The following is a 121896-nucleotide window of genomic DNA, read 5'->3' as shown; positions in this document are numbered from 1 at the left end:
GTCGTTATTGCGTGGGTGGAGGCAGCCATCAGATGACGTCATGGCACTGTGTGGTTTCATCGTGCGTGAAAAATGTTAATGTAATATGACATCATCCAATTTAGCGCCTGACCATACAAAATACACCTTATTTTGTATGGACACCTTGATATACAATATGATTTGCTGAAGGTCGTGAACTAATGGAATTTCTACTGCTTTGTCAAATTTCAGTACAGAGCAGGATTTCATTATTTCTGAAGTTAGTTAGTTGATGTCTTATAACCCCTAGGTGGGGCAGAGTCTACAGTGAGTCTCCATCGCGTTCCCAAGACCGAACGCGAATTTTGAAGAAATTCTAAAATGATTTCTAAAACAGTGGTTAGGGTTGAAGAAATTCTTGCTTTCTTTTTCTTTCTTTCTTGGATAAGCATCTTGCGATTCAGTTGTTGGCACAGTTCTTACATCAACGTCGGTTTTATCAAGCCATTTTCGCGCACTACGCAGAGAATCTCTCTCGATCTACCGATCAATCGTTTTTCTAAGCCTCTTCTCGGTATAGAAATCACGCGTTTGACGACAAAGTAAGTACACGTGATATCCTTCTATACCCCTCTTCCCTCTTGTGACATTTCATGAGTTTTTCCTAACCCCTCCTTCCCTTTCCAACCTCAGGTAATTAAATTGGACAGCCCCTAAAATACTCTTTCATTATATTTAAATGTGTTTTCGATCATAAAAAATAGTTTAGATTGGACTGAATTTTGGCAATTGACGGCAAACGGGCTTAAGTTTTACCGACATCGACACCTACGTTGTATAAAGTCGCAAGTGCGTTGTCAGTCTTTTACTAATTGGTACGGCCTTGATGGACGTCTAATTGGTTCGGAAATACTTCAGTGGGTTCCACATAGTGAGCGGCAAAAACTAAAGAGACAAGAGAACATATCTATAGACACGTTTATACCTAATTTTGCGCGGAGAACAGAACCCAATTTAGTCATAGACAAGGTTTGTCTGTTCATAGGACACTCAGGAAAGACTCAAGAAAACTAGTTTGACTTTGATAAAATAGAACAATGTGGAAGCATTGTGTACGTTTCATTCGATTTTATTACTTTCTAGTTGGAATTGATCTTTTTTTAAACTTTTCGATTTAATGAGAATTGAGAACCTTTAACCCGAGTTATTTTATTCGGAATTGATTGAAAATCGATTACTAAAGAGTTTATTGCCAGTTTTTCCCTTCCGTTCTACGCCCTTGATTTGAGAACTGGCAGTTAATGTAAAATTAGAAGCATTTATTGTATATTTCTTTTCTTTTTTTGACGTTCATAAGTGTACATTATGTTACCTATATGAATAAATGATTTTTAAATTTAAATTTGTATTAATTATCGCGATGACTAATTTAAAGGCAGTAGTGATTAGAAAGAATCATGAATATGCATCTCGAAGTGAGTTATTAGAGCTAAAATCCATACTAATATTTCTGAGAGGAAATATTTGTATGTAAGTATGTTTGTAAGGAATTGCCTCGAAAAGTATTGAAATGGAATTTAAAAATTCTTTCACTATTTGAAGACTAGATTAATATAGGATATTTTAATTGAAAGAAAAAAAGGTACCCTACACAAAGTACAATAATGTTACGCAAGATGTAGAAAAATGCCCATGAAGTATGTTTCAACACATGTGCGATCAAGATCAAATGGTTATGCATCTCTTCAATTCGATGTAAAATTATGCGTAGTTTTGTCAAAAGATGGCACCACATGCTGTTGGCATCCGTTTAATTAATTAATTTATTTTTATTCGACAACTTGTCCGATATTTTATTACTTATTCTGCTATTCGGTCCGTTGAGGAATCGACCAAAAAAGAGATAACTACATCGATCTTGATTTATAAGTGGTGTAACTACCAGAACTTTGTTTGATATATTTCGATATTCATAATTGTGTTTCTGTATAGATGTACATAGTTTAGCAGGTACTATAAAACCTGGTAAAGTAAATATCGCTTTACCTAAATGCAACTGAAAGAGAAAACATTTTCAGCTTCGCAATTTTCCGAATAAGCTTTGGAAAACGTTCCCATTCAGATACGATATTCATTCGATGGTATAATATAAGTGTTTCATATATTATGCTTTTATAAACGCTTGTATATAAATAAATGGCAGATGGAAAAAAGGGCGAATAAGTGAAAAGGGCCACCAGGAAAGAAAGTTTTGCACGATGGACTGACAAACTTAAGAAAGTTGGTGGACAAGATTGGGAGAAAATGCTAAAGATAGACTGAGATGGAGACAATTAGAAGAGAACTTTACTCTGTAAGACGTTCTTAAAAAAAATAATTTGTATTTATTATAAAGTGTATGTGTTTATTTTGTAAATGTTTCAAGGAATAAATGAGGCTTAATTATAATAAGAATAGGAAATAGTTATACGTTAATCTGATCTTCCGTATTAACGTATAACTATTTCCTATTTTGCAAAACTACAAAAAAGAAATGTTTTTTTAATTTACTTATAACATTTATTTTCTTTTTCAGGGTGTCGGAATTTGTGACGGTGTTCGCACCCATCGTAAAATTTTACTCTCATCACCTAACCTAACGCGTCAAAAGAAGTATAACTCCAACAAACTGGTTACATGGATCCATTGGCTAATGTCAAGCTATTCTATAGACTTTAGGCCGGTAACGAACCCGCGAGCGTTTTGTCATTGAATGTCCATGGGCGATATAGCTTAACAGAGCTTCATTGCCTATTTCAGTTGTGACAGTTGTGTCTGACACGCTCGTGCGGAGTTTAATCAATTGTATCTCCCAAAATATAGCCAAAGTATATATTTGGAAAATGGGAAAACGTTTATGGGAAAATCGGACAACTTGTGTGACAAATGTGCGCACTTTACGAGCGCTCCGTGTAATATCGACGTTTTGAAGCACCCTCTATAGTCAGTACACGCCCTATATCACTCGTTCAGATGGTATGTACGGGCTGTGCTTAAAATCTTTTGCGCCAATAAAATAATATTCCCCTCCTTTTCATCTTCTACTATAATTTTTTTTGGTTTTAAAAATTATGGACCCTGGTCTATTATGGCAGTGTATTTATATCTTGCATTCTGTGTAACCAACCACGAAAAGTTGCTCTAAGTTCTCAATTTCCTCTAAAACACTATTATAACTGTCGCATTTCGCTTGACATCAATAAATAGCTTATACGATGGATTACTAGAAAATGTAAAAATTTAGTTTTTCTAAACCTCAGGGAGCAATTTAGCAAATTGCAACCGATAAACGATTTAAGAATCGATACCCGTCCCCGGACGAGTGAAGTGCATTTTGTTCTATTATGCATTTTGTGGCATAGTAGGGCAATAATCAATACGATTCTTTGAACCTGGGTTTGGTGATAATTTTGATGATGTAATGTGTCGTTAATTTTTGTTGACATCTTATTTTCTCTAATCGTTAATAGTATGTGGGTTGTAAATCGTATGTCTTGGGTTCGATTCTAAACAATAAGTTTCAAGAAAATATTATTGAAATACACACACACGTGTAGGCTATTAAATGAAGTAGGTCATGTAAATAATAAACTAATAAGATGTGAAAAATCTATGTAATTATATAGCGTCTCCTATAAACGTCTTTACATAATATAATCTAGTTTAATTAATAAAGGCTTTTCTTATGACGTGACCCCCAAAATTTGACTAACAGTAACAGTTTCTTACCCGTAACTAAACTTTACTATTATAACGACATTATGTAAAATCTTCTATTATGTTACATAATAAAATTAATGATATTTGCATGCCGATTTATATATGGCGGATTGTGCGGATTTTTATAATAATTGTATCCTAATTGTACGACTCTTAGCAAATAAACGATTTTATTTCATTTCAAAACTATAAATCTAATAGTAGAAATGATAGAAGTGGTAAGAATTAAAATACGTATATAGGTTAAATTCCAAGTAACATAAAATTACCCTATCCAATTAGAGAGTTATTCCTCTAGCGATTTGAATGCGAAATGCAAGCCAAAGCACAATTTTCTAACGGGTGAGCCACCAGCAAAAAAATGTTAAACTGCAAAATCCTCTGCTAAAAGTCTATAGACTTGAATTGCGGTTTTAAAATATTTTAAGTTCAAATAAAACAAATTTTATTCGCGTGCTCTGCCAGTAAGCTGGCAGGATGATGGAGATTGAGATATTTTCGACACAAGTTTACAGCTCTTTGTTTTGACAATTCATTTTTAAATTACTAAATTACGAACTGAACTTAATAATTTATTTTTTTCTGCATTTACTCAACATGGCAGATACAGGGGAGATGCCTTGTACCTGGTTAAGTACCTCACCAAATATGAATCCCATATATATGGCCGCTCGTCAAGGTTATAGGATCTGATTAGTAGAAAAAAAGTGCGTACAAAGTACATGTGTCAGAAGTGAAACTTCTTAGTAAATTAATTAATACTTAGGCAACATCCATGTATTTGTATATCTAAATTCACACTGTGAACTGTGAAAATCTGCATTTACTGCACAAAACGTTGTGCGACAGAATTGCCATCTAAACTTTTTAATATGTAACAACTAAACAAATACATCAATAGCGTATATTCTTTTTCTCGATCTCCCTTTCTCACTCTCCAATCGATCTCAATCGCTCGCTCTCCTTTTTTCGGACATAAACGCTGCACACCTTAATGTCGTTCCGTAAAAATTGTACCCATCAGAGAGCGCGCTATAATTTTTTAAGTTTGACACGCAGAGTTTTTTGAGCGGTGACAAAGTTTACTTCGAATTATCTACTCACTCACTCACTGGGCTATGCAACCAAAAAAGTGTCACCATAGCCTCCGAAATGAAAATCTTCCAGCGCTCTCTATTCTGTTCCAGCTCCCACCAATGCTGGTTTACAACTGCATCAGGTCCAGGTGAATTAGTCTAAATGAATTTTAATTAAATTCATCAAACATAACATCACATTAGTCATACTATAGTAGATCCTCATTCCCGTTATAACTATATATTTCATTAGAAAACATAGCTTACTTAACAGAACACAAAATATAATATGGCAGAGATTATCTCTTTGTATCTGCGTGTGGTGTGTGCAAATCGGTTTGATTCAGTGACATTATATTTCTGACAATTTTCACAAAAATTCCAAGAAGAATTTAATGTCTATCTTTTATTTTAATATGCAGGAAACCGAACAAATTATAAATGTTTATTCATTTTGAACTTAATCCTCATAAGTTATACTTTAAGTCATACGAAAATAATTCTAAGTTTTTATAAATAGCCCAGACAGTGTCGGTGATATTCATGAGATGAGCACTTACATCAGTTGTTTGCTGTGCCATTAGACAAGCACAGCTGACGGCATTACGTTTCGAAATTAAGCGGAAATTCTACGCTTACATTTTACAATTACTTAGCAGAAATGTTGCTCTATGATTTTTGAAAGACTCTCGCCCGAGATGAAGTTTTGTAGGAGGTTTTATTTAAATTCGAAGATTTTAGGTGGGCTGAAAAGTTAGTAGGCTAAGAGTGTATCAATTCTTAAAAGGCCGGCAACGCACTCACGAGCCTTCTGGTATTGAGTATCCATAGGCGGCAGTATCACTTAACATTAGGTGATCCGGCCCGTATGCCCAATGTTCTATAAAACTAAATAAATCAGTGGCGCTACAACCTCTTTAGGTTTTGGCCTCAGGTTTCTGAATCTGTTTCATGATCATTTTTAAATCTAATAGGCAAGTAGGTGATCAGCCTCTAGTGCCTGACACACGTCGTCGACTTTTTGGGTCTAAGACAAGTCGGTTTCCTCACGATGTTTTCCTTCACCGTTCGAGCAAATTTTAAATGCGCACATATAAAGAAAGTCCATTGGTGCACAGCTTGGGATCGAACCTACGACCTCAGGTATGAGAGTCGCAGGCTGAAGCCACTAGGCCAACATTATTGAATTTGATTTGATTATTTCATATTCGAAAGCGATTTAAGGATTATAGCAGTCATACAATATGTCGATACCATTTTTATCGTAAGATTACTTTAGCTTAAAATAGGCTGAGTTTCGGCGATTACCTCTTCATCAGCGCTAAAAAAAATTTCCCACAACGTTTAATTTTCACCCCTCAACGTTCAACCCTTATTTTGTATTTGTTAATTATAAAATAGTGACTTGAACTCTGAGGTTTATATAGAGAAAAGTCACTGGAAAACCTAAAAAGTTTCATTCCGGAAAACGGAAAATAGTCTCTGGGGTAGCATAGCAAAATATTTCATGCTGGTATATACTAAAAACGTAGGTAGGTAAACATAAGTAAAATCACATTTAGGAGAAACGAAGTTCGCGGAGGCAGCTAGTATAATAATTAATAATATAATATATCGTTATAGCAACTAACTCTTTTCATTTACGTAAGTTAATTATAACCATGTTTTTAAAAAAATACACAAAATAATAGAAGCTTGTGTAACAATTTTTCAAATTCCGTCTTAAGTCTAAAAGATAATTTAAAATACTCTGGTATTCTTTATTAGATAATGGCTTTGTTATACCTCTTTTGTATATACAATAATTATCAATGAATTCTACAATTTATTATATTTTATATATGTAAGAGTTTAAGTTTAAGATCCTCTGTTTCCGGTGAAATAACTCGTGTTTCCGCTCGGTAATAGACTGATCGCTATATATATGTATATTATAGTAGTTTATTTTTTGTATAAGTAGGGAATAATTGTTTACTATGTTTTATATTTGAATGTGCATTCAATTTTTGGCTTTTGTGTATAATGTTATTGTGTAGATATTATATAATTAGTATCTTTTTATTTTTTTTATTTTTTATAGAAAAGGGGGCAAACGGGCAAGAGGCTCACCTGATGTTAAGTAATACCGCCGCCCATGGACACTCTCAATGCCAGAGGGCTCGCGAGTGCGTTGCCGGCCTTTTAATAATTGGTACGCTCTTTTCTTGAAGGACCCTAAGTCGAATTGGTTCGGAAATACGGGTTAAATATAAACTTCAAACGTGATCTACGGTATCTAGATACTCACTACGTAAAATTTAGTTCTTAGGCACTTTCTGACTCTAAAAATCAATAATGTTCTAGTGAATTTGATGGATCGCGATATTAATTTCATGTATTATATGTGTAGTGCAGGTTTTTAATATAATGAAATGTATTATAAGCAACGAGAAATTGTTTATTATCGTCGACGTTGAAACGCTAACAAGTCTCCGCTGCGAGCGTTATTTAGCTTCCTGTTTCCCGTCTTAATAGGCCACTTTATTCACGGCCAGACTTAATTAAGTCGTATATATTTAAAAAATCAAATTTGAGTTTAAACGTACTTTTTTAATACGACATAAGCCCAACTAACATTTACGGCTCTACAATTTTAAGAAACAAAGTGATACAACATTTCATATATGTTACGCAAAAAAACTCATTATTTTCACAAACTTTACGCACGTAGTTAACGCTACAAACACCGAGCGTACATAACGCTCGCATTAACCCAAACTAGAAACTAACTTATAATAAGTCGGCGAGATATCTTCGTCGCTAATAAGTTTTTTCCTCTCCCCACAGCGGTAATAAAACTTCATCAGTGCTACGTGAGGACGAACTCACAGTGGCTTACGAAGCCTTCAGTGAGAGGGAGCGAATTGGCGCGCGCTTCAGTCAGGCGCCGGCCTCAGGCAGCGTCGGTCGTGTCATGGATCGTGCAAGGTAAAGGGCATGCGGGCCGCGCTCGCCGCGCTGGCGGCTTGCTGCGTGGTAGCGAGCGCCGAGGTTCCCTCCGCGCGCCTCGCCCCGCGCAACACCACCGCCCATCACGTCCTTCAGTGCAGTGATGGGCTTGTGCTACCCGCCTGGCAACCTCTTGAAGATGTCCCAAACCTCGAACTCGCGATCCGCGGGTCCGTCTACTTCCTGTCACTACTCTATCTATTTATCGGCGTATCTATCGTCTCTGATCGCTTTATGGCAGCCATTGAAGTCATCACCTCCAGAGAGAAAGAAGTGCGCGTACGGCGTAATGGAAGTGATCAAATTATTGTCGTGCGCGTGTGGAATGAAACTGTAGCCAATTTAACTTTAATGGCACTTGGTTCGAGTGCGCCGGAAATATTATTGTCAGTCATCGAAATAGCTGGGAAAAACTTCGAAGCTGGTGACTTGGGGCCTGGCACAATTGTGGGATCAGCCGCGTATAATTTATTCGTTATCATCGCCATTTGCGTTTTTGTGATTCCGGACGGCGAAGTGAGAAAAATAAAACATCTGAGAGTGTTCTTGGTCACCGCGTCATGGTCCGTGTTTGCATATGTTTGGTTGTATTTAATTTTAGCGGTGATTTCACCAAGTGAAGTGGAAGTATGGGAAGGCTTTGTCACATTCCTTTTTTTCCCAGCCACAGTCTTAACAGCCTATATAGCTGACCGAAGGCTATTAGTCTACAAGTATTTGAAAAAGGGTTACCGTGTTAATGAACGAGGCGTGATCGTAGAAGTGGAAGGTGATGGCTCAGTTGAAATGGCCTTAAAACCCTGTGATTTTGGTGACGATGAAGAAGGCCGGGAACTTGAGAAATCTAGAAAAGAATACGTACAAGTGCTGCGTGATTTAAGAAAACAACACCCTGAAGAGGATTTAGAAACGGTTGAGCGAATGGCACTAGAAACATTAATGGCAAAAGGACCAAAATCTCGTGCATTTTACAGGGTGGCAGCTACGCGTAAAATGACCGGTGGTGGTGACTTTTCCAGAAAAATATCTGAAAGAGCACAGAGTGATTTGAGCGAAGTTAAAGCTGAGCTGCAACGTCGTGAGTCAAGTTCAGTGACTGCGGAGCCCAGAGGACCACATGTTCGCTTTGATCCCGATCATTATACGGTTCTGGAGAATTGTGGTTCGTTTGAAGTACGTGTGGTTCGCGGCGGCGATCTAAGCGGGGAAGTGACCGTTCAGTATACCACAGAGGATGGGACAGCGGAGGCTGGTTCAGATTATGTAGCTGCACAAGGATCACTCACATTCGGACATGGAGAAACTGAAAAGAAATTCTCTGTCCAAGTTATAGATGATGAAGTCTTTGAGGAGGATGAGCATTTTTTCGTTCGACTCAGCACTCCAAAGGGAGCTTGCTTGGCCTCGCCTTCGATGGCGACTGTGGTGATCCTAGACGATGATCATTCGGGTGTGTTTTCCTTTTCGCAAAGAGACTATGAATTGACAGAGTCGGTTGGGACGTATGAGTTAAAAGTGGTAAGGACTGCTGGCGCCAGAGGTCGTGTGCGGGTTCCGTATAACACAGAAGATGGTACTGCAAAGGCTGGTGCACAGTTCGAGGCATCTGAAGGACACATTATCTTTGAGAACAATGAAACTGAGTAAGTAGACATTAAGCATATGAAACATTTAATTAGTAATGTACGCGGAGTGCGTGATAACAACTCCGAGCAATGTAATGGGACAGTGCTTTTGACATAATTGTAAAATGTATTCAACTAATTTAATTGTGCGTGGTGCACAATTGTTAAATGTTGTAGCCTAATTGACATAAATTTTATCCTGACAAGCTTTTAGAAAATAATTATACATGCAGTAGTGAAAAGTATGTTTGGTTTCGACTTTAAAATGAGCGTACTAGTTTTAAAAAATAACAACGGTTATTAAGCCTTACTTTATTTTTTAATTATCATATTTTTTGAAATCCAATAATAATTCTCCGTTTCTTCAGTAAAAAAAAAGTATAAACCCTAAATTTAATAGCAAAATCGAGAATGGTTTCACGAATAATGTCGATAATTATGAATATTAATATCGGCAACTTAATTATTAATTAAAATGTGTTATTAAAATATTAATTCGACTAAGGGTCCTTCAAGAAAAGAGCGTACCAACTCTTAAAATGCCGACAACGCACTAGCGAGCCCTCTAGCATTGAGAGTGTCCAGGTGAGCCTCCTGCCGGTTTTCCCCCTGTTCTATAAAAAAAAAATAACTTACCGTATTTTTATATTGATTCCGTTGTCGTGATTCTTACTTACAAAACTTTATAATGATTAAATGTTACTATTACTAAATATACCTGTAAAATTCATTTTCAATTCCCAAACGATTCAAGCACGCCAGTCAGTTTCAACGCTACGTTTAATTTAAAATTACGATTTTCTGAGAAAGAATTAAAGCTATATTTCATATCTCGGTTCGCTAAAGCCGTGGTATTTGGGAAAATTCGTTGAGTCATACTTCCTTGGAACTTAATTAAAGTACTCCAATGTCTCATCTATCACTGCCCAAGTTACGGCGGCCTTCAATCGAGACTGATATATGATTTACACATATATTATAATCACATATATGATCAGGAAATCATATTGGTCTATGGGAATGGGAGTCTAATCTTTGTATATTGTATAAAAAACTTCTTAAAATGCTTCTAAATTTAAATTCACTGCCAGTTCTAAATCAAAGACGTGAACAGCGAACACGAAGAACTGGCAATAAAATGGCCGCCATTTTTCAATCGCCTGGATTTTGTTTTACATACATTTTTGTAAAATGTTTGACATTTTGAAGTAATTAATTATAATAACATGTTGACGTAACCCCTTAAATGGCAGACATATTCCTTGTGTGAGATTTTCAATGCACTTTCTATTACAAAGAAATTATTTATCACATTATTATACCATTTAATCACAAAATCTCTTAACACACGACCAAGGACATTATGATCCCTTTTAGAACATTACATTACGCATGGCTGGGTAAAACTACTTCGGTAAATCTATACATAAGGTTCATGAAAACTTACATAAGATAATTTAATTTATTACTTCTAAATTGTATTATTATCTGAACATGTTATTGACATCAAATTGGCTTGGTAAGTAACTAATGATTAATTGATCGACGTTCCGAAATATAAAAGTATAGTAAGTAAGTAAAAGTATAGTATAAGTATAAATATCAATCAATTTTCTTCGACTGCCTCACTATTTGTTACATTATGTTTCCCTACGTATAAAACGTCTAAGTTGAAACAAACAAATTAATATTTGTTAAAAGATATTATTGTTGTTGTTGAAAGTATTTGATTAAAATCTTAATATTAAAAATACAGTGGTGACGTTAGCTAATTATAAAAAAAAACATATATATCTATTGCGCCTCAGATTATATCCGTTTCTGTTATGATGTTTATTTAATAGACAGATAGGCCTTTCATCTTGTCGTAGATTTTTGTATATGTTACATTCGTCGCGATATTTTCGTTGACCGACCGAACGAGTGTTAACATAAAAAGTTCATTTGTATATGGCCGGGGATAGAACCTTCGACCTCAGGAATGAGTGTAGCTGATTATACAAAATTATTTGAGGCTGTTCTACTTATAATCTTTTAATAGGATTTGGTTAGATTATGTAAATTGATCACTTAGTCCAAAGTGTCGATAATTTGATCTTTGTAAAAATATGGATAATCCGCTGACATGCTACGTATGGCCTACATATGGCTTCCAAGAAACCATACCTATTTTTGGCATCTAATATAAGTGTAATTATAGTTCGGGCGACACATCAGCGCTATTGTACGAAGGCTAGAAAGGTGACATATTCTTAATTAAGCTTTTCGACGTAAATTCTTGGCAAGCCATTACTTTTATACAACCTGAGCACTTTAAAGGTATTCTACACTAACGTGGGTCACTGTAAATGTATTAAAATTTTTAATAACTTTCTATATGTATCAAATATCTATTTGCATTGGATTCGAAGGGTTAGCCCTGTCAACTACTTTTTTGCACTAGGTAGTGATACATACCTACATATACATTTGTGTAAAAGTTTTATAAAACCGTAGAAAGGCCAGCGACGCATTTGCAAGCTCCCCGGCTCTAACCATGGGCCGCATAATTCTGAGGATGATCCGTATGTCAACTACTTTTGCGCAAGTTCCTTGTCCCATAAAGATTTTGAACACAAAATAGAGTACAGCTAATAAATAAGTCGTCTCCTAACCAATCCAATGCAATAATGCCAAAGTTATCACAATTATTCTCACAGTTAGCGCAAATTGAATTTATCGGGTTCATTACAATACTGAGCGCTTATACAAACTAATGGAATACTTCAATTTAAAATTAAAGGTATTGAATGGATATTCATGAAGTCCTAGATACTCTACGGAAATAAAGGAAAAGTGCTGAGGTTTTCATTGCATTTTTCATTACCTGGATAATTCGTAATGATTCGGGTTTTATCGAACATAACACCAATTATAACAGGATGTTTTGATTGTTGTTTCAAATGTTAAATTTCAATTTTCTTTAGTTTTTTTAAATATATCTTTTTCTAGGTTATACTTACTTGTTTTCTGTTTCATAGATATTTTTTATATATGTAATGTATCTGTATGTAATCTATTCTAGCTTTCTGTATTTAAATACTTTAATACTTTGTGGAACCAGCTGCCCACTGAGGTATTTCCGAACTAATTCGACTTAGGGTCCTTCAAGGAAAGAGCGTACGAATTCTTAAAAGGCCGGCAATGCACTCGCGAGCCCTCTGGCATTGAAAGTGTCCATAGGCGGCGGTATCACTTAACATCAGGTGAGCCTCCTGCCCGTTTGCCCGCAGTTCTATTAAAAAAAACTTTTTACGCGAGTAAAAAGTATTTATGACTGTCTTGATATGCGAAGATTCTTCTGATTTGTATTTGATTTTAGTTAGTTTAGTTCTTCGTTCCTGTGCCTCCCTTCCTTAATCCTTAACCTACCCAATCAATGGTACATCTCTTATCGACGATAAATTTGGTTTAAATACAGGTTGTATTGGTTGTGGTTGTATGTTGTTGTGTCTTACACAATTATAATCTTATCTTATATCTTTAAACGAGCAATTCTTGTATATATATATATATATGTAATAATTGGAATCTCGGAATGGGCTCCAACAATTTTAATGAAATGTAGTATAGGGGGGTTTTCGGGGGCGATAAATCGATGTAGCTAGGAATCATTTCTAGTAAATTTTATTTGTGTTTTATCAACTTAAACATAGAATTGGTCGTTTAAAGACAGTCAAATAAAAACTTCAATATGAATATAATTATCTTTATTCGATAATTATATTAATATTTCATCATTTTATTAGTATGTAATTCGTACTTGAATAAAATTTCCAAAAAAAACACGATTTATAAAAAAAAATACCCAGCTAAGCTCGGTCATCCAAGTTCTGGGGGTTAATACAAGGTTGTGATTCATTCGCTGACTACTCTGTATTCACTTTAGGGTGCACTTAAATTTTAAAGTTCGTGCATTACGGGAGCTATTTTAAATACCCTCGCTAAATACCTCTTTTACATAGTTAGCGACATCCAAGCGGTTTTGTGGATAAACTTTCTCATATCTTGTCATACTTTAGTTTTTACTTGCATTTTATGTAAATTTATGAAACATTTTTGTTAGACGAAAATATTCTCGTGTTTTAGCTAATATTTAGTACTTCGTTAAATGTCATGAACCTTGCAGTCGTTTGCCTTTGGTTTTTATATTTCGGTATCCATTTTGGTCTTACTATATATTATATATACTTACTGTACTGAAATAAGTTGTCTCTGTCATTTAACCTCACTTTTACACCATCACACAACAGTCAATTTAAGTGTCTCTCAGTTAATTGTATTGAATATTTTTTCTTTTTGTAATTTTTTAATTGGTTAAACATTGTGTATTCTTAGCTATATTACGAAGTAAATAGAAAAATTATGAAATATTTATTACTATTACTTAGAAGCTACTGCTTCGTTGTATTTCAAGACAATGTAATGTAAAAGGAGGCAAACGGACAGAAGGCTTAATGTTTAGTGATACTGCCCATGGACACTCACAATCTGTCAATATTGCCGTCTATTACACTTGTATCTTCAGATTACAATCTAGTAGTTCTTATCTAAACACAGCTGTGAAAATATCATTAATCGAATTTCAAATTAAGAACCCTACCTTTGAACAGCCAACAACTTTTCGAGAAACGCGTAGCGAATAACTTATTTCTTCGTTTGGAAATGGTACTATTTCTTTTTAGACTATATAAAATGAAAGAGACGACTTTTGTTCGGAAAATGGGAGAAAACAGGAATGTCTTAGGGTAAGATTATGAGTCGAAACTTAGTGTTAAGTATACTAGAACACGTTTTCACAAAGGGAGCAAAACTTAGCACTTTCTTTAGTTTTCGACTTAAAGTCTTTTCAAAGTACAGATACTGATCATATACTTAAATCAATGTATGCCCAGTTGGAGATTATCAGGATTTGATACATTAAATGTGAAATATTGAATGAAAAATATTAAATTAACACGCGTTTATATATACGCGATCTATAATAAATCTAGATGTTTTTTAAATTGAGTTTAAATCTGTTTTATTAAGATCTCGGCTATACACCCGCTAGCACCCGGCGTTGCAGGTGTCCATGGGCGGCAGTTAGAACCTTATTCAAAGGGCGTGGTCGTTTGCCTCCAATGCAATAAAAAAGTCAATTGCTATATATATCATTATATTGTTAACGCAAGATATTTATATTAATACAGAGACATAATTAGTCGATAATTAGTCGCGATGAAGCGGTTCGACTATTCATTTATGTATGTGTAAGAACTAAAACAACGCGTATGTGTAAAACTATACAAGATAATATACATACACATCAATTAAATTAGAACATATGCAAGTTTGGAATGGAACCACAAAGTAAAATTAACAACAACTAAAACTACAATCAAATCTGTTACGACAACATCGAACTATTCATATTTGGTCGTAAAAACCGATAGTCGTAAAAGCCGATGACGTTGTTATTAAGTACGTAATACAATAGAATTCAGCCGGGACCTTTGATTTTGCTCAATATAACCGGTATGTTGTTCTAAACGCTGTATTCGAAAATGGTTTTGACTGTAAATATGAAATTACACCTCAAACCCTTGCTGTTATATATGTATGGGTTAAAAAAATCTATAAATTACGCGTGCAAATACTTTATAATACGCACAGCTGTATAATAAATTACCCACAAAAATTTGATTCATTCAAATGGAAGATAAATGAATATGTTAGACAATATTACTTTTAAATTATTTTCTTATAATCGTTTTTAATTCATATATTTCTTTGATTACTTATACTTTAAGTTTACTGCATGTACGGCTATCGTTTTATTGTAATTTTTTTAACTACTCTAATGTACGGGCCGCACCACTGTTTTCATGTCACTACTACTACAGCTACTCGCGCGGCCCACATACATATGAGTGGTTAAGAACAACTACAATATAATATTAATCCAAATAAAAAAAAAGTCACTTACATGTGACAAATACTTTTGTCACATGTAAAGTTAGGTCTAAAGACTTTATTTCTCTGTGAATAAAGAAATTTTAAACTTTTGAATATTCTATGAAAGAGGACTTTGCACTTGTGTATTAAATTGGACATGGGGTATGATATATCAATAAATCAAACCAATTGTATCCAGAATGCAGCAACCAAGACATAAGTTGTCGAAGACGTAAGCGTTTGGGCGAATTCTTAACGAGTTTGACCTACTTCCGCTAACGTATTAAGGACAAACCAATCCTTATATTATGTAACCAGATAGTTGGCAAAAAATTCTAGGTGAATTATTTGCTTTTTAGATTTGTGTTATGTATTGATAATAAGCCTTCGAGCTGTTATACTCTTATACCTAATGTAATGTATGTAATTACATTTAAAACAGTAGAAGAAAAATAGTCTATAATTTTATTTATTAATAAAAGCTTCCCCCTCATTGCATTTGCAGACTAATACATTGATTGACACAAGAATAATAAATAAAAATTTTAATGTCACAAGCAGTTATGGGCAAACAAAACTAACCCGAAAACAAAAAAAAAAAATAAACCAATAAATTAAATTATAAAATCTAAAGGACAATAGATTTCAAAGAATAACTATGAATATTAATATCTCAAACCAAGATATCGACATGTGCGGTTAGGCCTACTGAAGCTACCTTCTAAAACTACACCATGATAAACTTAAACTGTATAGCTTATTAAAAAAAATATTTTTGAAGATCTGTAATTGGCCCACAGTGTTATATATATCATCATCTATTTCTGTATTGTGCTGTGAATCTTCTGAATAAATAAATAAATAAATAAAAATTAATCTGCTAATTTTGCATATTAAGTAAAGATTCTTCGTTTTAGTTAATAATTAGCAAAGTTTGTGTAGTAGTATCTCGAAACTTCTAAGATAACATGAAGCTAAACTTTATATTTAATTCTAAGAAATTCTGAACGAACGAAAGGAACTGGCAAGAAGATTTCCACCGCTCGTTAAATTTGCCAACAATTAAAAAAATATTTGATATAATGAAATATTTATCTGGTATCAGCAAAGTAAATGAGAATATAACATCAGATTACTTTTGCTTAAGTAAACGACATGACGCGAACAAGCCAAGATCACATCTAGACGTTTCTCTGAATAACAAAATATATTTCATTTTCACCGAATTTCTCTTGATATCCGTCGAAGCTCGCAAAATTTGAGCAAATTCTACATTCATAACCTTTGAGCCGTTTCATTACGCATCCGAAACATGTCTTATTTCGGAAACTCGCTATATCAATCCAATCTCCAGCGACAATGGACCTTTTTGGTATAAAATACGAGGACACTTTATACAATGGTTTTGAAATAAAATGGAAGGTAATATTTTTATCAGTCTGAAAAGGGTTATAGGATTATTGAATTAGTAAATTGAAAAATATTGATAACATTTCACGTACTAACAATGGTAGGTTATTACGATAAAACGCAAGAATTTCTCAAATTTATTCTGTCAAAATGTGAATATTAAGAAACAGTATTTAATATTTATGTTAGATAAAACCGTCGAAGAAACAATAACTAAATAATAGAAAAGAAAAGCCGCTTAATGAATATAAGAAAACGTATATTCTAAGTTTGTGCTAGACAAATGATAGTCAAGTTTAAATTTTAGAATCACGCTGATAGAAGTAAATGCAAATTAATGCAACTTCTCTTAGTATTCAATCTGGTCGTCAAAGAATTAGTCGTTCAAGATATTTTTGAAAAAGCTTGACCAAAACTACAGGACGAAAACGTTTGTTGAAGCATTAATAATTCTTCGATAAAAATCCACGATTCAACACAAACGACGCAGCCGCCATCTTTTCCTAACAATGTTTTCCTGCCTTCCATAGAAGACAGAAGCTCAATTGAGCCGGCGCTCGAACCAGCGACTTTAGTGATTCAAATTCAAAATCACTTATTCATATTGGTAACACAATGTACTTATGAACGTCAAAAAATAAATATATATGTAATGCGTCTAATATTAAATTTATTGCCATTTCTCAAATCAAGGGCGTAGAACGGAAGAGAAGAACTGGCAATAAACTCTCCCATTTTTAATCGCCAAGTTTTTTGCTGCAACCATTACACGAGGTTCCACATGACATTTTAAGTAATTCATAAAATAAATCAAAAACAAAGATTTGTCCCTCCTCCTTTGCGACTCCAGAGAGGTCATGGTGAATTAGGAGCACTTACATTCTCGTGGGAACAACATTACGAGAGGCACCAGCTGAAGATACTAGGCCACCGATTTCACTACATGTGACCGGATGGAAAATATTGACAAGTAATAATGTCAATGCCAAAGCAGCCTCACAAATGAGGTTCTATTAAAACGACGAAGTTAATCCGTTTAGAAGATTGTCGGTGATCCAGTTACAGGGTCGTCTTGATCGTGTTAGTTATAACCTGATTATTGTAACATGCTATATAATGTGTGGTCTATAAAAAACACCCTGTGAACGCCCACGTTCATGCAGATGGTTCAAATAATATTTTTTTTGTTGTTTTGGAATGTTTTCAAGGAAAAATGTAAAGTCAATAAATTAGGGTATTTAATTTTGTATGTTTAGTAAAATCACATTTATTGAAGGGGAACTTCTTTAGGCGCATAAGAGTATTTTTTTACGAATGAAACGTCACTAAAATGCGCAGCGTTTTTGTCGAAGAAAAGGAGAGAGTGATTGAGAGAGGGAGAGAGAGAGAAAGGGAGGTCAAAAAAACCGCTATTAGTGAATGTATTCGTTTCGTTACATATCACAACTTTAGATGGAAATTCTGTCGCATTTAATGTCTAGTGTAGTAAACGCAGATACATAGAGTAAACAAATTAAAGCGATTGAAAGTATGAGTATAATCAAACCGCAAAAGATAACATACAGTTTAAACTTCCTTAAAGAGATCCCTTTCTAATCAAAATGTATCCGAGACTTACAAGTTATAATAAAGAGACTGGGTAAGGACAACTTCTAACTCAATTATGATAGAGGATAACTTTCAGTTCCTCAATTCGGTCATTTAAGGATAATTATACGGTTTTGATGAATATATATTTTGATGTATAAGAAGACTAGACATCCAGACATTTTTTATTTGTCAGAATAATATAATAATATTTATATCATTAGATAGCCGCAGGAACGCGACAAATGCATATAAAAGTAGTTTCTAAAGTTCCTTTTTATGTTGCTTAACGTTAGGCTGCCTAATAACTGACTGGGTAGTCCATTTATTAGCCGCGGCAGCAAATACATTACGGTTTCTCACCATATATGTTGTTTGTTCTCAATGTACAGAGGTGAACTTGCTGTACGTCATTCTATAACCATATGTAGGTAAAACTTTAATACGTGGGTAACACTGAAAATATTTAGAACTGGCCAGTTAGAAACATTGCTAATGAAAACTTTTTTGGATTTTCAATTTTAGAACTCTTTGGTAACCTAATGTAGGATATTACTTTCATTTGTCATTTGTTTTTGTGAATTGGCGGCAAATCTAAAATTCTTGTTACTTGAAAATTAACCTAACGCGAGAAAATTTTTAGTCTATGATTTATTATGACTTTCCTTGTGCGCTTACTTAATAACAAAGCTATGATAGGCTGCGATTAGCATTTTCTAATCAAGCTCCATCTAGTGTCACTATTTACAATTGGTTTAACGAGTTTAGGCGTAGCAAACTCAATGATGAACCGCGTGACGGACGTCCTATAACAGCGACTACTGAAGATCATCATCATCATTGCTATGATGTTATCTTGGGACTAGTGCTGGGCAGGCTACTTCAAATTAATTTGCTATATTTGTTTTAAATATTGTAGAATTGTTTGATGATTTGCTTTTTTTAAAAAGAGTACCGAGAGTTTTTTTACGCCGGCTTTTTCTCTCGGCTTGAATTTAATGACGTGGAATAAGTGATACCATCATGATCCTATGTTCCAAAATAAACGCATTTTATTTTTTATTTATTTATTTGCATGATAGAGGAAGAAGAGTAATCTATCAGCAGACACGGGCAAGCCTAGGCATACCTACTGACTCATAAGTCAAGTTCAAAAAATATTAGACCATCAAGTTCGATAGATATTAAAACTAAGAGACCATCTCTTCAGTAATAGTATCTTTTGTATATATGTTCTCCTGTAAGTGACTACTGTCTGTTATGAGAATAAATAAAATGTCTTTTAAATTAAAATAAATATTATTATTAGGTGGCTTTCAACTACATAATACAAAGCAGTGTTGGCCTAGTGGCTTCAGCGTGCGACTCTCATCCCTGAGTCATCATGAGTCTCATACAAAAAGTCAACGACGTGTGTCAGGCACTGGAAGCTGATCACCTATTTGCCTATTAGATTTAAAAATGATCATGAAACAGATTCAGAAATTCAAGGCCAAGACCTGAAGCGGTTGTAGCGCCACTGATTTTATTTTTCAACTACATATTAGCCAAAGGTGAAATTCAACAAATCCTGTTCATACCAAAAAAAGTCATGGGAAATAACAATAATAGTATCCTTGATGTCTGTCTAATAAACTAATGTATGCGATATTAATGTTGGCTAAATAACTATGATTGTATTAATAGTGTAGGTCGAATCAACACATCTACGAGTCACAATATTTGCTTTGGCAATATTACAGTTCACGCGAGAGACTATTCATAGAAATATATAGTTATATATACAACTTCTATCCCTTTCTAATCATTTGTTTTTATATTACGCAAAAAGAGACAAGTAGGTGACTAATAAATTATTTCAACAGTGCAATGTAGATACGAAGTTTCGTGTTCCATTAGCAAATGTCTTATGACAGCAGTGAAAGACGTTTATACTTCCATGACGTTTATAATTGAAAGTATGGTAAACTTATATTAGTAGCTTAAGTAAATGTTCACTAACTAGGACTATCTTTGAGAGCCGTTGGTAGCATTTATCACTAATAAACTGTTTGTCTAAAAATTTTATAACTGAAATTTAACAATTAAAAGAATTTATTCTGCAGGGTCACAGTTTTCATAAATATAGCTGTCTTCAAATAAGGGTGATATATATATCTAATGCTCCAATTTCACTAAGTGGCGAGGATATTTATGTATCATTCAGTATGATAATAAAGTATGGCTAAACTAACTAAAAATGTACGTTTTACGTTACGTACTCTTCTACCCCACAAAAGCTTAATACAAACAATATTCCTCCACAATAACCAAATTACGTAATATCCGTTCGTATCGGATATGGCGTGTGTATATACGCCAGTGTTCTTAAGATAAGTACTTTTGATTATAAAGAAAGCCTACTTCATAAGCTCAGAGGGAGGTCTAAAACAGATGTGGCAAAGGGCGGGGCATGTAGCACGATGCACAGATGAGATTTGGAATGATCATGTATAATAATGTAATAATTAATATACATTTTAAACTTATATTTAAAAGAGCTAAAGATTTGTACTTGTTCCTATTAATCATTTCCATTTGATACATTATTTATAAAGAAAACAACTTGGCATGTTCCGATGATTAATAGTCTTTCGTCAAATGTATTTTTTAGCTATCAAAGTTAAGAGATGTTTGGTAAGAATATTTTTTACGAATGGTTAATGACTAAAAAAATATTGGTGGTAAAAATGTGCAGTATTACATAGCCAGGAATCGAATGAACATAATCAAGGCTATGCCGGCAGCGCACTCTCGAACCCTTTGGGATTCAGAGTGTATATGCGCGGTGATATCAGTTAACATCAAGTGTGCCTCCTACCAGTTTGCCCCCTGCTCCTTTAGGATCGCATATTATACATATATTTTTATTTTTACCGATGTTAGACGCAGTATGCGTTCTATTCCATTCTAACGGGTATTTGCCGCACCTACGTCCTACGTACCTATTACGTCATCGTGTATTAGGTTTATTTTCGTTACGGAATTTCATGATTCGATCGCCGCGCTCAAAGCTGCGATGAAATCCTATGAAATAGCGTACCTGCGTGTATGAGATAATCTTTAACGTGATTTGAATCACCCCCGAATTGGTTTAGTAGTTTTTCTGTTACATATTAACGTAGTTAATTGCTTGATTTTTTTTAAATATGAATTTTGATTTTATTCAATTAATTCCTCTGTTTGTTTATTGTTTCGTCGGAAAATTTTATTTACTTATTCTGCGCTCTTGAAGTTTTAAGGTGAACTGTTACGGCAGGAGTGTTTCAAAAATATTATTTATTTTTAAATAATATTTTTGAAGAGGGTATCTATAATCTAGGTGTGTATGTGATTGACTTAAGACTATTTCAAATAATATAATTTTATTGAAATTATTGTATACTACTAACCGCCCCCGCGAACTTCGTTTCTTCTTAATGTGATTTTACTTAGCGTACCTGTTTAGTAAATACCAACATGGAACATTTTACTATTCCCCAACGACAGTTCAGTTTCCGTATTTAAAACTTTTTAATCAAAAATTAGACTTTACGTCATAAGTGTTTAATTCACAAATAAAAAATAGGGGTTAGTTGTTGAGAGGCGAAAAAAAAAACAAATAAAATTGCCTATACATTGAAAATAAAAGTTTAGTGGTGGACCAACCCTATCGCTTAGGGTTTTGAATGATTCTCGGACTGACTGAACATGCATAAAAAAATGATAAGAAATGGAACCATTGGAACGAACATTACGACAAGACAATTTTATACATTAGGTGTAAAAAAAATATTTGTTTCGGAATATAGTTTTAAACTAAATACGCTCTTATTAAAAGTTATGCATTCTTAGTGAGCCGCAATTTAAGTACAACTTCTCTACGATGGTATTTTACAACTAGTGCTACGAGGCTCTACGAAAGTGCTACAATTAAGTTCAATAAAGCTGTATGTTCGTAGCAAGTCTGTTTCTATTTACTTCTGTGGAACTACTCGAGTCGAAAGTTTTTGTGAAATGCTATGTATTTTTTATAGAAATCGTTATAAGTAAAGAAAATAGTAGTTGCCTGGCTCAATATCGCTTTGGTTGATCTATAAATAACATTGCATGCTTTTAAAGAAAATATCAGTGAATGCCCCACCCAGTTTTATGGTCTGTGAGTGATAAGCTAAATTGATCAAGTAAGATATAAAGGTTTTAAAGAAATCACAATTCAACGGTTTCAATTACGTTTATTTACTCTGCATCTGATTTATAATCCCACTTTAAAACAGATCCCTTTTCTTAAGGAAACGATCGTATTTCAGTAAAAAGTTTCTATTGAGAATCCGTACTATAAAAGAAGTAAAGGCAATGGAGGTTTTCGTTTGTTTCACAATGGCATTAGAGAATTTTCTAGAGCTTTTGTTAGTCTATTGTAAGTCGGTTCAATCAAATATCTAAGTCTATTAACCGAACAATATGACTGATTTTGTTAAATTTTAAGACACTATGTGTGCAGGACCAATCATTATTTTAGATTAATATTATTATTAAGGTTCAGTTCTAAAATAGTGTATATTTGTATGTTGGATATAAATAACTAATGTAAGTAGAATAAAATATAAATAAAACAAGTTGACAACGAGAGAGGTCGTATTTGGTGTAAGGTATGACGTGTCCGAAATATTAAAGTCTCTTCTTTATTATTTTACTTCGACGTATTATAGTTTTTATTTTTCTGTGTTGTATTTCAAACATTCGTGTATTTATGCTTGGTATTCCTTCGAATGGATCCTGATACAAATATCAGATGAACCTCATTCTCCTTGGACATATTAACCAATATTAAAAAAAGGAAATAGGACAGTGATTGGAAAAACAATTCGCCGAGTTTCTGTATTTTGTGAAATCACACTGTTCGAATTATATAATTTTTGTTTTATATCATTTTTTAAGCGGTATCACTTAACATCAGGTGAGCCTCCTGCCCGTTTGCCCCCTGTTCTATATAAAAAAAAACTTGGGTGATCCAAAATATTTTAACTTCGATCGTCACATTTTTGTTAGTCTTGGCTTAGTTTTACTCGGGCTATGTATGACACATTTATTTTTATTTATAGCTTTATTTAATCACATTTGTTAATAGTTATGTCGTCGATTTATAATATTATAGTGAGTGTTTTTTTGTTTTTTGTGAACTATTTTGAGACTAGTAGTATTAGTATCAGCCTAACGTCTCTTTGTTGCCAAACTAATACAATTTTTCCAAATCCCAACGACTGACAATTGTGTCTTTATTCTTGGTAAGGAGACATCTTAACGAGGTATGTACTCAGGCCTTATTACTTTAGCACAGCTTACGTGGTAACAATTTTATAAATTTAATATCGCCTTAACAACACTATATTATTGAAAAGGTTCACACGTTAGGGAACGCCATTGAAACCACAGTTTATTGATAATAATGAATAAAGCAAAATTTTATGATGAAAGCATCCGGCTATTTTGTAAGCCACAACACTAAAATAATTTACGGTAATTTGATTTTTATTAGCCTGGTTAAAACAGCGCTTTTCATTGTATCTTTATAGTTTTATGGATTATTAGGTCTCGGGTTTATGGAAATATGAGTTTATGATTACGAATTTGAAATAATAATTAAAATTGGTAGCTGACGTTTCATTGTATGATGCATTTTCTGCAGATCTCAATATTCTCAATCATCATAATCTTGGTATTTTTACTTAGCTGCACCTTGTTAGAGATTCTGTAAATAGACAGACTATAAGGTTTGATTAATAAATATGATATATATCTAAACTACTAGATTAAAATTGTTTAAATGAGTATTTACATAGTTAATTTCGTTAATAACATAGATATTGCACATAATTTCTCCCAAGACCATTATCTCGCGAACATTCCGTGCAAGATCGCAATTTGATAGCAACCCCAACGCTAATGTACATCGCAAAACCACTAATAAACAACACGCGATGTCAATTATTATGACAGCTGAAAATTTTCTTCAAGATAAAGAATATGTTAAGAACTTTTTACACTGAACTTTACTTACGTAATTGCTTTTTTTTATACGAAGTGGAAATTTATTTGCGCAGCCCTAGGTTAAGGTTGGTTGCAGGCATATATGTGACTCCCACACCAGCATTTCTGCTATTCATACCCACTAAATTACCTCGATTAGTACCTACAAAGCCGTGTAACAGAGGTTCCAGGGTCGCTTTCATATTCTACCGGGACCTCAACGACATGTTACGCCCAAAAACTCAGGTGCAGTACATACTTACTCCGCATCTTCTAACCCTAGTAGTCGCCCTATAGGGCTGCCTCCCGCGTTCCTTGTCCTTCTGTAGTATTAAACAAACAAACAAAAATATCTTTATTCATATAGGTAAACAAGAACACAATGAACGGCATACAAATTAAATCAATTGTAAATTCACAGCATGTAAACGTTTAATGTAATCTCATACGAGTAGTAATAAACTCACGGGTACGAAATTTAGGTCAGTCATAAAAAATTTAATATCTCCTACGTTGTTTTCAGATAAAAATCAACGACATAATTTAACTTTAGTGCCAGTAATATATAACTTTTAATAGTTTAAGTTTGAAATATGAAAAATGTATCTTTGTAATTGATTTTATTATTTTAAAAATCTAAAACAATAAGACATTATAATTTTTAATTGTTGGAACGAAGTTCCTTATCGCGCGTTGTGAAAAGAGGCTAGACGGAAAAAATTCTTACGAAAAGTTGTCACGACACTTTTTGCTATAGTTGTTGTAATTCACCGGTTCTCGACCGATCACCGAAGATAAGCAACGTCCGGCGAGATCAGTACTTGGATGGATGACCGCCTGGGAACACCTGGTGATGTTGTCTTTTTTTTCTTTTCCTAGGGATAAGAAAAGAAAAGAACAAAGTATTAAGTGTCTTTTCAAGACATAAATAAAATGGAGTCCCAAATATATGTTTCCTACTTCAATTACCACAAGCCAATTATTATTAAAGCCTACTTACTACTGATTAAGTTTTAATAACATTATATTTCTTAAAAATAAAAAACATAATATAACCTAAAAAAAATATTACAATTCCTTCACTAATTAATGGAAAGGAACTTCGTTCCATCCGGGTGTCCCTTGACACGTCTCAAGTATTTTTTTTAAGTTTGCAGGACAGAACAGTTGCAATCGTCATATAAAAGGCATTCTTGATGCAAAATTCCAAATGATGTAAATGAATAGTTTGTTATATTTAATAAGTTAAATCCTTAAATAACATTCTGTACGACGTCCTAGTGCTAAAGGGTAGGCCTCTATTATTATGTTAAACTCACCACGGAGGCCTAAATGGCTTATATTCTGCTGCTGGATATTCTATATCCCTATAATTGCTTTTAACATAAATAAATAAATGAAAAAAAAAAGATAGTTCAGATGCCTCACGCTTCCTTCCCTGTGCGTGAAAATGTCAATTGCCACTCATGTTAACCACTAAGCTAACAGTCAAATAACCGAAACAGCGAATACGCTAGCCATAAGTATAGTAAAAATGTGTTACTACAATACTCTGCCCGTTTCATTGCACGCGAGTGTATTATAATAGTAAGGATTGTGCAAACAGAACGAATGACTCGTATTTCGTTTGCGCAAACAATGAGGCAATCCGTTTTATGTATTTTATGCTTGCCAAATTAAATGTGTATTAAAATATACCTAGTGTGTGTACTTGTATCTAAATATATAAAACAAAGTCGTGTTAGTTGCACCACTCATAGCTCAAGATCGGCTGGACCGATGTTAGGTAACATTTTTTTTGGTGAATTCTTCTCCGCTCCGAATAGGATAATAAGTAATAAAATATTAGATAAGTTATCGAATAAGAATAAATAAATTCATTAATTATACGAATGTAAACAGCATTTGTGCCATCTGTGAACCAAACTACGCATAATTTTGCATCGAACTCGTGTCAGTTCAAGAAATTCCGATGTTGAGGTGAATGAGGAGATGCATAACCAGGCTTTGATCTTGATCGAAGACATGTGCTACCTCATCAAAAATTTTGTATATCAGACATTGCTTTAAGAGAGAAGAGGCCTGATGTGTAAAATTACCATTCTTCTTTTGCAATAGCAAGCAATAATATTATTTCTGTATTTGCAAAAAAAAATCTTAAATAAATCCTAAATTATGATTAACTAAAATTAATACGAAATTATTAGACTGTCAGGCAGAACAAAGTTAGCCGGGCCAGCTAATGTTGTATATTATAAAGTACCGTAGAAGTAAGTCATGACTCTGAAGCTTCTCTTTCCTTGAATCTATCTCACTTGCTCGTACGGTGAAATACATGCCGACTGCGATTGCGTCTTAGGCCTACCAACAAGTCAGTTTTTGTACCAACGGCTTTAAGATGATTATCTATACTATATAATTTGTTACGGATGGTTGGATACACTAGAAACTCGACTGGATTCGACTTGCCACGTTGTTGATGTTTTTCGGGGAAATATTAGTAATCCTTGTGTTCTGCAAGAACTCAGTGTATTTGTACCAAACGGCTATTTGAGACGGCGAAAGAAGGGTTTGCAGTCTCGAGGCAGAACGATTTGTGGCACCACACCCCCTTAACAAAAGCGTTGCGAGGGCTTAATACTGTCCGATACGATATGCATTTTAATATATTCTCAGAATGAATTTACGACTACGACAAAAACGATACTAAATATCAAGTGTTACGGTCGTTAAGTTAAATAACTATTCGCATTGGCTACTAGCTGTTAGTGTATGTAAAACTCATTAAAGGCACTCTATTACTAGGCAGAGAAATCTGGGGAGTTACAATAATAATAAATTTTATTTGCTCTTCACAATGTAGGATTCAGCGGGTTTACATGCTCAGCACATTTGAGGAGACTATCACAGGTCACTAGTCTTCCATCAAGATTGAATAGACAAATAAAACCTAGACAAAAAACTTTATACTAGAATCATTTGTATTACAATAATCAGAACAATCTCGCGTACATTCGCTTAGTGTGCACATTCTAATTTATTATGTTCGCTTGAAGATAAAATGTATTGTGTTGCTATTTTACTTAGTGTGTAGTGGAAATAATAGATCTTCAGACAATGAACAATAGTGCATATAATGCGATGTATTTTTACTACGATAAACTGGAAGTAATATTTTCATTATCAAGTCGAAACGCCTTCGTAAAATACTTAAATGTTCAACCTAGGAAAAATTACGTTCTCAGGTCGATTACAGTTATTGGTTCGATGTAGTGTCAATTTGTGAAATGAATTCTGGCAATTTGTTTATCATTTTTTTATATATTCTTGAATGTGATGTAAAAGGCCATAAGAATTGGTTGGCAATAAAGGCAAGATTATGTTCTTCCTTTTTTAAATTAAATAATGTTTCTAATGTAAAAATCTATTGAAGAGTATCACAGTATGAATCCTTCTGATCATAATTGCTTAAAAGCTGTCCTCCAATAACTCTTTTTAGCTCCCTATTAATTTGTGGAACACTGATCTTACTTGTCTCTTTAGATCATCCCAGACATGCTCAATGGGTTTAGGGTCATTACTGCGAGCTGGCCAATCTAAACGATGTGTCCCAACTTTCCAAACTTCTTGCATGTACCTACGCTGCTTTTATGAGCATTGTTGCCCATAAAACTAGAATCTTCTTCAAGAGCAGTCAATATTTTGTGCATGTGGAAGTAGGTCTACCGAAAAAAATATTTCATAAAGCAAACAGTTAAGCTAAGGTGGTTTTGATATGTGAGAGACATATTTTTCTGTCAGTTTAACTGATATTTTTAAGGCAGGTAGCAGATTGGACGTAGGTATCACCCCTAAAATGATTTATTCATGAAGGCGTTATATAATAGTCAAATAGGAGCCCCGGAGCGATAAATCATAATATTTCCAAGAGATTAATTATAATAATCTAGTTGCTCTGTATTGGTCTTCGCCAAAGATTGAATCGAATTTGATCATTTTTAATACTTATAAATTATCGTAGTATACATATTTATTATATTTTATAAATAATTTCGATAGACGTCACATCACAACCGTAGACAGTCAGAAAATGATCGTTCAAGAATGAGTAGAGAGGTGCTCAATTATGGTGGTGATGATGGAAGATCGTTTGATTAGAAATTAAATTAGATTAGAAACCTTCTGACTCACACATGTCGTAATTTTTTTTACTTTTAGATATTCTCATGATGATATTCTGCACCTACGATAGAGCGTTTCAGGCAGAAGTCAAACTATATTTTATCACCTAGTTGCAACGCACTCGCGAGCCCTCTAGCATCGAGTGTCCATGGGCGGCGGTTTCACTTAACATCAGGTGAGCCTCCTGCCCGTTTGCCCCCTGTTCTATAAAAAATATTGATTACGTAAAGTGATATTTATGAAAACCTACTGGAGCCAGTCGGCAATAACACTTGGAGTAATTCATTCAGAACTTGATGAAAATTGAAATTGATATTTAGGCACGGCTGAAACAGGCAAGGGCTCTTCAATATCTTCCGTTTTAATTGAGGTGGTATTATAAGTGATTGCTTTTTCCTTACGAATTCCATCCTCCATCTTGAATCCATGAAATTTCTCTTTAAAGATTAAATTCTCAAATATAATTGAGTATGGTATTATTTTAACTGCGCAAGCTTGTATTGTTAATACATAGTATGTATGGCATTAACATACAGTAAATAAGGACATATCAAAATAGGTAATAATGTATTTAGCAATAGTGTATCGCTGGCTCATTTGTGTACGGGACCTGATAAAAACAAAATGATAACATAATGGATTATATCAACTGCAATTTTCTTAAACATTTCACTTAGGTTTAGAATGTATATCCTTATTTTTCTTGCAATTAAAATAGCCTATATTATTCAGTGACACTGTAGCATTCAAATGTGGAAAGAAATTAAAAAATCGGTCCAGTACTTTTTGAAACAATTCGTCAAACATACTTACATACAATTGTTTCATATATAATATTAGTATGGATAGCATAGTGAAGTACATACATAGTTTGCTTCACTTAGAACTGTTATCAATGGTTTGCAATTGTGATTTTTACCGAGACAAGCCTGGAAACACAATGTCAATGGTCTTTATGTTTGTACTTGCTTTTTCATCTTTGGGTTGTCTACAAGGGTGGATCCAGGGGCGACGAGGTTATGATCTCGTTTTAATAATATAATTTTATTTTAACGAAATCATTAGTGGGATATTAAAAGTTTGTGTATACGGTCTCATTATAAAATTGTTTTTGAATGTGTGACACTTTCATTACAAATTCTATGTCTAGTTAGCTCTTCGTATGTAATTTATGAAACAGAAACATTGAAATATTTTTATTACATTTATTATCATCATATAATCAACTCTATTTTATAGATGATAGTTAAGGTTTCAGACAAAAACACGAAGCGTTTAGTAGCTGCAGTTAATTATCTAATAATAGGTGATCTCAATATGCGTATGCGCAAGACTGATCTGCAAATAGACAATTTCCTACTTACCGCAAATAGCCACCTACAAAGTATTTAACAGGCGACAAATTATTTTACGCTGACTAACAGTTTGTTTCTATTTGAACAATACCTAAATATTCAAAAGTTAAGTCTTGTATCACCAGGAAGTTTTTATTATCTATGCTATTTGAGATGTGTTTCAATATTTCTATTAGAGTCAAAATCTGTAATAATGTAGTCGAAGGAACTACTCACATTTGGTCGTAGAAACCGGTAGTCGTAAAAGCCGATGACGTAGTTATTAAGAATCTAATACGTTACAATTCAGCAGGGACTTTTGATTTGGGTCAATATAACCCGTATTTTGTTCTAAACGATGTCGTCGTAAACGGTTTTGACTGTAAATATTTTATCTTATTTTTGCTCCCAAAAATTCAAGTAATTTATGAAAATATAAATTATAGAAAAATAACCAACCAGACCCATGCAACTTCCTCACATAACTCACGAGGGAACTCTGTATTTTATTAAGACTTTTATAAGGTTCAATATCCGTTTATTAGATTTTGTTATAGAAGGGGGCAAACGGGCAGAAGGTACACGAGTTGTTAAGTGATTCTGCCACCCATGGACACTCTTAATACCAGAGGTTTTGGTACCCTCTTTTCTTGAAAGATCATAGGTCAAATTGGTTCAGAATGCAGTGGGCAGCTGGTCTATAAAACTAGGTATGGTATGTGATACTCTAAAGTGTACCTAAAGGTAGGATTTCTATTACAAATTTAATACCCAAATTGAATAGTTTCATAAACACCTGTTCAGATACAATATTACACTGTTCAAATTGATTTTAGCCTAAATATCTCGTTTCAAGTTGGTTAGAAAAGAGCATTTCAGCAAATTAAACAAAACAATAGTTTAAAACAAACAACCAATTTGATAACCAAACAGCCGATGTTAACTTTTCGGAACATTGTTTGGGTTTTTAATTACTTTGCGAAGTTTTTGCGCTTTGTTAAGTAGCTTTGAAGATAATATATGTTAAAAAGAATAAAATGCATTAGTATTATATTAGTGTTTGATTGCCTAACATAAGAAAAAAAGGTACACTAGCATTCCGTGTCGTGGGCAGCTAGTCTCCATTTGATGTATTAAATTCTATATTACACAATTTTATAAACTACAGTTGCATACGAAGAATACTGAGGAATGTTTGTAAAAATAACTTTATTTAACAACTTTACAATTCCAGACACTTTTTAATATAAATTCTTGTTCCTCATTCATATAAGATAATTCATAACGGTAATTATGACATTTGACCACTAACGCCCAAATATAGGATTGTGCGTTCAAATCCCAGTAGTGTTATTCTACTTACGTAATTAATGAACAGGTAGTCAAGACAACCAAGGAAAAGGTACCGTTAAGATCACATCGATCACATCGATAGATAGGATAAAATGATTGGGTATAAAGCAAACAAAATCAAATATAGTCTATCAAAAACAATGTAGCACACAGATGCCCAACTAATGTTATCTAATTAATAAAACAAGGGTCTTAGGGGAATCTTTTTGGTTAATTTTATTGGTTAAATATAACCTTCATATTAAATTTAATCATTGTATCCCATCAAAACATTTGTATGTAAATTTATGATTACGTTAGTCATGTACGGAAGTCTCGCGTGGAGGCTTCGTAGGGCGCCGGTACCACGTAACTTCTAATTACGACAATGAAACAGACGTATATGGAATACTGTAATTTTGAAAACCTTACATTGCGCTTGGAATCGCAATTGCTATAGCTATCATCAGCTATCAGGAAATATTAATTTCATCAGTTATCGACATTTTGCGAACTAGTCAAGGTGTAATCACTGGGAGATACGACAAGAGTATAGTCTTTTCTCAAAGGCCGGCAACGCACCCACTAAAATGTGTGACCATGGGTTGCGACAACTGCCGTTTTTGGGCATCCCGCTCGTTTTCACGTCTTTCATTTAAAAACAATAGAGTATTGGAAGTTTCTATATTATTTAATTATGTACGCCGAAAGTTGAAATCTTTTTGAACCTTTGAAGTTTTTTCTGTCATATTTTCTCTTGTATAAAGCACTATAAGTTAACGTACAAAAAGCACCAACTACTATCTCGCCTTATATCTCGGTAGTAATGTAGACATTTTCCTGGATCGTTTACTTTCCTTTAAAAAGATGAAAGCTTTCTTTGATATAAGCGTCGTGGCATAAGGATATTCTAGGTCGTGTTGCCGCAAGCCAGTACTTTTCAGCTCTGACGCAACACTTTTTAAACGACTTAAAAAAAGGGGACTGTATTGTAATTGGAATAACATAATATTAGTGTGATGGTAATGTATTTAGTCTTCCAGGGACGTGTACTTCGTATGTGCACGTATTTTGTATGTTAGTCTTTCAGTAAGAGAAAAGTAAATTTTTCGATAAAATACGTGTATAGTTTTTGATATATAGGCAACCACATATTTCTGAAGGCAACATACGTAAAGCACGTAGCTAGGTTAATATTTTTTTAAGATATTAGGTCTTTATTTTCTATAATATAATTTACAGCGTATGTCCAGTGTTCTGTCTGACTGCATCTGGTCATAAAACTCAATGAACATTTTATTCTCCTTTTTCTAAAATAAAGTTCACAAAGAGAATGTGACTTTATATGTATTAATAACTAACCTATACATAATTATGGCTTATAAGTAATATTATGTTGACTTAGGGTCTGTTTCACAATGCCCGGATAAGTTCCAAATAAGCTATTTATAACTTATTTGTAGGATAAACAGTATATTTGCGTTTCACGACTGTCAGATAGTGCTATTCCTCATGAAATGCGGAGTATCTTATTCGGAACTTTTATCTTTCGAATAATTTATGTGTTACATAGCTATTTGGCACTTTATCCATACATTGTGAAACAGGCCCTTAATATACTATAATACTAATAGCTTAAACTAAGGTAATGTTCATTAACAGTCTGTGTTCTATAAACTTTTCACACTAGGTTCGAGTGTCCGAGATACCGAACTAGCATCACACCACTACTTTTGTTTAATATTTTCAATATGAATGTAAGGAATAAAAAGCAAGCCATAGCCTATGCAATGCTTTTAACTGTTTTATTAGCACGTAAATTATAGCTAATTAACAGTAGCTAGAGATTAATTATGTTTGATTAGAACCTTACCCTAATTAACCACTAAGCATTATTTCTGCGTCATTCATGTATAGTTTTAAGGCAGTAGTTTTCAGTGCCCATAATACAATATGAAAAAGAACATATGATTTTCTAGTATTGTAGTGCTTTTTAATTACCGTGAAATTCAAAATTTACAGTGATTTAATTATGACGATGTTCTTCGAGTTGGTTAGTTCATTTAACGAGAAAATAATATAATATATAATATCCGGCGGCCGAATTGATATATTTTAGTTTTCTATCAAATTACCTTAATTTTGTTTTTCATGTCTCTTAAAGTTTAATTTTTTTTAGTTTTTTTTTAGTTTGGTAGTAACTCATTTGTTTTTCCCTTCCTAGCTTGCTTATATTATATTGTATGTGTGTAAAATTTTCTTCTATAAATTTTTGTTGTTGTTTTAGAATTTATAAACAAATTGACGATGATGAATTTGCGGAATATATGTCTAAATTTAGATCCCCTTACACTTGGCCATTTAGAATGATAATATTTATCCAACATACATTACTACATACAACAAAATTTTGTATTTACACATAGAATGTTTCGTCTTATGTAAAACCCAGCGAAACATTCTGCACTCCTTTGAAAATGACATGAAAGCATGCAATCGATCAACGTACATAACTGTGCATCCATTAGGATATGTTCTATAAAGTGAGTGTTTCGAATATTCCAAAATCTTATTTATTTCTGTATTTATTACAGAAAAGCTACAAAGTAAAACCCTGAGGTTTTGCGTTTGAATCACGGCTGTTCACAAATATATACTTCATTCTATACACACCATTACCAATTACTCGGTGAAGATATAACTTCTGAAGAAACACGCATGTCTTAAACATCGAAATCTTGTCTTATATAGACGCAATCTGAGACCGAGACGTTATGCCATCGTGGGTAGCGCTACCGGAGTATTATTATTATGCAAAACAGGAACAAGTACTGATTACGGAATGAGGTCTGAACCTATTCGTGATGAAGAATACGATATTCCACCCGTATCACATCGATGACCGTATTACAACTGAGCGTTTTTTACGGCAGTTTCTGCTGCGTAATCCTAATAGGGAACCATCTGCCCACTGAAGTATTTCCGAACCAATTCGACTTAGCGTCCTTCAAGAAAAGATCGTGCCAATTTTAAAAAGACCGGCAACGCAGTCGCGAGGAGAGTGTCTACGTATCTCTTAACATCCGGTGGGTCACCTGCGCGTTCACTCCCTTTTATATAAAATAAGAGTTTTCTCTTATTAGTTTATACATTAAATTAAATAGATGTAATTTATAGGTATTATTATGGATAAGCTTACAGGTTAGGTACATACCTATTAGATAGTATATATACAGCCAACAGAAACAAAAAAATACGAAACTTTTCTAGATTTATTTGCGTTTGATTGCAATTTTATTAAAACAGGGACGTGAAACGTGTTTTTTGCTAATGAATATAATCCTGAACAGTTATTACTATATACTCCACTCGCAATTTTTATGCCCCTCGATTTGTGTCTTTATTAAATACCGTGTTAGTAAATGAAACTCATTACTATTTGTATCAACCTTGTTCGTCTTTCTTTTTCATATTGTAAAGTGCTTTGTCATGCACCTTTCTGAGAATAGTTTTTTGGATAATCTCGATGAAGTTTCCTTTATTTTAATTCTTACTTAAATATGATTTAATAAGTCAAACAGTTTTTATGTCCGCTGATTATAATTAAAGGTAGTTATTTTATTTATGTCCGCTTTGTTGCACGTAATTTAATCTTAAAAGCAAACAAATGTTACTATGTGTAACCTGCCTTAATGTTATCCATGACGTAGAGTGAATAAATTTTAAGTACCAGAATAAATAAATGAATACTACTATGTTTATAATACTTTCAATATATTCATTCTTTTATATATTCATTCTCGAATTCTCAAATTCTCGTAGGACAATATTAGTCACCATACTCCTCCGAAACGGCTTGACCGATTTTCAACAAATTTTATATAAATATTCAGTAGGTCTGAGAATCGGTTACTATCTATTCTACATACTCGTAAGCGATATGGGGCGTCCACATCCAAAAATACATACAACCCTTAATTTTCACCCTTCTACAGTTAACTGTTATTTTTTATTTTATAGTTAAGGACTTTGAAGCATGTCACCACGATAGCGTAGCAAAATGTTCCATGTTGTTTACCAGCCGGACTAGGTATTAAGGAGAAACGAAGTTTTTGCGGGCAGCTAGTAAATTGTAGAGCGTACGAATTCTTAAAACACCGGCAACGCACTCGCGAGCCCTCTAGCATCGAGAGTGTCCATGGGCGGCGGTATGTCTTAACATCGGGTGAGCTTCTTGCCTGTTTGCCCCATGTAAAAAAAAAATACATACAATATTGTACAGACAGTTTAACGTAAAATTTCGCGGAATTACAGATTCTAACAGAATAACGATTATTTTGAATGAGTATTGTCTGTGTTAAAGCGAAACCGTGTTTTCGAAACCTTTTGACGCGAGAGACACAATTGTCTGACTTTCTCTATTAAGAGAGGTATTTAGTTATGCTGTCTTTGATAATTTTACAAATTTGTTTTAGTATTTCTTAACTTTAAGATAAACATTATGATGCCGAGCCGTTATAAGTAATTTCATCGATTAATGTTTATTTTAATGTTTTTCGATTAATTTTAATGTTTTGTCTTGATGAGTTGTTCATGAAATTATACAAATAAGAGCAATGGGCTCAATAAATCTGTGGCAACCATTTTTTAAATCGATCAACTAAATTTGATTTTTTTTTGAGACATCTTATATAAAGTTGTGCATAAATAAGGCATCAACATAACAGTACACAATAATAGGCAGGCAAGGCATATCTCAACTACCACTTCTATGTTGGGGTCCTCAAAATTGCCAGTTCAAAAAACTAATTACATTGTTGGGTTTTATACGGACGCTGGTTTCCACGCCAGGACATTTCGTTTGTGAGTGGTCAGACTTTTCCGAGGAACAAAATCGTATGTATGCATGCCCGTGTATCTCTGTGAACAATCGTGTCACTAGCTTCCAACTAAAACTACTAAATTGCCACAGCTCAAACCACAAGTAATAATGATGTCATAGAGCACAGAACGAGGTAGTAAAGTAGCTACAAGCTGTTATGTATCTAGCTCTATCTATCTATGTTATGTTGTTGGATTAGGATTAAAATAGTTAAAAAATAAAAAAAATTAAATACGTTTATTTTGGAACATAAGATTATCATGGTATCACTTATTCCACGTCATTAAATTAAGTCATCAAAAAAAGAATTACTAAATTTAGACAGTCTAGTACGGGGAAATTGCAGCTTGCGTTTGTTCCGAGTATTGACATTGTGCGTATATTCTATTCTAGTATACTTATCACTATTTCTGTATACATACATAATATTTTCATAAATAAGCGAGGGATAGGTTAATTTCCTTAAATTTATCTCTCTCATCTATCTACATTTTAAATTATAGATTGCACGAATAGCTCTCTTCTGCAGAATGAAAATAGATTCGACATCAGCCATAATAATAAGCCATACGTCATTAAGCTGTGAAAGTAACTAAAATAAACAAATCTAGCTGTATCGACATCAGTCAGTGAGCGAATTTTTTTAACCGCGTAAGCTGCAGAACTAAGTCTCTTCGCCAATCCGTTTTGAATCCATGGTATTTGAATATAGTTATTAGTATGTAATGATAATCATATAAATTTTATCAATAAAATAATCACAAAATACGGCAGTAATATAAATCTAAATTCTGTTCGATGATTGAGGCTATTCTTAAAATCTAAAATATATAAACTCCGTTTTTAGAACTAAATAAACGATTTTTTTCTGTTATTTTATTTTAAACGACAGTCTTAGGCGTGCTCGCGTTCACTTTTATAAATCTAAGTATTACAAAATCTTTGCTGGAGACATCTATTTTTAATAATAATATAATACTTAGACAATATACGCCATATAAACCAAAACAGTATAAAATAAATACCTTATATGGTATAAGGGATTTATTTTATACTGATAAACTGGTAATTGATATAATTCATTGAAATCTCAATTGAAGCTACTTAACGCTATCTATCTATATTATATATATCTATCTTATAAACAGATGTTTATTCAACCTAATATAACATTGTTATATTATATAATTATGTAAGGAAATAAGTAATGAAAAAGTGTCATTTTTCAGGCTTTTAACAAATCTTACGATCCGACCCTTCTACTCGATTTGCGTTTGCTGACGACACAGAATTCATTGAATCATGAAATGATAAACCATGGTTTGCGGTGCAAAGAAGTATTGATTTTTAACTTCAATGTTGTGCATTTTACAGAAAACTACGACCTTTTCCTCTGAATATTTTCATGTTTATATGATTCTCCGGCAAAAGCGTTTGTTACACATTTGTGCCTTAGTACCGATTTTGGCACATCGAAATATTAATAGCATATCTTAAGGTCGTAGCTTCAGGCTTTAGGGACCCCAAGACACAAATAATCTACTCTTATTAGGTGACTGCTATGCTTTTGGTATCAGATCTGAGTCGAGTCAATAGATTTAAATTTGTCTTCGGCCTTGGGTAGGTTGCTTCGTTAGATGTTTTTAATTCCTTCCTTGTAGAGTGAAAAACTGGATTTTTTTAATTCAAAACTCGACGACATGTGAAATACTAGTTTTAAAAATACACACATTTTTTGTTTCAAATGTTATATTTGAATTTTTTAATCGTTTCGTTATCGTCATATATATATTGTTTATTTATGTAATCTGTTTTGGCTTTCTGTATTGTCTAATTGTTTTGTTTTATAATATGTATGTTAGCTAAGATTACTAATTATTCGATAAATACATTTCGTATTTAATTACCAGCTGTCGGAGTTTTAACGATCTCCGGGTTGCCGTAGCGTTTGGGCGGGCAATGAAGGATAATGTCAGATGTATAAATAAAATTTACTATCTAAATATAATTAATTCATATATTATTCAAAACAAATAACATAAAAATATACCTAATAACCTTAAAATTTAATTATTAAAAAATATTATTAAACGGAGCTTCGGAACCTTGCCTATATTATAAAAAATATTAGGCAAGGTTCCGAAGATACTGGCAGCGTTCCCTCTTTAAATAGCTAGACTAATTCTTTGTGCGAGATAGTTGCCAGCTCTTCGTATAATAAAATATATAATATTAAAGGAATTTAAAATAATAAATGTGACCATATCAATGTTACTACTTTAACATAAAATAACCTTAAAATATAAAAACTAAAATATATAATTAAATGTTTTCCCTTTTTTATTGTTGTTTACAATGTACTTGACTGGTAATAATAGCAATAATTCAATTTAGATGTTAAGCGCTCACACTTGTCACCAAACAGATTTGAATTTCAAATTCACTGGTTGTATTCAAACGTTTATCAACTACTATAGCAATTGTATTTAAATTAGGTGTTTGAGGTTTTTTTGCTATAAAGCCTAGATTAATTTCTATAAACCTGGTGTTAGGCAATTACCATGATTGGCTAATCGTGACTTTTCTATTCTAATCTAATATTTTTTTGAGGCTTGCAAGTGCGTTGCCGGCCTCTTATAGTAGATTAACTTTGAACGCTTTTTTCACACATTAAGACACATACCACTTTAGTGGATTGAACTCATCACCACTGAACACTAAAATTCTGATCCTACCTGATGATACCGCACTAGCGATCTCTCCTAGATTTATTTTTATTTTTTAATCACTTTGAAATAAACATACGACCAAGAAATCACAACCAAACAAACAAGTTTCAGAACCTTTTTAGGTTTAGGCCTCCATTATATGTGTCTCTTTTATAATCATTTGTCAATCTAATAGACTACTTAAGTCACTAGACAAACACTGCCCTGAAGTAGAATGAAAATCATATTTGGTTAAAATTTGTATACTATTACTATATTTCTTTTCGTATCTCGCCTATAACACACTGCTGTTCAGAATACCTAATAATTCTTGTCAAATAAATTAAATTCCACCCTAAGACGTGTTTAATATTAATATTTGGTTAACAATAAACTAATGAACATGAACAATGGCAGATTAAAACCATCAATCATCATATAACAATGAGCATGAATAATAGGAAAATTTGGTAGCTTGTACATTATGTTTTTGATACCGGAAAAAGATTCAGAGTCAAATGTTAAAGTAGGTATGGTTTATGGAAGCCATGTTAGGGAGGTGGTATAATTGTATGAGGATCGGTTTTTTATTTGGCTATAGGTAAATATTATATTTTTACACTTTAGTAAGGTTATGTTTATTTTGAAGTTATACTTTTTTCGGCGCATACTTTTGATATCGTCTGTTATAATTGGTGTACGACAAAGCTCCATACTTTCATAATTTTATTTATTTCTGGTAAAATAGCTTAACAAGATAGAACTTTCAAGTGAAACGACGAGACACATAACTTGAGAATGCAAACAGTGCCATCTCTAGTATAGTTCACTCGTTGAATACATATAATCTTAATCTCAACGAAATGAATGTAAATGTTATTAAGTTTATAACAACAACAGTAATATGTAGTAATATTCAAATAAAACTGTAAGGTTTTATTAAGGAAAATCTCTCGAGCATCTCTGACAGCAAAGCTATTTTATTTATATATTTTAGTGTTTTTTATGTCCATTGGTGGTTCGAGATACGATGAGATGATACCTCTGAAGTCATAATACGATTCAGAGGTGCACACTCAAGACAAGCCAATGCACCACACAGATAGAAATACATTTAAATCTGAGTCGGTATCTTTTACCTGATTATCCTGATCAGCTGCATAGTGTGATCTGGTGCGAATAATGTTCTTCCACCGACATCGGTCCTATGCTTCCTATACAACTGTTTAAAAATTTGAGTCTTTGACTTGATCAGTTCATCTCGTTGGCAAACGTCCACGTAATCTTCTGCCCTCGGTGTTGCCAGTAACGATGAGCGTCTGTAGGCTCACGTCGCTTCTACGCACTGTGTGATCAAAGAACGGAATAATTGGTTTCAATCAATAGTAATAATTTTAACTTACTGTGTATCCGTTGCAAGGCGACAGTCGTTGCGAAAGATATATAGAAAAACTATTTTCCGGAAGGTTTGTATTAGAAATCTAAAGCAGAATGAAAGCTGGTCTGATATGTATTCGTATGCCATCTTCTATTTTTATTTTCACGCTATCGATGTCATTAGTATTGCAAACATTTCTCTCAGTTGACGTTGCTACATGAATACAAAACAATGCTTCATAGAAATTACATTCCAATTTTTTGTGTGATACGAATATTATAAACAGAATAAAGTTAATCATAGCAATGAAATGTACCGTATTTACAATTTTCTTAAAAGTCACAAGTCAAAATATATTTATTCATATAGGTAACATAATGTACACTTATGAACGTCAAAAAAATAAATATGAAATAAATCTAATTTTACATTTACTGCCAGTTCTCAAATCAAGGGCGTAGAACGGAAGAGAAGAACTGGCAATACACTCAATTAACCTACATAATAAAAAGTGTGTGTGTACTTATGTACACGCGTTAATTACACTTCTTTAGCGTATAGAAAACATAACTAAAATACAGTAGTAATTAACGATAAATATTAAAATTACTAAAAATATTTTATTTAAATAAATAAATGATTAGTAATTACTATCACCGTCGTATATGAAATTGATTAAAAAACACCAAAATAATATTTATTTATTCACACTGTTTAATTATACTGTTACAAAACACGTGTTCTAAATATAAAAATACTAGAATATACAACTTGAACATAGTTATCGATTTCCATGCCACCTAGACCTAACTTGACGATGTCGAATTTAGGTGTTGGTGTGCGCGCGCATCGTAAAAATTCACTCTCATTATTTTTCTCCATCGCCCCAAAAGAAGTATAACTTCAATAATTAAAACATAATTTAAAAAGTGATTCCTGCAGTGTATTTCCTTGCTGTATTGCAATACTTATTCGTTGAGAGTGAAAAGCTCACCGGTCCTATCTACCAGGTGCCAGCTTAAATCTATTATTAGCGCCTCTTGAACCCATGGCCTAAGAGACTACTCCAAAGAGAACAAAATCGAAGTTGGAGGAAAGACTCTTCTTAAATTTGAGACGTTTATTATTTTCCACCTGGTCTGCGGCCGCCCTAGCGTTAAAGTTAATTATATTTCTTAATATATATTAATGGTCATAACATTATTAACATAACTCAATTTGCAAGTTCCTATCAGTAATCATGGTCGCAAGTTGGTAATTTGATTATTTGTTTTGTCATTACTCAATAAGTTGTAGGTAATTTTTTTTAATGTATCAGTTTTTTTTCCACCTAGCTTTGTTTGGCATGAATGTCATTTTAATTTTAAATTATTCATAGTACTTAATCATCAACGATTTTCATGAAATTTAGTATACGGGGGGTTTCGGGGGCGATAAATCGATCTAGCTGAGAATCATTTCTATAAAATGTCATTTTACTCGTGTTTTATCAACTTAAACATAAACTTACTTTTTTTATTGGAAGAAAGATAACAAAAAGGTGGCGTTTGAGTAGTCGAGTTCATATTTTTTTATTTTTCTGTTGATAAAATAGAAAAATATTATTCATATTTCATCATTTTAATAGTATGTAATTCGTACTTAAATATAAATTTCCAAAAAACACAATTTAAAAAAAAACATACCGAGCAAAGCTCCTGGTACTTATACATAAAACTATGTACAGTAGTAGTGTGAGTGCCAACGTAGGAAAATCTATTTCCTTATGTTTCGTGTTTCTATTAAGTAATCTATTAAAGTAAATTGGTAGTTTGAACCAGGTCACGCAACTTGCGGTGTCAAGGTGATTTGTGTTGGAAGTGCGTAACCTTGATTTTCCCTGAGTTTACGCATATGTGTTCGTTTTGCATTTGTGGTTATTAAAACCACATTACACACATTAATACTTCCCTTTTTTAAATCTTTTTATTATAATGTATCATGTATTCCATCTGTGGCTATGTTCTCGGTGTATTTGTTTGTTATTATATGTATTTTGTGTTAGCTGTAGGAGTACAATATAAATAAATAAATAAATAAATACTTGCAGCTGAGTTTCATTATCGGACGTTGAGGCGGAATATGAAATTCTACCCCTTTGTCCTGGATGTCCGTCGTTATACAACTAAGTATTTTTTAAGGCACTTTGAGCATCAAGCTTGCGACCAGAAACTGATTTGGGTTGGAAGCAAACCTAAATGCCATGGAACACGACTATGGAAATCAAGAACTAAAAACAGTAAAAAGAACAAACATTCAACGCTAAATTCTTCTGCTTAAATAGCCATCGCAAGAGTGTTATAAATAAAATTATGAATAATATTGTGTCTCAATAAATTCTTAAATTCTAAGGTATATTAAATTTTTATTTTTAACTTTAGTGAAATGAGAATAAAATAGTATAGTGAAAGAGATCAATCAATCAAATAGGTATATATATTTATTGTATACATAATCTTAAATAGAAAAAAGTTGGTGTTGTGGAAACACCAACTGGACACAGCTTTGCTGTCCACCGGAACATAAAACATATTTAAATGATTAACTTTTATACATGCAAAGACACAGTGACATATACACAATAACATTAAACCATTAAAATTACATGAACAACGTAATAAACCAATTGAAACATTAACGCTCCATAGATGTTGAAGTTTATTTCATATTCGAGTAAAAATAAAAATGGAACTAGCAACTACGCCTTAGGTAGAAATATAATGTCGAAAGCGAGAGCTTAAGGGATCTAGCTCAATCGTACAGTCTTTGAGCCGTAAGTTCTCATGTTTCCTTGTACTTAATATTTAGAATTGTGAGAATGTGAAATTATAAACGGTTCTTGAAAATTCCTCGTACATTTCTGCCTTTTAATATTATTATTATTATAATCGAATTTTAAGCTATAATGTTTCTGTAGAGGTTTATTAATAGAATTCTTAAATGCCTAAAGCCTTATGCCTGTAATAAAGTACTTCATGAAATATATAGAACAACCAATGGCAACGCACGAACCTTCTGGCAATGTAAGTGTCCATGGGCGGCGATATCACTTAACATCAGGTGAGTTGATTTTTTATTGAAACTTCTTTGTAAATTACTAAGGTAAAAGCCCCAATTTGTTTATCTATATTCACACTGTTTACACACTGAATCTATAAATCTTAGTTAACTGCACAAGACGTTTTACTAAACAAATACATAATCCAATAGCTCTCTCTCTCTCTCAATCGGCCTCAGCTCTTCCTTATCTTCGACAAAAACGCTGCACATCTTCGTGACGTTCCGTAAAAAAATTACCCTCATGCGCTGGAAGAAGTTTCATTTCAAAAAAATAACAAAAAATATGGTGACGAACTTAAAATAGAAAGTTAAATATTAGAAATAATAGAATAAATAATTGTATTATCTATCACTGGTAACTTTTAATGTATGTTACGATGGAAAAATAAACAGTGCCGTGTATGACCCTAAGCATACGACTTCCAACTTTGAGGTCTTGTGATGAAACCACGGCTAATTAATACTAGCTTCTACAGTGAAGGAAAATATTGTGAGGGAACCACCATCGTTAGTCTTGAAACGTCGACGGCGTGTCAGTCTTAAAAGGCTGTCATCTACTTGCCTATCAAAAAATATCTTAAAACAGATACAGAATTGCAAAGAGGTCTAACTCTGTTTTTTTTTTAAATAAAAATGATTGTAATATATTATACATGTATATTATTTACTATAAATTCTTTCTCTTTGTAAAATGCCTCTCATTTAAATATCATTTGATTGCGGCGAGTTGAACAATAGAAATGATGATTAAAAGAAATAATTCAAAGAATATAAATTAAAACTCTTTGACCGAAACCTTCGTATTTTTATTAAAAGTCGGCCGTGTGTAATTTTTTTATTACTAGGGTAAAAAAGAAAAATGAATTTGAATTTCTTTTCAAATATTTTTTTTATTATCACTTTGCAATTTAAGGAAATTGTTAGTACTATATTTTTAAATATATTTTACTAACGTATTTGTTAAAAACACACAAGAAACTCATTTGTTTTTTAGCGATTTAGGACCGCGATTAATTGAACTAGTAACTTTCGCTTTTGTCGATGATGATTATTTTATCCCTAATGGGTATGTTGTGGTGGTCCGTTGCACAGGATATCCCTAAAGCAATGGAAGGCAAAGGACTTTAGTCCATACAGCCAGGTCTTGATCTGGGTCTGTATCTGGAGATTTTGGTAGTTTTAAAGGCCGAAGCCACGTCTTGATTGTTCTTGATCGTAAGGCCTAAGCCACTTCTTCAATATTTTGAATTGGTCAAAATCTAATCTTTAAGCTTTAATAGTAGAATCCAAAATAATCTATTTATATTTCCAGGTGTTTTAAATCCGATGCTTAATCCAAAAGTATATCCGTTCAATCCAATTAGTCAATCCAGGGAGTACAATCCTTTTTACTCCTTAAACAGGGAGTACAATCCGTTTATATTGTCTTGAACCGTATAAGAAATAAAATCAAAAATGAAATCATGCATTCATAAGAAATCCTTTAAAACAGCACCGAATATTTTCAGGTCTTCTATGATAGTTTAACATTTCGCTCTTGTCGGACACCCATGACATCAAATTGTTGTTACCGATGTTACAGACACATATATTTCCAAATGAATAAGATTTCGGAGGCTGCTAGTGACAAGTGAATGCCGCAATACAGTTCCAGGGCGGCGCGGCGTGTAAAACTTTATTCTCTCCGCGCCACAGAATACACCTTCGATATATGTCACTATCACCATCTTCACCTCGTTTTTTAGTCAAAATATTTATAATGCTAAGGAAGATCAATCTATTTATAAGCCATAACTGAATTTCTTGTAAATATTTTAAAAGATTATATTAAGAAGATTACGTTTGAGGGATTAATTTGAGCAGCACTTGACTTGCAAATTAATCTAAGTTTAATCTTGAGGTCTCAAGTACTGGTTTGAGATGGGATTGATATTAAGCAGTAAGTGACTCTTGAGAGAGAATAATTCAATGTTATATTGTTTCAGAGTTTAAAGGTCTAGGGAAAAATAGATAAATCTTTTCTTCAAATCACACACCTCTTAAAAACGAAACTTATATTTTTTCATAGGTTAAAATAGACATGTTTTGGAACTTATAAATGATTAATTTTTATGTATTTTTATTGCTGTTTTTACTGTTTATAGTATACTTCGCTTATCCATTTGTTTTGTCTAAATAACTGTCTTATGTTTTTTCAAATTATTGTGCTCCCCTGATCTCTCACAGTGGTTGCCTGGAAGAGATCGCTCAAAAGCGATTAGGCTGTTTTCCTTTTTCGATTCCGATTGATTGTTCTCCTTATTATATTAATTATCAATAAAAATATGTACATTTGCAACGAGGCAAGCACAACTTTGAATGTATATCATGTGTTTTTCGTGCTATGTATTTTGCTGTTTTCTATCAATAAGTATTAATTACAGCTGTATTTCTGAATGTCTTGTGAACCGAAATTCTGAAATTAAAAGCATAAAAATTCCAAAAATACCTTTGTAGATCGTAAAACCTATTCCAAGTGATTAATAGTATTGTAATAAGAAGACATGTCTAGTAGATTTACAACCTTAGGCTAAATTCCATTTGTCAATTCCTTTTGGGTCACTCGTTAACTTATAACAAATGGTCACACGTCAACAATGGTTATGGGCGCCCGATCCGTGTCGTGATGAAAAGAAGGATCGTCTTCCCATTGATCAATGATTGATTGGTCTTTCTCAATACTTTAGATTTGTCAGTGTTCAAATGTGTTTCGCGTATGGCCTACTAAAGAACTACGAATTTTTATGAACCTGTTATCATTATGTGGGAATTTCAAAATTTGGAATTAGTTTGTACGAAATGAGATATAGCGCCATCTTATATCATTATTTAAAACAAGCCTTGAAATTATTATACTTCCTGTTTTGAAAAACTATTAAATACTTGTATCTTTTAAAGGCCTTGTACAACAATTTGTTCTTATAATTACCCTGACGAAGTTCTTTCTTTGGTTTCTAAAAATACTAAGCATTTAAATAAAACTAAGATATAGTATATTATAACAATAAATATACAAGATGCCATCCGGTTAATATGTGTACTGTCGTATCAGAAATAAAAAATATTACAACAAAAGGTTAAAATAATAAAAGCCTAAAAAATTACAATAAATAAAGACTTTTTGAAGATAAACTTCTTTATTGGCGTTGGATAAATTACGGTCACATTTTGATGTTACGCCGCACGCGTCACGTTTTTCGGTTACGCCGCACGCGTCACATTTTTCGGTTACGCCGCACGCGTCACGAAAAACAGATCTTGGAACTAATCAATAAAGTATAAACTGGATCCGAAATTGCAGGACACAGAATCAGTTGTCAAACTTTCACTTCTTACGTGTGTACACTACATTTTTTTTCTTTTTTCATCAATTCGCATTTATACACGTTAAAAAGTTTTGTTTTAAGTCGCTATCGCATAACATAAATAATATATCAGTAATGCAATAACAGGATTGCTAAAGTTCATGGAAGTTTCGCTTCCACTCGTGTATAACGACGTAGCAAAGTTTAAGCTCACAAAACAGGCTTTCGGCTGTCTAATACAGTTTTAGTGGAATTTACGAAAATCTTAATAATATATAAAGGTAATGATTGCTGGGTATGGTTAGGTCCGGTAGGTTTTACTTTGTTTTCCTTCGGCGGATAAAAAATATTGATTTTAGTTTTTGGTAGTATTTTCATAGCGATATGTTATGGACTTTTTGTTCTTACTCTAAGTAGGTATTTCTATTTTATACTTTCCGTACTAGTGTAGCCTAGATGAAATCGCTTGCTAGCGATAAGGCCGCACGTTGCAGATTACCTAATGTAACCTGGTTTTAAGTTATCGAAGTGTAAATAACTAACTGATTACATTTTTTATTTTCCCTTTTGTTGTATTCAGAACGCTCGTTTCACGACTGTTAAAAGATTAATTACAATAAATACGATTTAATAAACAGTTTTATTTGTGCATTCGCTCAAAGTTATTTACTTCATTATTGCAGTTTCAATATTTGCGAATCGTTCAGGATTTCGGATTCGATTAACAAAGAGTTAATGCTATATAAAAATTGGTGAAGGTTTTATATTTAGTATTTTTTATTATATCGTAGCCTTGTGTGTCTTACACACCGTCGTTTGGGATCTAAAGCATGCCGGTTTCCTAACGATGTTTTTCTTCAACGTTAAATGTCTGTATTATATGATATGACATTTGCATACAATTAATATGACATTTGCAGCCTATTTATATATGGCGGACTACATTCACCACTATCTTAGCACGATACGATTTCATTTCGTTTCATATACGATTTTATTTCACTTCAACCAGCACCATCGTACCCAAAACTGTCCATTGGTGCCTTCGTGACTCGAATTTATGATCTCAGACCTCAGACGCTCAAGCCAGTTCTTACTCTTAGATGGTTATAAATATAAACATAATATGGTGCTACATTCTTTATGTTAATAATAATAAAAGCCCTTTAGTATTGTCTTTTATTTACATAACTTTTACACATTTAAAGAAAAACACTTTTTTAACGGATTATAGATATGTATTATTATATTTAAACTTATAATTATTTGTACATAATTTTAAATTTAAACCGACGTTTCGCGTGCTTTACAGCGTGCGTGGTCACGGTGACTGAAGACAAACGTGTTAAATGTCAAAAAGTATTACAGCTGCAGAAAATGTTGTGTTATCTGTATTTATTTCCCCGGAGTTGGTATCGAATTATAAGTTTAAATATAATAATACATATCTATAATCCGTTAAAAAAGTGTTTTTCTTTAAAAGCCCTTTATTCGCTGACCCTTTAAACTTACATGCTATTCTTATTAAACAGTAGTATTCTTTAATCTAATTCACATAATTTATTATCAACCACTTTGGTCAGGTTGTCTGTCGACATAGGCTTCCCCTAATTGTTTCTACGTCTCTCTATCCTTGGCAGACCTCCATACTTTATGCTAAATTCTAATAAATTTGCTAACATCGGATTATTAATAACATGTTTAATTTTAATTCAGTTTTGGAATATAAGAACTGGCCGGCCATGGTGTTTCATAATAAATTATGGTTATTGATTGGTACTAACAATAGAAATGTATTGGACGGACACAATGACGTCATTTTCTTTTAATACTGGCGTAAACGTAACGTATTTATAGTGATTTGGTAGTTTTTTTCTGAATAAGAACCTCTTTAGAACTGACCTTTATTAAGATCAATTTAGGTTCTGCGATATATTCCGTATTTCATTATTAATATTTGAGGCTGTGAGAGTCTATGGCCGAATTCATACTTTAAAATACCTTTTTATGCTTTAAAATATCTTTAATAGTAGAACTAATTATATATCAAATAAGCCGACTAGTCTAAGTAGAATTTATTTATGTAATACCCAATAGTACCTTCTAGAAGGAGCTAGGCAGGCTTAATTAACCAAAAATAAATGGGCGTCTATGTACGGAAATTGATTTCACACTATACATACCTTATAGATCGTGTAAATACTACAAAAATCCAAACATGGTATTTCACATTAAAAATGGTGACTGTTTCATAAGTTAAAAGCAAAATGTTTTATAAGAATATTCTGATTTGTAAATAGTTGCTCATCCCTGAGGCTGTAGGTTCAATTCCAGGACATATAAACCAATGGATATTGTATCTTTGTGCGCAGTTAACACTCGCTTGTATGGTAAAGGAAAACATAATGTGGCAGGCATCTATTACCTTCTTCTTCTGTCTATTAAGAAAAGTAAATTATCACGAAACCGATAACAATAGCTTTTGTTGGTGTTTTACAATACCATACCAATAAATAAATAAATTAAAAGTTAATTATATTAATACAATTTATTATTGTATTAATATACTATGTATTTATAATTACCATTAATTCTGTAATACGTAATAAAATTTACCATTGTAATACAAAATAAGCCATTAATTCCAACGAAGCCCCTTGATAAATGGCGGTTATTAACTGAGCTGTCATTTTCACTTGTTCTTAACGATATTCTTCATGGCGGGAATAAAATATAATGATGTTATTAAGGAAGTTTTGTTAATAAGAATGGAGGGTAGGTTTTATCATTAACTAGTGAATCATTACGGTCAAGTGTGTTTTCTTTTGCAATTTACATGGGTCAAAAATGTAAGTACTTACAAAAAAGATGCAGAAATATCTGCTCTATCAGGGAGGGACTCGCAATCGCGCATCTATCAACTATTGCGAGTTGTTTCTAAGAGAATTTAAATGCGTGCTACTATTTTTTTCCTTTTTTATATTATTATTAACTTACTTAAGATGTCCTGTGGAACATGGTGTAATGGTTGCAGCTCCTTACAAATAATGTGTAAAAAAAAACCTGGTGCTGAAAAAGAGTGGCAGAGAGATTCTTGCCAGTTTTTCTCGTCCGTCTTGCCCTAGATTTGAGAACTAGCAGTAAATGTAAAATTGTAAGTATTTAATATATATTTCTTTTTGGCGTTCATAATTTTACACTGTGCTATATGAATAAATTATTTTGAAATCGATTTTGATGTTAGTCATAGTTAATTTTAGTTTTGAAAAGTATTGTATAGTTTTGTTTCATGTAGGATTAGAAAGGCAGACCAAGTATGCTACAAAGAATCATAGTAAATCGATTTTAGATTTGTCAAAGAAACTAAACTGGATAAGTAGAAAATGGTATCGTATTTAAGGGATCATAATAATGATAATGATTGATCTATATATAGTTAGATCAGATTGGAGGGGGCAAAAATAGTTAATAAATATTCTTCGAAAAACAAAAGTCGTATGAATTCCTCTTCTCAGCGAGTACTTTTGTCTTAACTTATCATCATGCATGTGACAATCAGAAATTATAAATATAAAATCATATAAATTATTTTGAAATTATGGTTTTGCCCTTTTCCGTGTTTTTACAGCTAACAATTTTTACCATCATAACAATAAAAATATTCCATAACCTACAAGGATTATGCGATCCCTTAGTAATAATGAAACTCACACCAAAGTAATGTTCTCCCGATAAATCCTTTAAGCTGCCAATATTACCCGATATTACCAAAACGTCACACGCAAGGTTATTAGCAAGCTTATGACTTCGTGGCTATTTAATTACGTGAACCAAGTAATCGAAATATGGGGGTTCGTCTTTTCATATAATGATGCGCCGATCAACGTCTATTTCGTATATTATATGAGGCTAATAATCAGAAAATGTGGTCTGGAATCAGGACAATAACTCCCAAACAGAAGTATGTGTTAAAATGTTCCGTGTTATTATATTATCGAAATTCTGTAATGAAAGAAACCCAAACTTAATGAATAAAAACATATCAATGTGAATGTTTTCCTCTGATAAGTTGACGATTGGTTTAACGCATCATAACACAAAAGGGCTCATTTTTTCTTTCATCAATTCATTTTCTTTCGTCAATCTTACTATAGATGCCTGCTACTATTTTTTTTAGTTCAACATACAGGCCAATACTTGAAACTAACTCGCTCCCATTTTTTTTATACAATAGTAGGGGAGCCCAAGAGGGGATTTCGGGATTTACTCAAGCGCGGCAGATTAATATACAGGGGGATACCTTGTACCCGGTTAAGTACCTCCACCAAATATGAGGCCCATATATAAGGCCGCCCGTGAAGGATACAGGATCAGATTAGTAAAAAAAAATTGATCATCAGACATTCTCGAGCGCGTCAGATTAAGGTAGTGTGAGTTAATCACATCCTAAAAAGTGTATATTCCACTAATCTGACAATTTGAGAGTAACGTAAAGAGAGGGGAGGGCAGCAAAGTTGTAAAAAAAAACGTCATCTTGACATTCTCGAGCGTAGCTAATTTTTTTTTTATTTTGAATGAAATAATTCAAGTATATTGAAAAATATATAATCTGACGATTTCCGCAAGCCGAAATAACAAAATTTCGTTGATAAAGTTCGTGCGATAAACGCGTGCAGCTGCGTGATGCCTACATTTCCTTCTCCGCGTTTCCCTCAAAATTAGATTTCATGTGAATTTGAACCGATTCGGACCGATAGATTTTGAGAAATTTTGAAAAATCTAAAAAAATAACAATTTGTTTTTTTGAAAGTGTTTTTTTGCAATAACTTTTAAACGGATTTATCCATCAACTTCAAAAAACTAATCCACCTTTAAGCTTAAAAAACGACGTCGATCGCCACCAAACTGGTCAAAATCGGTTGATTCGTTCGAGAGATATCGTGAACGAAAGAAAACCGAAAAAAGTGTTTCTATCACATAACTTCGACATTTCATATCGGATTATCGTTTTTGATGAAATTAAATAATTAGAGCTTAAAAAATGCGTTGATCGCCGTCAACCGAGGGAAAATTGCTTGATCCATTCAAAAGTTATTGGGGTTTGAAAATTTCAAAAATAGTGTTCTATGAAACTTCTATCAGACTTTCGAGCTGGGAGAACTCAAACGCATAGAAATATTATTTCTTTGAACTCAGCGAGCTCACAATTTTAAGCGCCCAGGAATGGAATTGCAGGGATGGCCTTTAGCGTGAACCGTTTTTCTAATATTTTTTTTGTCAGATCAGGCAAATCCCTCTAGATAATCGTCAGATTATGACACAGTACGTTTAGAATATAAATCTGAACCATATATATCTTAATCTGACGCGCTCGAGTATTTCAAATTGGCGAATTTTTTTTGCACATTATAATAATGGCTGCGAGTTTGCGTCAGATCGAAATCGTCAGATTATTGAATGAGAGCTTTTGTTTTGGTGCACTTAACACCCCCTTTGAAAACCTGACGCGCTCGATTAATTTTTTTTTTTCATTTTTAACCCTTACGTACAACCACCCCCATCATGCAAATGGTCAGATTAACATACGTACATTATTAAAAATACGTAGAACATTGATGCTATCAATATCTGACGCGCTCGAGTATGTCCATGCAACAGTTTTTTTTTACATATTTAAACATCTATAGCCGCTTTCCCCACCGATGAAAAGGTATATATCATATAACATTTTTTTCTTCTTATCATCTAAGCTTTGCAACCCAATAGGTCTCCACGACGCTCGAGTAAATCCCCATTTAGCATCGTGGGCTCCCCTACCACAAGGGGGCAAACGGGTGGAGGTTATATCACCTGATGTTAAGTGATGCGCCGCACATGGACACTCTCAATGCCAGAGGGCTTACTAGTGCGTTGCCGGTCTTTTAAGAATTAGTACCCTCTTTTCTTGAAAGACCCTATATCAATAAAAAAAAAGTTTAGTCGACATCACAGGAGACCGAATACCTTTATATTCTATGAACGCTTTTTATGTCAGTTATAAATGAATGAAACTTTAGTGAAAATACGTATGTATACATAAATATATCTTAATTTAGTGGACTAAGTAATATTTAACTCATAATAGACAGATTCGTATCGCTGATTTTAGAAATAAACCATTCTAGACTGACGAACGTATTAACCTAATTACCTGAAAAACAAGGTTAACATTACAATTCAGGAATTTAGAAAATATTCGCTGTATGTTAGCTACGATTTATGTAGCATTATGCTAGGCCGTAGGCTATTACAGAACTAATTACATTAATAACGATACAAGGTTATACTTACGTTCCAATTAAGAAAAAATAGATTTGATAGATAGAGAATTATATATACGTTCCATTACTGCAATTATCGAGTGGCGTTAGTGGTTTATCTTGAGGTCGCGCATTCGATTTCTGGCTAACCAATAACTTTTTTTATTTAATAAATACATCATCAGGAAATTGAATTGTTTTAGAGTGTAAAAAAATATACAATACAGGTAACTGATATCGTTAGGATAAAACAAAATGTTTGTTATGGAATCAAAGATACAGGTATCACTTATTCCACGTCATTTAATTTGTTTTGTCAGACATCCCATAATCAGCAAAGAAAACAGGACCCAGAGAAAAACCCAGCGTAAAAATTCTCGGTACTCTTTTAAAATATCAAATCATCATACGAAATAACTATGACAAACATAGAAACGAGGGAGATGCGGGCCGCGCTTCGACATATATATATAACAACTTTCACTTATATAAGTATAAGTTATCATATAAGTTGGGTTTAGAAGTTTAGTTACTGTTTATATACAGATTCATATTTTACGTTTTAGTTAGTCTTATTAATTTGTTTTTTATATTGCTTAAAATTAAGGTTCTATATACTTTTCTTTATTAGAACATTTGATTAAGCACTTCTTGCACTTTACTCATCATATTTCTTTTTTAAATTTTTCTTTAATACAGTTGCCTGGAAGAGATCGCTTCTTAGCGATAAGGCCGCCTATTGTATCCCTTATAATTTTTATATTGTATTGTGTTATTTGTGTATTTTTTAATGCAACGAAGTGTGAATTAATAAATAAAATAAACTGTTCTATAAATAATGGATTAATCTAAATTGTAGAGCGACATAATTTTCTTTATATGCAGGAACTTGGATAATTTTTAATTCCGCCCAACATTATAATCGAATTAAGTGTAATGAAGGAAAACAGGTCTAACATTACGTAATTTGAGGGAGGTTTTATTAAATTAATGTTAACGTTTCTTTCTATAATTTGCTTTTTATGCTTAATTGACCTATATTATGCCGGATCAGGACATGATTATGTATCTATATATTGCTGCCATGTGTAAATTATCTCGGTGTGACTCAGCTCAAGAATAACTTATAGAATGTTTTCAAAAAAACGCTTTGTCCTTACAAGATAAAAATCTTTTAAACAATTTTATTCTACGTTTGTAGAAAAAGCAACACTAACTATAAACTAAACTTATGACAATAGCTAACTTCAGGGTGTCAGTTTTTTGTGACGGTGTGCGCACATCGTAAAAATTTACTCTCGTCGTTTTTCCGAGCGCGCCAAAAGACGTATAACTCCAAAAACTTTCTAGAAATAATTATTTCGACAGAGACTGTGCTTGTCTCATTTTTTTATATTTTGGTCACAGCTTCATTCATGGTTCTCGTCTCTTGTGGCAAGATAATTATTTTTATATACTTTTGTAATTTGAGCTATCCATGAATACGTGGGATAAGTTTTTTTGTTTTTTTATGTTATTTTAGAGTAAGGCATTTATTTTTATAAGATTGTGTGTGCACTTTATCCATTATATATTTTTTTCTTACTAGGGTTACTTGACGAATCGCTTGTTCGCGATGAGGCCACCCGATCTTTTATAATTTTATATATTATTTTTTTTTCTATAAATGTAACGAAGTGTAATAAAAATAAAATATATTATAGTATTCATAAGGACTAGACTCTTTCTACAATATACGAAAATTAGGCGGTTAGGGTAGATAATAGAATAGATAAGCTTAAAAAAATAGAAAAGCTCCAATCATTAATATACATATATAATAACTCTGGAATACAACGAAAGCAATTGATGTATGATCGATATGATGAGTCATGTTCACAATCCTTGTTTCATGAATTAAGTTTTTAATATCACCTAGTTACAACTAATATTAGAAATTTTACTAAATCACTATCTGTGATCGGTATCGTGTTGACAAAAAAAAACAAGATTAATTACCAAATTTGTTTCCATACCTACATAGTTTCATAAGACTAAGTAGGCTTTCAATGATGTTTATATATAGATTAGCTGCCCAAGCGAACTTCGTTTCTCCTTCGTTTCACAAAATAAATTTAATTTATACTTTAGCCTCAATAACACGTTGTAATCATCATATTGAATCGTAGCTTATATGACACGTTTGTCGGTTTGCCATAGCAGTGCCATCTATTGATTACTTACTCAAACCAGTCGAAAAGTATCGACGTCTATTAGAATCTGGAGTTGTGACTATCAATTAATTATTATAGACATATAATTTGCTATAAAATAAAATTGCGACGATAATTAAAGATCTAAGCTACCCTATCTCCTAAGTTGGACCAGACTGCTCACGGTGTGCCAATTTAATTTAAAATCGGTTAAGTAGTTTAGGAGTCCATCGCGGACAAACATCGTGACAGGAGATTTATATATATATGAATGTAAATAAAATATGAATTTAATTAATACATAATTATTGTTACAGAAAAGTAATCCCGCTGCACATAGTTGAAGAGGACAGCTATGAGAAAGACGTACTTTTCTACGTCAACATCGGTGACCCTGAGTTGCTTGATGGTATGTATGGAGATGATGGTTTCTTTATTAAATTTTTCATAATTATACCTATATATTATCTCAAAATAAAGCACTTTAGCACTTTATAAAGTCCTTTTTAAAACTTGTATTCAGTTGTATTAACTAAATAAAATATAAAACCCTGAGAATTTTTGCAATAAGCAAATTTGAAAAAGGACTTAATTATTGGAATCACTTTACAACTAAATAAATTACTCATTAATTGAATATCCACTAAAATAAACAAAATTAATATTTTGATTATTATTGAAGGTTGTAGATTGATCGAGCATGTTTAATAGATTTTTTAGGATGTTATATTCTTTCAATTTTTATATAATACTTAATACAAATAATAAAGTTAGTTTATCTCATGGTTATATTCTTAATTTCTCTTTAAAATAAGCCAACAATATGACAATATTTCGTGTTATTTTTGAGCTTCCTGTACAACACCTGAGCTACGGAAGTGGTTGTGTTGACATAACTAAGAAATAATATACCTTTCGACTCTTTATAAAGTAGGTAATATTATATTATAAGTTAATAAGCATTTATTTTCGGTTTAGATTTAAAGTATCGATCGATATAAGTTAAGTATATATTTATACCTTAACGTCTGGGTTATCTGGAAGAAACTGCCTTTATCAGTAAGGCCGTTCATGATGAATTTTGATAAAAAAAAATATTAAAAAAATAAATAACTAAAAATATTAGCGGATATACTGTGTTGCCAAAAATAGAGATTTTGCAATATCTTTACAAATCGTTTACTTTATTCGTACAAAATTCCAATAAAATTATTGAGGTGAACCTGGTAAGGAAGGGCTTTCAAATCATTTACAAGGATAATGCAATAAATGTGCCTTACTGGTTTCTTATATGTTTTTGGGCAGAAATTCTACTTTTTGTATGGAATAATAATAATAATAATAGCCTTTTTTATCGGACATTTCGGCGTATTCTTTATTTTTATTTTTCGTAGATTGATTCTTTCTTCCATTTCTGCTTATCCGCTTGCCAGGTGGCAAAGGCCTCCTCCAATCTACTCCATTCTGGCCTTTCTAAGGCCACTCTACCCCATGTTGTTCCCGCGACTTTTCTAATGTCGTCGTCCCATCTGTTTTGTGGTCTGCCTCTCTTTCTCTTTCCATCTCTTGGGTACCATTGTGTGACTATTTTACTCCATTTATCCTTTCCCCTGATCATGTGACCTGCCCATTTCCATTTTTGTCTTCTTATTTTCAGAGCCACGTCCTGTACCCCAGTCCTTCTTCTGATGTCGCTACTCCTTACTTTGTCTTTATTTTTGATCCCAGTCATGCTTCTTTCCATGGCATGTTGACATATCGATAGTTTATTTGTTACATTTTTTGTTAAAGCCCATGTTTCGCACTGGCAGGATGCATGTGTTAAATAATTTGCTTTTGGTTGAATTGTGTAGGGTCTTGTTTTTCATTATTTCTTACAGGCTCCAATATTTTTTCCAGCTATTCGCAGCTCTTCTTTCGACTTCTTTGTTTTCGTCGTGGTCTGGAGACATCAGTTGACCGAGGTATATGTATTCTTCAACGTAGGAGATTTGGTTCTGTTCCACTATTACAGGGTCTTTGTTGCCATTGGTCATGATTTTTGTTTTATCCGGGTTTAGCTTCAATCCGGCCTTTGCACTTTCCGATGCTAGATCATTTATCATCTTGCTTAGATCAGCTGGTGTTTTTGCAAATAATACGATATCATCAGCGAATCGTAGGTGCGTTAGCGTGCGCCCATTTATAGCTATGCCCATGTCTCTCCATTCCAGATTCCTGAAGGTCGTTTCTAATACGGCCAGAAAGAGTGTTGGTGAAAGTGGGTCACCCTGTCTCACGCCTTTTTGTATTTGAAATTTATTTCCTTCTTTTTTTAGGCGGATACAAGCCGAACTGTGTTTATAAATATTTCTTATAATTCTTATATATTTGTGTTCTATACCCAGTTCCTTTAAGGCTTCCCAGATTTTTGAGTGTATCAAAGAATCAAAAGCTTTACTATAATTTTTTTATGGAATAATGCTCTCAAATTATTATATTTATATGTTATTTAATTAACACGGAAAATAATTCTCTGATATTATTATTTAAAGTCCATTTTTTAAATTCAAAATAAATATAATTCCATTGATCTTTAGCCACCTTTAAGTTTCAAAAGGAAAAAAGAGTATTTCAAAAAAGTAAGTTATCATAGCTACTATAAAATTATTTCATATAGCAAATAAATTAGTGGTGCTACAACCTTATTAACCTGGGCCTGAGATTTCATTTTTAATATGTGTTACATATCATTATTCAAATTAATAGTCAAATATGTGATCAGCCTGTGCGTGACACACGCCGTCGACTTCATGGTGTTATTAAGGCAAGACGATTTTCTCATGGTTACGTTAAATGCGCATATATAAAAAAGTCTATTGGTGCACAGCCGGGGATCGAACCTACACCCTCAGGGATAAAAGTCGCACGCTGAAGACAAGGCCAACAATGCTCATATATATTATATTAGTTTGCTTGAAAAGGTGGTAAAATGTTCACACGCAGTTTCTACGGCCATCGTGTAGGTTTAAAGGCGATATACAACATTTATCGTTTTTTATATCGGTTTTTCTGAATTATTTATAATACAGCCCCGAAAACGTCTGTAGTGAGGGATTACGGTATGTTTGATTTATCGCGGGTGGGAGTTTTTCTTCTAACGTAAAAAACTGGAATTACGATTCCGGGTACTTACCTGTAAACGAGCAACATATTACAGTAAATATTTTGCAAATAAAACCTCTTTAACGGGTTTACTTACATCCAGTATTATTTAATAATGTATTTTAAGTTGGCACCTGGTAGATATTACCAGTGAGCTCACAGCCGGTTCCTTCCTCAACGAATAAGTATCGCAATACACGAAGCAAATGTTGCCAGCATTCATGGTCACTGCGACAGGGACAAAACTTTTTGAATTTGTATTATTTTCTATACAATATTTCTTAATTATTTTTATGGTTACTATATAGATTAAGACTATTGTAAATACTGTATGTATTTGTGCTTGGACTCTAGAAAATAATAATAATAGCCTTTGAATTCAGCTTCTTTTCCATTTAAAATAGTTTCTATTTTAATAATTTTTAAGGTGCCCTTGGCAAAGGCGCCCTCCAAATGCCGCCATTCTTTGTTCTGTGCTACTCTCTTTCATGTACCACCTCCAGTTTCTTGAACTCCAACTTCTAAGCTGTCTTTCCACCAGTTTAGTACTTTTTGCCCCACTTCTCTATTCTATAATAGGAGTTGAGAATGCCAGCACAAAATAAACTATTTAGCCACTCAGTCTGTTAACCAAGCTGAGATCTAAATGGATATAAATTAGCTTGATTTTTTAGCATACAAATATAACGGATTATTAAGGCTGAAGGTGCGAAACCGACAAACGTAGATATTTGTTATTCAATCCCTTGAATTATTTAGAAGGTCACTTTGTTTCGCAAAAGAAAAACATTACTCGCGGTAATATGATTGCGTTCGTATTCCATTTTGAATGTGTCACTATATTATGATTTATAAAGAACTTCGTATAAAATCCACCTAAAAAATAATAACATTTGTTTAGAACTTAAAGTGTAGTACACTTCTGGAGATACTACATAAATTAGTATAAGCTCCCAGAGCTACTTACAGAAATATTTTCGAAACAATTCAAGTCAAGCGTCCCCAAAAGACCACCATCTACAGAGAGTTAATGGCAATCGGTCTATCGGTCTTAAGCTGTAAATGACCTCTGCCTCATTCAGGGGTCATAGGACCTTAAGTTATGTAAATCAAAAGGTTTGCAATGCGCTTGCCAATGGCACTTGCAGGCAGCAGTATCCTACCCGTTTTTCTCATTGTTTTATAAAAAAATCCCCAAAAATACTTAGCTGATATAAAAGGCTTGATGGTAATTCTGCCAACAAGACAACAATTTTGACGGCAATTCAATCTAAAATTTTGAATGTAATAAGTCATTGCAATGCGGAATGTCTTATTATATGTTTCATATGCGTTCGTCTTGTACAAATATGTAACATATATCGAATTGGGGACTCATAAATATGTACCATACCCCGTGTTCCTAAAATCAGTCGTGAACTGGGCATTAGAATTTATAGGTTTATTCTATTTGTGTATGTAGATATGTGCTTTTTCCACAATTTGATTATGTATTACATAACTTGGCATTTAGTTGGTATGAGAATGAAAATACATGATCGATTTTTCTTTCCCTGAACACGATTACTGTTTCGCACCGAGTAATTCAGTCAATCGTATTTAACCAACCACGTAGGGGTTAGGGGGGTAGGGGTCCAAATTATGTTTGTCCCTTCCTTTGAACTTTCAACCCTTAAAATAGCTCAGGTGTTGGCTGTAGTCGTCACTTGGCGGTTTTCGCATCACGTGTTTAATAAGAGAAACTCTCTTAACTCCCCTATAAAAGTCTAAATTATAAATTAATAACTAATTAAAAAAAAACAATATTGTTATTGAAAGAAAACGGTTTTTTTTATGGAATTAACTACTTAGTTTGTTATAGCAGATCTGGGAAAAAGGTATTTGTACGTAAAACGGTTCTCAAATCTAAAAACTTATGAATTGTTATTCATTCTTACTCAATTTTTTATCAAATTAAAATAAAATAGATTCTAATGGACAAAAATAATTACAATTGTTACCCATAAATGGAACCTGTTACTGTTTAAATCACTTTCCATCAGTATAGTTATTATATAAATATTTTTCGTTAATTTATGTAAATTCGTATTGCAAATACACCACCGATATACAGGATGTCGTATTTGATTAACCTGGTTTATACAGCGGTACAATTTACGGCTGGGCCGGAAGTAAGGTTAATTTGATTGTGTTGATTTGCACGATGCCAACGTTTATAAGGTGAATTGGCACATTTTTGTAAGTAGCAATTCTTAAGATGACTTTGTACATAAAATATTACCCTCGGCTGAATAAATCATCACCTTTTTATATTGGAGGCGTTTTTTAGATTCCGTGCGAATTTTGTACACACAATTTTCGCTTGTCGATGTGGCATGTATTAAATGAAAAATCATATTCTACTTGGGTCAGATTGGCAGATGGGATTATATATGTATTTATCAGTACCATTTAATACAGTACATATTTAGCGATATCAAAGGCGATAAATTACTTAATTATAAAGAAAACATACTAGATTTAGTTAATGAGATATATAATTCAAAGTATATGTTATTTTTTAGTAACTAGGGTCACCTGGAAGGGATTGCATGTTAGCGATAAGGCAACCCGATGCCTTTATAATTAATGTTATCTTAATATCTATCACATACGTAATGCAATAGTCTTAAAAAGAAATTCGTTGTAAAATGGGAGGTGTCCATCGATACTTGCGTAAATACACTTTGTCTTTATACGCGTTGCCAAGCCCAAATATTAAATAATAATAGAACTATATTAAGGTTATACAAATAATCGAATACACATACATATGCACGACGGGGTTCTAATATATTCTTCGTATGCTTGTGGCGTTCCAAGGCCGACCCAATGTATTTCGTGTTCGCACTTTACGTCTATTATTCTATCTTATTACAATATCATATTTTTGATAAAGGATTAAGAGTTTAGCTAGTCAAGCGAGATGTATTTTAATACCTAATTTGGAAAATAAATGTTATATCATAGTTTAATATTTTATTATAAAAATAACAATACTCCTTTTTTATTTATACTTAAATTTATTGCTTATGATTGTAAGGTCATTTTTCATGAGAATAAATTGTTTATGTGTAATTGTTTTATAATTACTTTCACTCGCTTCTGTTCAATGTCAGAACAGATAACTGACCTGTGGTTATAAATCTATTTTCCTGTTTTTTGGTTATCAGTCAGCTGTGGTTAACAAGACCAAATATTATTCTAAGCAAGTTTTGGAAATGTAATTTAGATTTTTTGAAAAATGACCTTATTATTTTTATGCATGTTTATATCAGTATATTTATCTAATGTATCTTTCTCTTCGCACCTTCTGCACACTTCACTGGTGGATCGTCTCTGTGTTAAGTAAGATTTTGTTTATTTTTATTTCCCGAGATATGTATGAGTGTTAGTGTTTTATACATATCTCGCGGTAGTGTTATTAGTTTTCGTAGAAATAGTGTAGTATTGTACTGTAGTGTTAGTGAAAATGTGATTACATATCGGGTAAAAAAGAAATCTCAATATATAAAAGTATGACAAGAAATACAAAACTTTTGTATTGCCAGTAAATTAGTTAGAAGCATACAAGCATACAATTAAAGAATGCATTCAAAAGTATACAATAACTAATATAATATCTATATTACGATACATTTCTAACGTTCTACGTACCATTACATTTACATTTTCACTAAGTATTGATACCTTGCCACTTTTCTCCCCTCGTCCATTACCTTGATATATTTTTACGAGGAAATGTCTTGATAAGGTTTTATTTACAGTAGCTATCTATCTATTAGTGTACCGCTATTTATTTTGTATTAGTAACAGTTTGTAGTCTTAGCAATTCTTTTATGTGTTAGAAATATATAATGTTTACTATAATTCAGAACATATATAAACACTTCATAATCTGACAAATATTATTCATAAAATTATTTTGAATACTTAATAATTATTGATTTTTTTGTATACCTGATTAGTATTCGCCTAGCAATTTATCTGTTAATCGTTTGTTTGATTTATGATGTTAATCGGGTTTTTTTCTGTAGATTAGAACTTGGAACCGCTAATAACTTATCTATATTTTTTAATTTTATAAGTTTCTTTATAAATATCACCATTTATAATATAATACTTTGCGTGTCACTTCCTGATTAAAGAACTTAATAAAATCACACCATAAGAACAAAGAAAATTAGCGTTTCTATAACATCGCAGTTAGTAATATAAAGCAGAGATTTCCTAAGAAAATATAATTTAATTCAAAGTCGGAAAGTTGGTGATTAAACACGCCTGGTTATCGAGATTGCCCTTGCGACGGTTTTCTATAATCCAATTGTAGCTTGCAATACCGATTTCGACGATTTGTTTCTATTGGGAGATTTTTTTATATTTTTTTATATAGAACAGAGGGGCAAACGGGCAGGAGGCTCACCTGATACAAAGAATCATCTAAAAGAAGATAGAAAAAATCATCACCGGGATGATAGCTAATTTTTCGGTTTTGGTCGTATGAAGTTCTTTTTTGGATATGACAGAAGAGAAATAGAATTTGCGCATCTTTTTATAGTTATCACATTCGATACAATTACGCGGCCTTCTTGAAGCTGGAGAATTTTATTTAATGTATTTGTGAGTTTTTATGTAGTATTTGTTAGGACACGTTTATTTATGCTAAGAAGAATAAGTTTAATGCTTAGTACTATGTATTCTTTATTACATGATCAACAATGAGCATCCAGTTAGAGTTGTATACAGTTCTTTATAACAAGGTAAATAAGTTTATGTATAGTTAATTCAGTAGAATAGTTTCAATGCTACCGGACTACGGGCCTCTACGAGCTACGAATAAAAGTTTTAATTCACAAAGAAAACGTTGAATGCAACCGGTACCATGAAGTTTTCAATTTGCAAGGCCAGAGTCAAAGTGAGGAAATACATAAAGTGTTAGTAATAATAACTATATTTTAATATTTTTTAATTCTGAGTTCGTGTATCCGAATAAATACTTATTAACAACGTACAAACGATATCTACACTTACATTGATTGTTCTTTCAACATACATAGTAAAAGGTTTAAGATTAAAATGGTTATTTAATTTATAATTGACAATTAATACATGATACATAAGTGCGTTCTATTATCTAAATAAATTTACACACATATTTCATTAACTTTGAGATGTGTTACTTACATATTTATCAATATTTCATTAGTTACCTATTCATAAAAAAAATTAAGAAATATAATGCATTGCAATTTAATATTAAATCTTTGCTATCAAATAACTAAATATTGCAGCTTTCACAAAACTTCTCTGATTAAAAACAAATGAATAGTAAAAGTAAATAAGTACATTCTCCTTCTTTCCTTTGATCCTTTCCATCTTACTAACTTTACACAAACATTATTCTATAGAAATCAAAAATATATATTTAAATACTTTTAAACCAACAAATGTAATCAATCAAATGCGTCATCTTTTGTTTTTTACACCCCACTGCTCTCTGACTGTCAAATTAAGATTGATAAAACATAAGGGGTCTGTTACACAATGTCCAGATAAGTTGCAAATAAGCTATTTATAACTTATTGGTAGGATGAACACTATTGTTCCGTTTCACGACTGTCAGATAGCGCTAGTTGTCATGAAATGCGAAGTATCTTATATGGAACTTTTATCTTTCGAATAATTTGTGTTGAATAGCTATTTGGTACTATATCCATACATTGTGAAACAGGCCCTAAATGTATTGCAATTCATACTTATCACATACTCGTAAAGATAATACAAGACATTTTTTTTAAACATTCTATCAAAAAAATAAATATTGCACAATCTCCACAGCTTCTGTGAATAGGAAAAGAATACTAAATGTAAATTTATTACGTAAATGAAATAGGTTTATAAATTGCTGTATTAATTTTAGCGGGGCTGCCACTTACAAATATTTGTTGTTGTTGTTAGTAAAACTGTGTGAACAACGTGGTTTTTATAAACCATATATAACTTTCCTTCTTTATCTTCTTCACCAGAGTGTTTGAGTGTGAAATAATTCCTCAAAGCTTTAATCTTTATAAAACCGAATAATTATCGAAGATTCGAATTCTATTCAATTCCTAAACGGCAGTTATCACGAACAAAAGACGTCTGGGAATCATTAATTAATTTTTGCTCAATCGAAAGTGAAATCAAACTTTATGTCTATTGAATAGAGTTTATTATTCCGTTTGTTCTGAAACAATGTCGCGGTTTGAAAGCAATTAGACTGATGGTTACGCTTTTATGATTCTCATGTTTTCATCCGTGTGCGAATAGAGATGTAGATTAGTTTTATATTCTATGGGCGTTATTATTTATATACACAGTATATGATTGGCAATTTTGAAAATATGTGAGATAGAAAGCATTAGGTAATATGTCTAACTATAAATTGAAAAAATGGTCTGACGGCATAGATTTTTTTGCTATCCTAACTTCCTTCAGTTCCTTAGCTTTTTTCAAATAAAGCTCTCCGTGGTTTTTTTCTCCATTCGGTTCCTGCTAACGCTTCTATGTCACTTATCCATCTTTTTAAGGCCAGTCTCTTCTCCTTCTTTCCCTTGATCCTTTCCATCTTTGAACTTTATACAAACATCAGTCTATAGAAAATTAATTCATTTATTCATTTTATTACTTTTTTCATAGTAATCAAAATGCGTCATCCTACGAATATCACACCCCATTTTACTTTGACGGCCAAATCAAGACTGTTAAAACATTACGTATAAATGTATTGCAATGTATACTTTAACACAAACCAATAAAAATGATATTAAACTTTCTGTAAAACTTTTAATACTAAAGTATAGATAAAAAAATTCGAAGATGCGAAATTCGGTTACAAATGTACAGAACAACTGTCATCCAAATTCGACCTCGTTCAATTGAGATTCTTTGTTGTGTTGTTCATTTGATGTTTTTCAATTTTATTTTCAAAAAACAGACATAGATACATGAATTTCTACCCTTTATAATTACCCATACGACTAATATGTACGATGTAAAAAAATTACTTAATAATAATAGTAATAACCTCACAAATATTAGAAATAGAGAGTTCAGAATGTGAAAAAAATCCTAACAATATTATCCACAAATTCACAATAAATCAAAATTCATTGTATGATGTTGCACTCTGAACGTCAATTTTTAAAAAATATGACGCAAATAAAGATTTACTTTCCCGAATCAAAGGCGTAGCGGGGAAAAGAACTGGTAAGAAACTGAGTGTTTAACTTAACAATCGAGACTTAAATGTAAGGAAATACGCCACGCTTCACGCGACGTATATATTAATAGATAAATTTGTTATAAAAAAACCAAAGCACAATTTAAAAGTTGTCATATATTGTACACCACATGCTTTATATTATAAACATAACTATACACAGTACTCCAGTATAAAATATCCAAAAGCAGATGTACAAAGTAAGAGTACTAACAAAGTTATTCATTCAGAAAGACCTATCAAATTCTGTTTTAAAATAAGCGTCGTACGTCAAACTGTTTTACAGTAGGTATAAGCTTTTAATATAAACAATATTAGCCTCGTTTTGACGCGAAGTTTTTTTACACACATGGATTTAGTTTTCCAACATCCTTGTATATAAAATAACTTTTATAGTTCTTGGCTTCTCTACGCATATAGCAAGTTTACTAACTTTGAAAGAATTCACTCTAATTGGCACCCTAATAAATGTAATGACGTCATCCATCATACCCTATTTCGTTGTATGTCGTCGTAGCGCTGTTGTGACAAACTTGGATTAATGGTACGCAAACCTGACATTTAAATCGAATTGGGATGTTATTGTTTACGTGGTAAGCTTGCAGTTATTCAGCTGAATAAAAAAGATAACACTAACAACATCACATCACCTTATAGTTTTTGACGTGACAACGTCTTACAATTCGATGGAGCCGGCTGCACGCACGAAAAAATTTAACGCATGCCGCGTTACCTCGCTTTGAGGCGTTCCATTTAAGGCTTGAAGTGCAAGCGAGAGCGCGGAACGAGCGACAAAGAGGCTCAATGGGCTGCGTTTGGCAGCGTTCGTTCGTTAAAAATGAACGTAATTGTGTTTATGTAACTTTATCAATTCAATTGTGATTTCTTCTATTCCATCTCTATATATATCCATACAAAAAAAATCTATCAAATATCATTATTTTCTTATGACGTTGTCACGTTCAACTATCTCCAGTAAACCGATTTTGCAGACAACCGTTTTTTTTAACCCGAAATTGGCTTGGGTATATATATTTTAAAAATAATAACGTTATATTTTGTGTTTTAGACCGCAACAAACCTGTAACATCTAACCGTAAAGTGAACAAGTTGACAACGTTGGCGGAGGAAGAGTGCGTCGTCGCCATGATGGGGCTGCCTCGAGCTGGCGAGATAACCAGAGCTCAGCTTAGAATTAAAGAAAGCAAAGAGTTCAAGGTGTGTAGCTGATAAAACTACTGGTTAAATTTTTAGATAGAATACCATTTCAAATCAAATCAAAAATCATTTATCCATATAGGTAACATAATGTACACTTATGAACGTCAAAATATACTTTTTGATTCAAATCAAGGGCGTAGAACGGAAGAGAAGAACTGGCAACAAATTATAAATTCATGAAATCATTAAGTCATCGATAAGTACATATAATATAATTATTATTAATAAAGCCTGCAGTCGTCAACTTACGTGGAACGAAGGGTACTTGTACGCTTTATTAATTACGAATGGTATTACGTTATCATACTATAGATAGTGCAATTCACGAAGACGCGCCCCACCAATTTTCGGTTGAGGGAATCGCGGGTTGCGAGTCGTCGGAATCGTGGGTCTTGCGGGAAAAACGTATTTTTTTTTTTCAATATTGTAACAAACAAAGGTCACTTTACGCTATGCGGCAGTATCAAATTAGTTATATATGTTACGGTATTGATACGGGAATGGAACAGATTTCAGAAATTTCATATTTAATTTCTTTTTCAGTTCCTGACTATAGTATATAGTTACAATAGTTTTGGGTTGATTTTAAATTCGCAAGGTTCGTAATTTTAAATATCTAAGTCTGAACACCTTATAAAAAGTAATCATCTGTTATTTTCATCACAGAATACAGAGACGAAAGTCTAGTTTCTGTTAAAGAAGTCCTATGAAATCTTCACAAACATGCTTAGTAACGTTAAAAATAATCAATTGAAATATTTGAATACAATCATAAAAGAGTTTTGTTTCATATGGTTTCATAAAACAATAACCCTGTCATCCTCTAAGGTCCCATCTATCTCCTGGAGCGTAATAACCAAAACCATTTATAATATTACCTTCGGGATAATTCATTCAGTACTTTTCAAAATATCTCTTTTATTACCGTTCGTGTTCAATTTTATTAAGGTAAGTATAACGCTTAATATGCATAAACCAAAATTTATTTTACACATATAAGAGATAAAAGAGTCAATTATACATAACAACTTAGTGGTCCAACTTCTTTAGACCGCTACTAAGTTGTTCTCTCTTGGCAAGCTATTGTCACAGTTAACTTTTCAGTTTTTTTCATCAAAGATAATTGGCTTATTTTACAATTAGTTTGTTCAGTATTAGTGATTAAACGAGAAGCGAAATTATATGCCAGGAATTGAGTCTACCTCTGGTTTAGATACCATGTCAATGTATGAATTCCGAGCTACTGTATTAGTGTCTTATACATATTAAAAATATAAAATATAAACCTAATTTTTTGTAATTAAAAAAATATTTTTTTATATACTTTTAAATTCTGGTTACTGTGGTTAATGGATAATAAATATATTTTTCACAGAATACAGTGGACAAACTAGTCCAAAGGGCAAATGCCTCGATCATTATAGGGACTTCTTCCTGGAAAGAACAGTTCACAGAAGCTTTGACGGCCAGCTCAGGTAATGCTTAGGCAGAAATTAGATACTAAAATTATATATGTGGAATATGACATGAATCTCTCATCATAATGTTATCAAATGCTGATTTAACATTTCATTTGAACGTATTTTGAAAAAAAATATACGGTGTTCCTTATTAAAAAGGACCAATTTTTATTAAGATTTTATCGTTATATGTCATCGTTACTATTTAATATAATGCACTATGAGAAAATTTAACTTCGCCGAATATTTATTTTTTATCATTCATATCGGTTCCCAACGACTTTTTATCAATATTAATTATAATAATTACGCTATAATCTTTGAATTAGCTGCAATATCTGTCTGTTTCTCCATTATGTTCGTTATTAGGCAAGAAGATGATCAGCCATTCAGGCAGAGTGACTCATGCCATCGATTTTCTGTTTAATCTACGGCGATTTTCTCAAAGTACTTCCCGGCATGAGCAGGTGTTTAAAAAAGCCACTACAATTTTAATCTATATATGAATAACAATAATACATTTGTTTTAATATCTCAACGTCTTTCAGATAATCCAGATGAGCCACCGTCATGTTTAGACTATGTAATGCACATATTAACGATATTCTGGAAGATTATATTTGCATTCGTGCCTCCGACTGGTAATTATAATTCTGTTTTAGCTATTACAGCTGGGTTTTTTTATTTATAAATCACTTATATGTTTCCTAAAATAGGTATCTAGTTTTGCAGCATACATTAATATTTTACTAGAATAATACAGGGTTTCTATTTAATGCGTAGCAAAAAATATTAATTAATTAAAATAAAAAGAATTACGATTTATATTTCTAGAATTTCTGTTTCACAATGTATGGATTAAGTACCAAATACAAAGCAACACATAAATTATTCGGAAGAGAAAAGTACCGAAGAAATTTCGCCCTACCTAGTCATGAAACGCAACAAAAACCAGTTTATCCTACCAATATGTAATAAATAGCTTATTTGGAACTTATCCATACATTGTGAAAAAGGCCCCAATAAATCTCATGTTGAATAAAATCATGATAAAATATATTTTGAGCATTGTCAAATATTTCATAGCTAAGAATTATTTGACGGGTGCTAAGGGCCGTCATTTGGTGTCAAGATGTAGCCGGCGTACATAGCAGGATGGCAGGCAGGAACGTTTTCTTGCAAAATATCGCAATTTTGTATTCAATGCAACAATTTAAAGTAATTCAGGGAGTTTATTACTATCTAACCAAGCAAGCGTTCTGCCATATACATAATTATTTCCACAGAATACTTTTGTAGTAATAGATAGTATAGGTCATTGAAAAAAATTAACTGTGTGTATACTTTGTAAATTTTCTAAATGAATAAATGAGGCTTAATTCTTATTAATATCGCTATTGAACCAATGTGGTAAGGAGGATGAGAATTATGAATATTTGAACACAAAATCATAAATATATTCGGATGGCCCACTCTTATCGCTAAAGTATAAAATACGTCAAGTCGGAAAAGGTGTTTTGTTATCATCGGACGTCGAGGCAGAATACGATATTCACCCGTATCACCTTGACGTCCGCCGTTCCACGACTGCGCGTTTTTCAAGGCAGTTTTTGCCGCGCGCAACCACTTTGTGGAACCAGCTACCCACTGAACTATTTCCGAACCTATTCGACTTAGGGTCCTTCAAGAAAAGCGCGTACAAATTCTTAAAAGGCTGGCAACGCACTCGCGAGCCCTCTGGCATCGAGAGTGTCCATGGCGGTATCACTTAACATCAGGTGAGCCTCCTGCCTGCCCCCTGTTCTATATAAAAAAATACACACACACATACGACACACATTATATTATCATATAATAATAACGAATAAAAAGTTGGTGAATACAACAAGGTTAATCTGTAAAATGATACTCAATTCCAATGACGAAATTGAAATTTTATTTTATGTGATGCCGAATCAGAATTATGTGCTACAATTTTTATATTAATTGCTATTGCGTTAGTATTTAAGTTACAGGGTAAGCCTGCAGTACCTAATACTCTAATTGTTTACAGATATCGGTGGTGGCTACGTCTGTTTTGTCGTGTCAATAGTGTGTATTGGCCTGGTAACTGCTGTAATTGGCGATGTGGCTTCACACTTTGGTTGCACACTTGGCATCAAAGACTCCGTTACTGCGATAATATTTGTTGCTCTCGGTACTAGTATACCTGGTAAGTGAGTTTTTATTCCAATCAGTTTAGAAATATTTCGTAATGATACAGCGTAAAAAATATATATTATTATGCCTGGGTGGTTATGTTGACTAGTAGATGTGCTCGTTGTAGTGAACAAGTGAAAATCACCATTTTTAAGGCGTATTGTCAAAACTTATACACGAGTAGTCTATGACTATACTGTCGGGTCGCTAACTGCTATGCGTGTTCAATTCAATAATGTTTATAGGATGCTTTTGGGACTGCCTCGTCTCTGTAGTGCTTCGGAAATGTTCGCCCAATGATTTCTGGGCTCCTATTCGAATTAAAACATCATCTCTGTTGAGCTGGATACGGGGCGGTCGAAACAGCATCTTGAAGACTATGGCAGATGACCTGTCAGCGCCTATCATGAGGCTTTTTGTGCGTACACTTGTCGGTACAGATCGGCTGGTGTATACTTGAGTTTTATTGTTTTAGCTTTTAAAAAATAATATACTAAGAAATCTGTAAGTTTATACATACATAATGATTGTTAATTTTATCTGAACAAATAAATAAATAATAATAACAAACAATTACACTTCAAATATAGCCAAAGATGGAATACACAATATTTACAAAAAGGTTCAAACATTTAATAAATGGATAATACAATAAAAAATATTAACTACATTTGTACGAGGAGGTGTGTATGTGGGGTATGCTCATGATGCAGGTGACTGCGCTATGGATATTATTAATTACCATATTCCGCGATAGCTCAAACAAGTCAAGGCTTAAATAGTGATCGATGTATTTCCGGGTTATGCGATACAAAATTCAGTATTTTTGCATAGTTAGTGTTGATTTGAGGAACATGAAACAAAACACGATTACGAGTCTGACAGGCAGGAACTTAAAGGGCAATTTTTATAGAAGTGATCTGTAATTATTTTTTTTGAAATAATGTCATGTTAGTAGAAATAATAGTAATATTGTAAAGGTTAGGTAAATTTGTATTCTTCCACTAGTGTTCCTTAGATAAATGTAATAAAAATTTGCATATACATAACTAATTAACTAATTAATATTGTCAAAGTGACAACATCAAAAATAATATTTTTGAGAATTTAAAATATATTTTAATGAAATAAAAGTGAACAATTAACAAACGATTGAAATATAATGCCTGAAAATGAAATAAACAAAAATTTTAAACAAGTAAAATTTTGAGGTGGGGAAAAATGTGAGTGGAAAAAATTGAAAAATTTTAATAGCGATCTATCCTTTTTTCTCTGTGTTTTTGCTTTTGTTTGTGTTTGTGCTTCCACATTCTCTTCCGCATTATGCATATGTTTTTCCTCTGGCTCTTCGCTGTTGACATCGTGTTTGCTAAGGCTGCCTTTCTTGCAAGTTACCATAATAAGCAGTGATATTGACTTTAAGTTTTATATTTTTTGAGTGTTTATTTTAAGTTTCTTTAGTGTTTTAAATTTAGATTTAAGTTATTTATTTTTTGAATGCAGACCGTGACCCTTTCATATGATGGCACGTCGAACACAACCCATACATGTACACAGTGCAATAAGTCATTTAAATCATTAAAAGGCCTCAAAATTCACATTACCAAAACACACAAGAAATGCCTTAGTCAAACCTGTTCAATCTCTAAAACCTATCCCATTATTGCGAGTGCGCCCACTTATGTAGCCAACGATCCAAGTCCTTTTCATACATATCTTAGCCATTTAAAAAATAGTATACCAATAGTTAAAAGAATCCCTCGAGGAGCACGAATAACTGTTGCCACACATTTGACAAAATTAATCAAGAAATGTTACATCAACAATTGTACTCAAGACTGGCAAAACCTATTTTTATTTACATACAGCACACTACATACAATAAAAACTGATGAACAGAATTTATCATTGACACAAAAAATTAAAAATAACTGTGACGTAAGCTCCTTGCCTTCTCTTGCACCTTTAATCAAGCATGATGCCCCTCGTAATCGCAACAAACTTATAGAAAACAAAATTTGTGACGGAGATCTTAAAGGTGCCGCTCGCCTTTTGTTCTCCAACGACGTGCTATCACCAGACACCCCTGACACCCTTCAGGCTTTACGGACAAAACATCCCTCAGCTCCAATAAACCCATATTTTTTCGACCCACCAACAGCAGGTCAAGCATGCCTACACATTCAAAATAAAGATGTTAATTATGCCATTTTATCATTTAAACCTGGTTCGGCATCAGGATTGGATGGGATAACACCCCAACATTTAAAAGACTTAACATCGCATTCTGTGGGTGATGCAGGCGAGCAACTAGTAAATTCGTTAACAAAATTAATAAATTTTATGTATTCAGGTAAAATCAATGCAGAAATTGTTCCCATTCTTTTCGGCGCGAACCTCATTGCCCTCACAAAAAAGGATGGAGGCGTGAGACCAATTGCTGTTGGTTCAACACTAAGACGTCTGGCTTCAAAAATTGCTGTTCGACATATTTTACCAAAATTAAATTCAGAATTTGAACCCGTACAGTTAGGTTTCGGTGTAAAAGGAGGGTGTGAGGCAGCCGTCCATGCCCTACGCTCTTTCCTAACTTACGGCAAGCCAGACGTGTTGCTAAAAATTGATGTAAAAAATGCTTTTAATTCAGTTAATAGGGATACCCTGTTGACGGAAGTAAAACAACATATACCTGAAATATATAATTATCTTCTTCTCAGTTACGCTGATCCAACAAAATTGTTATATCGTACAAATGAACTGTCCTCAGAAGTAGGTTGTCAACAGGGTGATCCCCTTGGGCCTGCAATTTTTAGTTTGGCAATAAATAAAATAATCAAAAATTTAAATTCAAATTTCAACGTTTGGTATTTGGACGACGGCACACTAGGAGGTGATGTGGACACTGTTTTTTCGGACCTATTTTTAATAAAATCTAAATTTGAAGCCATTGGTTTGCAGCTAAATCTCAGCAAATGCGAACTGTTCATAAATAACTGCGACTTAAATTTAAATACAGTAACACAAAAATTTCAGATTTTGGCTCCAAATATTAAAATAGTTAATAGTAATTCCCTTTACCTTTTAGGTTCTCCAATTTTTGATGAATCTATTTTTGAATATATTAATAATTCTATTAATAAATTTAAAAATTCTGCTGATCGTCTCCTTGAAATTAGTCCGCATTATGCACTTTGCATCTTAAAAAACTGTCTTTTTGTCCCAAAATTTACGTATGTGCTCCGTTGCTGCTCCTTTTGGAATCACCCAGATCTTTTGACACAAGTAGACGACGTAATCAAAATTAGCTTAGAATCGCTTCTTAATATACAGCTGAACGAGCAATCGTGGACCCAAGCATCATTACCAATCCGTTATGGTGGTTTGGGGATTCGCAAAATTTCCAGTGTCGCTTTACCAGCCTTCCTATCTTCTGTCCATAGTTCAGCAAATCTCATAAGTCAAATTTTAAGGGCATCCCCTTCAAACTTTGAGATTGCTGGCTTGGAAGAAGCTAGAAACGCTTTCTTAATTGCATGCCCAGGTCAAAATTTTCCATTTTCTCTAAATTCACAGAGGAGCTGGGACGACATAGACAGTAAAATGACTTATGACAATCTTTTGAGCCGTAGTACAGGTTCAGCACGTGCTAGGCTTTTGGCCGTGGGTACGCATGAGGCCGGCTATTGGCTTCACGCTTACCCTTCGTCAAATACAGGAACATTTCTTGAACCTGACACGCTCCGAATCGCAACCTGTCTGCGGCTTGGGGTACCGGTCTGCGCTCCTCATACTTGTCCCTGTGGCAGTGATGTCGACAAACTAGGACATCACGGACTATCATGTCAAAAAAGTGCTGGCCGCTTCTCGAGACATGCCGCACTCAACGATATCATACATCGGTCCCTTGCCACCGTCAACGTGCCTAATCTACTTGAGCCGACTGGAATTGCTAGAGACGATGGCAAGAGACCGGACGGTATGAGTTTGATTCCATGGAAGATGGGTCGGGTTTTGGTATGGGATGCCACCTGTTCAGACACACTGGCCCCTTCCAATCTTCATGGAACTAACAAGAGAGCTGATGCGGCTTGTGATGCGGCTGAAAAAGCTAAAGTCTGCAAATACAGGGGTCTAGGCTCTGAATATGATTTTGTCCCATTCGGTGTCGAGACCCTTGGTCCGTGGGGTCCTAGCGCATTAAAGCTTTTTAGGGAATTATCAAAAAGGTTAGTCGACATCACAGGAGAACGAAGAGCTGGCAGCTACCTCGCACAAAGAATTAGTCTAGCTATTCAAAGAGGGAACGCTGCTAGTATCTTCGGAACCTTGCCTAAAGGGACTCCTTTTAATAATATTTTTTAATAATTAAATTTTAAGGTTAGTTATTAGATATATTTTTAGTTTGTAATTATATATTAATATAATTAAATGAGAAATGTAACTTGTGAAGCATATATGTATATATACATAGTATGAAATTAGAATTTTTAATATTACAGGATATCCTTCTATACTAATAAATAACGTCAATTTAAAAAAAGGTTCTAAATTAACATTTACCACTAATTCTCAAATCAAGGGTGTAAAGCTTGCGTGAGGACGTGTTATATTTATTTATCATTACATAATAAATTGATTTTATTCTCGAATGTATTGAAAGTTTAATATTAACATAATAAATATTATCATAATTTGTTATGTTAATATGGCAACTATATAGATAGTATATAACTATTTTTTAGCTTTAGTCAATTATTAATATTCTTTTTTTTCTCTAGATTAAGGTCCTATAGATTAACATAAATATATTTTTTTTATATAACTTCTGGTTATACACTTCTTGCACTCATTATTTTTATTTATTGTTTTCTTTTTTTACTAGGGTTGCCTGGAAGAGATAAGACCGCCCGTTGCATCCGTTGTAATTTTTATGTGATGTGTTATTTGTGTTTCTTAGCAAAGAAGTGTGAATAAATAAATATATGTATAGACATCGTAAAATTCGATGATATTATCTTCATAACTCCTTGAAAACTTGCAATCCTTTTCGAAAAAATTGCCTGGCGTTTACGGTTATGAAACCCCATTTATATTTCGACTAATGTGAGAAGGCTTTTAGGCTGGCTACGAAAAGGTTTCGATAGCCCTTTAGAGGCGGGCACGTGAGAACAAAACAGCAGTAAAGTATAATTTCATTTCATTCATGTTTTTATAATTTCAATTATTATGTTCTTGGTTTGGATAAGTTAGTTTAATACACTTTTAATACAATAACATTGATTGTATTAAAAGTATTTTATTATTAAAGGTATTTTTTACTTAAAAGGGTTTTCAAATCTTACACCTAGAAATGATAATGTACCTACTTAAAATGAATAAACACTTTTTTTTATATTAGAACTATAGATGACAATTCTGTCGCACAACATGTTGTGCAGTAAACGCAGATTTTTTATTTATTTATACTATAATTTTCCAGTATGCAGTGTGTAAATAGTGTGAATATAGATATACAAATATATGTAGTGATCATATGTACATAATCAACTATTGGGGCTCCTGCCTTAGTAATAATTAATGACTATTAATTAATTTGTACGCACGCACTTTTTATTTTTATAGACTTTTCCTTTCGTAAATGTTTGAACCTTTTTGTATTTATTATGTTCTTATTCTACATAAGCTGTACTACGTTTAGTATAATTATTTTTTGACTGTAAATAATTTATATTAGCTGTAGGAATACGAAATATATAAATTAAGACTGCCGTCTTCACATACCTATACAAGTAAAATCTGTAACTATTTCAAATTAAAAATTAATATATTTATTCTGTAAAGACCTATATTTACAGTTTAATATAAATTTTAGATACATTCGCGAGTAAAGTGGCCGCTATACAAGATAAGCACGCAGATGCGTCAGTGGGAAATGTGACTGGTTCGAATGCAGTGAACGTCTTCCTTGGCATCGGTGTAGCATGGACCTTGGCTGCCGTGGTGCATTGGACACGGAACGAGAAATTCCACGTGGATCCGGGAAAGTAAGAGATACATAAAATACACCAAGAATAATGACAACTTGCAACATTAGCCCATTAAAAATACGTACGCCAGTATTATGAACCAAGAGTTTATAGTAATTTATGAGCTATGAAAGATGTAATTTTTAATTAATTTGGTCTTAGTGGTAAAAATAGTTTCATCCAGAACGCTCAGGTGTAAATCTTAAATCTACATTTAATATAATTTAATTTGTAAATATATTTATTACTCTTCATAATGACGGTTGATAAGTGCTGATACAGCTTCGACGTAATTTTTTTTTGACGTTCATAAGTGTACTTGTTTACCTATATGAATAAAGATATTTTTGTTTTGTTTTTTTTTTAATTATAATAATTCTTATTATTAAGGGACTTGAAACAAATATATATATATATATATATCATCCGTCATTATTAAGAATTAATAAATGTATTTACAAATTAAGTTGTACTAAACGATCGTATAATATTTTTTAAATCATTATAATGGTCAAGTGTATATGATGTTTTTGACATAATTTCTTTTCCAGCCTTGCCTTCAGCGTGACGATGTTCTGTTCTGAAGCGGCACTGGTGGTGATAGTTCTCATGCTGCGCAGGCGAAAGTCAGTGGGTGGTGAGCTGGGCGGGCCGCGCGGTGTCAAAATAATCACATCTCTGTTCTTCTTTTCTTTATGGTTAACTTACCTCACATTATCTAGCTTAGAAGCCTATGGCGTTATAAAGGGATTCTAAAATACGACCATCTCAAATACGTCAAAATCACTGACGAGTAAATTGTCAGATTCTGGCCAATCAGATTGCGTTTTGCGTGCGACGGGCGAATTGGCCAATCATGAGACGCCAAATTTATGAGTATTAAAATGTATAGGATTGAACTTAATTATAAACTATTAGTTAAAACTATAATTAATTTGTTTGGCAAGATTTATGCTGAACCGATAAAATTTTTTTTTAGACAATAGGTTGTTTTGTTTAAGAACATTTATTATTAATGAAGCGATACACTGGTTACCATAGCAACGTTGTTGACAAGTTTGCGCGCGTAATCAGTAATTTGATTAAAACTTTGTATTATTTAGAATTTTATACAATTAATTTCAATCCAATAATAAAAGTTTAAAACGTTGGTTGTCCAGTGAGTAGGTAGTCATAAAAATAATTTATTTAGATTAAACACTAATATGCATATTTATTTCGTAGTTAGGAATATAAAATTTATAATTTTGTTACTAATATTTATTGTTTTTATAGAAAAATTTTATACAGTCACGTTCAATATTTTACGAATAATCAATTTATTTGACATCCAATCAAAATCTAGAAACATCCTAAAAATTTCTCGTTGCCTCCAATGTTGGCATCAAACGTTTCTGTTGATGGATCTTTGAGTAAGATGAAGTATTTTAACAAGATCAAATATTTGTGAAAAAATACTTATTGCTCGCGCCGGGAATGAGACAGTATCTGGGACATGGGATATGGGACAGCTCAATTGGGACAGTATTGTATCTGTTTCTAAATTGATCTGCCCCTTTTCGCGATGTATCATATATTCGACTCCAGTTTTACTATACATTTAAAATAATTTGTTATTCGTAAATGTATAAACAGAGCCGTAGTTAGTTCATTTTTCGTTAACTGGACGGGTGTGAATTTTAAACATAAGGCACTAGTTGAATATGTAGTTCTTTGCAAATTGAGGCATTGTGCTCAAAATATGTACAGGTAGCGAGTCTCTTCTTCCTTAGAATGTGCTTTTCTCTATAATGGCACATTAATTTATTGGAATGGCAACACACAGCTGATTGAACTTTAAGACATCGGCAAGCCTTCACATGTGTATCTACGTAAATAAGATAGGTGTAGATAAGTCATCAAAGATGTAGAAATTTGGATGGCAGCAGTTTATTATTAGCAAAGCATGCGATTGGGATTACGACATAAAAACCTAAGAATAACGTGACTTTAAATTTCATTGTTACTTAATTGAATTAATCATTTCTATAATGGTTTTGATTATGAATTAAAAATTCTTAGGCTCAATACGATACGAAATTTTACGTAAACATAGGCCTCATTTTTTCACCTGGTTTACTTTAGAGAACCACAAAATTCTTAAAAGAATATATAACATCCGTAAAGTATTTAAAGAAAACGCTTTATAAATGGATTAAAGCTGTGTATTATTGTAAACTTATAACAATACTTATAAATAATTAAATATAAGTTAAATTATTAATAACAATACATAATTTAACTTATAATTAATTATAAGTTTATTATAATACAACAATTAAAATCAACGGATTGAATCTACATTCAATAAAGTGTTTTCTATTAATATGTAATATTATTAAATAAAATACAGGCAGTATTCAAACGTACTTCGTACTCAGCCATGCCCTTAATATTAGATAAGCATCTTGCACCTTTGCTCATAAAAATATGCAATAAATTACTATGTGAATTCGTCATTCCAATCGGCGTGGCATGCTTATAAGCCTTGAGGGCTGTGGTTAAAGGTCTAACTAGATTATAAATAGAGAATATATCTGTATAGTGTGTCGTAGTAATTGTGGGATTATATAGAAGAATATATAAGTCACTCTCTTGAGAGGATTTCAGATCTAGTCGTAGTCATGACGTGTTTGATAGTTTTATTCAATATGTCTTTGATGTAAAAATGTGTTCAGTGTCATAGGGACCTGCGAATTTGTGGTTTCATGTACTTGTTACTTAATAGAAGTTTTTTTTCAAATTCTTCATAAGAGCGGTAATCCGATAAATAAATATAATATATTTTTAATTTTATGTAAGTATATATTAAAGACTTATTAATATCGTCTCGTCTCAAATTGATCTTAGTATTTACTAAGATCAAAATAAGATTTCCGATATAAATCCTTTTTGATAAGGTAGTAGTATACCCAGAGGGTTCTCATACGTAGACGTATACGTAACACATCATTTAAAAATGTGCTATCACGTCTCTAGGGGATATTATGGTAACGATAAACAATAGTTGATTTTGATTGGTCTGCTGCATCTCTTGTGTAACACGCATAACATAACATGATCCCATCGCTCTTGTATAATTGAAAGATAGTTTCGTTTATCGTCTTTACTTTACAAATCAGCAATTTTGAGCTAGTGACATGAGTGTCGGAGGTTGTAAGATCGAACCCCGGCTATGCACCAATGGATTTCATTAAATGTGTGCAATTAACTTTCGCTCGAACGGCGAAGGAAAACATCGTGATCTTGCTTAGACCCAAAAAGTTAGGTGGCACATTAGTCATCATTAGAAAATCTGAGGCCCAGACCTAAAAAGGTTGTAGTACAAACTCTACAATATACTTAAATAAAATCATACTCTTCAATCATTCATTTTAATTATAATTTAAATCACATACTTAGTTATTTAAATATTATGAGACCACAAAATCGCTAAGCTGCTTAGTTAACAAAGTCTAATTTTCGAGAGCACTATCATTTTATGAAGCATGAACGCCCAAACCCAATAACCTATCTCAATCCATTATTGACCATCTGAGATAGACATCTTAATCCAAAGATAAATGTACGCCGATAACCAATCGACGGAATGTAATAGCCATCTGTCGATACAAGCTATCCATCGTAAGTCGGAACGGTGTATGTGGATAGACTTTTGTATGATAATGACAGTACAACTGTGCCATATCCTATCGTAATATTTTAACTTACACCAGTTTTTAAATTAATTAAAAACCTATTTGATATGTTTTAAGCATAGACATGTATATTTGTATGTTATTTGTACGGTTTTATGTTTTATTTGGTTTATATTGCTTATCAAATATCGAAGCGAGGGAAGAGATTGCATTCTAAACTTCGACAAAAATGGATTGTCTTCGTAGGGTTTGGTTATTGGGATGCAGATAGGAGATCAATCAACTGTCACGGTCTGATCTTAGATTGTTTTCAATCTTTGTTTGTGGATTAATTAATTGGTTCAGGTGTTAGACACTTCTATAATGTAGATAACACCGCTAGATATTTTAATGCATTAGATATACACGAATAATAATTTTATTTGGACAAGATGAACAGCGAAATCGTTTATTTTTATCATGACATTACTTTTCGTTTAGTATTTATTAAAACATCACATAAAATTCTGCCTTTCCGATTGCTAATATCCGAGTTATTATAAAACACGGCCTAATGTAGAGTTTGTTATCATGGTTAACGATTCGTTAATAATTTTCGTTTTTTTTTTAATTTTTACTCTACTCCTACCCCTGCCATAGTGTCCAGGGACTTTATATCTCACAATATTTTTTTTTAATAGTATCCGTTACCGTGCTGACAAATACGATATTCTATCTACAGTCCATGTTTTATAATAAAGTACGTTTAAAACATTTCTAAATAATATAATATAGACCTGAATAGTAAGTATATTCCACTCTTTTTAAAAATATTATCATTGATGTACGTTTATAGTTACAAAATGTATTAATTTTCGATTTATTGAACTTTACATTACAATATTTATTTGTATTACATTTACAACGAACAATTTTAACAACTTTTCCGGAGGTATTAGCTTTTGTAACTTTGTCATTTACGAGTTTGGACCAAGTTCGTTTCGAATTTATTTAACTTAGAAACTTTTTACATTTTCGCAGTCTTAAGATTTAGTCTTTGAAATTGTAATTTTCATTTCATCTAAAAAAAATTGTTATATTTTGTTCAATTTTGTAATATACGCTATCGCCAAACGAGCTATAGATATTTAAAAAAATCAGTTTCGGGAAACACGTTATTAACTTAATATAAAACAAAGCCTGCTAAGCTTCAGTCTTTAATGGTAGGAATGAAAGTTGTCGTTTAAGCCATAATTTACTATTATTCGATAAAGGTTCCCACGCCATTGAAAGCTGTTCTACAACATACGATATAGGTTTTTACCTAACGGTGATTAATCGAGGTATTGCTCGGCTTAAAATATAGTGTGTGAGAACAAAGTTATATAAAATAAAAGTAAAAAGGATCGGAAATGTACCAGCCCGTAAGGCGGGGAAATTTAAAAATGGCTTCCTTTTTTCTCCACAAATATGTAATGTCAAAAGATATGAATAAATAGTCAAACTTTGTATTGAATATGTCTGGTATACGTTTGTGTGATTATAAAACACTACTAAAGTGACGGATTTGGATTGTTTTAAAGGTAATCATTAAGAATCTGATAACACAAATTATTTCTTAATAAAACCATTAAAATATTTATGATATAGTTGAATGAGCCCCTGTAGGGTCCTCCATGTAATAAATATTATTAATATATCAAGTTTGTGAATATGTCCTGTAAACACTTGTGTGATTATAAGATACGAAGTAAAGTCACTGATTTGGATTGATAATCATGAAAAATCTAACAACAAAAACTATTTGTGATATAGTTGATTCAGCCCCAGTAGGGTCCTCCACATAAAGAACGACTTCAATGTTTTAGAGTTGGTCAAGTATTTACGACAAGAGCCATCAAAGTGACAACTTCGAGGAAATACTAGCTAAACGAGTCTCACGTTTGCGAGCTGTGCATTTCCCCATTTTATTGGATAATTGGCTTACGGCATCGACTTTCAATTTGAACTGATCATCTACCTGCCGGTTATTTCTGGACCGAGGCAAACACAAAAGCTTGAATGGTATGATAAAAAGTCGAAAATCTTCTGTTTCACGTAATTGTTAACACGATACAATTTATGAAATAATATAATAACTAATAATTGTCGGAATAATTTCTTATACAACTTAGTTTAACGTAAATATGATGTTAAAGGTTGTAGCATATATTAGAGTTGGTCAAATAGTTTTGTGTTTGTTAACAGAATGTTTTTTTTTTAAAGAATGTCTAAATATAGTCTGTTAAATGCCAGAAATAAACGTCCATTAATTTTAAAATATTTTATTTCACGAGAATATATTTTTAGATAACATAAAATTACAACGAAATTCAAAGCACTATTAAAAGTATTATAAAGAATTAAATGCAACTTCAAACGTTGAAGTATTTTTAACTAGAGCATGAACTATAGATAAATTATTTATGCATCGTTTAGTTTTTGTTTAAAATTCAGATGTATTTAAAGATTATTTTAATATTTAAATATAAGATTTTCCACAGATTACCCAAGGAATCAATCGATGTCTGATATGGATATTAATTTGTAGTTATAAAATCTTTTCTTCACTTTTAATTAACAAGCAATTTAACCTTACTTTGTTAACGATTTTATGGATATTTAAAAATACCCTTGGGGAATCTGTATCTAAATTTAACAATTCTTCTAAATGCTTTATTTACAATCTAATGTATGAAAATTGCAATTTATCTAGATAACTAGTTATCCTAAATCTTATCCTAAAATATCCTATTGTAACTTTTCTCTCTCTAGAAAATTTACTAAATCTTAAATCCTACTTCGTTCACTATTAAATAGATTTATTAATCATATGTAACAGACTTTCTATTTTCTTGATTAAATAACACTTTTGTTTCTAACGCAATCCTTAAATACTATATAGTTTCATGAATCTCTATATATTTCATTTCAGGAATCAAAAAATGTATGCATTATTAAAATATACCAAAGTTTTTGACAAAAAATCAAAATAGAGTTGATAAAAAACAATAACGAAGCTATTTATTGGTACATAACAATATTTGAGAATAAATCATTAATAATTTTCGAAGGTATATATACATAATTTTTAAGTCTCTCTTGTTAGAGAAAAATATGTTTTCTTTTAGTTTGGTGTCACATTAAACCGTTTCTTTAGACAGTGTCAGTAACCATTAAATTTTACTGCGTCTGGCGTGGAGATTATCCATATAAAAACCAGTTTTCACAGATTGTTAATTATTAATTTATTTAATAAGTCCTGGATAATTATTTAGTTACTAACTATATTTAATGTGAATTGTCTAGTCAACAATAGGTTTATTTTACTGATTTACTTTTCGGGCTTAAGCAGGCACTATATGTCTAAATACACTATTTAATTAATGTACTATTCGTCACTTTCTGTCAAATTATGTCTGCGCTAGTGAAAAGCGACACAAGAGAACACTGATCAACAGTGCAATGAAACCGATTTATTTTTGATGAATAGGAGAAAATTTATTTCATTTAAATTTTCTCCGAGTTTTGCACCTAGGGTTATTGGAAACTGGAAAAATTAAAGAAAGTCTGTTACATATTCGTATTGTATGGCAAAATAGCTTGCTTGTACTTGATGTTGTATGTATGGTATATGATAGTGACGGCACGACAATGTTGTAGTTATTTTGATAACTATTATTGTTATATAATTAAAGTGTTTGTTAAGTACAAATTGTTGCGTTTTATTTATCCCTTGTCACATTGGAAAGAGTCGTTAATGATTAATTTTAACAGGTAATCTTACCATATGCTGATATTATTATTATTTAGCATTAAAATGAGAGCAGCGTTGGTCTAGGGGCTTCAGTGATCCCTCAGGTCGTAGGTTCGATACCCGTCTGTGCGCCAACCTTTAAGAGTACTTCAATTTTTGTGCCCATGTGTCAAAAAAAATCTATTTCACTAATGTTGTTCTTAATAGCCTCATAATTCCTTGTAAGTCCGAAACAATATTGGTTTGACCAAGTTGTTGTTGTCACTTATTAAAAATGTACTTTTAAACGAAATCTAGTGTCAAATAGTAAAATGCCACAAAGCTTTAATAAAAATTAAAATTGTTAAGTTTTCCCTCAGGCACAATTAAATATACATTTTGACACACGCAACTCGTCAGTTAAACTTTATCTACGAATTGATTTTTTAATATTTTTAAACAGATTTTTGATATAAAAATGCTTCTTTTTAACATTCTACTATTAAAGAGGTTTGTCTTTAGACACAAAAGGTCAACAGCGTATGTCAGGCACAGGAGGCCAAATACTTGTCTATTACATTGACAAATTATCATGAATCAGCGTGATTTATTTCATATAATATACTACTGTTTTAAGTTTTGAGTAAAATATAATTTATTTCCAACTGAAAATTTACAATATTCTTAAACTATAAAAAATAACACAAAAGCTGCAGCAGAGCAGGTGGAAATTGATAAACGGCTCAAATATACAAGTCTTATCTCCAACTTTGATATTCCCTTTCGAGTAGAATCGTTCAGGTGCAGCAAGGAGGTTATTAAATATTTAAATGGCGCCTGGTAGATAACATCAATGACTCCAGAGTTGGTGCTTTCCACGCTTAAATTTCTACTTTAATTTATCATTTTTTTTATAGAACAGTGGGCAAATGGGCAGGAGGCTCACCTGATGTTGAGTGATACCGCCGCCCATGGACACTCAATGCCAGAGGGCTCGCGAGTGCGTTGCCGGCCTTTTAAGAATTAATTATTGTTATTATTACTATGTAAGTGAAGAATGTTGTAAGTAAGCAAACCCTAAACAAACATACATACATACAATTCATACAGCTACATAGTTTTTCAAGGATTCAAAAGAATTCGTATGTATGATTAAGGAGTAGCAGAGTTTAATACGAAAAATATGTGTGAATTGAAATTTGATTATAAAACTTAAAATGAGCAAAATAATTTTCCAAATTCTTTATAATTAATTTAACGTCAGGATTTCTAATCAAATTATAAAGGCAATATATTTTCGTTACGCGGGTACGACCCTAATAAGAAGTTTTCAACGAAAACCATAATATGGGGAATGTGAACTTGTTTACGGAGATTTTTGAAATGCTTTGTAATATAAATTTATAATAGAATTAAGTTTATTAATATAATTAGTGGTAAAAGTTGTTTAAACTGAAATCAAACTCAAAATATCTTTATTCATATAGGTAAACAAGTATCAAACAAGCACTTATGAACATCAAAAAAAATTTAATTAATTGTAACTCACTTCGAGTCGGAGGTCGTGTGTTCAAGTTCTATAACAAAATTGTAACTGAATTAACATGGCCCGCACGATGAATTTCATATCATGTATGTAAGTGAATGTATATAAGTTTCTTTAATGAATTTATTGATACATATCCTTACACCAATTAATTTATATATGCATATAGCCTATGATGTAATATGATGTAAGTAGTTTAAGGTCCTATACCAGCACGAATTACTGTGCCAGTTTCTCGGCGTGGACTGCGGGGCACTGAAAAACTAGAGCCTGCCCGTAATCACAATAAGTTATATAAAACATTAAATTAATGTAATTTTATCAATTGTTTTCATGAAATGGTTAATACTTGGTGAGATTAATACTTGGCTTGCTAACATTATGAGAGTAGCAGTTACAAGGACAGTGACGGCAGGTGGGAAATCCTCAAAAAAATCTGCGAAGCCGTCATGCGTCATAAAGAAGTCGCCGTATCAGACCACAGCTTCGCCGTTGCACCGTGTGTAATTCTGGGCATGCAGTCGCTTCAGCGGGGAAACAGGGGCTCATGCGTCTAAAAGAAGGGATGCTGACGTATCCCTGCAAGCATTGTACCCGGCCTCCCCCAGCTTCATTAAACGGGGCGAATGTGAAATGTATTCGACATACGTAATGACAAAAGATTTTTTAACACTGCAAAATACTGCAGAAAAAGTAAATTCTCTTCTAGTCGAGCACTTTTTTCGAGATGACAAAACGAGTTGAGCCTGACGTACAGACGTTTGGCTCTGTACATCAAGAGCATACAACGTATATGGCGGAAGATCGTTCAGATATTTGTTAACGCGCCTAACAAATGGTACAACCCAGTCAGTTATTAGACATCATAACGTTAACCAACATAAGAAAGGAAGTTGAACCACTACTTTAGTATACATTTGTCACGTTCCTACAAAAGTAGTGTGGTTGCATTATATGTAATGTAACTTATTAAGATTTTACTATATTGTTTTGTTAAAAAATAATACATTTTAATATATATGTATGAGATAGTTGGTATAGCAAAAAAACGTAGATAATAGATATGTCACAGTAAAGTAGTTCAATCAGAGAGTAAATTAAATCTCTAGACAGTTATTATCGATATTTCATTAACTAGTTAACTAGATACACTTTTTCTTATACATCTTTTGCTATATGAGTAATCTACTAATGTAGCTTTACGGTATTGTTAAATAAATGAATCAAGTTAAAGAAATGTAATTTTCGCCGTTGTCAACAAGAAAGATTAAAGTTTAATATTAAGAAATTCGTAAATCTAGTTCTTTTCTTCAAATGTACAGAACGTATTACTGTAAAGCGGATTCTAAATTGTCTGAAATCGCGAGGGAAAACACATTCCATATAAACTTTTATTTCTTTGTATTCAGATTTTAAATTAGATTTGGTTTACAGATATGTTTCACGTTTATAAATGTTGAAATGAAATAAATATAACCAAACTTACAGAGTACTTTTAAGTTCTATTTTAAATAGTAAATTTAAAGATAAATCATTTATTTCACTTCGCCTTACTAAAAGTCGGAATAAAAAAGAAATTGCTTTAGTTTCAACTTCAAAATTGTAGTTTCATATGAAGAAGAAACTCCGAACTTTTAAAAAATAGTCTTTTAATATTTTATACGCATTGATTTGATGATATATATGAATACTATGTAAAATAAAATAGGCGTAAGTCATATATGTACAACAATTCAGCATCTAACTAAATTATTCTGTAGACGCAAGATGCTTACAGATTTACAAATATTGCAACTGTAAAATGTTTATAAAAAATTAACATACCTTGAAACAGTGTGTGAAATATGTCAAAATAAAGGTATATAAAATAACCTATATAACTATGAGTAGATAAGCAACCAGTTCATTTTGTCTAGTTTGATAGTCCTATGGAGCAGAATTTATTAGGATCAACACAAACATTCTAAAGATATGTGTGGTATTTAAGAGATGAGTTTGTAAGAATTGTTTAAATAATGGTTTTTAGTTATCTAAAATATATCAAAAATTATATCAGTTTTATTAATTTCGCACATTATAACCTGTATAGACTCTCCCAATCCGGACAGCGGTCCCCGAGGGAGAAAATGACCGGAACCCTCCAACCAAAAATAGAAAGAGCAAGAAGGAAAACAAAAACCATTATCACGAGACGAGTGGCAGGAGTGATGTGGAACAGAGTGGCAAGAAAGGTATGAATGGAAAAGGTTGGAGGAGGAAACCAGCAAGATACAAATATTCGTATAGTTTTTTCTTAACTTTCTAATACTTAGTTTCAATGTAATCTATGTTTATAAGTATACCTAAAAAGTGGATCTGAATAAAAGGCTATACTATTATTACATATACATATATACCTACTTTTTTACATAAACATTGTTTTAGTAAAGTATGCTTTGCACTAGAATTGAGGAAAGTCATAGTAGTAGTAGCCAAGATCTTATAACCTATAGAGACATTTTAATAATAAAAAATCAAACTTTTGTATGAGATCCGGCACTAGCGATTATTATTATTATCGCCGGATATCAAACCCGAAGTCATAGTATATTGTACTACAATAAACTATGACTATACGTTGGTTTATATATGTATTAAAATTACAGTTTGATTTTGCTAAAAATAAATAACTGACAAGATAAAATGAATTAAACAAAAAAGGAAAATGAAAAATGTCTATCGCTGGAAGCAATATGTTTGTTTTAGAAGTTTCCCGAACAAACGACGACTTTGATGTATGACGCTCAATGTTTGTTTTTATTTTAATTGAGAGTTCAATATTGCACTATTGTGCTTATTTGTTATTAGTCTAAATTGATTTAAAACAATAGTTTTAAACTAATAAACGATATATGAGTAATATTGTCTTAGTGACATACATACACTACTAATAAGCTAACGTGTAATATGCTTAATACAATATAATACAATTAAACTCACTTTGAAATAAACTAAGTATTATAAATAGCATAAGACATATATCATACATCATTCAGAGTTCAGTTGATAAACTACTTTGATTTCAGAAAATCCAATTTCTATTCAAATAAGTCAAACGTCAAAAAGATGTAAGATTTACTTTAATAAGAGTGATCAAGGCTGGGGCGACAATGGCTTGATTTTAGCAAAACATTACGAACACGGCGGAACGGGGGTCATGACCCCCATGACCCCCCCCCCCACCTTGAGCTGGTTCCAGGACTTAGGTGGACCACTAATTGAACATAATGATTTTATTTCAAACTACGACTATGTGACCCCCTCCTGGTGCCAAAACTGAATCCGCCCTTACAAACGAAAGGAAGGATGCTCATTGTTGATGTAATGTCTCATCTATATCATGGTTGGGGATAAAACGTCATGATGCGAGGCGGGGATTTCATTATGCGTTATTGTTAATATTATATTCGACTTTCCGATACTTTACATCACATAAATGGCAAGTTAAAGGTGTAATAAGTCACACAAGAAGAAAAAAATACAAAATTATCAAATAAAACTTTTTAACATATAAGTAATTTAATTTAATCATTTAAATCACTGAGTGAACTGACAAAAAGTCTACTTCATGTTAGCTCATTATTTTATGTGTAATAAAAATGTTAATATCTAATATAACGTTTAGCTAAAGCTAAAAGCTAAGATTTTACATCGTGTAATAAATAAAAAATTGTCACCCTACTTGAGGTTGATGTGAACCGCAAGTATGTAAAAAGCTAATCACAATGTTCCCGCAAACTTTTTGTAGCTTTAAAATATCTCTTTAATAACGTGTAGTTAATAAAGTTATTTTAAACAGGAATGCTAATAAAGTACATTATTTGTTAAATGCAGACTCAACGGGGGCTACTTTTTTTCAAGATAATTTTTTACAATCGCTTTACTAAACCAACTGCCCACTGAAGTATTTCCAAGCGAATTCGAACTTAAACTTTTATTCGAACGAAATAGAACCCTTAATTTTCATCTACCCTCTACAATCAACCCCTTATTTTTTAGTTAAAAACTTATAATTTGAACTATGAGGTTTATATTATAGAGAAAAATAACAGAAAAATCTAAAAAAAATTCATTTATTATTTTGTGACAGTTACAATGTTCAAAAAACATTGTAACTGTCAGAAAACACATTTACGGCATTCAAGTGCCTCAATTCAACAAAAAATAATATAATCTCTAATTGTAGATATTTAGCGTAAACACAATATGACAGAAAGAAACGAAACACTAGTTAACTTTAAAGACTGCAATTAGACTTTGCAGTTGACTTTGCTAAAACAAAACCAAGGCACATCACGTTCTGCCGTATCTTGTAATAAAAAAATCAAAACCTTTGCACAAAGCATTCAACTTAAATTAAATAAAATTCGTTTGTCCACGTTGATATTTCTGAATATTTCATGGTATCTGTGTCAAGATCGTTTTAATCCGCTTTGCGGATGCAGTTCGCGGCGTGAAAATTTAATTTTACCTAAAGAAATATTTTAGGTATCATCATTTTAGCTTAAGCATCTTCTTTGCTATTTGAATAAAATTTCATTCGTCGTTTGGAAAACCACGCTAGGAAAGCCGCAATATAGTATTTTTTCGTAAATAATACGCCTAATGTCATGTGATGGACAACGGAGCTACAGGACTCGCATATGCGTTGTTGGCCTTTTAATAATTGATACTCTCTTCTCCTGAGTTGAAATGGTTCGGAAATACTTCAGTGGGCAGCTGGTTCCACATACCGCATCAAAAATTGAATTACGCTATTAATCGATATTAATGTAGTCATTTTAACAAATGTAGTGTTTTACAGGATGACTCGTTTATGGTAGATAGCTATACAGTTGTATAATGTGTGGAGCTGTAAGTCCAAGATAAGGGTAAACTGAGAATCAGCGGTGATGGGAAGATGTGGGCATATTTTTAGTTTGCGTGTTTTTGATATTTCTTAGAGTCCTTTCTAATTATAAACTACCATAAACAGCCAAACTTCTTCTTCTTATTCAGAGCAATCGTGATAGCTATGTGTTAGAAGGCGCAGATGTGATACGCTTCACGACGTTCCGCCACCGCTGCCTATTGGAGGTCATCCTGCTGCACTGATTCAGTGATTCTCCTACGGCAGACTTAATCTGATCAGTCCATCGTGTAGGTGACCTGCCGCGCGATCTAGTGCCTTCCACCTGCCCTGGACGACAAGGCGTTCTAAGGACTGATCGCCACACTGAGATACGTGACCGAAGAATGTAAGGATGCGAGATTGTACTGTTGATAATGGACGCTGCTTAATACCGAGTTCTTGAAGTATAGAGACGTTTGTACGAAACTCGGTCCACGATACCCCAAGCATTCTCCTCAAGCAAGCACCACATTTCGAGAGCGTCTATTTTCTGCCTTTCCACATCAAAAGAGTATCGAGAGTTTTTTACGCCGGCTTTTTCTCTCGGCCTACACAATTCTGTCTTCTTTGCCGATGAGTAGGGACGCCTACAGGTTCGAATTGATTGACGTGGAATAAGTGATACCTAGATGATCTTATGTTCAAAAATAAACGTATTTTATTTTATTTTTATTTTATCTCACAAGGTCCACGTTTCGGCTGCGTACAGAAATATGGGGAATATGAGTGTCTTCACGAGCCTGGTCTTCGTGGCTTTTGTTAGTTTGTGGTTGTTAGTTTTAAGCAGCCAAACGCGCAATACATATACAACGTACTCTGAACATGATTTAAATTTCATTTATTACAGATAATATTTCCTACAGAAGTTGTCGGCATTAAGTTCCAAGAGCACACAATTATTTAGTTTGTAAAGGTTTTTCATCTCTTCATAAATAACCACACCAAAGTTTCCCGAGAAAGTGTGAAGATTAAAAAACTTTTTCTTTGCACTCAGTTGGATATTTTGAAAGTTTTATTATGTTTTATTACTAGCTTTTGATTGTGACACCTTGTATTCTCCAGGCAGTTTTATCGCTAAAAGGTATACAGAAGTTGTTATAGATATATCACAGAATCGTCGAAGGCGTTTAATTATTTATTAATAATTTAAACAAATATTTATTTATAGTTATAAAATCAATTCATTCGTCAGGATTATTAACCAAAAACCAATTCTAACATTATTAAGTGTTAATGAGGCTTTCAATGAATAATAATAAATAGTGGCATCTTTAGTATTCGTTTCATAAATCAGTAAGTACACAATTAATCTCTCGCGTTTGACATGTGACAGTTTTATATTTTATATTTAGTTATCTAATGCATACACTATATATTATACTTTTAAATCATTAATTTAAACACACATTTCACAGTCAAGCTGTACAGTTGGTTTGCCTTATTGTTCCAATAATGTTTCTTTCTCTAACAACAAAACGAAAAAGTTCTATAGAGCTTTCATTGTATTTGTATTAAGCGCTTTAAAACCGTAGCAGCGTAGCCTGCACGTTCCGTATTCATTTACTACAAGGTAAACTCTTAGACATATGATAAAAAGTAACATTCAGCGGGCAATATATAATATACCTTTTAACTAATATATCTTATATATCATATATTTGAATCTACTTCTATTTTTTTAAAGATTTTAGACCTCGGCCTTAAATTTATGTATCTGTCATATAATCCTTCTTCAATCTAATAGGCAAGTAGGTGATAAGCCTTCTGTGCCTGACACAAGCCATCGTCTTTTTTTTTGGGTCTAAGACATACCGGTTATTCCACGATGTTTTCCTTCACCGATTGAGTGGATGTTAATTGCGCATTTTATATATTATAATATATTATCGGCTACTTTATGCCAACAATATATCTTTAATTCAATGCTTGCAAATGCTTAAACCGATTATAATATAATTTAAATATTTCGTCAAATTACTACACATAAGATACGAAGACACATATCAGTTGATCAATAGAATTCAGAACATATAAATATATATGTGATATTGAACTATAAAGATAAGGCTACCATGACTCAATATGTTTTATATTGATTTTTGACACAGTTTATATTGATTCAGTTATACAGACTAAGTAGTTCATGAAAAACATAGTCGTTAGATATACTAAGTGTGAATCTGCTTTGTTACGGAGTGAACAGATGGCCAGTGGCGCTGGGCGTCATTTCCGATCTTCTATTGAAAAGCGACACGGTATGTAACAGATTCAGTAAGCGAGTTTAATATTGGTATTTGCTTGTAAGCAAAATAGACTTTAAGTGTACACAGTAAAGTCTCAATTGGACTAACAAAACATTTTATCAGATATCTAATGAGTATCGTCGATGCGTAAAAAATGTACTTAAGTATGCAGTTTAGACCGTTATGCTTGTAACAGATCATAGAGGTGAACAAAATCACAGAAAGTTTTCAATCTAAATGCCACACACAATGCATTAACCCGGAACAACACCGTGCGGCATTGCGGCATGCCATGCCCATGCCATGCATGCTACAAAGTTGAAAATGTCACACATTGTGGCAGATTGTTGCAGCTTTTATCCGGGCACAATGGATTCCATTGAGTTTTTGTGTATGTTCGTTTGGAAAGTAAGAAGAAAAGAAAGAACTATCGGTCATGGAGTGTAGCGGGAAATGTTGAGACTCCGAAAAAACGTCCTCACAGACCTCAGTTGACCTTCTGGTTAGGTTACCATCGTCAGGCGTTATTTTTATCAGTATACTATTCTGTGGGCCATCATGAACTCATCTATTCCATCAACGTTTCTTCGTCCATGGTTAAGCTGCATGGCTTAGTAGTACTAAGTAAGTTGCTGCTAAAGTTACTTGATCAGCCATATCTTTTTTTTAATATAATAGGGGGCCAAATGAGCCTGCACGACGTCAAAAAAGGGTAGTAATCGCAGCATATAGACATACATTTTTAGTGGGTACGTTGCCGGCCTTTAAGGGAGGAGTATATTTATGGTGTAACCCCACCACCACTGCATAAACAGCACAATACTTTGGGAATTATCCAAATGTTGCCTCGGCGTAAAATGGGCTACCATATGACGCAAATGCATTCTTTATGTAGCATGCTACAAGAACAAAAATATGAGAAACAACGTTTACTATCATTTTTGAAAAAAAAAAGATAGATAAGAAAAAAAATTACCATACAAATTTAAATTTGTTGGGTATTTTTGTGCTCTTTAAGTCGATATTAAGATTAGTAAAGCCAGCTTCATACCAGGACGCGACCACCTCCATTCCTTAGATGTCAGTGATTTACGTGCGATGTGGTGAAATCCCCGCATTAGGTCACTGTGCTTTGTTCAGGCTGTAATAGACAGATTACATGTGTAATCTTCAAATTACATTTCCTTGTGAACGTTAAAGAATATATTTATTTATTTATTATGTTTACGGAGTAAGATTAACATTGTTTTAAACATATAATTAATCTTAACACTGAAAATTTAAAACATATTTACAACACACAAATAGGTATACAGTATTTAATCTTAAACTACATAGTAATAATACTAATTTAAAATTAATTAATAAAAAAAATTAAAACTTTGGTCCCTGTGTGTTTATTTGTTGAGCAACTAAAGCATCAGTTCTGGGGTCAGCGGCACTATCTATCTATTAGCACCTTTGCACTTGAACCCCATGGCCCAAGAGTATCTACTATTATACAATATAACTATAGGGTCTGGGCGATTGAGCATCTTTACCACATATTGATGTCTGTACTTACACATTTGAGCACTTTTTACCATTGGAATATACCATCTAACAATAAAGAGTTTACGTATTTTTCAAAGGCAGGCAATGCATCCGCGTGCCTCCTGTTATTGTGAATCCTATAACCGGTATGTCAGGAACAGTACAGTATAGTCTGTACAACGCATATTGCGTTGAAATCCAAATATCTAAAGAATTTAAACCTTTAGATTTTCTCCAAAACTGCAAGTATATAAAGGAATAAAGTATGTTATGCTGCGCATATGATATCACCGGTGAAATTTTCTAAAAGGATCGTAAAACAAACAGTGCATATAAAACAGAGAAATGCACTTTGACATCGTACTGCATAAAAGAATATTGATGTTAAAATATATCTGAACTTCTAGATATTAAATCCATAGGGATCAAATACCGTCGATTGTTTGAAAAGTTAAAAGCTTTGTGCAGACTTATGGGAATACATGAGCTTATAAAGTACTTTGAATTTGACAGTAGTTAAGATTCTAACGTAATCTCTTTTATATGAAAATTCCAAACAGAATAAATAATTTGCGTCTATTTTATTGATATTTTTTATTCATAAGCTGGTAGGTACAATCTATCTTATATCCTATCTATATCTATATTTACTTGGGACAATCAATCTGACATTATCTGTTTCTCTAGCATAGGTTGATTCTTGTTCTTCTAATCTAAACGAGAAATCGCATAGTAATCAGGATTGTCTAAAAATGCATCCGTTTCATATTTGGTCTAAGCATGTACGAGCAACATCATTGAGTTCCGCAAGTGGCTAAGTTTACCCATTATCACGGTCTCCATCTCATATTTAGCATCCTCCTCAATCTTTAAACTCCTTTTTACATCATAGTTAAGTTACGTTAAATACAACCTTGAAATCCTATCACATACCTCTTGGTGATTCTTTTAGGGTCTCCGAAGTGCGGCTATTAAACTAACTTCCTAAGATAAGAGCTAAGAGTCTGTCAAGCAATAGCTTTATGTCTAAGTAATTGTATATTTTATGTAGTTTTGCACGAATAGAAGATATTAGTTAATATCCTATAACCCCTAGGTGGGGCAGAGGGCGTCCACAGTGAGTCTCCATCGCGTTCGGTCGCATCCTCGTATTTCACCTCGCTCCAAATCCCACCGGCTCTCTTTGCCTCGTCTGCTACGTCGACGCTCCCTATTATTGAATTGTATATTTTTCTTAAGAATCAAATAAATAGTCAATTAAATATGCCTTACTCACGTAGGATAAACAGCGATTAGTAGTAGCAATAGAAAAGGCTTTAATCAAACAATAGCAGTTAACATCCAATAAACTAGAACAAGTGGCAAACTTTGTCTTTGGCCGTAATTGAAAACTCGATTCGTATAAGTACGACTAGTTCGTGGGAATTTCGTTCGTAATTATAAAACTTTTCACATTGTTCCCGCGGCACTAGTGGTTGAACTGTTGTAACTTTGATTTATTTATTTGCTTAGATCGCACATGAAATTGTTTGTATGGCGCTAATGACGGGGATTGAATATATAATGCTTTACAAATAATGTGGTTGAACGTTATTTACTTAGTGGTGAAATAGGTAGGTGTGTAGTAAATATCATTAATCAAAATATCTTTATAAATATTTATCAATCAGTAAGAAAATTAATTTCTAATGTAACTAAATTTAAGTTTACTGCCTGTTTTTAATCAAGGGCGCAGAACAGACGAGATGGACTGGTAATAAACTCTCTCTTTTATGTTTACGATGGCATAATTCAATAGACATTTAGCCAAGCAAAGCGAGCATGTGAGTATAATTGGTGATTGACTGGTTCATTTCCGCACCGTTGTGGACACTGGTTCAAAAAGTATTTGGTGAGCAGTTAGCAGTTTTTATCTTTCATATGATTAATCCTAAGCTTTCATGATTAGATATACAGAGATAGCTATATTTAGCTGTGTTTTTGCGACACAATATAATAAAAAATGGAAAAGTTGCGTAGATATGTGGGGCACTCTGCATCTTATACCGCATTTACCATGGAGAGTGTCGAGAGGAGCTGTTTGGATTAATACCTGCAGCTGAGTTTCATCATCGGCCGTCAAGGCAGAATACGAAATTCCACCCGTATTACCTCGACGTCCACTGTTCCACAACTGCGCGATTTTCAAGGTAGTTTTTGTCGCGCACCACCACTTTGTGGAACCAGCTGTCCACTGAAGTATTTCCGAACCAATTCGACTTAGGGTCCTTCAAGAAAAGAGCGTACCAATTCTTAAAAGGATGGCAACGCAGTCGCGATTGAGATGGCATTGAGTGTCCATGGGCGGCGGTATCCCTTAACATCAGATAACCCTCCTCCTCCTCCTGCATGTTTTCCCCCTGTTCTATAAATAAAGGACTTTGGTAACTTTGATTAATTTGATATAAGGAATGCCTTAATCTCTTGAACCAATTTCAATGATTGGGCACTGCCTAACAAAAAATTACGTCGTTCAATGTCGAAACCCAATTATGTTATAGATCCCTCGATAAGATTGGAATGCTATCGCTTTTAAAAGTGACAGAACTTTGCTGATCTGATATCTCTAAGTGAAGATATAATTTCTCCAAATACATTTATTATCATCTATGCACTAATTTCAATAAAAGATTCTGATGGAAGTTTTTTATGTTTCTAGGCTAATTACTAGTTATTTTACGGGCAATTCAACACATTAAAACGAATGATTATCTGAATTTAACAAAAATAAATCAGGCTCTATAAAATATTTATTATTAGATACATCGTGACAAAGAAATTTTAAGAACTCTTGCTTACAAAAAAACGAGATGTTTAAAAGAGTTCACGATTCGTATGAGCGCTCGCGTAATGTTGTCCCCAAATATAAGAATGTCATATTAGTCCTTGTTCAAAAAAGCGAAATTCAGAGGCAAAATTAACAAACCGTAACTCAAGAAAGGAAAAGTGATGAGAACACATCAACGACACCATTTACACAAATGGGCGACGTTTGCAAAAATTAACAATTTATTGTGTGAGCTTTTAGGCTTATCAAATAACTTTTGGTACGTTTTTTAGAGATACAGACACAAATGTACGCAATTTCAAGTCGTTGATTTAAATTAATTAATAGCCTTTATTGCTGTAAAATACTTATCTTAGTACATAAAATGTGAATATAAATACTTATATACATACATATATATATATTTTTTCCACCTTCTCTCTCTTTGAAAGAAAACACTTTTTTACCGGATTGAAGCTATGTATTATTGTAAACTTATAATTATTTAACATACTTTTAATTAATTTATCGGATGTTTCTTATAGCGTGCATGGTCACGGTGACTGAAGACAAAAGGTGTTGAAAATCAAAAAAGTAACACAGGTGTAGAAAAAAATGTGTTATCTGTATTTATTACGAACACTTTTTTACAACGGAGTCGATACCAACTCCGGGGTAAAAAAGTGTTCTTTAAATATTACAATATAATAAATTCAATAATACAAGTTCTTTAAATTTTTAAAAGGTAAAAACAATACTTTGTTGTTAATTATTTAAGTTTTCTAGCTAACTGGATTATGTTCTAATATAATTGATGTGTTTGTGTGTAAAATTTGCGATGTCATATTTTTCTATATACTTTTATGCATCAAAGCACATTCGCAGGAAAAGATTTTTGGTTCAATAGGAATTTTATTTCACCCTACAAAAGGCGGAATCGTATCATCTAGCAAATGGTTCGAAAGCTCGTTTTGGGTCAAGTTCAGAGTTAGGCTGGAATCCCTTGGGTATAGTGTGAAAATTTGAGTATAATAAGGGATTGTTACTAGCGTAGGAAGCGGTATAAAGTTCTATCTACATAGATTAATTTTATACGCATTTAATAATGTTACGAAAATGGGTTGAAATAGTTTTTTTTACTTGACACGTTTTAGGCTTGCGTACAAACATTTAAAAAAACCTTGGCATTTATAAGAGTAACGCCACTGAATGAATTAAGAGACAATTTTCTTGCGTGTATATTCCCTTACCTATATGAACTATTTATATTTTCATTGAGTTAAATGTCTCATACTACATCATATTTCATATCCACTCCATTTAAACAGACATTAGTGTTATGAAACGCAAAGAGATACGGGGTACAAAGGTTTTATTATAACCCTATTTATAAAATAAAACAGTGCAATTGCACCATTTTAACTATTGATCAAAGCAAACATAACATGAGAAACAGAAAGTGAAAAAACTTTTATAAATAAAGTGTTCATGATGTGCGCTAAATGATTAGAATTGTCGACAACCGTTTTTGCGAACTTTATACTTTATTTAAGTAGCACGAGCATACTATTCTAAAAAAAAGTATATATTTTAATTGTAAGTAAAAGCACATTAACTTTATATATTTTCTTGGAAACATCACCGTGCATCATTAATTAATCTAGCTAAATTGTACATTAATTAATTAACGAATAAATTTCATAAATAATGCCACAGGTTGTTAACACAAAACTAACTCGAGCTTACGAACTCATTTCACCGAAGGCTTTTGATAAAAGACTAAGAGTTGGAATTTATTATTTAATTTATTCCTACTTCAGGTTGTACTTTCGAATCATGGCCAGGCATTAATTAATTCTTTCAATATTTTTAGGTATGGGTGAGGGAATGGGATTCAATTGAATATAGCTTTCTTACATGTTTTAGAAAAGAAAGACAATAAAATGTATCCCCCGTGCCTCATTTGTTGGCCTGTCTCAAAAACGTCTAAATGTTTGTTGAATTCTCTGGTGAAAAGTCGATAAAAAATACTGGTACGTTAAGTTAGAGACTATTTTCTTTAGCCCACAAAGTTTCAGGCGCTATCTGTCAGCCCCTACACTCAAAGCCCTGTTATATTTATTTATTACAAAATTTCGGCCAACAGGGCACAAAGTTATATGATTTGTTGAAAGCGACATTTTTTAATAGTCAACCACAAGAAACAAACATTTATGGAAAATGAAGACAACAAGTTAATCATTAATATAATATTGCAACATTAGTCAATAATTGAGAGGAGATAGCAGTGGTGTAGCTACCTTGACACCTGGTGCGAGAGTTGGTGTTGTCACCCCATCGAAAGAAAAAGCAATAATTTTTTTATATGTATGATTAAATATATGCATCATTTATTAAAAGATCGCGAGTATAGGACGGGTAATCACCAGCGACAGCGTCAGGCTCTTTTGTAGAGAATCTCCGAAATCTATTATATTCTACACAGAGCTGAGCTAGTGCTAGTGGCGGAATCCCTGAACATGAAATTTTTATGCTAGCGGCTTTGTTTGTACATTGGTCTTAAAGTTGGGAGACTGGATGGATATCACCCCAAAAAAGATGCTAAGATGCATCCTTTGCTAAGGCCCCTGGGATAAGGCAGAATACGATGAAATAAGCTAACTCCAATTTATTCACGCTTTCTCATCACTTTATCGCTCCAGTAATGGAGAGGAGCTCCGTCAGTCTCATGAGCATGTCTACTCCCTAACATTACGAAACCAAGATTTTTTCCTTCTACCATTACGCCGTTTTGCCTGGATTTTACTCATCATCATCATATATATTTCTCTTCTTCTTTTGGTGCACCTCCATTATTGGAGCTTGGCCGTTAGTCTCGCAAGGAGTGTTTTGTCCTGTGCTAGATGCAGCAACACTGTCCACTCCCTAATGTTACGAAGCCTGGTTTTTAACCATTGAAGCAAGTGTCATGGCGCTTCGTTTCAATTTGTCTTTTGTTTCTTTAAGAATTACTATCAGTTTAAATAGTTGAGCTCCTAGTACCGTGCTCGTTGACCCGGGCAACGAAGTCGATACACGTTCATATGAAAACTTTTCACCACTCTCACAGTGAAAGCCTTTTCAGAGAATCCCTTACCTCGCTTGTTAGTCTCACATTAATTTCTAATTACGTTAAATGTGCAATTAAAAGTAAGTTTGCTTCGAATTTTCTCGCAAAATTTGAGTTGAAGGCACTCATAAAGAGTGTTTACCTTTTAAGACTTTTTAACGTTTGGTGAAATTTTTTATCTCATTAATTGATCGGTTTATCTCTTATTTATCTCTTTTAATCAGAGCTTACACCACAACCATATTTATTTACTTACAATAATGTAATACTGGCTGTTATATTTTACATAAACTTGAAATAATGTACGCCTGAAGGATTTAACACATCAAATAATTTAAATTAACAACATAACATTCAGTTTCAAAAAACATGTAGGCTTAACAAAGTTTTGCGAATCAATGAAATCTTATAATGAATTGGTATCAATTACTACTTAAGTAAACTAAGATAAATTCACCCGATTTCACAAATCACCCAGTACCTTCTAACATTACCTTCAAGTTGTAAGAACTTCTCAAGTTCCGTAATTACATCGTTAGTTTCTCCAGGAATTTAATTGAGACAAGCATACTTATGCACACATCTCACGTTTACAGCGAACATTTGTAGGTAAAGTGATGGTTTAAGGTGAATAAAAAAACAGACATACATTAATATGTCCTATCGGATTGGATCTCAAGCACATGCTTTATCATTTATTTATTATTATTTATTTATTTATTTTTACTATATTTTTCTATCTTAACAGTAATGACTAATACGATAGAATTCCAAATAACTTCCACACCAATTCTAGATAAAAACATTAAAAAATTAAACTTATATTCCTAAATCTATCTATCCATAACTAACAATATAGCAAGCAACTCTTGTGAATCATGTCTTCTATTATACTAGATGTTACTATTTTTTTAGAATGCCTCCCGTATAAATGATTCGTAATAATATATCAATAATTAAGCTATATTCCATAATTAGAATCTAGAAACAACAAAGGTCAGTAATAAATATGAACGATGTTCGATATATAACATTGTATCGAAGCGTTGTTTTCAAGTTATCTTAGGTCGGAGTCAGTCACCTTACGCGCCAAGACGGCACTGCACTTTATTTAATAATTTTCCATAAACGATAATGGACCCGGAAAGACAGCCATTGCTGCAGCAGGCCAGGAGAGTCAGGTGAGTTTAATATAATAAGGTTTTTTCCTACTCCTCATTATTGTTATAAATGATATTTGTTTACAAGCAGGGCATTATTAGTCTCTATTCAAAGGTTTAATAAATCATTATTAATAATAATTTATTGATTAATGAATGTAATATAAGCTTTGTTTAGTTTATATTAAATGTTTAATGGGTGCAAAAAATAATTCTGCAGTTCATTTGGTATTTCAATTATTGTGCACACGATCGAACGTACGCAAAAACCGTTAAATTATCCGCTTTTTTAAAGTCGGTTGAAAAAACTCGTCTGCAGTATTAAGTGGGTAAGCAGAACGGATTTTTGACATTGCAATTGCAATGTGCTGCAAAACTGGTTGTGATTTTACATTGATGGCAGCTTTAAATATTTATATTTAGCGTCAAATATAAACAAGAATTTAATTTCTTTAGGTATTAGCACAATCTACTTGTATTTAGTGTAATAGGCGGTAAATGTCATGATTGGTTTTTTGCTTGACTTGTGTACATTTTTCGACTTATTTCCTTTTTAATACGCATCCAACACGACTTACGTAAATAGCTAAATTAAAAAAAAATTAACTTTCCATCATCCATTTAGGCAAGAACCATAGTTTTTCGACATTATCATTTTGAAAATAATATTTCAAAAAAGCACACAACCAGAATGCCACAGCAATATACGACATAGAAAATTGTGATGCACTGTTGTTTAAAAGCTTTTCCAAAAGTTTAAATAGATAAAAAATTATACACGACCAAACCGTCCGGTTTGGCGGAATACTTGTTTCGAGGGCGAACCAAAATATATTGACATATACTATAGTGATCAAAGCGCAGTTCTCTACGTCACTGACTAGTTTTTTGGTCAAATTATCATTTGTTATAATATAAATATAAAAAGGCAACATAAATACTGCAATGTGCAACAGAAAACACACACAGCATCTTTCAAATTCCACATAAATTCTATCAAAACGAGAACTTTAATTTGTGATTATAATTTATATTGTTTATTCTCAATTTATTAAACCAATACATATATTGTTTATATATTTAAGGTGTTTAATTTTGGAATGAATTTAAGAATTAGGAAAAAATCGATTATATATTAATAGATTTTTAATGCAGAATGTGACATCCCTAACATTTATCTTTCCAGACCACTGAGCTACGAAGAAGTCCTACGTACGAGTACCCAACTACCCTGGCGAAGTGCCAGGTTCCTCATCATCCTCTTATTCTGGGCAACAATGGCTATGTTCCTGTCAATCATTGTTTGCATACTCCTCACCAGTGCCTGCTCCATTTCCGGAAATGGACCTTCAGTACCACCCGTACATTTGACCTTTGCACCGCTTATATCGAGAACTATGCAATAGATTGTGGGACTGATTTCCAATACGAACTTTTTTTTAAATTATTTATATAAAATTTCTTATACATTATATAAAAAAGGCTTTAATTAACTGTAAGGATTCGTCGCACATGGCGTATTACCCAAGTTTGATTCCCGGCAATAAAACATTTGTTTCTTGATAGTAGAAGTATTACCTCACCTCAGGAAAGGTCTGTCTTTTGTATATACTTTAGTAATTAAATAAATCACTTAATAATTAATGTATCGATTTGATTTTAACTCGATCTATAAATAAAGAGCAACAAGTTGCGTTGTAAATAAAAAACTTTTAGTATATTATGATTTATTGTTTCAAATATAAAATTATTAAGAATAACAATTTCTTTTAATATTCACGTTGTACATGAAAACTAAATAAAATTTAATAGTATATACACAATTTATTTTTAAATCAACATTTTTAAAGTTCACCTGTTTAAAGTATTCTATATAAAATTCACATTGTCTTACACAATATATCAATGTAATATATCTGTATTAGGTAATAATTACGAAATATATAAATAAGGATAGTATATCTTGATTTAACAGTGGTTGTCTGGAAGAAATCGCTCGAAAGCGATAAGGCCGCCAGTTGCTTTTCATCAAATTATGTCTAATATTTTTTTTTCTTTTATGTAATGCAACGAAGTGTTAATGAATAAATAGATTTTTTTACTTTCCTACTTCTTGGAGTTTTATCGGAAATTGTTTTACAAGCGTTTGTGTTATTTAAAAATTATAATGAAGGGGCCGTTCAAGTATTATGTAAACAGATTTACTGGAATTTATCCCCCCCTCTCGTCAGCAAAAGTAAGCAAAGCTTTTAGTAGTAGTACTGAATAGCCCCTAACACAAAGACATGTTTGTTTACGTATTTATAAACATGGTACGACATCTTGCGTAGGATGGCATTTTGAAGTAGCTGATTTTATGGTGAGGAAAGGCACAGGGCTGGTAATTCGTAACCAATAGCGATAGCCATCCCAATTTCAATGGTGTAAAGTAATGGGCGATGGTCATTAGCGCTAAATTTAATAGTTCTATGGATATCCATAGAACTATTAAATTTGGGAACAAAAACTCGATATTAGTTTATATGGTCATTTGTATGAAGTCAATACATTATTTTAATAAAAATTGGTATAAATAAAACTTTTACTTATAATAAAAACCTATTTAAAAAAATATTTGATTTTTTTTTAAAAAACAGTATCGTGTGTAAAATTTGCTATTTATAGAAAAATCATAGGTTGTTATAATACTCCATTAAATAAATTATGCAATATCGCAAACCCTATTCAGAAACTTAAGAGTGATATAATATATCGTCCAAAGCATTTTTCATATACGGGACGCAGATTTAGCTTTAGTCTCGTATATAATCAAATATATATATCCTTCTTCCGGTATGAAATAACAACATATACCTATGTGTGTTAAGGAAGCTAGTTACGTATTGTATCAAAATTCATTAAGTATATGTTGTCGGTCTGTATTAATTATGGCACTATTATGTTAATAAAATAATCCCCGCGCTTTTTGGATTTTTTTTAATGAAACTAAACTTTTCAAACTAAAATTTCCTAGTATTCGTCATATTTAATTTTTAAAAAGATATTTGAAAACATTTCTAAAGTCAATTATTAAGCATTTCTTTAATAATTTCACATAATTTATTTTAGGCATTCACATTGCATCAAAATGGCGGCGTTACAAAACATTTTAAACTTAATTTTAAATTACACAATATTTAATTCAAAAATATATTTTAATACACGCCATCTAGTGAAGAAACTGAACACTACGGGATAACTGTGTAATTAAAATTAAAGAAAACATATGTATAAATTAAATAAATTAGTTTCCTTAGTGTTTCTTCCACCCTAGTACTAGTTTATACGTCAACAAAATTCTCTATAGCTTCTATAATCTATGCAATTGTCTGAAAAGGCTAACGAAAATAGTTTGTAAAATTCATGGGGGGGGGGGGGGGGGAAGAGTTTAAATAATATTAATTTAAAATATCAAGTAATTATCCTGCATAGTGAATCCGGTATGGAATAAAGAGCATAGAGTTGTATTTCGTCCATCGCCCGGCCCTGGTTTCCTTGCTTCACCAGATTCGTCAACTCATGTAAGGCTTCCTCGAGGACATCTTGCCTCTTGGGAAATCTGGAATCAACGAGAACACTTTAGAAGATACTTCATTAATCACAGCAGGAGACAGCATCTTCCTACCAGATAATCTTAGAAAATCAACTGAACCAACTTTGAAGAAACTTCAACTTTTTTTTTTATAGAACTGGGGTCAAACCGGTAGGCTCACCTGATGTTAACTGATACCGCCGCCCATGGACACTCTGAATGCCAGAGGGCTCGCGAGTGCGTTGCCGGCCTTTTAACAATTGGTACGCTCTTTTCTTGAAGGACCCAAAGTCGAATTGGTTTGGAAACACTGTTCATTAAATTGACACCCGATTTCAATAAAAAGGAAAATCCGAATGACGTTTCCTAGAAAAATCCATACACACATACATACAAATATGACTTAATTTTATACTCCAGTTTCAGCAATATCAATACTGCCCTTTGAAGTCATTTAAAAAGTACATACCTATCGGTGACAGGTCGAAACGCATGCGGCAAGTAATGTACGTGCAAGGGCGCGGACAGGTGCGCGCAGAGCAAACGAACGCACGCGGACTCGCAACTGAGCGCTAGAACACTCACGCGCACGCGACATGCGCTCTGTACCCCCAGATGCTGAAGGATGGTGGTTACTTGGTTGTTTATCTGTAGTGTGATATAACCTAACATCAGTTAAGTTACACGTATACAGGGTGTACGAGTGTAGGAACCCGAATAATACTCATGTATGCTCTACGGTTTTTTGTATTCCAGGAGTTATATTTTTCCTAACATTAGTTTAGTTACACATATACAAGTTGTACGAGCATAGGAACCCGAATAATCCTCATGTATGCTCTACGGTTTTTTGTATTCCAGGAGTTATATTTTTCCTAACATTAGTTTAGTTACAGATATACAGGGTGTACGAGCATAGGAACCCGAATAATCCTCATGTATGCTCTACGGTTTTTTGTATTCCAGGAGTTATATTTTTTTTTGCAAATTGCAATTCCGATTTTTAGGTATTTTTTGTGTGTATCTTTCAAAATAATGAAGATATTATTTTTTAATACTTAGTTTAAACACTAGCCTATTAAGCATAAAAACATAAAACCTATAGATGCAAATATTAATTTTTTTTTAATGATATTGATAAATGAATCAACGTCAATTTAAATAGAATAACACATAACAAAAAATAAATACCTGCACTTCACAATGTCGTTTACAATTTTTGGTGATTTTCTCGGAGGCTTTCACGAACGTGACAGAAATACAGGGACCGCTCGTTCTGTCACTCTCACTCCAACTTACCGACCGACTACCTATAAACCCATAATATAGGTAAATCATATTAAAATCATCAAGAATTGTGGGTAATTAATTTAATAAAAATTTGGGTAATTAAATAATAAAATTGTTTTAAGGTTGCCTGGAAGGGTAATTTTTATTGTAATTGTAATTTTTATTTATTTATGTTTCTTTGGAACAAAGTGTGAATAAATAAATAATTATTATGTATATCAGCCCTCAGAAGTATTCCAGAACCAATTCAACTTGGAATTCGGAGATTCCAGCAAAAGAGACTGACACTGTCATGGGGGATTTCCCGTCTCATACTCGCGATCTTTTAATAATATTCCATGTGCTTCATCATATAAATTTTATTTCTATTTACTTTTTATGGGGTGACACCACCAACTACCACACTGGTTGCCACCCAAGGTACACTGATAAAACCATAAAACATTTGCTGTTATCTTGACATATAGCCTTTAAAAAATGGACAAGAAAAACCAGTTCAAATATTATACGTAACGTAACGTACGTGTTTCGGCTGTGCGGTAGTCCTTACTTTCCGTTGAAAATGTTTGGATTTTAATAATTTCACGAATTCGTATGAATAAAAGACTCACCATACTCGGGATTCCGTATAGATGTTTCGGGGCTAAGTTTTTGTTTCACGAAATCTATGACATCCGTAAATTGAACTTTATATTCACGTACTCTGTAACAAATCTTATATAAACCAAGCGTACCCAACAGACGTGCACACATGTCTTAAACACAAAACATGAAATTAAAAAACAAAATGTTGTCTGGTTTTATGAAATCACGGTAAAAGTGAAACTTTTTTTCACATTATAGAACTTAAACTAGAATTTTTTGGAATAATATTCCATAAAGGGTATAAAATCGCTTTATCAATCTTGATTTTATACTTTGAAAATTGGAATGATAATAGGACTAATAAAAGTAGATTGAGTCTCCAACTAATATTTTTATTGAATTCTGTGTCTTAGAGAGTGTGACATACATAATACTTAACAATTATTTAGATGATATACACATATTAAAATAGCCTGGATTGGCACAAATGAATAATAGTCTATTCACTACACGGTCAGCTGTTGCGAACTATGTGCGCTGTGTTGGCTGCTATGACTTATGATTACATAAAGATAAATCGCGATTATTTATCAATTTTTGTGTACATCACTACACTATTATATATGGTATCATTATTTTACAAAATGACAGTAGCTGTCAATTGTGGAATCCTAAATCGAAATATAAGTCGTGGCATAGAAACCAAGTTAGCAGTATATCCCATACATACCTAGTCCCTTCCCAATACGACACAAAGACGTAATTCCCGTCCTGCACCAGTACTATAGAGGCTTTCGTCAGATCGTGTGACTCCCTCGCACTGCAGGGCCAAACGACCGCCCTGTAGCCTTGCGTCCACAACTCGCGTGCGAGCTGACCCCGATTTGTGGTTACGTTCTCGTACGCGCCCGTTACGCATACGCATATTAGTTCGTGCTGAAATTTTAGATTTAATAGTTAATATAAACTAGTTTAAACGTATATAAATAAGTGGCGTTACAACCTCTTTAGGTCTAGGCCTCAGATTTTTGAATCTGTTTGACCATTTCTTGCCTAGGCAAGGAGGTGATCAGCCTCCTGTGCCTGATACATGCCAACTTTTTGGGTCTAAAGCAAGCCGGTTTCCTAACGATGTTTTCCTTCACCGTTCAAGCAAATAGGTGCAAAGCTATATTAAACATCTTAATATTGTAAAAACAATTTTCGGTGTAAAGTATTATAGAAGTGTTGCGAGTGAATCCTAACCAAAATATATTTTACATAAAAGGCTCCCCAAATCTAACAACAGTTATGTATGATTACCTAACGTAATTAAAATCGGAAAGAGACCTCAGACAACAAAATCAGGGAATTAGCGAAAAACAAATATATAAAGAAATAATAATAAGCATGTTTTATATTTTCGAAATTTTCATTAATAAAATCAAAGGATAACTTTAGAAAAGAGCCTTGCCGCTAATTAATGTGAGTCGAGTCCACGATGATTCTTGGGCATACAAATTTGCATCGATTTCAAATATCAATTAATCGCCAACCGATACGTTTTTAATCACATTTATTCGATTCCAGAAAGAAACAATAGTTTAGATTTTAGTATATGTGCTTTAAGGATTATAGGTTACTATGGTATATTCTTACAACAATTATCATGTAGTTGATCTTATACCTCTGGCGTTTTCACAGCGGGAGGCACTTCTACTTCTAAAGATTTCAAAATGGCCGCCATCCTTTCTAACGCCATTGAAAAGCCAACTGAACTGCAATTCAATTGGGCACCATCGTGGTCTTTTTCTGCTCGCGAGATCTTCCGAAACTCCTCAACCAAGTTATCATATCTAAAAGATTAAAATTAAAATTTGCAGTCTCATCGTGAACAGTAAATCTCGAATAGTACGTATACGATTGTTCGTTCGTACGTTCAAATTACGTATATTTTTATGTAATCTAACTCGTAATATGTATTCTAAGCAAAGTTATGCTATTTATCCTTAATAACAAAAATAATTATTTCCAATGATCACGTATCATCCAAATATATATATATATATACTAGCTGACCCGGCAAACGTTGTTTTTCCATGTTTTTGTGCCAAAAAATTAAAGTTTATAATTAACAAAAAAAACATAGGGTTGCATGTATTTTTGTATGGTGTATCGTAAAAAAATAAAAACGAAAACATTTTGTCTAAAAAATAAATAAAATGTTTAGGTGTGGACCACCCTTAACATTTGGGGTGATGAAAAATAGATGTTATTCGATTCTCAGACCTACCCAATACGCACACAAAATTTCATGAGAATCGGTCGAGCCGTTTCGGAGGAGTTCGGTTACTAACCCCGTGACACGAGAATTTTATATATAAGATTGTACGGTAAATAATGCTTACCGTCCGCCGGCAGCTATAAGATCTTTTGAGCGATGTTTGGCCACCCTAGGTTGTCTCAACACTGACATCTGCCAAAAGACGCCGCGGTGCTGCGTCGCATTGTACGCGAGGAATGGCGCTACTGTTATTGGACACTGAAATTTTATTCAAAATTATTTTTATGAAGCGTAATGAATCCAGATGGATTAAGCAACGGAGAATTTATAAAGACAACAAAACAGCGACGAAAACAAATCCATATTCGATAATTACGGCATTTTTTGTTGAGATTTGTTAGAAATGCGTGAGTCAGTTGGGTGCGCATATACAGCTATTCATTAGTTAGAGTGAGGGAGGAGCCTGCCTAACACTGCCTTATGGGTGACAGAAAGGGATGCTAGACAGGCGTCGTAACGCGTTACGTAACGAAGCGGTACCCTTCCATAAGAAGTTATCGCATCAAAAGTATTTTTACAACACACATTTAATTGTATTACCAGTTTTTCTCGTTCGTTTGAGGCGTTTGAGATTTAAGAAATATCAGTTAATGTAAATTTAGAAACATTTCGTCAATATAAAATTCTATTTTGATTAATTTATATATACATAGTTAAATAATGTTGTGGATAAATTCATACCTCACACCCCAAAACAGCAGCATAACTGCATACAGTCTCCAACTCTCTCACAGCCCTCTCCAAAGTCTCACTTCGATCTCTTCTCACTTGGGCCACCAGCTCTCTCACTTGCTTGACATCTACATCAGCCTCCATGAGACGCAAGAGGTTGGTGATGTCCCGATTTGTCACACAGAGCGTGGCTAAATGCGTCTGGAGTTGGAGGTTCGTTATGCGACCTTGATCGAAAGATATTCATAAAGTAATATGTAATTAAATATTTTAAAAAAAATGCGACTATCAACCAGTGCCCATCCTGTTTAATTCCTAAGGATGAGGCGCCAGTTCACATCAGTTAAGTTCGTTAGGCATGACGTCATTAAAGTTTGTAGTTGAATTTTTACTTGAAAGAACATTAAAATATAATCTACGTTGATTTGTCAAAAGCGTGATTAGATGCACTATGGATCAAATTTTAACGTCTTTATATACTAAAAATTAAATGAAATAATAAATCATTGGATCTCCAAACTCTTTAGGTCTGGGTCGACCGTAGATGATCAGTCTCCAGTGCCTGCACAACGTCGTCGACTTTTTGGGTCCAAGACACGTCGGTTTCTTCACGATGTTTTCCTTCGCCTTTAGAACGAAGTTAACGTCCACTGGCACACTAGGCCAACACTGCTCTTATAGTAAAAATTACAAAGCCCATATTTACCAGATCTATAATAATTATTACGGTTAGAATAACTTTATTTATGAGAAATAAAAATTGAATTAAAAATTCGCTTACTGAGAAATCATTACAAACTAAGACTAAATAATTATTACTAGAGACGCACAGATGAAGGTAACTATACAAAAATTCACAAAACAAAACAGCAACAAAAATGCAGGTAGATATAACAAAACTCGAAACGCAAGTAAAAACATAGGTTATTTGAGAAAAGAAACTCCAAAAAAACATTTCCGTCCTAAAAATAAAATGACATACCCAAACTGACATCAACGAGCACAGGATAAAGCAAAGCGTGCTTGTCCAACGGCACTCCACAGGATAACAATAACGTCTTTAACAACTCTGTATGATTCAATTGTAGGGTGACCTTAAGAGAGGAACCCGTAGCCGCTCGACAGGCCACAACTAAAAGCTCTGCGTCAGGCCATAGCGTGTCTGAAAATTAAGTATAAAAATAATAAAAATTAATTGAGCTAATTAATATTTTATAGGGCAACATACCATAACTCGGTGTGACCATATCAAACGCGCATTCCATAATTTCCCTTGGATGAAATCCTTTTACCGTCCTCTCAGTCTCTCTATAAACGCGGTCCACTATATACCGGCGCATGTATTTCGATCCCGAATATGCTATATGCCTGGAAGAATATAAATTGGGAGTTAGCATCACTCCTGTTGGACAAAACTTCCATTGTATATCCCGATTTAAAATTTTAAATGTTCGTACGTATTATGCTATTGCATATTAGAAAATGCAATTATATATATTTATATATATACATATACATATATGTATATATAGCTGACCCGGCAAACGTTGTTTTGCCATGTTTTTGTACCAAAAATTAAAGTTTATAATTAACAAAAGGGTTTAGGGTTGTATGTATTTTTGTATGGTGTATCGTAAAAAAATAAATAAAAAAATTTAGGGGTGGACCACCCTTAACATTTAGGGGGATGAAAAATAGATGTTGTTCGATTCTCAGACCTACCCAATAAGCACACAAAATTTCATGAGAATCGGTCGAGCCGTTTCGGAGGAGTTCAGTTACTAACCCCGTGACACAACAATTTTATATTATTCTCGATCTCTCTTACTCTCTCTCAATCTTTCTCACTATAGCTCTCTCCCATCTCTCGCTCCATGGCACTTTGCGTAATGCGACATTCGCTCTATCCCACTCTCTCTCTATATTTTTTCACTTGCTTGCTCCCTGCTCTCGCTCCATGGGTATTTGCTTCATACTACCTTCGCCCTTTCTCACTCAAATTCAAAATAGTGTTATCACTAATAGTTCTAAATAGTACCAAACGCAGGCTGCAATTTCCCCGTACTATACTATCTTGTCTTGACTTTTCTTTAACTGGAATTTTCCCAGAGGCTCTTTTATCTCTTTTAATAAATTGAAGAAATGTATCAAAGAAAAGCTGTGTAAAAAGGCTTACTATAAAGTTAGCGATTATCTAGTTGATAAAAGGGCCTGGGACTAGTGCTAGACAGGCTACTTCTAATTAATTTGCGATATTTGTTTTAAAATAACTGTGGTTTGATGAGTTTCAACTTTAAAATAGTACCGAGAGTTTTTTCGCCGGCTTTTTCTCTTGGCCTACACCCTCTGTCTTCTTTATTATCTGTATCTTATGTTCCATAATAAACATATTTCATCTTTATATTCTACGTTATGAAAAATGGGCTGTATACATAAATTATTTTCTGAAAGAAAAGAAGTCTTGCCATCATCTAAACTACTTTTTACCATAACTGGGTTTTGTGTTAATTATTATAAAAAAAATATGTTTGCTTTCCGCGTTACTTTAGCGGGTATATAACTTCCCCTGGCATATGATTTATCTCACCTGGCAAAAGGCAGTCTCAAATCGTGCGGCAGATGACAAACAGACCCAGACAGGGTCATAACTTTCACAGAATTGGGACATTGGTCCCATCTATTAGCTCGCGGGATCAGGAGCGGGGGTGAAAATTCTATCGCTCCGTGACTTCTGAACACCTGCAAATCACAGGAGGATTACCAGACCAGTTAAGGCAAAAATATTAGCCAGATTCGACTCATGCGCAGGTGGTTTCTTAGTCATTACGTGCCTCTGATATTGGACTGTAAAGTTAAATTAAAATATATATATATATATATATGTCGTTTAATGTGTTCAATGCCAAGAAGCAATTCTGAAGCCCTATTATGAAACTATACAACTTAAGATAAGTATTCCATTTTATAAAGCCGTACACTTAAACGCGATCTGTTACTATCTGGATTGGGAATTTTTATTGCGACCCTGGTATACAGAAGGTATAATCATCATCTGATGTTAAGTGATACTGCCCCGCCCATGAACACACATTGCCATAAAATTCGCAAGTGCGTTGCCGGCCTATATACAAACCTTAGTAATAACATCTTTAATAGCACCGATAACTTCCATAGGTTTCGTTTTCATCGCACTGTGGTATGTAAAGTCTTCAGCCGGCGACGGCTTTTGCTCTAAACAGGCTGTGACAAGTCTTTGGTATCCCCTGGAGCCCCTGTCTGACAGGGTATGGGACAAAAGACCGGATAACGCTCCTTCGGGAACTGCTCTAGGGACGTGTTCGCTGGCCAATAGTTCTGCGCTGGTAGGCCTTACACCCGCGTCATGGTCTAACAGCCACCTGAAATATAGAATAAATGGGACCTGATATGAGATATTATTAATAACTAATTTAATTGCAACTAAAAGGCCGAAATCGCACTCGCGAGCCCTCTGACATTAAGTGTCCATGGGCGGCGGTATCACTTAATATCAGGTGAGCCTCCTGCCCGTTTGTCCTCTGTTCTATAAAAAAAAAACTTTAATTCTACCTTTTATGACAAATTTGCATCTGTAGCAGAATATGCTAACTTTCGATTGTAACACCATAACATTAGTCTACCATATTCTTGCAAATAAATTAATATTATTATAAAGCAATTCCTTAAAAAACACGACAACATTTTAACTATTTTAGTTTTTTTTAATATTACAAACAGAATTGTTTTAAAGGTGTAAGATTAGAAACTACAAATAGTACTTTATAATTTAAATTTCCTAGCGATATTTAACTATTCATAATGATGTAAGTTGTAACATAACAGAAAAGGTGCTGCATCACCGCGGCGACCTCAAACCCCACAACAGTTCTCATCTTCACAGACTGAAGCATGTACAGCACTGCATAGTCATCTGACCATGAGAAGTTAGCAGGGACACTGAACTCGAGAGAAGTAATTACATACTTCTCTTACTATATCCCAAGCACTAAACTTAAAAATTTACAAAGAGTTTTTCCGAACATATAAAACATATTTATATAGACGTACCTTATAACATGAATCTGCTTAGCATTCTCCTCCTTAACAAAATCCGGGGGCAGTATAACGTCATTTTTCCTCAAATTGGTTAATACTGTGAACCTCTCGGTGCCAGTTTCAAACGGTGCGTGGAACATTTCGAATAGAATTATTCCGAGAGAGTAAATATCGACTTTTTGATTGTATATAACTTTGGTTGCGGACTGTTGTAACTCGGGTGCAACATACAGAGTTGTTCCTACCTACAAAAATAAACTTATAATATGACCTTTAAGGAAAAGAGAATAGTGGGTAATAAGTTCCATCGATAGTCTTAATGACAATTTTAGTTATTTCGACTATGTATTTTGTGTGTTCCCACGAGAATGTAAATGCACTCTATGCCTCCTGCTGATATCTTTATCAATCTGACACAAATCTTTGTTTTTCTATACTAATATTATAAAGAGGAAAGGTTTGATTTTTTGTTTGTTTGTTTGTTTGTATGAATTGAATAGGCTCCGAAACTACTTGGCAGGTTTGAAAAATTCTTTCACTGTTGGAAAGCTACATCATTCCTGAGTGACATAGGCTATATTTCATTTTCAAAAAAAATAGGCATCCTTACTAAAATTACGATAACATTAACATTTGTTTATTATTTGATACAATTCTAACAGATGGCGCTGAGTTAAAGGTAGTTTAGTTTAGGTCCGTGTCGTGGTACCAACGTTTCACATAAGTTCTCCTACGGTTTCCCTTGATTAATTTACTACTATGTAATATAACAAAAACCTTAGCCACAGCAACGCTTGGCCGAGTCTGCTAGTAATTGATATTATTAATTTCTTATGACATGTGGATAATGGTTGCAGGTCTTTACAAACGTTGTGTAAAACAAAAAACTTGGCGATTAAAAAGAGTGGCGGAGAGTTTATTGCCAGATCTTCTTTTCCGTTCTACGCCCTTGATTTTAGAACTGACAATTTTAAAATTAGAAGCATTTAATGTATATTTCTTTTTATGACGTTCTTAAGTGTAAATGTGTTAACTATATGAATAAATGATTTTTGACTTTGACTGTGGACTTACTGTCTCGTTCGTACGTGAAGGAAAACATCCTGGGGAAACTGAATTACATTAGAAAGCTGATCACCTATTAAAAAGGATCAAAGAACAGATACAGAAATCTAAGGCCCAGACAAAATATTGCATACTTTATTTGTTGTAACAAGTAAAACAGAATTCACACGGCGTACATTATATCCTGTCTTCAATTGTGAGATTAGATACGAGACTTAATAAACTGTCTTTTTTAAATCCAATAATTTTTTGAAGTATGAGAGTCAGCCCTAATTCTCGATTCTACTATTATTTTTTAATTAGTTTCTATTTTCACAAAAAGAGCAAGGTTGGAAAAGCCAGATATATAATTGGGTAGTAGTAGTCTCATCGAGGCCCATTACACTCGATGCCAGAAGGCTCGCGATTGCATTGCCTTTTTAAGAATTGGTACGCTATTTTCTTGTAGGACCATACGTTGAAAATATTTCAGTGGGCAGCTGGTTAGAGAGAGATATATCGAACCTACAATATGACAAGCCAATTTGCCTTTGGCTAACTTTGTCTTTTACGCAGAGTAAAATCAACCAATTCTTTTATAATTTTGAAATTAATAAAATTATAGATAAATTTATAAATTACCTTTCCCGTGAGCAGTCCATCAGTATCTTTGCTATCTTGCGATTTATCTGAAACGTCAAATGAGCTTCACTATTCTTCAGTCATCGGGTTAGACACATACCTGCATCCGTTTTACGATTATTTTTGAAAGGGAAAAACGATGAGAGTAAATGTTAACGATGCGCACACCGTCATAAAAAACCGACACTCTGAAGTTAGCTATAGTCAACATTTTAGTTTTTTCTATTGTTAGTGTAATTTCTTCTACAAACGTAAAATAAGGCGGAAGATTTTGAAAAGATTCTTATCTCGTTACGGCAAAGAAGTATAACTTCTAACGCGTGTATACGTAAAGTTGTGTGTATACATATACACGTATATACGTATACACACAACTTTTTTTGCTTTTAATAATGTACAAGGAACGGTTCGGTGGCTGTTCTTACTCAATTTCATCTCAAAATAAGCTCCGAGTACATACATCGCCTGGATATAATCTTAACATGAAGACAGACACACAATACTTAGTCGTAAAGACTAATAAATTAATATGGGAAGTATTTATTAAGTGCATTATTTACAAGTGTTTTATGACCCATATAATACAAAAATGAGATTATATGACCTGGTAACGATAGAAAAATTAGTATTAAAAAAGTATAGACATTATAAATAATCTTACCATTAACAGGTAATCCTGTGAAGACCTTAGTAGCGAGACCGAAGTCTCCAATTTTGACGTGATCGTTGGAGTCCAAGAAAATGTTAACCGGCTTCAAATCTCTGTGTATCATCCCTTTTTGGTGGACGTGAGCTAAACCTATGAATTGAAGATTCAGTTAAGTGACAGAAATTTTTAAGTGAGGCAGACACATTTCTGCATCTGTTTCATTGGTCACTAAATGATAGAGATCAGCCTTATGTGTCTGACTAACATGGCTTTATTATGCGCTATGGGCAAAGGCTACGCATAAGTCATAAAGGTAGCTATCGCAGGGCTTTTAGACAGTACGTCTTTTTCTGGGGCTAAGGGAAAGATCTAGTACTAAGTATGACTTCCGTATGAATTATAAGGCTCACACAGAATATGTTGTGAAAAATGTATGTTTTGAAAATTTCTTACTTTAAATTTATTTCGTTAGTAAAATTCCTAATAATTTCTTCCATAAGCCAACAATTTCAGTTTCTTTAACAATTTTTTTTTAATCTTAAAAACTATGTATGTTAGTAGTAGCATGGCACAAAACAGGTTGGAATACACTTCTCTAAGACATGCAGGTGACCCTAGATGAGAGTCACATGTTTATCGTCTTGGCTAATATTCCTTAATCTATAATATAATAAGTATAGATGGCGTTTATCTAAAATTATATTACTCGTTGTAACACTATGGAGACAGATGGCGCTGATACAAATTTTTTTGGTTTATATTAGACATTACATAAAAATTAAAAAAAAACTACTTTAGGTCTGGGCCTCAGATTTCTGAATCTGTTTCTTGATCGTTTTTTAAACTAATAGGCAAGTAGGTGATCAGCCTCCAGTGCCTGCACACAGCGTCAACTTTTCAGGTCTAAGACATGTCGATTTTTCCCTCACGATGTTTTCCTTCACCGTTCGAGTAAATGTTAAATGCGCACATAGAAAGGTCCATTGGTGCACAGCCGGGGATCGAACCTACGACCTCACAAATGAAAGTCGCACACTGAAGCTACCACGCCAACTCATTACATATACTATGACATATTTTAGTACAGAAATGATGAAATAAATTTTGTTAAAAAATATGAATATTTTTTATACCTTCTAAAATTTCTCGGAACAGCCTCCAAGCGCGAAAATGTTCTCTATGTAACGAATTGTCTATGGCCTGTCGAAGAGTGTTTTTCTCGCAGAACTCCATTTGTATGTAGAGCACCTGTTGTAGGCGTGGCTCCACTGATATCGTCGTGTCTTCAGAAGGCGCTGTTAATGATTTGTTTTGAGAATCCACTTCGAACTCTATAACACTACTTGAGTCTTCATCGGGACTGAAAAAATAATAAGTAAAAAAAAAATTCAAAAATGTTAAGTAATTTATAAATTAAACCTTTTTTTGTAAAAATTTTGGTAATGCATAATTATTTGCACGCGTTAGAATGTATACTTCTTTGGTGTAACAAGATAAAAATCTTTTTAAAAATCTTATCTTTCGCCATTTTCTACGTTTGTAGAAACAAACAACATTAACAATAGAAAAAGTATAGCTAACTTGGTGTCGGTTTTTTGTGACGGTATGAGCGTGCATCGTAAAAAAATACTCTCATCATTCTTCCCTACTGCACCAAAAGTATAAATTTAATTAATAAAAGCTCGTTGTATATATATATATATATATATATAAATTATAAATTATTATTATATATTATAAATATATACTATTTCATAAGGAGACCGCAGCCCATACACATTTTTAGTATATTTCACCTTTGGGACTACCCTCTTTTGTATTTAAAATAAATAATTTCAAGAATCTAGGATGAGCGTGCTACTCTCATCAATGATGTCACAGGATCTTCATCTGTGTACCAATGGGCTCTCTAAGTACATATTTAACATCGCTCAAACGGTGATGGAAAACATGGTGAGGAAACCGGATTGCTTATCACCGAAAAGATTACAGATTCAGGCATCTGCAACCACACCTAAAAAGGTTTTAACCATGCGTTTTTATTTTAAAATACATATTAAAAAACTCACTTCATGATATTAAACCAGAGATCCGGTTCATCATCGTCATCATCAGAATCTTCTTCACTCGACGATTCACTATCTCGAGTCTGTACTGGACCGTCTGACATCGACCAATTTACCTACAATATAAAAAAAATATTTTAATTATTGTTAATAAGGCAAAAAAATAATTGTTAACGAATATTTTTTTCAGACCTATGCACGTATTCTAGAACCTTCTAGATTTTTTTTTAAATTTAATAAATTTTTTTATTCTTTTGTACTTAATTAAATATTGACTTTATTCCTTACAAATTCCAACATTTTGTAACTTTTTAACCGAAATAATGGTGAAAATGTAAATAAAAGATCTTGTATCTCCTCTTCATGAATCCTGAAGATTAGCTTTTTAGTTTTAGTTAGTTATTCATATTCTATTTTATTCTAGTTTTTAGTTTTATTCTAGTTTTTCTCTAGAGTAAGGTTGTACAGATAAATATATATTTTTTTATATAACTTCTGGTTATGCACTTCTTGCACTCATCATTTATATTTTATTTTTTTCTTTTCTTACTAGGGTTGCTTGGAAGAGATCGCTTGTTAGCGATAAGGCCACCCATTGCATTCTTTCTAATTTTTAGGTATTGTGTCATTTGAAAGTGTGAATAAATAAATAAATAAAAGACTTTTTTGATTATTTAAATAAATTTATTAATACTCACTTTGACTTGTCCAAGTTTAGCTACAACATCCACCAAACTATCCCCTTTCCTTTTAACCGGGGTAGTTTCAACGCTCGTGTCCTCTATCTCTGTGTCTATAATAGTCTCAATCCAGGCATTGTAATATCTGACGACATTTTCATGGTTTAGCCGCGACAATAATTTCACTTCGCGTGTTATTTTTTTATTTAATTCAACACTTTTGGGATTTAGTTTCACGTGTTTTATTGCGTAGAAGCCGCCGTCTAGTTTGTTTTTGACCTGAAATTGGATTTACTTTACAAAAAACAATATACACTTTGAGAAGTTCTCGAAGAGAGAGAGAGAGAGAGAGAAGAACTGTCTCTTTGATCTTCAAAAGAAAATATTATTTCACTGTTTAATAACCTCAATCCCTCATTATTTAACCAACTAAACTGTACAATTTTGAATAATGAATTCATATCTCTTATCATCGCAATGTTAACATAAATTGACAGATAGAGACAAAATAATACTACGTTGGTATTAAAAGTAAGACAAAGTCAAAACAACTGTGTCAACTCCCACGTCAACATCTCTTAATGAAGATTTTTCTGCATAATTTTTAAAGCTAATATTTTTTAAAGTAAATATGTAATATCCCAACATTATGTATACATAGCTACACTATCGATTACAATCTACTGAAATAAACTAAACTGTAAGCAGTACGTTGAGGTTCACAATCTTTCGACAGATTACAACCTAACGGTATTTACAATTTTACGGTAACCTATATAAGACAAAAGCAGTTTTGTATATGCCATACAATTGTTTCTCCAGGAAACTTCAGTAACTAAAGTACAGAAGTTGCCTTTAGTAAAATAATATCAGTAACAATCACCTTCAATACATCCCCAAAAGCACCCTTACCGAGCCATGTGAGAACTTCAAACTCGGCGTTCAAACGCGAATGTCCATTCACTTGTGTGTTTATACTGTTTATTTTTGTGTTGCAACCTTCGTCCTTAAATAAAAAAAATATCACTTAAAATCACCTGGCAACACTTTTTTGTTTATAAAGTTACCTGGTAACAGTTTCGTAGTAGAACTTCAATAGAAAAGGTACATATTATTCCACAATCCATTGTCTATTTTATTTTTCCTCATAGTAATAAATAAAGTTTATTTATTTATTAATAATAATAATAATAATTTATTTATTTTTCTCCCTTAAACATTAAACAATAATAATTCTTAATATAGTACCAGTATTGGGAGACTGGTTTCCAAACTAGGTAAGAACCTGTAATATGGATAACCAGGCTTCCATTCCATAGCATATACATAACAAAAAGGTAGTTTGTAAGGGATTGTGTATGTGAGTGTGTGTGATAGTGGGGAAGGGTACGCATGCGTGTGTTAGTGAGTGTTAAAGGGTGTTTGACATGACAAGAACATATTATGTGAAAATTATTATTTTATTACTTCTAGTAGAATTTCAGTTTCATCATAGCTCAAAGTACTTAAAAATTTATGAATTGTTTTCTTTACACATTTTTTTGTTTTAGCATATATATTCAGAGTTTTGTTGAGTTTGTTATATAAGTAACAGCCAAGAAGAGAGAACGATCGTTGAGAAAAATTAGAAAAAGATGGGGTTGTACAAACGTTATATTTGCGACGTTTGTCCAATATAGCGGTATCAAAGAATAAGAGCGAATGTTGTTTCAGAATATATGTATATGTATAAGATAGTGTATAAGATAAAAAGTTGACGAACTGTAAGTACAGAACAGGTTTTATAAAGTTCATCAGTAGGGAATCGGAAGGGGAGAGACAATGAGGTTTTAAGAACTGCACGTTGGGCTCGCTCAAGTTTCAGGAGAGAGGTTTTATAGGTGCCTCCCCAGACCCAGACGCAGTAAATTAGCAGGGATTGGCAAAGCGACTCGTACACCATTCTAATTGTAGTAGAGTCAGCAACCCCACGCAGGCTCCTGAATACATACATTAGCTTACGCAAGCGTCCCGAAAGCAATTCAATGTGACCATTATAGCTAAGATTATGGTCTATAAGTACGCCGAGGTACATTAGTGTACTAACGTTTTGCAGCCGTGGGCAGTCGCACGAACCTTTCGAGCGTTGCAGACGGGGGCAGCAATGAGTCACGATTGTCCACTGATGTTGTGGATGGCACCCTCGTTTTGTAAATGCCATGTATTTTGTTTTGTCTGCATTGAGCGTTAAGACATTGTCGCTAAGCCAATCCGTCACCCTATCCAGGCCAGATTGGGCGTGAGCGTAAACCTCCCCCCAAGTCGGTGCATTAAATAATAAAGCCGTATCATCCGCAAAGGTTACAATGGTTCCATTGGTTAACTGTAGGTTGCATAGCTGATTAATATACACTAAAAACAGGGTAGGACCCAATACGCTACCCTGCGGGACACCGTATCGAACAGGAAGGTCCTCGCTCACACTATCACCAATCTTTGTGGCCTGGGTCCTATTGCTCAAATAGTCACTGAATAGTCCCAATTGGGCCCCTCTCACACCAGTATTCTCAAGTTTTTTTAATAGGATTTCGATAGAAACCGTGACAAAAGCCTTAGCTAGATCCAGAAATATAGCTATGCACTTCACTTCAATAGTAGTAAGTTAATTAGTAAATTATTATTATATAATCTGTTTATATATTTAATAAGTATTTCCTGACGTAATTCTATGTATGTATAATAATGACAAATTAGACATTTTACGTCAAGCAAACGGCGAAAAAAAAAATTTTGTTTGCTTGTTTGTTGATCCTATTTCCACGTTGCATTTTTTAGCTTAGTCACAAAAAATACGATAAAATTGGCAAAATAAAAAAATGGATTCATTTTCCGTACCTCAGACTCATTTTCTCCATTATTTTCCTTACTGTTAGGTAATTTCACTGGTGCGTCAACTAGAAACCCATGTTGTACCAATTTCTCAGCCGGCCATTGTGTATGCTCGTCTTCTGTCAAACATCTACAATTACTTCA

At 33.0% G+C, this 121896-nt stretch overlaps 2 protein-coding genes across 3 annotated transcripts in view; one reads left to right on the top strand and one right to left on the bottom strand.

Moving 5' to 3' along the window:
* The first annotated feature begins 7684 nt into the window (after nt 1-7684).
* LOC110994155 (sodium/calcium exchanger 3) lies at nt 7685-79519 on the top strand. Of its 2 annotated transcripts, none has more exons than XM_045630103.1 (8): nt 7685-9427; nt 55498-55589; nt 66727-66842; nt 68221-68320; nt 68854-68946; nt 70359-70517; nt 76377-76548; nt 77082-79519. In XM_045630103.1, the coding sequence occupies exons 1-8, from the start codon at nt 7773-7775 to the stop codon at nt 77284-77286; spliced, it is 2592 nt and encodes an 863-aa protein (XP_045486059.1). In that variant the 5' UTR covers nt 7685-7772; the 3' UTR covers nt 77287-79519. The 2 variants fall into 2 exon arrangements, with proteins under 2 accessions (XP_045486059.1, XP_045486058.1); XM_045630102.1 differs by having other exon boundaries at nt 66694-66842.
* Nucleotides 79520-103368: 23849 nt separating this feature from the next.
* Nucleotides 103369-121896, bottom strand: part of LOC110994156 (eIF-2-alpha kinase GCN2) — a 24057-nt gene continuing 5529 nt past the window's right edge. The window contains exons 9-28 of the mRNA XM_045630123.1: nt 121759-121882; nt 119768-119890; nt 118903-119163; nt 118208-118320; nt 117272-117498; nt 116151-116288; nt 115490-115536; nt 113816-114048; nt 112863-113127; nt 112317-112468; nt 110958-111097; nt 110712-110891; nt 109739-109956; nt 109122-109255; nt 108401-108569; nt 107465-107670; nt 106761-106852; nt 106051-106169; nt 105329-105507; nt 103369-104886 (exon numbers count right to left, since the gene is read on the bottom strand). Coding sequence (XP_045486079.1) covers nt 104739-104886; nt 105329-105507; nt 106051-106169; nt 106761-106852; nt 107465-107670; nt 108401-108569; nt 109122-109255; nt 109739-109956; nt 110712-110891; nt 110958-111097; nt 112317-112468; nt 112863-113127; nt 113816-114048; nt 115490-115536; nt 116151-116288; nt 117272-117498; nt 118208-118320; nt 118903-119163; nt 119768-119890; nt 121759-121882 — 3268 coding nt within the window. The 3' untranslated portion in view covers nt 103369-104738. The remainder of the gene's footprint in view (nt 104887-105328; nt 105508-106050; nt 106170-106760; nt 106853-107464; nt 107671-108400; nt 108570-109121; nt 109256-109738; nt 109957-110711; nt 110892-110957; nt 111098-112316; nt 112469-112862; nt 113128-113815; nt 114049-115489; nt 115537-116150; nt 116289-117271; nt 117499-118207; nt 118321-118902; nt 119164-119767; nt 119891-121758; nt 121883-121896) is intronic.

Source organism: Pieris rapae, chromosome 11, assembly GCF_905147795.1.
Source record: "Pieris rapae chromosome 11, ilPieRapa1.1, whole genome shotgun sequence".
NCBI classification, from domain to species: domain Eukaryota; kingdom Metazoa; phylum Arthropoda; class Insecta; order Lepidoptera; family Pieridae; genus Pieris; species Pieris rapae.
The sequence above is the reverse complement of the archived record's forward strand: the minus strand, read 5'-3'. Positions and strand labels throughout refer to the sequence as shown.

Coding starts and splice junctions, on each gene's coding strand:
- LOC110994155 (XM_045630102.1), top strand. CDS start 7,773: ATGCGGGCCGCGCTCGCCGCGCTGGCGGCTTGCTGCGTGGTAGCGAGC. Junction 9,428..55,497: donor TTTGAGAACAATGAAACTGA/GTAAGTAGACAT, acceptor TTATTGTTACAG/AAAAGTAATCCCGCTGCACA. Junction 68,321..68,853: donor AGCTTTGACGGCCAGCTCAG/GTAATGCTTAGG, acceptor AACGTCTTTCAG/ATAATCCAGATGAGCCACCG.